Source organism: Pelodiscus sinensis, chromosome 21 (genome assembly GCF_052426305.1).
Source record: "Pelodiscus sinensis isolate ZL-2025 chromosome 21, ASM5242630v1, whole genome shotgun sequence".
Lineage (NCBI taxonomy): Eukaryota > Metazoa > Chordata > Testudines > Trionychidae > Pelodiscus > Pelodiscus sinensis.
The window spans coordinates 864,947-1,006,444 of record NC_143072.1 but is presented as its reverse complement, the minus strand read 5'-3'; the positions used below and the strand labels follow the sequence as shown (position 1 = coordinate 1,006,444).

At 50.6% G+C, this 141,498-nt stretch overlaps 2 protein-coding genes and 1 long non-coding RNA gene across 4 annotated transcripts; all 3 read left to right on the top strand.

Moving 5' to 3' along the window:
* Positions 1-5,545: 5,545 nt before the first annotated feature.
* On the top strand, positions 5,546-14,820 carry LOC142819203 (uncharacterized). The gene is made up of 3 exons (XR_012897007.2): positions 5,546-5,857; positions 9,812-9,947; positions 14,114-14,820. It is a non-coding gene; the product is annotated as an uncharacterized LOC142819203 (long non-coding RNA).
* Positions 14,821-32,694: 17,874 nt separating this feature from the next.
* On the top strand, positions 32,695-114,213 carry SH2B2 (SH2B adaptor protein 2). Its single transcript, XM_075904411.2, has 9 exons — positions 32,695-32,854; positions 72,966-73,850; positions 83,340-83,441; positions 92,246-92,337; positions 100,096-100,190; positions 102,390-102,575; positions 103,620-103,813; positions 109,581-109,752; positions 112,346-114,213. The coding sequence occupies exons 2-9, from the start codon at positions 72,993-72,995 to the stop codon at positions 112,657-112,659; spliced, it is 2,013 nt and encodes a 670-aa protein (XP_075760526.1). The 5' UTR covers positions 32,695-32,854; positions 72,966-72,992; the 3' UTR covers positions 112,660-114,213.
* Positions 114,214-123,136: 8,923 nt separating this feature from the next.
* PRKRIP1 (PRKR interacting protein 1) lies at positions 123,137-135,926 on the top strand. Of its 2 annotated transcripts, XM_075904412.2 has the most exons (6): positions 123,142-123,490; positions 126,353-126,431; positions 127,572-127,672; positions 128,842-128,927; positions 130,318-130,385; positions 135,211-135,926. In XM_075904412.2, the coding sequence occupies exons 1-6, from the start codon at positions 123,293-123,295 to the stop codon at positions 135,309-135,311; spliced, it is 633 nt and encodes a 210-aa protein (XP_075760527.2). In that variant the 5' UTR covers positions 123,142-123,292; the 3' UTR covers positions 135,312-135,926. The 2 variants fall into 2 exon arrangements, with proteins under 2 accessions (XP_075760528.2, XP_075760527.2); XM_075904413.2 differs by lacking the exons at positions 130,318-130,385; positions 135,211-135,926 and adding an exon at positions 130,046-130,134 and having other exon boundaries at positions 123,137-123,490.
* The last annotated feature ends 5,572 nt before the right edge of the window (positions 135,927-141,498 follow it).

The window sequence follows — 141,498 nt, the reverse complement described above, 5'->3', positions numbered from 1 at the left end:
TGTGATAAATACTAGCCCCATTTTGCAAATGAGGGGATGCTGGGAGATAAAGATTAGGGCCCAGTTCTCCCCACCCCACCCCACCTCAGGCAAGTGGACCATTCCCAAAGTCACACCGCCTGCCAGTAGCACACAGGGGGACAGAACCCAGGTTTCTCCATTCCTCTGCCTGAGCATAGAACCACTGCATGCCAAAACACAGCCTGAACCTCCTTGGGGAGACCTGCTAGAGTGTGGCTAGAAATAGGCTTAAATGTAAGGGGTGGGGGAACAGCTGGGGATTGATCCTGAACGACCACGACTCTGGGCTTGCTAGCAGCATTTCCACCAGTGAACTGGACACAAACTAGTTTGCTGAAGATCCGTTACTAAAACTCTGGGAGTTTTTTGGTTTATCAGCTTCAGAAGGGGAAGGGTTCATGAGACTGACAGACCCCAGAGACAATGGAAAGCAGTCAACACTCCAGCTCAGCCTGACTGACAGGTTGTAAGTGGGGATTGTTCTGGCTCTCTCTGAGCAAACAGGGAGCTGAACGAGCAGAACAAGCTGTGTGCAGAGGAGGTCCTGCAAAAGACAGAGCTGAAAAGAGCAGTGCAAGCTGTATGAAGAAGTCCTGCAAAAGGAACAGAGAGCTGAGACACTGCTAAGAGGAGTGCAAGCTGTGCTGAGGGGCAGTTTTTGCAGCAGCAGAGCCAGGCATACACAACTCAAGGAGAGCAGACCCTGTGTTAAGCAGCAGACTGGCTGGGCTCAGAGAGCCAAAAGGAACAGAGAAGCAACACAAGGAGCTGGAACTGGCCAAGCAGCACAGCCTGCAGCTGGATGTGGTGAGCACCTGGGACCAGCAAAGTGTGGGGAAAGGCTCTGGACTGGGAGAGGGGTCTGGCCACTTCAAGCTTGAGACTGTGTGGTCACTACCAGAGCTAGCGTGTCCAGCCTGTAGCCCCCCCCTCCCCCCCCCCCCCCGCAGCATATCCAGGGCCTCTAAGAAAGAGACTGTGGACTGTCCTTATACTCTGCAGGCTGCTGTTTTGATGTCCCTGTGCTACAGAGCAGGGCTGTGTGTTCTCATTTAACCATTCTCATTTTTTTCTTATTCTTTTCTCTTTAATCCATTGTTGTTTAATAAATTGCATTTGCTCTGAACCTTATGAAGTGGTCACTGGGCCAAGAAGGCCTGCAGTGTAAAGAGAGCACCTCGGAGTGGGGACACCCTAACTCCTGCCCCTAGTGACTACAAGGTCAGGGATTAAGCCCCAGGAAACCTGGGCCCAGCCTTGTTGGGGTTTCAAGGGCTCTGCTCCTCCGGAGAGTGGAGGGGGAGCCCTCAGGATCAGGGAGCCGTGGGGTAAAGGAAGTGGGAGCGGGGACTCAGATCCTTTCGCTGGTTCATTTCACCGGGGTGTATAGAAGCCAGGAAAGTTCCCCACAATAGCGGGACCATTCCCCCGCTTACACATAGTGAGGAGCCTGTGTCAAAATGCCACTTGCCCACAGATGTACCTGTCTCTCATTACTGCAGCATCTCCACAGGTTTTTAGCCTCAACGCACATTTGAGATAGAGAAATGCCATCCCATTTTACAGAGGGGGGAACTGACCCACCAGGTAATACAGAAGGGAAGTGACTTCTCCCAGGTCAGCAATCTGCAGTTGAGGCAGGACTTGAACTACGCTGTTGTTCTAAGTCCTACGCTGTTGTTCTAGCCATGTTTAATGAGGAGCCTGAATAAGATGCTGACACATTCCTGTCTTGCATCTCATAGTTCTGGCACTTTCCTCTGAGGGTCTCCATGCCTACAGCACGTTTTAAGCACTGGTTTAGGGTATGTCTACGCTACAGAGTTTTTTCAGAAAAATTGCATTTTTTTCTGAAAAAACTTCACTTATATCCACAGTGCAATCGTGTTCTTTCAAAAAAAATCGAAAGAACTGAGGGGTTTTTCTGACATTGGTTAACCTCTATGAAGAAGAAGCCTTTTTCTGAAAGAGGCCTTTTGGAAAAAGGCACATGTGGATGAGGAAGAGAGAGTTCTTTCACAAGAAAAGAAAAGAGGAAAAAGCGCAGGTGCCCTGGTGTCAAATTCCGCCCATAGTAATCACAGCTTACATACGAGATAGCATCCACAATGAATGGATGCTATCTGTCCAAAAAAAGATCACTTTTTCAATGTGCTTTTGCAGTGTGGAAAAATTTTTTTGGGAAGATCTCTTCTGGAAAAGCTTCTTCCAAAAGAAACGTGCAGTCTACATGTAGCTTTAGACTCGGGTTCAAGCCCAAACTCCCCTTCCAGCTACACACAAATCTGTTTGACTTCGATAACTAGTAGCTTAAGAGGAAAGGTGGACACCCAACTTGGGAATGTGCACAGAGCCTGAGGTGCAGAGAGCAAGGGATACAACTCTGGGTTGTGCCTATATAGAACAATGTTCCCTCCAATTTTTTTCCTATCCATGTGCAGAATAAATTTTATGTGCACAAAGGCATGTGAGGAAGTGCACCACCCATAGCTCACATGCTGCCAGCTGTGGGCACTCTGCTGGGTGGCCACCCAAGCAGACAGCTTACAGGGAACACTGGTGTATAGGATTTCATGTCCTTACAGTTAATAAGGGCACCTAGGGCGTGACTGCACAAGCTAGGATACAGCACAATGGAGTACAGCACTTCTTGAGCATGCTGCGGCTAACAAAGCAATGAGTTCCTCTGCTTCCGCCCAGCTGCGCCAGCTAGACACAGAGATTTGTGTGGCTAATCATGTCTATTATATTACAGCTATAGATGTATCACCTAAGAGTTGAGGCCTTTCAGGTGGCTGTTGCTATGGAAACCACTGGCTAATAGCGTCATCCCACAGGTTGTGCATATTTATCTTCGGCTGGCTTTCTAGGGAACAGCAGTAGGCAGCAGCCGAATGGCTGGGAAAAGGAGTCTTGCCGTTCTCCAAACACAAGGGAAAATCTGACCTCTGGATGTTGGCACTTCCTGCAGAGACTGTTTGAAAGTGGCATCTTGGGAAGTTGTATCAGCCTCGTCGGGTTGTGGCTATGCTAGAATCCAGCTAGAGATGCATCCCTCCCCCCACGTGGCAAAACTGAGAGATCAGTGGAAGAGCGTGGCTCTTCCTCACGCTCTCCCCTCGGACACATATGTGTTGGTGGGCCAGATCCACCCCAGTTGGTAAAGGGGGTAGCAAATGGTTCTGTATGGACATATACAGCTGGAGGTGATGCTCAGGCATATGTTGCGTTGCGCCTGTATTTTACAGGGTCTATGAAATTAGCTGTGTTCTGCAAACGGTGTCTATCCGTTCAAAACGCACACTGCCTTTGCCCAGGGAGGCTGTGCTGGAAGCAGTGGTGTACCACCTGTGGCCTCCACTTGTGGCCTGCAAACCCCATGCTGCTCCCTGCCCCTCCCCTTCTTCCCCTCGTACCTCACATGTACTGGGGCCCTGGAGCCTTGCACTTCCTTCCCCCTCCCCCCCAGCAGTTTCGGAGAAGCCATGAATTGCCTGATTCCTGCTCTGTCCCCACACCTCCCCCTCTCTCCCAGAGCTTAAAAAACAATGAGTAATCCTGTAGCACCTTAGAGACTAACAAAAATAGGCATCTATAGCAGTGGTTACCAACCAATAGCTCAGGCTCTACTGGTAGGTCTTGGAGCCCCTGACAGGCTTGGCCAAGAGGCTATCAAGTGCCAGCACTTTAACTGCCCCTCCCCACACTGCTGTGCACCTGCTCTTCTTAGAGCTGTGCAGAGCAGGGAAGGGAGAGGAGGGGGCACGGCTGTCAGGGTGCCCCTTCTCCCACCCTGTATGGGCACAACAGGGCTTGGGATGGAGGGAGTTTACTGACTGCTCTGGAGAGTGGTACAGAGCCAGGGCAGGGGTGATCCTGCCTTAGCCCCACTGCACCACCACCCAGGAGCCACCTGAGGTAAGCAGTGCCCAGCTGGAGCCAGCTCCAAACCCCTGCCCCAGTCCTGAACCCCCTCCTGTAGCCCAAGCCTGTGCCCTAGCCCTGAACGCCTGGGACCCAAACTCCCTCCCAAAACCTGTACCCTGAACCCTCTCCTGCACCCCAACTCCCTGCCCCAGGCTCAGCTCAGTGCCCCTTTCACACTCCGAAGCCTTTAGTCCAAGACCAGAGCCTGCACCCTAACCCTCTGCCCCTGCCTGGTGAAAGCGAGGGAGGATGGAGGGAGGGAGGACAGAGTGAGCAGGGACCGGGCCTCAAAGAAGGGGTGGGAAGGAGGTGGGGCAAGGATATTTGGGTTTGAGGTAGATCCTGGATTGCATTTACATTCAAAAAGTGATCTTGTGCTTATAAAGGTTGGAGACCCCTGCTATACAGTATCATAAGCTTTCACGGGCACCACACAGACTAACACTGCTCTCCCCGAGCTGGACTTCCACGGATCAGCTGTTCACGGCATTCCAGCTCTGGGAGGGAGGGGAGGAGCGGGGACGGAGTGCATCTGCGGTGCTCTGAGAGTGCTGGTAGGGAAGGGGGAGGAGCAGGTAAATGTGGGGCTGCAGTGCCCCAGTGCGTGTGAAGCGAATGGAGGAGGGGCCACGGGGCTGCAGGTGGAACCCCAGGGGTCCGCAGGCTGCTACAGCTCACAGAAATGGAAAGCCATTCATGTGGCCCATCACTGGCTTAAAGTGTGTGTGGCAGGGGAGAGGGATCCGAGCCTCATCTCGGAGGCAAGTTTGATAGGACAAAGTGTCTGCAATCCAGCTCGGTCTTCCCCTTTTTTTGGCTCTGTCTGTGACCCGTTGACTCTCCCCCCACACCCATGCTGTACCCACTGCTGGGAGAGCCGGGGAAATTCTCCAGTGGAGGAAGGGCAGCTGGCATTACTGCTGCAGACTTCCCCCCAGGGGCTCTCTGAAGGGAATCACACCTTTCAGGTTTCCTGGAGCTCTTAATTAGGTCCCTGCTGGCAAAGGCTGCTTAAGAAGCATAATGACTGAGTGCATCTCCTGGCTGGTCCAGCCCCTCTTGGCTCTGTATTAACTCCTTAGGGGTTGGGCTTCAGGGCCTCTCCAATACAGCAGAGGTCATGGCAGAGGACAGATCCTCAGCCAGCACGTAGGTCCCAACATTTGGGGCTGCATCAGACACCTCCATCGCCCCCGGCCCCCTGAGCGGAGGCTGCCGCAACGATGCAGCTTCTCACAGGAACAGTCAGTGCACTCTGCCAGTATCAAGATGCCCGCGGGCTTTTTATTTTCCCAGGTAACACTACAGAGCTCCCTGCTGCTTTCAGGAGTCACTGAGGTTTACCGCATTCAGAAATTTCACAGCTTCTGTTGTTAGTGGCACAGGTTCCTTTTAGAGGCATTTTGCATACAAGCCTTTCTGCTTCTAGCTGCATTTTACTGTCTCCCCAGGGCTCAGGGGATGTCGAAGAGGTGGAAGAAGCTTTCAGAATGAGAGGGGATCGGGAGGAGATTTGGGAGGAGATGACTTTTTCTAAAAGCTGCTCCTAGTCAAGAGAAATATGTTTGTGTTTAATATTTAATGGGCTTTCAAAAAAACAGGAACAGAAAACAAAACAAAACTCCAACCCTGACGCTACAAAAGAGCATTTCAAAATAAAACCTTGTCATTCAGAGAATGCTGGGGCTGGAATGTGAACTGACAGGCGCTCAGCTGGTTTCCAGCCAAGGCTGCCAGACACAAAAGCAATCTGGGGATCAGAGGCGGGAACAGGAGCCAACGTACCTGGCTGGATGTGCAGGACGGTGGGCCCCGTCAAGGTGCATGCAGCGTGGGGTGGCTGGGGAACAAACCTAGCATTGAAGAGGGTTTCCACCACTTGGGTAAAGCAGAGCTCCTTGCGGTGTGGGTAAGTAGCAAGCTGATCTGGTAGCTGGGCCCAGCCATTACTGCAGGACAATCAAGCATGCTAAGCTAGTGTACTGCAAGTGGCGTTCCCAAGTGGGCTGCCCTTCTGTGGACAGTTTCAGTGGCTGTGTATGGCAGGAGGGAGCTGAGTCAAGAGGCAAATGAGGAGAGAGACAAGTGGGGTATCACAGATGTGCACACGGAAACATTCTGCCAGTCTAGGGCAGGGTTCCAAAAGCACAGGACTGCAGGGCTCACCCGGGAGAGCTGCACATGGACCCTGGCACCAAAACCAGCCAATGCAACACGCATTACATCATCAGAACAAACACATGGGCCAGTTGTACTCTGAGGGCAGACTCTTCTGAGCCGCTGCCATTTCCCCCGTGGGCTGTGATCTGCTGGCTTCATACAAGCTCAGCAGCCTTAGGGTGAGTCACTGTTTTGGTGAGAAACCTCCAGAGATCATAGAATACTAGGACTGGAAGGGACCTCGAGAGGTCATTGAGGCCAGTCCCCTGCCCCCATGGCAGAACCAAATACTGTCTAGACCATCCCTGATAGACATTTATCTAACCTACTCTTAAATATCTCCAGAGATGGAGATTCCACAACCTCCCTGGGCAATTTATTCCAGTGTCTGACCACCCTGACAGTTAGGAACTTTTTCCTAATGTTCAACCTAAACCTCCCTTGCTGCAGTTTAAGCCCATTGCTTCTTGTTCTAAGTTTTCTCCCTCCTCCTTATGACACCCTTTTAGATACCTGAAAACCGCTATCATGTCCCCCCTCAATCTTCTCTTTTCCAAACTAAACAAACTCAGTTCTTTCAGCCTTCCCATATAGGTCATGTTCTCTCGAGACCTTTAATCATTCTTGTTGCTCTTCTCTGGACCCTCTCCAATTTCTCCACATCTTTCTTGAAATGTGGTGCCCAGAACTGGGCACAATACTCCACCTGAGGCCTAATCAGCACAGAGTAGAGCAGAAGAATGACTTCTCGTGTCTTGCTCACAACACACCTGTTAATGCATTCCAGAATCATATTTGCTTTTTTTGCAACAGCATCACACTGCTGACTCATATTCAGCTTGTGGTCCACTATGACCCCTAGATCCCTTTCTGCCGTACTCCTTCCTAGACATTTGCTTCCCATTCTATAATTTAAGTGTTGCAGACAGTGGCCCTGTGCGATCAAGGACCTGACAGCTGGGTTCATTAGAGAACTCTTAATGCCCCTACTCTTGCAGCTAGAGCCAGTGTGTGGTGTTTATGGGGAAAACTGTGTGAAAATGACAAGCTATGGCTTTAATTTGGAAATAGTTTCCTGGTTGGGATTGCAGGCTGTGGGGCTCTGCAGGGAAGTAGGTGTGATCCAAGTCCACCTGCAGAAAGCAGCCTGGAGCAAAGTGAGTTGACTGGTGTCTATTTGGTTTAAGGAGCAGCCTGCTTTGTCACTTTTGGGTTCTTGTGAATAAGGATTCTAATGTCTACATCAAATAGTGTTTAATTTAACTTGTGCCTGTGCTGTGAGCATAAAACAGTCCAGCTCCTACAGTCACATTCTGCCTCTCTAAATTCCCCAGTGCAATATCAATCGAGTACAGTAGTCTTCACTTCCTGTCCTGAACTGTTGCGTAGTATTGCTGGGTTCCAAGATACGGAGGGCTGCGTGGGTTGGGGGTCAAGCAATCCCACACTTGCCCACACGGGGTGACTGTGGAGCGTGGCATCTGTCAAGCTGTCAGGCAGACTCTGCAGAAGTGCAAGCATCAGATTCTACTCCATCGTCTGCCACAGGGAAGTGAGCCAACACTCTTACCTGAATGGAACAGTCATGGTCCATTAAGCTGCCGTGTAAGGAAAAGCTTATGCTGGCCTTCTCCTGTCATCCCAGCTACTTCTTGCCACGCCCTCAATCCCCATTCACTTGCTTAGATCTCCTAACCTTCAGAGGCTGCATGGCTCTGTCTCCAACTCTGTTCTTTCCTCCTCCTCGCAGCTTCTTTTCTTTCACCCTCTCTCTGGGTGACTTCTTCCCTGCCCACGCCTCTGCTTTGAAATGCCTCACACTTCCCTTGTGCCAGCCGTCACCTACGCCCAGCCTTGCTGCAGGGTTCTCTGCCCTCTCACATCTGCCCCCCTTTGCATTAGTTGTGTGGGCCAGGCCTTAGGGGCGTGTTTGTCCATGTCCCTTAATCAATCACCGGGGGGCAGGAGCTTTGTTTTAATGAAGTAGACGCTGCGCATTTGCCACTTGAGCATTTCTGACTGCCTGGTGTTAACAGCCTGAGCCTCTGCACCCTTGTGAGGTTGAGACGTATCATTATTCCCAGTTCACCGATGGGGGAAACAGACACCAAGAGATGAAGTCACCTGCCCAAGGTTACGCAGGGAGTCCGGGCAGAACTAGGACCTGCAAGTCAATCCATCCTCCCGCCTACTATTTACAGAGGACCACGTGAACAGCGCGTCTCCTGTTTTTTCAGATCTGATCTCTGCTAGACATAAGCAGAATATGCAACTGCATAGGAAACCATGAAATTTGGGGCACCACTGCCCCAAATTTTATGATGCCCTAGGCAGCTGCATGTTGTGTATGGCCGGCTGACTCCAGCAGCCAGCCCCAGTCCCCTGCTCCTCTACAGGCTACACTCAGCTGCCGCTCACCAGACAGTGGAAGGGGAAACTGCTGCTTGTCCCTGACCAGCTGCCCCTGCTCCACCTCTGGCCTGCATCTTGCACTGCTCCCTGCCTGCGCCTCCCCTTAGCCTCCCTCCCCTGCTCCTGCCTCCCACAGCCCTGGGCCTGCCCCCCGCAGCTCCTGCCCCAGGAGCCCTGCAGCCCCTGAGCACAGTCCCCCCCCATGGAACAGCCAGCCCCCTACAAGGAAGGTACCTCAGGTACTCAGGCTGCACAGGGCACCAGATTTCATAAGGTCGGCCTTGGCTGATGGGAAGATGATCTGAGAATGAAATACAGAGATGAGCCTTTCACCATGTTTTTGTTCTGAGTGATGCATGAAGTAGGATTACATGGAATTTCCCTAGTGGTGAGATTGTGGCAGGATGTACCAACCGGGCACTGGACCTGCATGGGTGAACCCTAGTTCCCTGGCCGAGAGAGCCCCACCCCCACAGCCCTGCTGGGCATGCTCCAGCTGGAGGACAGGTATAAAGGCCAGTAGAGCAGCTCAGGCAGGGCTGATGGCCACCGGGGAAGAAGGTGGCCAGAGCTCTGGAGGAAGAGTGAACCAAGGGGGCCAGTCAGTGGGGAGTAGCTGGAGAGGCCCCCACTCTGGAGGATGGTGGTGAAGAAGGCAGCTGCGGTGAGTCCAGTAGGAAGCAGCCCAGGGTGGGGAGTTAGGTCCCAAAGAGCTTGGTGTGTTTGGGGTGGATTCCCTATTCCCACACCACTGACAGGGCCCGGGTGGGCCCAGCTTTCCCCAACCCCATCCCCAGTAACCCCCAAGGGGGCTGGTACAACTATGATTGGTGACTTGGGTTGCTAGGCCATGCTGTTCTGGGGGCAGGGAGCATTGCTACTGACTCTAGCCACTGGCCAGCACTGTCCTGAGAGTAGCACCCCAGAATTGCAGCCACCTCTGTATTGAAAGGTTGCACTGTGTGTGTATATGCACAAGGTGGGGAAGGGGGAGATTTTGTTTATCACACCTGTGCAAAGCCTTCTCCTCCTGTACTGAAGAGGGAGAAGAGATGCTATTGACTGTATGTTCCATTTTTACAAGTTAGTAGTGCAGGGACTGAGGGCCTGAATTCCCAGTAAGAACTGCTGTCTCAGCCATGCTCTAGTCTCCTTCCCCTCCCCCCTGCAGCAGATTTTTTTTTTAAGGGCCTCCTATTCAATAGACACCATATCACTCCATCGATCAGCCTTGGAAGGACAAAGCTCTGTCCTGAGCCTGCCAGGATTCGAACCTTTGTTTCCAAAACAGCTGAGGTGTTGCCTGAGAGATGCTTGTGTTGCGGGACTCTGGTACAGAGGCTGGCCACAGCTGGAGATGGATAGCCGATGGTGTGACCTGATGCTTCGGGGTGATGCAGAGAACCCTCTTTCTAGCAGCCGGTCTGGTGAGTCTTGCTCTCATGCTCAGAGTGAAACTGTTCCCCAGAGTTTGGGGTCAGGAAGGAGCTGTCCCTGCCCCCCAGGGCAACTGAGCAGGGACTGGGTGGGGGACACATCAGAGAAAGCAGTTCACTTTCTCCTGCAGCATGGGACACAGATCTTCCACTGGAGTCATTGGACACATCTTGTCTAATGGGCGGGGGGGGGGGTAGAGGGCTCAGGCCTTGGTGGTCATAGTCTCTTCCTCTGCACATCAGAGTTTCCCAAGAATGGAAATGCTTGGATCTTGTAGCATAACCTAGATGGCACTTAGTGGTCTGTGCCAGACACAAGGGCTGTGTCCAGACTCAGGGTTTTTTTCGGGAAAAGTAGCCTTTTCCCGAAAAAACTTCCCCTGCGTCCAGACTCAAGCCGCGTTCTTTCGAAACTATTTCAAAAGAACGCGGCTTTTCTTTCGATGGCGGTAAACCTCGTTTCACAAGGAAGAACGCCTTCTTTCGAAAGTTCCTCTTTCGAAAGAAGGCGTTCTTCAATGTAAATAGGGCTTCCTCGAAAGAGAGCATCCAGACTCGCTGGGTGCTCTCTTTCGAAAAAGCGGATTGCTCTTTCGAAAGATCCGCCTGCAGTCTAGACGCGATCTTTCAAAAGAGGCTCTTTCGAAAGAAGCCTGCAGTCTAGACATAGCCAAGGAGAGAGGAGATGTTCTACTGGTGCAGTCTGGTCTTAAACTCTGTGAACCAAGCTGCCCCTGCCAGCAGGAATAAAAAGATCCAGTTTGGCCCATTCTCTCACTTGCCTTGGTTCTTTTTGAGCTTAGCTGCCCTCAGGGATTTCTTTATGTAAGGTACCCTCTCCATCTGCTTCATTTAGCATGGACCACTTTCCCCCTTCTCCTCTCCCCCCCTTCTCCCCCAACTCCTCTCTTTCTCTGCTATTTATTTGGAAACTGCCCCCCCTTAACTCCCTTCATCTGAAGAAGTGGGTTGTGTTCGCTTAGTTCGAATTAGGTAAACCTCATCGTACGAGGACTAAGCCTAGTTCGAACTTACTAGTTCGAATTAAGGGGTGTGTAGCCCCTTAATTCGAACTAGTGGGAGGCTAGCCCTCCCCAGCTTTCCCTGGTGGCCACTCTGGCCAACACCAGGGAAACTCTATTGCCCCCCTCCCGGCCCCAGACTCCTTAAAAGGGCACAGGCTGGCTACGGTGCCCGTGCCAGGTGCAAGCCTGCCAGCACCCAGCTAGCAGACCCTGCACCTGGCACGGCTCGAGCCAGCCACCTGATGCCCCCCAGCCCTCCTCCTCTTCCCGGGACCAGGCTGGTGGCTCCCAGGAGCTTGCCCGGGACCGCAAGAGGCGGGCACCCGCCTGGTCTAGTGCGGACATCGTGGACCTCGTCCATGACCTCCGCACTAGGCACAGGAAAGTGGCCATCTAGGGCAGGAGAGCTGCCAGCCTGGCCACCCAGGAGCAGGTGTGCATGAAAATCAAGGTGGTCCACTGAGACCCCCAACCCTGAGCCCTGAGCTTACAATGGCCATCCTGGGTCAGACCAAAGGTCCATCCAGACCAAAGGTCCCAGTAGCCTGTCTGCCGACAGCGGCCAACCCTAGGGACCCTGGAGGGGATGGACCGAAGACAGTGACCAAGCCATTTGTCTCGTGCCATCCCTCTCCAGCCTTCCACAAACTTTGGGCAGGGACATCACTCCTACCCCCTGGCTAATACCACTCCATGGACCCAACCTTGATGACTTTATCTCACTTCTCTTTAAACTCTGTTCTAGTTCTAGCCTTCACAGCCTCCTGCAGCAAGGAGTTCCACAGGTTGACTCTTTGCTTTGTGAAGAACAACTTTCTGTTACTAGTTTGAAGTCTGCTACCCATTCCTTTCCTTTGGTGTCCTCTAGTCCTTCTATTATGGGAACTAATGAAGAACTTTTCTTGATGCACCCTCTCCACCCCACTCATGCTTTTATCGACCTCCATCATATCCCCCCTCCGTCTCCTCTTTTCTAAGCTGAGAAGTCCCAGTCTCTTTAGCCTCTCTTCATATGGGACCTGTTCCAAACCTCTGATCATTTTAGTTGCCCTCTCCTCTCCCACCCTCTCTCTTCCCCTCTCCCACCTCCTTTTCCCAATCTCCCCAAGTTTTGTTCAATAAAGAGAGATTCTATTTTTGACCACATGTTTTCCTTATTTTGTACATCAGGAAGGGGGGCTAGGGAAGGGTAAGTGGAAGGAGGTGAGGGAGGAATGGGGTACGAGCCCCCGATGGGGAGGACTGGGCTGGCTCTGCGGGCTTCTGGGGGTGGAAGCTCTCCTGCAGCCCCCCAATTGCCCCCTCTCCCCAGATGGCAGCCTGTGGCAAGTGCAGCTGGTCTGATGGCCAAGTGCTGTGATGTGCCCAGTGTGGGCACTCAGGGCACTCCAAGCCAGGACTGCTTTGCAAGCCGGGCACCCCTGAGAACTGTCTGTCTGGGGTGGGGGTCAGGTCCCTTTAAGCACAGCCCTCGGCTAGCCTGAGGCAGCAGCTCCACGCTCTAAGTCCTCATCTGATGCCCTGCCGGCACTGCTTCTGGCCATCCTTAACCCCGGTTCAGGGTCCACTTAATTTGGACATGTTAGTTCGAATTAGCAAAACGCTAATTCGAACTAGTTTTTTAGTCTGGATCCGTTAGTTCAAATTAACTAATTCGAACTAAGTTAGTTCGAATTAGCGCTGTAGTGTAGACATACCCTAAGGTGCTGCAGAACTACTTGTTGTTTACGGGTTTGTTTTTTTTTCAGTTACAGATGAACACGTTTCCCCCTCTGAAAGTTTATGTAAGGTACTTATGGCCCCTCACTCCTCTGAGCATCCTGGCTGGCTGGGTAGGGGAGTGGGGGTGTTGTGACAAGGTTAGGCCAGAGGGCTGCTACAGAGTGGGGAAAAGGCAGCCCCAAAAGGGTAAAGAGCCTGCTAATTAGGGGTGGAGGGCTGCAGGGTGATTAGGTGCAACTGGCAGGGAGCTGGCCCAGGCTGACTCCATTTAAGGTCTGCTGGAGGCCTTTAAAAGCCTTCCTAGTGGGCAGGTGAATGAATGAAGTACTAACAGTTAGAGCTGGACAGCAGCGGAGGGAGTCCCAGAAGGAGTGGCTGGGCTACCTACCCCAGAAACCAGCTGCAAGCCCAACCCCCTATACCTTAGCAAAGGGGGGAGGCTGCCAGCCCAACCGCTAGCCAGGGAAAGAGGGACTCTACCCCTAGAAGTAGCGCTGTGCTAATACAGTATCCCCTTGCACAGATGGGGCACTGAGACATGCAGAGAGAGTAATCTACACAGCCAGTGACCGTGACCCTCCTCACCTGGGTCAACACTTGGGTGCCCATTGTCATGCTAAAAGTAGTGGTGCAGGCAGTGTTTGGGGGTTGGTTTGTTTTTAAGCTGTGCCTTGGGCTGGAGTGCCAGGTTGAGCTACATCACCTGCACCTTTATGGTTAGTTCAGGAGGCTCCTTGCTACAGCTGGGAAGACAGAGCCTCGGGAACTTGCCCCAGGTAGAGCAAGGAATTGATCCTAGGCATCAAGTCCCAGGTTAGCACCCCAACCACTGCACAGCCCCCCCAAAAGGAGTCTGAGGGAGAGCAATAATGTCCTGTCTAGTAAGCATGGTGGGAGAGATTCTCTTGAAAGCACCTACATCCCGCACCAGATTACAGTAAAGGCAGGATGGAAGCTCCCGAGTCACTTGCTGGGTCATAAAAGTCTATTGATTGACCCCAAGTGAGAACTCCTCCTCCTCCCCTCCCCCCCAGCCCCACACTGCATTGATCAGCCTTCACCCAGGCACCAATCCACCCAGAACAAGAGGGTCAGGAAGAGCTGGGAACAAAACCCTCTCGCTGATTGGTGGAGAGGCCAGATGCTCCTGCCCCTGCCCCACCCTACAATCAATTAGAAATGTCAGTGTCTGCTTTCTTCACAGCTGGAGCCAACACCATAAGGTCACTCAATACAATCCCTAACAGATGTTAAAACCTGATGACTGGGGAATGAAGGATCTGGGATACAGCAGGGGAATGGATTGTAGGCATGGGGGCAGGGGGAGGATGTGGATTTCAATTTTTTTATATTGCAAGCAGATCAGGGGATTTCACATACGCGCGCGCTCTCTCGCTCTCTCTCATGCAGCTTCAATGGATCTTTTGTACCTGTGCTGGTTCGATGGCAGTCAGTCCCCTCTGGCAAGAGATCCTCATGCACTCTGCTGCCCTCTCAGCGGGATGTAGTGCTGTCACCTGCTATGACCACTCGAATGCATGGCAGGCTGCAACTGGAGTCTGATTAAGAATTAACCCGTTTTTGATTCATCGTGATTACAGGGGCTGCTGCCGGCTCATCCAGTTCTCCAGACCTGCCCGCTTCAAGTCATCCTATTGGTTTCTTCAATGCTTTTCCCTGGGACAGGGGCTTCGCTCAACACATTCTTCTCCAGGGGCATTGAGCAGTTGGTGCTAAGGATTATGGGGTCTGATGACAATCCATAAATCACTCCCACTATTTGATCTGAGGAAGTGGGTCTGGCCCACGAAAGCTCATCACCTAATAAACCATCTTGTTAGTCTTTAAAGTGCTACACAGTCCTGTTTTTTTACTTTACGGCTTGATCCACAGACTTGACAGAGAGGCTTCAGTGGGCTCTTGCTGTATGGCCTTAACTGTTGGAGGCAAGGGAGAAGTAAATAGACAGTTAAAATGGTGGTTGTTCTTTCTCACCTGTTAATGTTATTTGGTTCCCTAAACTGTTGGCGTGTTGTCTGTTAACCCCCTACCCCTTCCCTGAGTGAGTGCAGAAGAATGTCTGAGGTAAACAGCAGGAGTAAACAACAATGCACACGGCCCCCCAGCAGGGTGTGCACACGGCCCCCCAGCAGGGTGTGCACACGGCCCCAGCAGGGTGTGCACACGGCCCCCCCAGCAGGGTGTGCACACGGCCCCCCCAGCAGGGTGTGCACACGGCCCCCCCAGCAGGGTGTGCACACGGCCCCCAGCAGGGTGTGCACACGGCCCCCCAGCAGGGTGTGCACACGGCCCCCCCAGCAGGGTGTGCACACGGCCCCCCAGCAGGGTGTGCACACGGCCCCCAGCAGGGAGTGCACACGGCCCCAAGAGGCCTAGACTCAGAGGCTGCATGTGGCTGATCCTGGAAGGAGAGAGGGACAGACACACAGTGGTGGTGGACCATCAAGTGAAGCCTCCCAGAACGCCCTCTGCTCGGATCGCCTGGCCAGCGGACCAGCTTAGGAGTCAACTTGGGAAGATGAAAGAATATGAACTGCCTCCTGCTCGCCTTATCATCCTGCCTGGGACTGTAAGTGTGATTGAGTGTGGGCGAGATTCCCCTCCCTTCCCAGTTTTAGTTGAATAAACAATCCTTTACACTCCCATGTGGTGATCCCCTCTCCTTAGTGTTTAAAGCAGTTGCAATCCACATCCCCTTGCAACATTAACCAGCTGGCATGCAGCTCTACTCTCAAGGGCCCTGCAAGCAGCCTTTCCTCTCCTCACCATCACTGGCAACAGCTTGGGTCCCATCACAACCAGGTTTTGGCTGGGATGCTTTTTCAGTCTTCCATCCTGCACAAGTCCCTTGCTTGTTTTGATTCCCCTGCCTGGTTGATCAAGGCTTGAGGTGGTGGGGGAGGGTTGTGTGGGGTTTTTTTGGTAAGTGGAGCTAGGCCACGCTTATTTGGCAAATAGTAAATATTCCAAAAAATGCATTTTTTTTAGGGCACCCAAACTCTTTGCACATTCAGGTTGACTTCAACAAATAACTTTGGTCAACTCTGCCCCCTCCCGCTCAAAAAAACCCTCTGAAATGTCCATTTTTATTAGACATTCAAAACATTTTGCTTGACCCAAATACAGGGTGGGGTTTCATTGGTGTTCTGTCTTGCCAGTACTCTTCCCCTCCCCCCGCCACACACACTTCAAGTTTGCTTTGAAATGCAGGGTGTGGAGGGGCTGAACTGAAAAAAAATCACTTAATCAGCTCTAGTGCTAAGTTCTATTAGTTCTGTTCTTCCCTCTCGTCCCCCCCACTGTCCTGGGGCATTAGCTTACCTGCCCTCTGCTTTGCATTGGTCTTCAACTTATTCTCCATAAGAGCTTAGAAGCCCCAATTGTCGCATTGGACTGGGTCTGTGCCCTTATTTAATGACTGACTCCAGACTAGCCCTTCCTTGGCCTCTTGGGCCATGATATGTCACCAACTGGCTGCTGCTTTTCCAACATAACTAAACCAAAAAACCGCCTAGCCCCTCTTGGGAGAAGGGAAGGATGCTTTCAAATGGGATGTGCTCCGCAGTAGGAACTGTGATAGGACACCCTGCATCAGGAGGTTTTTTCCTGGTTACTCTCTGATTGTGACAGAAAAGTCAGCCTGGTTACTTTTAAGGAAAAAGCCTCCTGGACTGTTCTCTTCTCCCAAATCATTACAGCCTCCCTCCTGGTTTCAACCTGAGGTTAGCCCATGGTCTTTTTACATTTCTTTGATATACAGAACCTTCAGTACTTGAAAGGGGGTTCTTTCCAGACCAAGATTGGCTATCATTTATCTATAATTTTTAATTGTGAAAACACTGATTCACGTGTTTGAAATACTCTGGAAATGTTAACTAAGTATTACATCCAGAGAGTAAATTACTGTCTCCTATTATCCCCCACCTGCCTAGAACAATTTTCCCCAGCATAGGGTTTGAGATGCAGTCACTAGGTTTCTTTGAGAGGAGAAAAGAATACTTAAGACTATTTCTGGGTAATTTGCTACTGTAGCCACTACTCCAAGAAGAAACCTGCATCTATTTGCCTTGCTTGCTGTAAGATCACATATGCAGTATGTCTTGCCAGGTCTAAACCATGAAATGATTCTGAAAACAAGATTACTGTTGGAATTCCTGAGCTGCTACTTTTGCTGATAAACAACCTTCTTTGTAATTGCATTGGTGGTAGAGCCCACTAGGGCCCAGTTAAACCCATTTCCAACAAGCATTTCTACTGGCTTAAAAAAAAAAGCAGGCGGAGTGTGTATTATTTAAAGGGAGTGTGTATAATGGAACCAGGAATCCAGGTTTCCATTTACTCAGCCACTCCGCCGCTGAGCAAATTACATCACCAATGGGACTCAGTTTTCCCCATCTGAAAGGGGTGGATAATATTCACCAGCCTTAGGCCCGGCAAAATACGTCGCTAAAGTCTGCTTACCTTAAGCCAAACCGTGGTGGCATCCACGCAGCAGAAGGTGGACAGAAGTACCTGCTCCTATCTGCTTCCCTTACTCTTTGTGGAAGGAAGAGTACTGCTCACTGGCGGGGACTGCCCTCAGCATTCGATTGAGGGGTCTGTGCTAGACCTGCTAAATCAAACACCAGAAGATCGACCTCTGCAGCATCCATCTTCCTGTAAGTATAGATGTGCCCTCACATGGGGGTTTGAGGCTGACTTAACATTTTAAAATGGTTTAAGCTCTCAAGACCGCAGGTTCTCTAGCCATATGGATTAAAGCATAATTACTGTGTCTGCAGCCAGAGCGGACCAGTCTTTCAAGGCATGGACATTTGCCTGGGTTCAGTACCACTAGAAATCAGGCCTGAATAAGCAGTCAGAGTTAGAGATCACTTTGTACTTGAGCCTTCCATGTGCCCCCCCTTATAGCTTAATCCGTGGTTCCAGTCAGGGTATGTGTCCCCGTACGTGTACAGAAGAGTTCCAGGGGCCACATCAACCCATCTAGATATTTCTGCCTTGTTTTACAACAGGCCACCTAAAGGGCACTAGCGAAGTCAGTGCCATCTAAAATGCCGTGCAGACAATGACTTGTCTATACTGCTCTGTACGCTGAAATGCAAGTGCAGCGTTTCTATTCCATTTGATGTATTGTGTAATTATATGGTAAAGATGAGAAAGTGGGCTGTTTCTCAATAACAATGTGCTGTGATGCTTATGCATTTCTAGGTCTGATTTTTTTTCTTTTTTTGTAGCAAATTGTTTTTTTAAGTGAGGTGAAACTTGGGGGTAGGCAGACAATCAGACTCCAGAAAGGGATACAGTAGTCTGGAAAGGTAGAGCGCCACTGGTTAACATACAACCCACCAAGGGGGGGGGGGAGCCAAGACACATAGATATAAACAATAAAAGATGGTCAAGGTGCCAAGCAGGATGGATCATTGGCTGCTCCTTTTTTCGGATGGTGGGGGAGTGTCCAGGGGTAAGAGTTAAGACGAAAACTGATTTACATTCTGCAAACCTAGCATGAATATTTCTCAGAAACAAGTCACTAGTGAACAGCAGTTCTTCCAGCTTGCCCATAGCTGCTGCAGTAGGCACAGCCAGGAGTGGGATGCATGTCCCCCAGTTGGGACTGGGACTGGGACGGACGGACGGACGGACACACACACACACACACACACTTCCATTTCTCCACCCTGTCCTCTGCTGGCCCAGTGAGCTGTCCTGTTCCCCATCTCACCCCTTGCTGCCCCCTGTGGTCATTCTACAGTATAACTCCCTCCTACAAGATCCTTCCCTTTCCATTGTATGAAGAAACAATCAAATTCCAGGCCCATCCCATTAACCTAACACAACCAAACCCTGACCTTGCTTTAAGTTCTGATGAGGAAGCTGCCTACATGTTTGGAGGTCCTAGTTCTTACCATTTACAAGGAGTTCTTGAACAAACAGACTTCCAGATGGATGGACAGACACACATTTCTAAAATGTATAGGGGGGGGTTAAGTACGTCACACTCCAAACAGGCATAATTATTAATAAAATGTTGAGTCTAGAGACCAAGCCAAAGTCTCACTTCATGACTCCTTTTCCCATTTACTTGGAGTTCCAGTCCTTTTCTCTTCAGACTACTTGGTAGCTCCATTGTGTCCCATCTTCCACACTCTTCCTGGCTATCCTCTTGCAATAATGCTTTCGCTGCTGGCAGTTCTTTTCCCATTCTTATCATATGTCCCTCAAACATGTGCTCTCTGGCCTTTCACAGAGTATCACATTCATCTTTTTCCCTAACTTCTGTGCATCTCCGTCTCCCCTCTGCTTGCTTGCCACACTCTGCAGTATGTTGCTTTTTGCTGTATCTGTAACACACCATTTCCAAACCATATAGCAGGCCAGGATAAACAGGCAAAAGGGGCGGGGCTGGGGGGCAACCAGCCCTTAACATTACCTGGACCCCTTCCCTCTGCCCAGCCAGCCCTCACTGCTCCAGCTATGATTTAAAGGGCCCACGGCTCCATTTGCTGCAGTAGCAGTGGTAGCCAGGAACCTCGGGCCCTTTTGAATCACCGGGCCCTGGAGGAGTTGCCCCCTTTGACACACCCCTGTCAACGGGCCTGAGTATAGACATGTCCTTATCATACTTCCCCAAGTACACAAATTCTTCCTTTATGCTTCAGCTTCTCTCCTGAAGCTTCAGTCTACAGCTCTCCTGAAGTTATGCAAGTAGGGAAAGTAAAAGTCCTCTCCAGTGCAGACTCAGCCTAAGTGTCTCTCTCATTAACTGAAAAGGAGAGGGAGGGTCAGCAAACCAATGAGACACAAATATCAGCCTAAGCCACAGACGGAAGAATAAAATAAAGCCACAACTTTGTGGCCACCAGAGCATCGCCAAAGACACAGCACACACTGGAAATTCTGCCAGTGTGGCTTATCTGAGCCCACAGATGCTTTTAGCCAAAGGATTTCATATGCACGCCAAGCGCAAAGTGAAAGTCCAGCCACAGTTTCTGCCAGAGGCTTGCTGCACTAAGTGTATTCCTAGCAGAGCGTTTGTTTGTTTGTTTGTTTGTTTAATAAATAAGACAGCTAATAGCTCTAAGGGAGTCCGGTTGTTGGCAGAAGGAAGCAGATATTTGGTTTATTCAATCATTAAATAATCATTTAACAGAGAGCTGTGTTTCAACATGTTACGCTCTGCCCTACTTACAAGTTGATTCCTTTAAAAGGCTTAGCTATTAATCCAGGGCAGTGATGCATAGCTACACTGGGGTCTGTTTCAGCAGGCTATTGGGATGTGCTCAGGACTAGCCCTGGTATGCAAGTATGAAGGAGGGCCTGATCCTGACTTCATAGTCAATGAGGAATAATGCTTCATTACAATCAGTGGAGTGATTAAAAACTGTGCAAAAGGAAGATCAGGCCTAGAACTGTTGGCACAAGAGATGTGCACCAAGAACCTGAACTAAAACTTCTTGCAGACACAGGAGGCTTTTCATTTACTCCAAGGGCCTTTGGATTGGGCTCCCAAAATAGCTTACTGCTATTCAAGTGTGGCCCTTAGCATGGTCCTTCTAAATAAATACGTAGAACGATGTGGTAAGGAACATATCCACTGTGAACATAGGAAAACGTTAAACTCATAGTTTTATGTTACTGTTTTGCATGCACTCAGGCCAAATGGGGAGGCTTAAAATTAGGCCCTTACATTTTAAAGTTCTTGATAATGTGATTCTTTGAGGGAAAAATGTGGTTGAGTTTTATAGCTGTGCTTGGAAAAGATTTTTGTAAGCTTGAATAGCTGCTAAGTTTTGGTGTTTATGTTTTTAAATAGAGTGCTGGAAAGCTGTGTGGCACTTTATCAAACTATTAAAAAAAGATGTTTTGTCTATCAGGTGTTACTCTTAAAAGTTATATCTAGTACAGCATGCAATACATAAAGGGGAAGGTCAAGAGATAAGTTTTGTTGTTGCATGCACATGCTGCCAATTGCTTTTAAAAAAAATCTTGTTCTAATCTGAAGAAGTGAAACCAGGGGTGAAAAGACCAACTGCCACCCAAAACCACAGGAGTAGAAGTTAGCCTAGGAAGGCCAGTCAAGCCTACCTAGTAGAGCTGAGTAGGCAACTGGTTCTCCCAAACACCATCCCGTTGTAAATGCCAAGCATAAGAAATAATTTTGTCAAACATTGATTGTATGTATGTATTGTCATTTCCCCGGGAAGTTTTCCACTTCAACAAAACAACCATTTTCTGTCAACAACTCTTCGATGGAAATTGTTTGACTAGTTTCATTAGAGTCTTTAGGATAGGATCTAAAAGAGTAAATGTTTCCTATCTAGTACAGTAGCCTGCAGAGAACCCAACCAAATTTGGAGTCCTATTACACTAGGCCCTGTACATACTTTTAATAAGACTGCCTCTGCCGTAAAGGGCTTAAAGTCAAAATAGGCAAGATAGCAGAAAGGTGCGAGTAAGAATTCTGACTCCCATTTTACAGAGGAGCAATTGGGACACAGGGACATTCTCAGGCTTACACAGGAAGTTAGTTCCAGTCCCATAGCTTAACCACAAGGTCATGCTTCCTCTCTACAGTTGCACGTGATTACAGAACATATTCCAGACATGAGTAGCAGCATTTAGAGCAAAACACATCACCCCTCTGTGGAATTCCCCTGACTCCTATGCAGCTGAGAAGGTGGGTGGACAGCTGCCCGACAAAGGGTGAAAGGCTTGATGGGATCATCCCATTGTGCTCAGCTGATGGATTATAGAGTGACCATGCAACGGTTCCTAATGCACTTTTCTGTAACAGATGCCACAAAATGACATTGAAAGCCCAGTGAAAAGCTGGTGGGGCTATGAGAAGCAAGATTTGTACATAAACCCCTCTAAATACCAAGGTAAACTTACCAAACAGCTGAGTGGCAGCTGTTCCAATCTGGAAGACTAAATAGGTGCTCAAATCTAAACCTGTATAAATTGCAGCTGGGGTGGGCAATAAGCTGGAGGCAGTTCACCCAGGTTAGCCCCTGGCAGGCTGCCGCGGCTTCATTTACCTGTGCCTCAGCAGGTATAGCTGCTCACAGCTTCCATTGGCTGCGGATGTCCATTCCAGCCAATCACGTGGACCAGGGACACTACTTTCCACAGCTCCCATTGGCCGGGAACAGCCATCCACTGCCAATGAGAGCTGCAAGTGCAACAGCGGCCCCTACTGCATCCGGCCTCCAGGCCAGATACTGCCCACTGTGAATAGCTCCTTCCTATTTATACTATAGTAGTGACTAGCCCCTAGATGCCCCAATCAGTAGTGGGTTGGACCAGACCCCAGAGTCCACATAGTTTGTACCTGCCCTGAAGAGTTTACAGCCTAAATGTTTCAGTGGGGCAACTTTTGAGGTAAACACACCCCCTTCTATACAACCACATCTCTCCCATTCTTGATGCCATTTTTATCTGCCAGCCCTTGAGCAAAGCCTTGTGGTCACCTGTGACAGGGGGCACACATCTAGAGCACGTGCAAAACTTCTGCCCATATCTGTCAACAAAAAATGAGCTGTGGCTATCTACATTCATATCTGCAGATATGTGTGAATAGCCAGGGATTTGCAGGGCTCTACACCCAACCTGCTGGTTGGCAATCCCAGTCCTCAAGAACTTCACAGCCAGGAAGAGAGAGGCCCTTGCAATTATCACCAGTCTTAGTTTTGTCATGCTTAGCTGTCCTTATCAAAAGTCACTTACCAAACCTCACACTTATACTCCCCCCCCCCCCACACCTCCTCTGAGAACTGCCTCTGGAGCCAGAAAGCAATCCACAGTTCCAGGGGGAGGAGGGAGAGAGAAGAGATCAGGCATGAGGAGGCTGAGACTGGTGCCAGTGGGGTCCCTGAGGGTACTTGGGAAGTGCACAGAGCATAATGCTGATCCTGACTCGCCGGAGGGGGCTCTACTCCTAGACACCAGCCTTCAAGCTCATTTCTAGGCCATGGGGTGAGCTGGCATTTTAGGGAAGTTGCCCCACTACCCCCCCCCCCAAGACCTTGAACCCCTTTGCCATCTCAATTTGCCACTTGCTTCCCTCTGGTTGTCTCATGATGTATGGCCCCATTTGGTTGGGTGACATACAACAAGCTCGTCACCCCCTCCTTTCAGTCCCACTGTGAAACCTGAACCCTAATCCTGTGTATCTCTTCCCCCAAAACTCTTCGCACCCCTCAGGCAAGTCTTCAGCAAGTCCCAGCTCTCTCTAGCTAACAACTCAGCCCGTGGATGGCACTGTCCTTTCCTGCCTGTGGTCTGTTTCCCGGGAGCACAGATTACAGGGACTGATGTTTCTACACCTGCAACTGGGGCTGTCCTGGCCCCATTTGAAAGAGACAAGTTTGGAAATCTGCCTGGCTTCCTGTAGGTCACCTGCCAGGCTGAGCGCCAAGATGCCCAGACTTCCAGTGCTTCAACCACCATGGGCAAAGTAGTCACTAGGCCCTGTGCAGAGCTGGGCAGCCACTGGCAGTCAGGGTTAGGAGAATTTTGTATATTGGGGAGCGGGGTTGGTGTGAACTGGAACAAAACCAGATCTCAAAAAACTTGAAAATCTCTGTAAACTGGAATTACCATTGTCTACCCATCTCTACCTACCCCTCCTGCCCAAACTTTCTGTGCCTTGAATTGTGCCTCTGAGAAGTGAGAACAGCTCACTGCAGCCCTCGCTGGGATGATGTGAGGCACGTGTCTCGGATGTTTGTGAAGTGAGGGCACTGAGGAAGCACGTTCATTATCCCACCACTCCTCAAGCACACAAGCTGCTTTTAACTCCTCTTTGGAGTGAAACAGAGTTTGTTATTATAGGGCAGCCACTGAGCTATCTGCCAGTTCACAACTGCTCTCCTTGTCTACAGAGATGAGGGGGGAGGTATCTTTTATTGGACCAACTTTTCTGATGATGAGAGAAACTTAAAGTTTGTGCGGCGCTTTTCTTCAGGTCTGGGAAACGTGCTCAGAGTGCCACCGCTAAATATAAAGGTGGTGTAGCAACAAAACCGGTCCAACAGAAGATCTTGCCTCTAATATCCTGCAACCAACATGGCTACAACACTGCATACTCTTTATTCAGGGTATTTACTTTAAGCTTTAAAAGAAGCCATGTTTGCTCTTGAGTGGTGTTTAATAAAAGCTGGGGATTTTTTAAAAGAGTTCTTATGGTAATAGGATCCCATGGGGAAAAACAGCATTTGAAGCAAATAGCACAGCCCAGAAGCTTTTACAGAGAGAGACTATGAAGAGAGTTCTGGTAAAGGGCTCATAGAACTGTTGAGGGCAATAGGATTTCCAGTGAGTTCCGCAACTTGAGGTCAGAGAGCACATAAAGATATTCACCATGACTGTGACGGGCCGGCCCCTGACCAGGGTCGGGGGGAGCGGAGCCCCTGCCGGCTGTCACTCTCCTGGGGGCGGGGCGAGCGGAGTCCTTGCCGGCGGGGTTCCGCCGGCCAGCCCCAGACCCCCCAGCAACCCCGCAACTCCAGCCGCCGGGGGCGGCAGGCGGGGGCACTCCCCCCGCGCCTGCGCCGGCAGCTGACGGGCGGCTCACCCCCCGCCGGCCCACGCAGGGAAGGCGGGGCCAGGGCGCACGGCCACTGGCGAGGGCCGACAGCGGGGACGTGCCCGGAAGGGGCGGGGCCCCGGGCGGCGGCCGGCGCAGCGGGCCAGTTTAAAAGTGCCCGCCGCCGGAGAAGCAGGGCGCAGGCTCCTCGCGGCGGAGGAGCAGCCCCCGCCGCAGGATGGAGCGAGAGCGCCACACAGCCCGGCTGCCGGCCCGGCGCTGGTCCCGGGGCCTCCGGAACAGCCACTGCCCCTGGCGAGCGCTCAGCCCCTCGCCAGACGGCGGGCGGACCCCGCTGCGCCGAGCCAGGAGGGACCGGGACGGCCAGGAGCATGCCAGGGCCGGAGAACTCACCCCCGAGACTCCGCTGGAACGTCGGACGCCGCAGACCGCCGAGTCGAGGTAGGGGCCAGGGCGACGGGGATCGGCCAGCAGACCCAACGGGAGGGAGGAAGGAGCCCGGGGCAGGGCGCTTCTGGCGGCCGTGGGTGGACGTGACGAAGGGGGGAGAATCCTCGCCCCCCCCCCCCCCCCGTCCACCGTGCCGGGGCGCTAGTGGCCCCGGCGCTTAGGGCCCTGGGCTGGGACCCGGAGAGAGGGCGGGACCGGGTCCCCCTCCCTCCACACGGGGAGCGTCCAGCACCCGACAGCCGCACTAACTGACAGGGACCAAATTAGAACCCCGGACTGGGGGGGAAGACTTAAAGCTAGGGGCTTTGGCCCCATCCCGCTCGGCAGGTACTCACGGCCCAGGGTTCGCTGACCCCCCCTTCTGGCTGGGAGGGGGTGATCGCACCCCAGGGGCCCGGACCCCACATCGGTGGCCCAGGGACAACACAGGACAAAAGGAGGACCAAAAGGGGTCCGCAGACCCCCCCCTCGGACTGGGAGGGGGTGATCGCACCCCGAAACCCTCACAATGACCCCAATTTCAGGTAACCTGGGGATATATCAAAGAGTACCACAAAGGTGATGATTGGACTTTCTGGGCTGGCCCAATTTTCACATGCACACAATGCGGAGAGTTTAGAACACAGGATGCACTCCTGTTCTCTGTACAAGCATCCAGTTGAAAAGGGGTTCTTTCCACAACAGTATGTGAGCAGGTAGGTTTTGATCCGGCACTATCCACCCCAACGGCCTCTCGAGTATAACTGGGATCTCCCACCTTGATCCCACTAAGCAACAGGAGAGGAGTGGAGTGGCCATTGTTTCACGTAGCAGGGCTGAGGACTCCACACTTCTAAAACTAATCTTGCTCTTTGCACTTACCCTGCGTATAGCATTCCAGCCATGTGCACACAGAGTAGCTCCCTGACACCTCCTCCGAACTCTTGAGTCCAAGTTCCATGAAGATTGGTACAGTCACAACCTTTGGACACAGGTTTTTGATGCCCCCGGCTGAGAATTCCTGTTGTATCTGTTTCAAAGAGGGATAGACAGTGTTCACCCTGCACATCCTCGAAGACACATCACTGCTCTGATATCAGGATGGGGGGTTAATTTAGTGCTGAAATCTGGAACATGAGGCCAGCCACAACGGTGATAATTTGTCAAACCTTTGTTTAGTAGCAGTTGATGTCCTGTGTTGAGAACCCACCGAGTCACAATCCACACCCTGCCTGCCACTTGCCAGTGATTCACACAGTGCAGCACGGTAATATATAATCCTCTAATGGCAGGGCAAAGACATTAAGGAGCACATACAGGTTGTAGTGTTTGTATTTCTAGCACTTGTGTATTTGGCCCCCCCCATGCACTTTTGATGCCTAAATGGAGCAGAGAAAATCAGAAGTTCTGGATACCCAACTGAATGTCCCTTGGGCCTGCTTCTCAGAGGTGCTGAGTACCCCAGCGTCTGTTCACTTTGAGTGGAGCTGTGGATCTTCAGCCCCACAGAAGCTCAGACTGAACATCCAAAAGGGAGGGGTGGATACTTTGCAAAGTTTTGTCTCTCCTCTTCCAAGAGGATTTCAGTTCCTGGAGGGCAGAAATTGAAGCCATTTTCTTATTGCTTTTCCCCTCCTGAAGCAAGATGTTAAAAAAAAAAAAAACCACCAACCACGCATACAATCTATGAAACACAAATACAGGCCTGATCTTGGAGTTCCTGCAAAGAGAAACTTACAAAGAGGGTAGCCAAATCCCTAGCCACATGGCAAGCATTGGAGACAACTTTATCTCCATAGCCCTGGTGCTAAATTCTACTCCCTGATTAAAAAGCAATCTCCAAGCAGAAACAGGATCTAGAAGTCTTTACAAGGGGTAGCAGATCTTTCCTCCATCAGCTTATGGATCAACTACATACCTGTCCTGAGTGTGCCTATGTAAAGTCAAATTTCTTTGGGTCTTCAGGTATTAATATTACCCAGTAGTAGACTCCACAAGGCAAGATGTCTTTTCACATTTTACAAGCAGTGAGCTGCAGAAGGGGCACGTAGTCCCCCCCACCCCCCAAAAAAATCCTGGGGAACTGGTTCTTCTCTGCAGCTCTCAAGTAGGATGACAGATCCCAGAACATCCCTCTCCAAGCGGAACACGAGCCGTTATTTCCAAGAAAACACAACAAACTCTTCTGTAGTCAGACTCAGAGAAGCTGAAAGTTTCCCTTACAGCTTCTTTCCCAGAACTCCTGAGTGCACACACCTGGGTTCGCAGCTGGCTGCCCTCAAGGGGATAACAATGCCTTGCTGAAACATCCTCAATGTGTGCTCTGCTAACTTACCTGCTGTGCAGAAATGCTTGGTGTGGGATCAGATCATACACTGACCTGGTAACAGGCCTTTTAGTGAGACTGTTTAGTATTAATGAACATAGACTGTAACATTTGCCATGACAGGTACAGAACCCCACCACATCCAACAGGGTTTCTTGCAGCAGCAGGGAGCTCTGTATGCACATGCAATTGCAGGATAAGGCATTATTTATTTTCACAAATATATTGGTCCTGGCTCTAATAATAATCAATAGCAAAATGGATGAAGGCTAAAGACACATGATGGAACATAAGGGCAGGTGACTAGCAAGATTCAAACACTGTACCCTCCCCCTTCCTCCCTATGCCTCCAGTCTGCAACAGAATTTTAAAGAGATCTTCAGTTGATATATATTGTAGATGACTCAGAGTTACCACTGCCTGTGGGACCTGAGTCAGGATATAGAGTCGGGGTAGGCAATAATTCCTGATGGGGGGAGCCAGTCCAAGATTTTGGTAAATGACAAAGGCCTCACTTTTCTATGGAGGGGGTGCAGGGTCTGGGATAGAGGTTGGGTGCAGAAGGGAGCTCAGGCTATGGGACTGACATGCAAAAGGGGTGAGGTCTGAGAGGGAGTTGGGTGAAGAAGGGGATTGTGACCTGGGGCAGGGAATTGGGGTGCAGAATTGGGGAGGGGGTATGGGTACAGGAGAGGATTCTGGCCTGCGGGAAAGGTGTAGGCAGAGGAAGGGCAAGGTTTGGGAGAGAGTTGTGACCTGGAGTGGGCAGGGTGCAGAAGGTTTGCATGGCAATCTGAGGCAAGGAGTTGGGGAGCAGGAGGGAGTGGAGTGTCATAGGCAGGCTCTGACCAGAAGGCACTTACTGCTGGCCAGGAGCTGCCTAAGGTGCAATGGGGACCCTGAAACAGGCTCCCTGCCTGCTGTAGCATTAGGCTGCTCAAAATGCCTAGAGGCGCCCTCCATGTGCTGCACACCCCAGCTGGTGAAGGGGGGAGACTTACCAAGCTGTCCTCCCACACCAGCCTGGGAGTGTAGGCAGAGCACTAAGTCTTCTCCCACCAGGGGCATGCGGTGCCTAGAGGGAGCCACAAGCCGTTTTGAGCAGTTTTGGGCTGCAGCAGATAGATGGTCTTGGCAGGGCAGGCCATATCAAAAGGGTTGGCAGGCTGGATTCAGCCCATAGGCCATATCTTGCCTGTCCCTGACATAGACTCTTTGGCTACGTCTACACTGCAGGCTTCTTGCGCAAGAACAGCCGTTCTTGCACAAAAACTTGTAGAGCGTCTACACTGCACGCGTGTTCTTGTGCAAGTAAATTTACAGTAAAGTGTCAGAACAGAAGCCTTCTTGTGCAAGAGTTATTCCTCTCCCCACAAGGAATAAGCCCACACAAAGGCAGTGTGGACGGGCAACAGGGGTTTCTTGTGCGAGAAACACCTATGGCTAAAATGGCCATCAGAGCTTTCTTGCGCAAGAGAGCGCCCACACTGCCAGGGACGCTCTTGCGCAAAAGCACATGACAGCGTGGCTGCGCTCTTGTGCAAGACCTTTTGCACAAGAACTCTTGTGCAAGAAGCCTGCAGTGTAGACGTAGCCTTCGTGTCTTCGATTGTTCTGTGCAAGCAGTGTAATTTGCAGAGGAAGTATAGATTAAAGAATTCCTAACTTCTAATTCCCGTACTACACAGTGAATCGCTTTGCTTCTTGGTGCTGGAGTGCATCTGTAGAATCAGAATAATATTTCTTCTTTGACCGAGAAGCCCATGAGCAGAGAGGAAGGATGATCCTGTGATCAAGGAACTGAACTGGGCCCCCTGATAGAGCAAGGAACCAAACCCCAACTTTCTTCTAGGACTCACCCAAGGCCATTTAGGCCCATCTTACCAAGGGGAGTTGGGTGCCTATGTACGTTTGAAGGTCTGGGCCTTCATCTCTCTGGGCTTCTGTTCCCAGTCTACAGTGCAGGGTGTAGAGAGAATATGTTGGATATAGAATGGCTAACCTCGTGAGGAGGGCTTTAAACTAGGTTCGACGGGGACAGGTGAGCAAAGCCCACAGGTAAGTGGAGAACGTGGGGACCTGGGAGATGGGAGGGAGCGTGGAAATGGGAGGAAGCGTGGGCTACAATGGCAGAGAGAAAGGAGGGTCAGGGCAAAATTGGGAGGCAAGGTCAAATCAGGATCTTAGATGCCTATATACAAATGCGAGAAGTATGGGAAATAAGCAGAAAGAACTGGAAGCGCTAATAAGTACAATTATGACATTGGTGGCATCACAGAAACTTGGTGGGATAATACACGATTGGAATGTTTCTATAGAAGGGTACAGCTTGCTCAGGAAGGATAGACAGAGAAAAAAGGGAGGAGGTGTTGTCTTATACATTAAGAATGAACAGACTTGGAGTGAGGTGGAGATGGACATAGGAGACGGAAGTGTTGAGAGTCTCTGGGTTAGGCTAAAAGGGATTAAAAACAAAGGTGATGTCATGCTAGGAGTCTACTAACAGGCCACCTATCCAGGTAGAAGAAGTGGATGAAGCTTTTTTTAAACAACTAACAAAATCATCCAAAGCCCAGGATTTGGTGGTGATGGGGGACTTCAACTATCCAGATATGTGTTGGGAAAATAACACAGCGGAGCACAGACTATCCAATAAGTTCTTGGACTGCATTGGAGACAACTTTTTATGTCAGAAGGTTGAAAAAGCTACCGGGGGGGGAAGCTGTTCTAGATTTGATCCTAACAAAATAGGGAGGAACTACAGGCAGTCCCCGGGTTACGTACAAGATAGGGACTGTAGGTTTGTTCTTAAGCTGAATCTGTATGTAAGTCGGAACTGGCGTCCAGATTCAGCCGCTGCTGAAACTGATCAGTTTCAACAGCGGCTGAATCTGGATGCCAGTTCTGACTTACATAAAGATTCAACTTAAGAACCCCATGCGTCCCCAAATCAGCCGCTGCTGAAACTGATCAGCGGCTGATTCCAGGAAGCCGGGGGCAGAGCAACTCTGCCTCGGGCTTCCTGTAGTCAGCCGCTGGTCAGTTTCAGCAGTGGCTGACTTGGGGACGCCTGGGACAGAGCAGCTGGGGTGCTGCTGGGTTGCTCCAGTAGCACCACTCCTGGGCGCTACTGGAGCAACCCAGCAGCACCCAAGCTGCTCTGCCCCAGGCGTCCTGATTCAGCCGCTGCTGAAACTGACCAGCAGCGGCTGAATCAGGACACCTGGGGCAGAGCAGCTGGGGTGCTGCCGGGTTGGTCCAGTAGCGCCCAGGAGCGGTGCTGCGGGACCAACCCAGCAGCGCCCAAGCTCCTCTACCCCAGGCGTCGTGGGCAGAAAAGCCTGGTCTGCTGAGGGGCAGGGGGCACTAGCTGCGCGCCCCCCCCAGCAGACCAGGGAGACATGGAGCAAAGCTGCAAAGGACACCCGCAGCGGGACAGTCCAGGCGCGCCGCGGCTGTCCTGCTGCGGGTGGCCTCCGAGGCTTTGCTCCCCGTCTCTCTGGTCTGCTGGTCAGGCAATCCTGCTGGAAAGGCATAACAAGTGGGGTTCCGCAGGGATCTGTTTAGGGACCTGCTCTGTTCAATATTTTCATCAATGACTTAGATATTGGTATAGAAAGTACGCTTAGAAAGTTTGCAGATGATACCAAGATTTGAGAATTCACAATTGGGAGGGGTTGCGACTAATCTGCAGGATGAGGTCATAATTCAAAATGATCTGGACAAACTGGAGAAATGGTCTGAGGTAAATAGGATGAAGTTTAATAAAGACAAATGCAAAGTGCTCCACTTAGGAAGGAACAATCAGTTTCATACATACAGAATGGGAAGCGACTGGGAAGGAGTATGGCAGAAAGAGATCTAGGGATTAAAGTGGACCACAAGTTGAATGAGTCAGCAGTGTGATGCCGTTTCAAAGAAAGCAAACAGGATTCTGGGATGCATTAACAGGTGTGTTGTGAGCAAGACACGAAAAGTCATTCTTCTGCTCTACTCTGTGCTGGTTAGACCTCAACTGGAGAATTGTGTTCAGTTCTGGGCACCGTATTTCAAGAAAGATGTGGAGAAATTGCAGAGGGTCCAGAGAAGAGCAATGAGAATGATTAAAGGTCTAGAGAACATGACCTATGAGGGAAGGCTGAAGGAACTGGGTTTGTTTAATTTAGAAAAGAGAAGATTAAGAGGGGACATGAAAGCAGTTGTCATATCTAAAAGGGTGTCATAAGGAGGAGGGAGAAAACTTGTTCATCTTGGCCTCTGAGGATAGCGCAAGAAGCAATGGGCTTAAACAGCAGCCAGGGAGGTTTAGGTTGGACATTAGGAAAAAGTTCCTAACTGTCAGGGTGGTTAAACACTGGAATAATTTGCCCAGGGAGGTTGTGGAATGTCCATCCCTGGAGATATTTAAGAGTAGGTTAGATAAATGTCTATCAGGGATGGTGTAGACAGTATTGGGTCCTGCCATGAGGGCAGAGGACTGGACTTGATGATCTCTCAAGGTCCCTTCCAGTCCTAGGTCCTAGTATTCTATGATTCTGTGTGGGAAGGGCTCAGAGAGTGTCCCCAGAAATGGGGAGAGAGAGCAGCCGAAGCCACCCATTGCCCTGGAGCTGTCACTGGTCATTGCATAAACAACCCCTCCCTCCCCCACTTCTTGTAGGCTGCAGCGCTCGCACCTCTTGGGAAGCAGGCGGGTGGATCTGGTTTCCTGGGTGCGTCATGGAATCATCAGAAATATCCATCAATAAGCCTGGGAACATTAGCCGGTGCTGAGAACAGCCTGCCCGGGCTGAGGTGTTCTCGGACTGCAGGCGGAGCCGCGTGTCTGCAGCCCACCAGCCCGGTCAGCGCGCCCCGCTCTGCCCAGGTCCACGACGCGCGGGGACCGGCTCTGTCTCCTCGCGGCTCCTGGCTCTGGGGGGGGAAGCGCCTTGACAGCAGCGCGAGGTGTTTCATCGCTGCCCCCGGGCTGAGCCCGCCAGCGGCACGCGGGTTTGCAGCCCGGGGGGGGGGGGGGGGGGCGCCTCTGGGGCCAATGCCCTGGGCGCGCTGCAGCTCCCCGGAAGGGGGCTGGCGCGTGGCTGTTCCCCCCCCCGGGCGCCCTGCAGCTCCCCAAAGAGGGGGGGTGGCGCGTGGCTGCTCCCCCCCGGGCGCCCTGCAGCTCCCCTAAGAGGGGGGTGGCGCGTGGTCTCCCCCCCGGGCGCCCTGCAGCTCCCCTAAGAGGGGGGTGGCGCGTGGCTGTTCCCCCCCCGGGCGCCCTGCAGCTCCCCAAAGAGGGGGGACGGCGCGTGGTCTCCCCCCCCCCCGGGCGCCCTGCAGCTCCCCAAAGAGGGGGGACGGCGCGTGGTCTCCCCCCCCCCGGGCGCCCTGCAGCTCCCCAAAGAGGGGGGACGGCGCGTGGTCTCCCCCCCCCCCCGGGCGCCCTGCAGCTCCCCAAAGAGGGGGGACGGCGCGTGGTCTCCCCCCCCCCCCGGGCGCCCTGCAGCTCCCCAAAGAGGGGGGACGGCGCGTGGTCTCCCCCGGGCGCCCTGCAGCTCCCCCTCCGCTCGGGGTCCTGCCGGGCGCAGCGGCCCCTCCACCGGGAGCTCCGTCCGGCCGCGGCCAGGACTAGCTCGGCCTCCCCCACGCGGCGGGGCCCTTTAAACCCAGCCGGGCAGTGGGCGGAGCAGGGGGCCGGGCCGGGCTGGTCGCGGCGCTCCGGTTGCGCTGCGCCGGGGCTCCCTGGCATCTGTCTCCGCCAGGACAGGCAGGAGCCGGGCCCGCCCGTGGGGTCCCCCCGCAGCCAGCGCCAGCCCCGCTGCCGTGCAATGCGCCTCCGAGCCCGGTAAGCGCATCATCTGCCGCTCCGCCGGCCGCCTTGCCCGGAGCCGCCGCCTCTCGCGGTTGCTAGGATGGGGGGGAGGGGTCGATGCATGTGGGGCTGGCTTGAGGGGTCTGCAGTCTGCGGGGGGGCGCTGCTTCCGGGGGGCAGGACGGAGCCCCCTTCCCCTTGCTGCGCTGCGTTGTTGTTGTTCTCTCCCCCATCACCAACGGGGGGTCCCCTCCCCTCCCCTCCCCTGCAAACTACCGCCCGCCTCGCCTTTCCCCGACCACGGAGCGCCCTGCTTATTCCAGGGCTCGGGGGATTCTAGCCCCTCGTGGCCCTTTGCTGAAGCAGTGGGGGGGGGGGCGGTTGTTTCCAGAAATGGATCCCTGGCGGTTCTTTAAGGAAAGGTTTCGGGGGGGGGGGCACTGGTATCGGTTTGGCTCGGTGCCTTAGCGCCGAGCAGGGCTGAGGAGGGAGCACCCCGGGCAGAGCACTGTCCCACTCCGCTCCCCCAGCCCTTTAACCTAGTGCATGATGGATGGAGGTTACAGTTTAGCTGGTGATTGATGTCCCGTCCCTTCCGAGCCAAATGACTTGGACTCCGGCCTCGCCTCCCGCTGTGGGTTATGGTCAGGTGTCTGCCTGGCCTTTTTTTAAGGGGAGGAAAGGGTTACGGAGGCAGGAGAGACACAGGCGGCAGCAGACACCTCGCTTGGTTCTGCTGCCTGTGTGGAAAGCTGTGGACGGACCTGCTGTCCTTGTTGAGTTTCCAGCAAGGTCTCTTGCTGCCCCTCTCTGTTCCCTTTTTATGAAAGGGACAGTAAATCTTGATGACAGACCTGAATGCCTCTACAACTAGGTCTGTACTGAGACAATTTTTTAAACATATTTGCTCATGTAAAATACATCAGCTCTGTAGTTTTCCAGAGCTGCCTGGGGATCTGGAGATCCATGCTGGGGGACCCGGAGGACAGGTGAGAATTTTGGGGCATGTGGGACATGGTGAATGGTGTCCCCTGTGTGATTGCTTGGCAGACTTTTCTGAGTGGTAAATCAAAGAAGTTGGCAGTATTTTCTGTTCCTCTGTTAGGGCCTGAGCTTGCACAGGGCAGGGCATCCCCATGTACCAGATAAGTGAATGTGTGTTTAGCACTTTGCAGATTCAGGGCGTGTGTGTTAGTATACAAAAACCCTACTTAGTCCTTTAAGTAAGGTTTTCTTTGGCCTCATGGCTTCCTTATTGCTTACAGAGCTCTTGTCTTTGGAGAGATTTAACTTTCCCGGTTAGCAAGTTGTTTTCCTTCCCATGGGCCTGATCTTGGGGAGCACCGGGCACCTGAAACTCCCCTTGCAGTTAGGGGGCCTGATTCTCCTCATGCTTAGCCTGATTTTTGCACAGGTGAAACTGTGGATTTCAGGGAAATTGCTCCTGCTCTGCCTTGTGGAAGTGAAAAGAATCGGACCCATGTCTTTGTGCAGTTCGGAGACTTTGTGGCTGTTCTGCTTATCTCCTGTGTCTCTGGATGCTGTTTTGTAACAAATCAGACTAGAATACAATAGGCCCATGCTTTGGAAATTTGAAATGTATCTTTATTGAGACGATGTTATGGGAAGGACGTGAGAACTGCAGGACTGACAGTGAAGATCATTCCAAGTTTGCATACTAAATCTGTAAGCTCCATTACTGCTCAGAACCCTTGCAACAGCAATCTTTATCATATCCCCCAAAAGTGAACCAGTCTGTTCCAGGACATATCACAACTCCTTATGTTCCTTAAGGTATTCAGAAGCAACTGAATGGCTTAGAAGCACTAGTCCCATTGAAAATCAGTGAGTCGTTCGCTCCTATGTAACTCTCCTGAAGATTTCCTCTCCTCTGGGACCCTCAGGGATGTCTAATCTCTTGTCTTTGCACAAATGGCACTCCCACTAACCCTGAAAGAGGCTGGTTTGGCGCTTCAGTACCCCCTGGATTTGATTAAGAGCTTTGCAAAGCCATCCACATCTTTATGTAGTGAATCTCCTTGTGTGATGCTCAGTAGCACTCATGGTTTTTTTTAATACAACACTGCCTCGCACCCAAATATGTCCGTTAAATAACTTATTTTTATTTAAGTCACTTAATCCTTTCCTGTCTCTCACGGTGGGATGTCTGGCATATCTCACTATTAATTAGAAACCATTGTATTTGCGTGGGTGCTCATTTGTACTGTATTTCAACGGCTGCCTTTCTCTGCATTTCCCCCTTACTTCACTGCCTGTCTCAGGCTATGTCTAGACTACAAGCCTCTTTCGAAAAAGCGTCTTTCGAAAGAGAGCATCTAGACTGCAACCACTTCTTTCGAAAAAGCAAGCCGCTTTTTCGAAAGAGAGCACCCAAGCAGTCTGGATGCTCTCTTTCGAAAAAGCCCTGTTTGCATTCAATGAGGTAAAATGAGGTTTACCATGGTCGAAAAAACTGCCGTCTTCTTTTAATTTAATTTTGAAAGAACACAGCGGCAGTCTAGACACAGGGGAAGCTTTTTCGAAAATAGGCCACTTTTTTAGAAAAATACAACAACCCTGTAGTCTAGACACACACTCACTTAGCTAATTAAAGCTAACTCTTTTTTAACTTATTTATTTGTAACAATGTGAGAGGCCTTCCAACTAGTCTTCTTTCTGCTCTCCTTCCTTTTTCCTTCTCCTCTCTTGGAGTCATGTGTGTACGTCTGTGTGTGCCCACACTAAGACCACCCCAATCTCCTGAGGTCCTTGGTCTCTGGAGTCCTTCCTGCATCAAAAAGTTGCTATCAGACAGTACTTGATGCTGACAAATGCTTCCATTTTGGGTCAGGTTATTTAGAAAGTTGGTGCCGACTTGAATCCTCTGTATTCCTTGACCCTTTTCCCTGGGGAATGGCACAGATTATGCTGGCTTTGTTGGTGATTGTCTGCCATTGTAGTGATGGGCAAAAGTCACATGCCCATGCTGCTTCTGTCAGCAGTCCTTGCCCATCTTTTTGGTTAATACATCTGCTCAGAACTTGGAGCTATTTATTCCTACCCCCATGCTTGCCTCATTCACATGCCGGGTAGATGCAGGTTCTGTGGTCTTGTGTAATAAAGGGGTGTGATGCACAGAGTTTCTTCTCTGATGGTCCAAATTGCAGTGTTAGTGTTTGCTTTAGTTAGTTGGGATACTGATCCATATCATCAGGAGCTAACTGTGGTCTTGCTGTCTGAGCTGAGCACTGAGGCTGCATCTACACTGCAGGCTTCTTGCACAAGAACTTCTTGCAAGAGCGCATCCACACTGCCATGTGCTTTTGCGCAAGAGAGCGTCCACAGTGCCATGGACACTCTTGCGTAAGAAAGCTCTGATTGATGGCCACTCTGTGAATGGCAGAGCACCTCTGCTTTTTCTGATAGGGGTTCCTTGTGCAAGAAACCCCTGTTGTCTGTCCACACACGCCTTTTTGCGCAAGAGCTCCTATGCAAAAAGGCTTATTCCTCGTAGAAAGAGGAATAACTCTTGCGCATAAAGCCCTGTCTACTGTACTTTTTCTTCTGCAAAAACGCACTTGTAGTGTGGATGCACTGCAAGTTTTTTTGTGCAAAAACTCTGCAGTGTAGATGTAGCCTGAGAGAGGAACTCAGGTCAGAGTTTTGTCTTCACTTATGGGGTTTCCCCTATTTTCTTCACATAATAGGATGTTGTAGGATCCTAATAGTGGACAGAACTTGAGTTAAAGAGGTGCATGCATACACACACCCGCACACACACCACTGCCCCCTCTGCTGCCATTGTTCTGTCTCTTGCCACCTGAAAACTGTCCATCAAATACAGGCTCCTGAAGAAGAGTGAGATCCAAGCTTCTGGGTGGGGGGTGTGCGGGAACAAACACCAAATTTGTGTGTGGTCTCTGCAGCCCGGATGTACCAGCTGCATTTCCAAGCTGTTTGCTGAGCTTTCTAGCTGCCCTCTGCTTCTTAATGTCTCACGCCACAGTTTGCATTTCAGTACTGGGGCTCCAATAAAACAGTGCTTGAAAACTGGGAACAGACGTGAAATGGTAGGAATGGTGTTATGATCTGTCTCTGGTTGGCTAGGTGTTTTACCTCTCACTTCAAGGATTGTGAAAAGTGTCAGGTCAGTAGAGTTAGAGGGGAAGGTTTAGTGGCATCAGCATCTAGTATGAAATTCTTAGCCGCCCTAGAACCTCAGGCTTCAAATCTCAACTGGATCGCTTAAACCTTTCATCTTTTTTTTTAAAACATTCCAGGAAATAGTCTTTATATCAGTCAGAGAAGAACTTAAAAACCAACGACTTCTAATTTATTCTGGGTGCATGATAAATATCTAAGATAGGTAGAGACCTCCCTTCTTTATATGTGACCTTGGCACAGATGGGGAGAGCGAGAGTCTACTCAGAATACTTGGCTACCCCTTTCCCTCTCTCCTAGCATGCATAGCATGCTGTGAGCTAGTAGGTTGCCTTGTCTTTCTCAGAGGTGGCTGCATTGCGTTAGTGCTGTCCCTATAAACTACAGATCTGGATCTAGCCTCTCTAAGACTCCTGCTCAATCTAGGAGTGTGATTGTTGAGCTCCAAAGAAATGTGCCAGCCAGCCTTTCTGTACTGGAGGAAGGTGGCAGCCAGGGAGGGCTCCGTGAAAGGGGGTATGAATGGCTTTCTTTCCTTTATGAGAGGAGGTGAGAACAGTGACTTCTTGCTGGGCCCATCTCTCCCTCCTGCACATTGATGGTCTCTCTGCACAGCTGTTGACAGTGCTGATGAGGCTAAACTGCACCTACTCTGCTCAAGCGGAGACTTGTGCTCAATTGTGCAGTCAATTGGAGCTTAGGGAAGACAACAGGGGTGCCCAAGAAGGGTATCGACCAGTATGGGCTTAAGTGCTCTGGGGTCAGCTGCTGAAGCTGTCTCTGGGGCCAAACTACTTGTGAGGCTTGCAGGTGGTAAGCCAGGTAGTGTTGGCTGTGCTGCTGAAGACTCTGCAAAAGATTGGGGCAGGAACTTTGGGGGAAAAAAGTGGAGTAGGGGCAGGGCCTCAGAGTCTGGTTGCCAGCTATTAGAAAGATGGTAACCCTAATAATAGCACAGGATTGCCAGCCTTCATGGTTTCAAATATCTGACCATAAAGATCATGTTTAATTTAAAATCGCTTTTTTTCTACATGTATGCATTCAAGGAGCCTATCCCATCTCCTAACAATTGGAGCATGTGAACGCTCCTTTTTCTTTTCCCTCTCCTTTTGTCCGTTTTTAAAGGCATGTTAGAAAAAAGAAGTGTCTTCTAAAAATCAGTTTATTCCAGTCTGAGATTAAAATGCCTTAATTATAATCATATGGTTATTGCATGGTGTTACTACACAGCTGAATAAGATTGTGTAGGTGCCCAAACTGTGCTTCCATATCTTAACGTGTTCCTAGGGTTGCCAGGCATTCCGTTTTAAAGCACAATGCCCAGTCAAAAAGGGACCCTGGTGGGTCTGGTCAGCACCACTGTGCGGCTGGTCCCAGACAGGCTGGGTGTGGGAGGGAGTTTAGAGTGTGGGTGCTGGGCAGCGTTCACCTCCAGCACCTCACAAGAAGTGGTAACATGTCCCTGTGGCAGACGGAGCCAGGAAGGCTACACCTGTTGCTTCTGAGTGTTGGCTCTGCCCCTACAGCTCCCATTGGCCGTGATTCCCAGCCAGTGGGAGGGTGGAGCTGGCACTCGGTGGCAGTGCTTGGAGCTTCCCTGGCTGCCCCTGCTCCTAGGAGCCTCAGGGCTTGTAATCGTTTCCCAGGAGGTGAGTGAGGAAAGCACTGCCTGGAGCCTACACCACTTCCTGCACCCAAACTCCTCCTTGGAACCCTAACTCCTTTACCCCTGTCCAGAGCCCCTCACCCTCCCATACCCCAACCCACCACCTTCATCTGGAGTCCCCTCCCTTATTTCTGGCCTCACTCAGAGGCCACACCCACAGCCTACCCCACCCCAGCCCGTCCACACACACCTTTTTGCGCAGTAACTCTTACGCAAAAAGGAGTTATTCTGTGTAAAAAGAGGAATACCCATACCGCAAAAAACCCTCTGTTCTGTCGATTCACTGTAAATTTTCTTGCGCAAAAACATGCTTGAGGTGTGGACGCTCCGCAAGTTTTTACGCAAAAACTCTGCAGTGTAGACGTAGCCCGGATGTATTTGATAACATAGTGACACCTACAGCTACCGAGAAGGAGGGGAGCTTTTGAGGTTAAAGCCATAATCAGGGATTATAGAAATAACTGTAACAAGGGATCTGTTTGGGGAGGTTGTTGAAGATGATTAGAATTTCTGTAAGGTGTTTTGCTTAATACGCCATTTAAGAAATTAGCAATAAATGTAGAAATCCCAGCTAACACGCCGTCTCAAATTGAATTTCCCCAGCTCAGATGTGGTTAGATGGCAGTCTGTCTCGGAGCTGCCTGCAGATAATGTTAATGACGCAAGCTGGGAATTGCAGTGACATCTGCAATTAAAAAATACCCAAACCCGTGTAATTGTACCCCAGTATCCTAAATCCCATGTTTATTATGTGTAACAATGGAATAGCAAAGTTTTAAAAAAGTTTTGGATTATTTTCCTCCTATCATAATGAAGTAAATGATCCAAGATTTGCTTTTGTTCAAACCAGAATGAATTCAGGGAAGTCCTAGGCTCTGTGTTATAGGTCAGACAAGATCTCTACAGTGGTTTCTTCTGGCTTTGTCATCTGAATCTGTGAAAGTTTTCTTTCACTTCTGATCCAAAACTACAAAGCACATAGTGAGTGCTAAACTGTGGGGCCTAGATTTTACAGATCTTGTCTAGTCCAGTGTTTCTCAACCTTTTTTTATAAAGTACCCCTTTTTCAAAAAAAATATTATAAGTATCCCCAATACCTACAGTTTTCAGACACACAATTTTTTCTACCATTGCAACACATTACTTTAAACAACTTAATCGTAGCCAGGCAAGCGATGACATTTTTGGGTGTAAAAAGTCCAAAAATAATAAAGCACTGTAAAACTTAAAACAAAAATTCAATTTTCTCCAAATTTCAGTTGTTTTGACGTCCCCCCAGATGTCTCTCAAGTGCCCCTAAGGGTACTCCGACCACTGATTGAGAAACACTCTAGTCCACTTTTCCAACAGTTGTTAGTACAGGGAGTAAAACATAAGACAGAAAATGTCACTGGGATGAACTTTTGGAAGGAAAAATCCCTGTGAGATGCAAATCTCCACTAAGTCTTAGCAGTGACAAGAACATATAAAACATCATGTTTGTGAAGAGACTGTCCCATGTCCTGACAGCAAGCGTGGGAATTAATGGAGCTGCTATTGCATACAAACAATGACCACTTCATCCATGGTGGGTTTATTATTCTTGTTTGTATTCCAATATTGCCTAGAGCTCTCCGCAGAGAGCAGGGCCCCGCTGTGTCAGGCACTGTACATCCACGGAGCAAGAGATAGACGTGGCCCCCAAGGGCTTCTGTCTAAATAGATCATCCAGCCAAAAAGTGGGGAAAGGAAATGGAGGCTCTGAGAAGGAAAGTGACTTCATGGGCACGTCTACACAGCGGAGCTAAAGCCGAAATAAGCGACCCAACTTGAGCTGCGTCAATTGCATAGCTTAAGTTGAAATAGCTGATCTTGGCTTTTGGCGCTGCCTACACAGCAGGAAGTCCAAGTTAGAGCATTCTTCCCATACTCCTCGTAAAACGAGGGCTGCAGGAGCTGGAGTAAGAAGTCCTCCAGCTCCACATTATTTCAACATTGTCAAAATAACTGCTTGCTGTGTACACATGGACAATTTTATTTCTGAATAACGCTGCTGTGTAGACATAGCCCAAAGTTAGAGACAAGGTGGGGGAGGAAATATCTTTTATTGGACCATGTTTGGTTGGTGCAAGAGAAATACTTTTGAGCAACACAGAACTCTTCTTCAAGTCAGCAACAGATCTTAGAATAACTCAGGTCTTTCCTCCTGCTGAACTGTGCAGCCTCTTTGCTGGACTGGACCCCAAACACTGAAATCAATGAGTGTTTTTCAGCTGATTGCAGTGAATGCGGAATCAGGCCTGTTCGGATAACTGCTTGCCTAGAGGAGTTGTTACTCCCAGGTGCATAAAAGTGTACTGTGTAAGGGGAAGGATGAAATCCTATTTTTGCAAAGAATTCATACTAACTAGCCGCCCTCTTTATTCTAAAAGCTCCCCTACAAAGGCAAACTTTCTTTGAACTGTTCGGTCTCTGGAGGCCTTTTGAGGCTTTGGCAGCCTTATTTGTTATTTTTTAAATTTGTAATGGTGATGTCTTGGTGATCTGAATGCCACATGCCCCTGGTAGGCAGTATTCCTGCTCCTTCATCCTGATTAGCCATGTGGGACCTCCTCTTTTACACCGCTGATCTGTCAGGCACGTGGTTCTCAGGCACCAGGGCACTGTTCCAGAGGTTGCAGTGGGAAAGGGATTTCCTTCGAAACCTAATGGTTCACAAATGCCTGCGCTGTATAATGAAGTCCTGTCCATCACATCCTGCAATGCTCGTCCTTTGACTCTATTTGCTAAGGGCCAGCCGTGCATTTAGAACCTTCGAAACAAATCCCTTTCCGTGGGCCCTGCCTGAGGATTCTACCGTCCTGTTCCAACAGCCATCCGACACAGGGCACGTGAGTGCTGCTGTGACTGGAGAGGGGTGTGTGGGAACCTTGCCAGGGCTGTCCTCTGGGGAAGGCGGGGTGTTAGGAGGAAGGGTTTACCTGAGAAGATGCTTCCCCTGGAGGAAGGGCTGGCATGAAAAAAGGTTACATAGGGGAGGCAGGTAAGCGATTTGGAGCAGGTGAAGCAAAGAGAGGACCACAAAGGCTGAGCTGCTCAAAGCTTCCACGGTGAGGATGAATGGCAGCAACTTAACAGTAATACCCGTGGCCTGCAACGCCTATGTCCCAGTCTCAATGAGGCCCATTCATTTTACATCACACTGTAGGTATTCTGGCATGCTCCTTAAAATGCCTCGAGGACATGCCCTTTGGCTGCACTGTACTGTAACGGCGCTGTAGCGGCTTGTTGCCTGAGTGGGTGGCAATTAGATGCCTTTAGAAAGTTAGATTTTATGATTTTGAGGCGGGCTAGCAAAATGATTCTTTGGGGCCCCTCTCACCCCCTTAAAATATTAAGGGGCCAACCACCAGGGCTTTGCAAGCTCCAAATTCCAGCCCTGGGCAACTGCTGGGACTCACAGCCAGCCTGTGGTTGTTTAGGGTCCAGGACATCATTAAAGGATTCCCAATATGGCAGTGAGCAGGCAGCTCCATTCAGAGGTTGGAGACGGTGAGCTTTGCTTTGGGAGGGCTTAGATGTTTGCCCTTCTATTCTGGAGTGACCCTCACTAGAGGGAGAAGCAGGGGCTGATGTGCTTTGCCAACTTGAGCCTCCAGTCCACCTGTGCCACAGGCCACCTCTTATCCAGGTAGGTGGGGATTGAACATCGGACCTCTGACTCTGGAAGCATCGGCTTCTGATCTGAGCTAAAAGACCTGCTTCTTTTAGCCAACGCTCATCAAACTCTATACAGGTTGCACCTCTAAAATCCAGGATTCTCTGGTCCGGCAATATCTGTGGTCCAGCATAACCACAGATGTTGCAAGATTAGAGAGTCCCAGCGTGCTTCGTGGGAGTGGGGCAGGAGTCAGCGCGCGGCACAGCTCAGCTTGACTGTGAGGAGGGAGCCAGGAGCCAGTGTGCGGGTCAGCTTGGCTGGGGAGGGGCCGGGAACTGGTGCACGGCTCAGCTGGGCTGTGGGGAGAGCCAGGAAGCTGGAGGGAAGGAAGGGGGCTAAACTTAGGGGCGGCAGGTGGGGGACTGACAGCAGGGGTCCAGAAAAATCCCTCATCTGGGACCAGTCGGGTCCCAAGGGTGCTGGACCAGAGAGGTCCAACATGTATGTATCTGTGGACAAAGCACATGGAGAAGATGTGCTTTGCATTGGCTCTTGGCAGCAGGGTGAGCATGCACATGTGTCGGGAGAGAGAAAGGAGGGGGCAGTACTTGATGTTTATCATTACCCCCCGAAATGCTAGTAGGCAAAGGTGGCAACTGCATTTCTGTCAGTTGTGTAGTTTTGAAATAGCTGTGTCGAGTGGCAGGTCACCAGGATGGAAGTGTCTGAAGTTTGCTCAGCAGCTTTTGGCTGATCTCTGGTCTTTGCACACATCTCTTCAAAGTTGTGATAATAAGGATGATTGTAATGGACATTATGCCTGTTATTTATGAGAACAGATGCAAGATGAGCTGTTCACATGATCTATAATTGAAAGATCCTCCCTCTCTGAGGTTCTTGGAACAGTAGACTTCTGCCGTGCTTCAAAGTTTTGTTTGTTTGGGTTTTTTATTGTGAGCTTAACAGATGTTCTTTCAGTGTTCTATGAACCCATCCTGGAAAATAGGTGAAATTCGAAAGAGTTCACCTAGACTGTATTAGAAAATACACGTGACTAGTTACACAGTTACTGGGATGTGGTTCTAATTTTGCTAGTCCTGTTACCTCTCTGTGCCTCGGTTTCCTCATTTATAAAAAGCACAGTGTGGTGCTGACCAGCATTCATAACGGGCTTTGAGACCCATAGGTGGTAAGACGTTATCGATGGAAATTCTTGTTTGTCCATCTTCCACCTCGCAGATGGAGAATCCTCTCGTCTCAAGGCTTTAAGAGACCCAGAACACCATTGTCCACTGGATGTAGCATTGCTTATTGTCTGTCTCAAACAATTCAGGGTCTAGACCTGGGGAGTTATCCACTAGACTGGTATGGCGGGGGAGGCAGTGAGCAGTGAAGTGCTCTTCACAGCTGTGAATGCGGCCTAGCGAAAAGCTCACTGGAGTGGGATTCGGGAGACCTGGGCTCTTTTCCTTGCTCAGTCACAGACTTCCTGTGCTGACCTTGGGCAACACACTTAGCCTCTCTGAGACGCCGTTCCCCCGCTGTAAAGTTACCTGGCACTGCCAGACCTTACAGGGGTGCTGTGAGGATAAATGCACTAAATCTTGTGAGGAACTATGATCCTGATGGGGGGCCACAGAGGAACTTAATGTAGAGTTAGCAGCAGTTTGGCTAATCACCACCCATGAGACCTTGCAAAATCTCCAAAGAAAGTCCCTCACTTTCCTTTCTCCTGCTCAAGTTTGCTGGCCTCATTTCACCAGTTCACTGGCTCTTTGATGCTATTCAGCAGGGAAGCCTTTGTCTCGCGTATCTTTCTCCAGGCCAGCGCTGCATTTCTTAGTCCCGTTTTAACCTGAGATTTTTCAAGGCTATAGTAAGTCACTTAGCAGGTCATTTAGTCTCTGTGTGTCAGCTGCCCATCCCTATGGGGATACTACGGCTACCTGATCTCACTGTGGTATGGGGAGATAAAATACACTGAAGATTTTCAAAAGCTTTGGGCAACTTTGATAATCCTCCTCTTAAAACCCCACCCCAAGACCATAACCTCACCCCTACTTAAGAACATAACAATGCCAAAGGTCCATCTAGCCCAGTCTCCTGTCTGCTGACAGTGGCCAATGCCCGGTGCCCCAGAGGGAATGAACACAACAGGGAACCATCAAGTGGTCCATCCCCTGTTGCCCATTCCCAGTTTCTGACAAAGAGAGGCTAGGGACACCATCCCTGCCTATCCTGGCTAATGCCCATTGATGGACATATTCGCCATTAATGTATCTAGTTCTTTTTTTCCCATCAGTCAGCATCACTTACGGCCTCCTCATCTCAAAGAGGAACACACGAAGGCCACATTCTGCGCTTAGAGATATTCACTGGAGTTGCTCTTGATTAAAACTGGTGTAACGGAGAGCAGGATCTGGCCCAATGATCTGCAGCAAGGACTCTTGCTGCATAACCTCGATAGAGCGGTACCTGAGTGCATCCTGTTCTGAATTAAGAAACGTACGCAGAAAGCCTTTCCAAAGCCGGATTTGTAATATTTTTTATTAATGATTCATTCACATGACTGCAGTTTTCCTCCCTTCCTCTATGGAGCGGCTACGCTGCCATTCACCTAATGGAAGAGCGAGCTGAAACCTTGCTGCGCTTGGCTCTGTGGTTTGCATTTTGCCGAAGGCCAGACAGCGAGTCTCTGCTTCTGCGAGGGCTGAAGTCCATTTGGAGACGTGGGTGCAGGGAGGGAGACCTTCATTAAAAGGCAAGCAGCACACTCTGGTTTTGATCTTCTTCCTCTGGCTTGGAGTGCAGAGGCTGGTTAGTGGTTTTGGGGGCATCTGTTTTAAAAGCTAAACTTGCTTACTCTACAGCTGGAAGAATTCCTAATAGGGCAGCGGATAAGGACTGAAAAGCCTTTTCTCTGTGGACAAATGTTTTCTAAGCTCCAATGACAGGAGAGCCCCCTAGTGAGTCTGGGCAATGAGTCAGAGCCTGCATTTAGCAGGTGATTGGTTTAGAGAAGGTGGCTTGACCATTAACTTGGAGGGCAAAATGTTCCTCAATGAATATTTTAGTGGGACAGGCTGCGAAGCAGGGGCATGAAGGCTGGCTTGGACCGGAGAGGAAACAGACATCCAGTCGGACTGTACTTATTTATATCCTATAGATCTTCAAAACACAGAAGTCTCTGCTATTCCCACCGCAGGAGGTGAAGAAAGTACAATAGGGGCAGTGGTACTTGTCACAGGAGAGTTTGGATGGTTATTATCCTCGAGCCTAGATGCCCTAGTCATGGCTAGAATACTGCACTGGGACTCAAGAGTAGGGTGCAGTCCTTGAGTGTCCTAGGGCAGGTTGCTTCATCGCTCTGTGCCTCAGTTTCCCTAAAGTGGAGGTAATCGTCCTATCTTTTTTTTTTCTTTTCCATCGGAATTGTCTTGACTAGTTCGTGTGAATTCCCGGAGGGTAGGGACTCCCTCTCATGGGTCATCCTGCACTTGGAGCTGGAGCTGAGATTTCCAACTCAAGGAGAGAGACCCATGATGGAGTGAGAGGTCTCAAAAGAGAAGACGCGCTGACACAAATGGTAGGAGACCCATGGCACATACTTGGGAAGGGGGCTAGCCTCTTCTACTGCTTGCACCACGATGCTGCCTTTCTATTTTGTAGCATGCAAGCTGAATCGGAGCCAGCCTCAGCACGACTCCTTGAGCTGAGGATTGCGCCTTTCAGCTCCAGCGTGGACATAGCCAACAGATGTTTGTGCCAGGGCCCAGCACAAGTAGTTGAGCACGATAGTGCCCTGGGAGTGCTACTGCAGTGCAAAGAATTCATTTATCCTTCAGTCCATGATCAGGTCCTGCCTCTCTCTTCTCCTTAATATTCTCCTCTGTCCCGATGCCTACAGAAAGCGCGAGAGTGCCTAGGGAGCTGGTGCCCTGAGATCGATGCCTGTCATGCTGACCAGTGTTCTCTTGTTCTTTCCTTGTGCTCCTTTGCATATACCCCCCTGCTGTCTCTTGTCCTTCGATCGTGAGCTCTTTCGTGGCAGGATTCCTCTTTCTGTTCTGTGTTTGTCTGGTATCTAGCGCAATGGATCCTGGGGCTTATCAGTGAGAGTGCAGTACAAAGAAAAAGCCCTGAAACACCAGATGAGGCTGTGCTTCTAGCACTTCGACCACTCGGGATGCTCCTCCAGCCAGCCTCCCAGCCAGGCTGTTGCAGAGAATCTGAATACAGGAGGCCAACTGAACCTCTCCTGCCTGAGCACCGCTCTTCCTTTGCCACTGAGATTTGTAAACCGGCTGTTCTGACGGAGCCCGCTTGATAGTTCTGCTGGGAGATGCCAGCAGCCCTGCAATTCTCCAGGACAGTCTCTCGGGTCAGGAAGCCGACAGGCTTGTACAATGCCAGAGATGGGAAAGCTCACAAAAAGGGCAGAGCTTGTCCAAAAGACCAACGTGGTTCTCAGTGAGAACTGGAGACAAAAGGGGCCCTGACTCAGCTCTCTGCTGCGAACACTAGTTGCTCTGTGTGCTGCGAAGGGACCGGATTGCCACTTAATAATAAAAAGGCAGGGAGTGTCTTTGTACAGCATCAGGAACCAGAGAGACCCGGCTGCCAGCTTGGTTCTCCCTCGCTGCTGCTGCACTGTAGCTTATACATGGGGGATGGGGGAGGGATGCTGGGGGAGGGATGCACTCTTGGGACTGGGCCATTTCTGTCCCTCTTCTCCTGCCTCTTTCTTTTGTGCCCCTTTTCACGGCTGAACTGGCTGCCAGAGTCCCCTGCCAGAGGGGTGGTGGGCAGACACAGTCCTGTGCACATCAAGGACCGTGTTCCCTCTCAAAGTTTTCCATCTGTGTGCAGCATAAATGTTGGTATGTGCACCGAGGCATGTGCAGATGTGCACCACCAGTAGAAACAAGGGCTGCCGGCTGTGGGCGCTCTGCTAATTAGCTGGGCATCATTTGAATCTCTCCTGGGCGGCAGCCTGCAGAGAACACTGGCAGGTTCTCCAAGCTGTGGCCACTATTGGCCAGTGAGGCTATAAACTGTGGCCTTTGGAGGAGTAGGGGGTGCCGTTTGAGACCCAGTGGTATGATGCCAAGGTAGGTGCATTGCTTCGAGCCCCTCTGGCAGTAGGGTTCATCCTGAGCAGCGCCCCTGCTGGCCACCTGCTGCATTGCTGCAGATGGAGGTGGGTCGCTCCAAATGTTCCATTGCCTGCTTCCTGGCTGGGCTGTGCGACCCTTGCAAAGCACTGTTCCCCTCCCCCACACGGCTGCCCCAGGAACAAAAGGAAGAGATGCTGAGAACCGATAACCAGTTGCCTCTCCCTGATTCTCTGCCCAAGCACTGCGGGTGGCTGTAACTTGAGCCAGCTGGCTGTGGCCCCCAAGAGACCAAATACCAGCTGAGGAGAGTCGGAGCGCAGCCCACGCCAGCCAGTGCCTCCACACAGCTGCTACACCCCAACGTTCCTCCTGCACCCTACGGAAAAACACCCATTTTTCTGACAAAACTTGAGGAACATCCACACTGCAGTTGCGTTCTTCCGCAAGAAAATTGAAAGAACAGAGGGGATTTTCTGGCGTTGGTAATCCTCATTCTACCAGGAAGAAGCCTTTTTGCGAAAGAGCTCTTTCGCAAAAGGCACGTATGGACGGGGAAGAGGGAGTTCTTTCGGAAGAAGAGGAAAGAGGAAAAAGCACAGATGCCCTGGTGGCCGCTCTGTCCATTACAATCACAGCTTACATGCTAGATAGAGTCCATTCAGTCTGGACGCTCTCTTTCAAAAAAGCAGATCACTTTTTTTGATTCACTTTTGCAGTGTGGATGTTCTCTTTCGGAAGAAGTTTGCTCGGAAGTTCTCTCTCAAAAAAAAAAGCTTCTTCCAAAAGAAGCCTGTAGTCTAGATGTAGCCCAAGTGGCCAGGCAGGAGGAAAGAGGCTAATGCACCCACCAAGCACTCCAGTACACGGCAGGCATCCCCAGGAGAGATCTGGTGTGTGGCGTCTGCTCGAGCGGAGTGAGCCTGAGAATCTATCCCAAAGTGCTGGTTGTGGCCCCTTGAGCTCTTTGGCATAATGTGAGGTCCGTGGGTGTGAAAGGTTACACACTGCCGGTGGGTGTGCACACTTGCCCTCTGCTGGGTAGAGTACATGGTGGTGCCTCTGGGAGTGAACTGTATTCTTCCACGTACGTGGCCAGTGGCTGTCTGTGTGCAGCCATAGAGGGTTACAACCCCATCCTCTCTATAGCTGCCAGCAAAGTACATCCACTCAGCGGGTGGGTTCTAGCAGGCAGCTGGCTGTGGAACCAGGCCATCATCTTTCTAGTAAGCACAGCTGGCTGTGAGTACAGGCAAGGAAGCTGCATAGCTGTTAGCCTTTTGGGATCTTTCCACCTCTCTCTGGGTAGATGTGAAATGTTTGTTAGAGTTCATGAACTTCTCTGTGTGTGTGTCCCTGGTGCACTATTGCATTGTGATTGTTGCACGGATTAGCTGGCACCTGCCTAGCAATCCGTAGCATTTTGGTGTGTGACTTATCTCAAGGATTGATCCCTTGAATTGTGATTTGTGTCAGTCTTCTCTTGCCCGTGGCTGTGGTCTCACAGCTTCATGGATCCTTGTTTGTCAGTCATGCCCTAGCTGGATGTTGGAGCTGCATTCTCTGAATAAAACACTGTGCTTTCTTCCAAACGGTGATGGCTGTGCATCCCTTGTCTTGCTGCAGCCATCACACTGGTGCCTGTGCAGCTTGTTAGCTCTCACGTGCCAAATGGAGCTGAACTATCTCCAAGGAATACAGTTCCTGCAGGAAGGGATACTGTTTGCTTTTCTCAGAATCAGGACCGAACTAACCACATAGCCCGGGGGTGAAGAAGTAATGTGGCTATATGCCTTAGTGAAAAGAAGGTCCCCTCCAGAACCAGACGTCTTGTCCACTTATGGTCATTAGCAGGGCTTGCCAAGCCGCGCTCACCAGCCACACTGTCCGGTGTTCTGTGCATGCGCAGATCGCCCAAACCCGGCTCTTCCGGGATGTAATCTACTCGCCACGGGTGAGTAGATTACATAGATTGTCGACCCCTGGTCATTAGAGAGTTTGTGGCACTTTTTGGGTATGTCTACACTGCAGCGCTATTTCGGGATACTGGAGATACCCTCCTCCATCTGCAGCAATGCAGCAGATGCCCAGCTGGGGTGCTGTTTAGCAGCGGCAGCAGGGGTGCGAAATATTTTGAAATATTTCGCTATTTTGAAATATAACGGGCTCACTATTCCGACGTCCCTATAAACCTAATTCCACGAGGAGTAAGGGATGTTTCAGAATAGCGATTTATTTCAGAATAAGTGCTGTGTAGATAGTGCCAAATTTCAAAATAAGCTATTTCGAAATTGATTTGAAATAAGTTCCGCAATTTGCGTAGCTCAAATTGCATAGCTTATTTTGAGCTACCAGTGCAATGTAGACACACCCTCAGCGAGAGAGGTAGCATCCTCTTGACCAAATTCTGATTTGTGTAATTCGGTTTTGTAAATTTCCTCCCCTTTGTAGTTTCAGTTGGAGGTAATGTTCACTTCACTTCTTCACTGGGGAAGTAAAGAACTGTTAAAGAGCTTGCATGTTCCAACCCAGAGCTGACTGCTTGTCTGTGGTGGGTATAATGAATCCATTGTCTACCAAGGACTTGCTAAATGATTTTAGGATCCATCTGAAGGAAAGGCACTATACTATATAAATGTTACTTACCACTCTTGAGCAAGGTCTTCCTAAATTGCATTGATCGCTAATTGCTTAAGGGAATAGATTTGTTCTGGTCCTGTTCTTTATTTTTTTTTCTTTCATACAAAATTTGTATACTAGGCACCATGATGACTACGCCCTGCGGGCTCTCAAGCCAAGGATCTGGGCCAGTAGTGGATCCCTGTATGTTAGCTACACTTTATTTCTATCCTCATTTAGTTCTCTGGTTCAGTGAATCTTGCTGAATTTGTAACTATTCCTTGCTCCTTCTTGACCCCTGATGTTACGCATTCTCTTGCTCTCCATATTTTCACTGACAGCATTAATTTCATTTCTTCTTGAGATTGGTAGCTTAAATAGACTTTCTGTTCTTGTCATTTGTCTCTGCTGACATGAATCCCTGGTGCACATGAGACCACAACAGAGCTTATCAGGAGAACTTTTTATTACATTACTATAGGCAGCTGACACTAGCTTTGCAATAGCTTTCAGTTTGTCCTGTCCCCAAAGTCCTTTTTCTTCTAAAACTAGAATTTTTCCCTTCTGAGGTTATGGCTTTATTTGATGAATGTTCTGTGCTTGGAGACTCCATCCTGCTGCTACATCTCTGCTGGTTGGTGAGGAGACTATTGTAGTAAATCCAGGGCCACCAGTACTTCACAGCTGTTGCTCTACAAGCCACAGTCGGACAGAATTAATATATTTTTAAGGCCAGAAGATGTGATCATCTGCCCTCCTAAATAAAAACTCTCTAGAGAACTTCCCCGTGATTCCTGTACTGAGCCCACACGCTTGTGGCTGAGCTAGAGTGAATGTTGATAAAGATGTCTCATCTCAATTTTAAAGATGCAAGGTAAGGAAAATTGACCCTCTCTTTCGAGAAGCTTTTCCAATAGTTAATTACCCTGAGTGTTCAAAAACAATTGCATTGTATTTTCATTTTGAACGGTGCTGATTTCAGTTCCTGAATCTTCGTTAGACCTTTGTCTGCTAGATTAAAGAGCCCTTTATTGTCATAGCTTTCCCCAATGCATATCATTATAGATAGGGTTGCCAGGTATCCGGTATTGACCCAGACAGTCTGGTATTTTTGCCACCTGTCGGGTAAAAAAAATTCAGAAAATACTGGACACCTAAAATATCTGGTATTTTCTGGTTTTTTGTTTTTTGTTTTCTCTGCCAGGAGGCGAAAATACTGGAAATCTGGCAACCCTACGACACACTCAGCAACTGGGCCCCACCCCCGGCCTTCCCCTGGGGCCCCCAACACCCCCTACCCCTGGACCCTCTACTTACTTGGTTCCACAGGGAAGCTGCTTTCTGGCTTGATCAAGAAAACAAAATGGCCGCCGGCAAAAAGCCTTGAGAGCAAGGGGAAGCAATGCCTTCCCTGGGTCTTAGTGCTTAACCTCTCCCCTGTTCCTATCCCTATTCTGACTCTGCAGGCACTCTGAAAGGAGCCATGCTGTTTTAATGCCGTTTGTTTTATTTATTTATTTATTTATTTTTCTTACTTAACTCTTGGAGTCCCTTTTTTTTGCTCAACAACTTTGGTATCCCCGTTTTTTTTCCCCCTGCAACAGAATTTTTTCCCCATTGTTTTTGTTGTTGTTGTTTTGTTTTGGAGGGGGTGTGTTTGGTATTTTTGGTTAAACCATCTGGAAACCCTAATTATAGAGCCTCTTAGATATTTCTGTGGCACCCATTAAAGATTGTGAGTGTTCATATATTACAGGAATGTGTTTCTCTCACAATACCCTTGCTATTATGTTTGTCTTTACAAAGAGGAATTGGGGCACAAAGAAGTGGCTTGCTCAGCTCACAGAGGAAGCCTATGGTAGGGCAGGGGACTGTACCTGGGTTTCCCATGTCTTAGGCTAGAGTAGGGTTGCCACCTAATTGCTGGTAACCGGACACACAGGGCCTTTACCTCTGCTATTCTCCCCACATTGTTTGCTGGATGGTCTCACGGAGTCCGTCTGCAGGTAGGAGGCAGCCCCCGCCTTGCAGGGGCTGGTGCAGGTTAATGGTGCTTCCCCCCCTCCCCCCGTAGTAAGTAGAGTTTGCCATTTAGGGTTGCCAGGTTTCAGCCAGAATTTCAGGTTGAGAGACAGGCACCTGACAACCCTAACTGGAACCCCACACCAGGGCCCAAACCCGGAGTGTCTGGGTAAAACCCAGATGGGTGGTTCCCCTACAGCCCCCCAACCACAGTACCAGCCACCTCTTGACAGCCTCCCTCATGCTCCAGCTCCAAAAATGCAGGGCGCGTCTGTGCCTCGAAGCGCCGGGACCCCTTGCGTCAAAGGGGGCTATGGAAATGCAACGTGCTATGAATAATTCCCTCAGACCCGCCTGCTGTCAGAGCGAGGCTCTGCTTGTCTGAAAGGGCCAGCCCCATGCCGATGAAAGGAATTTGACGTGTCTGTGATTCGGGGAGAGTTTTGAAATCTGTCTTGTCTTGGGGGGGTGTTTGAGCAGTGGGACCTAGCTGGATGTGTCTGTTCGTTCTCGGCACCGCCCGCTGGCTTTGGCCTGTAGGAAATGTCACTTCAGCTCCATCCCTCTGCTGGGTGAAAGGAAACATTGCCCCCTTCGGGTGAGCGAGAGGAGGGAAGCAGGGGGGAAAGTCTCTGGCCTAACTTTTTTGCAGAGGGCCGTGGCTTGGGGAAACAGTTACTCATTGCTCCCACGGGTGTTGGGCTTAGTCACGCCACCGAGCTGCTTGCCCTGAGGGTGGGGATTGTGTTTGTGGAGGGTGAACCTCAGGCCTTAGAAGGAACAACAAGCAGCCCTGTGGAGTTCTTACGGTGCCTCAGGACTCCTCGTTGTTTTTGCAGATACCGATTCAGGCCTGAGAGGCAGCTGCCTTGGATGCCTATGTTTAGTTGCTGCTCCTGTCCATCCCCACCACCCGGAATAACCTCGTGGGGCTCTGCCCCTCTTAGGGCGCCCTAAGCTTTCAGCAGCTGCCACCCCAGTAATGCTCTGGCCTGGTTGCTCCCCACCCACCATTGTGCTATCCAGGATGGCTCCTCAGGCTTCTGGGAGCAGCAGTGAAGACCAAGGGAAGGAAGCTGGCCACCCACTCCTTGCTAGCTGGGACATCTTTCAGGTGGCGGTGGGGGAGATCTGTCCCCTTCCTCATCTGCTGGTTATCAGTGGCCTCACAGAGGCTGGGGCCAGCCCTGGAACTCCGTTCAAGTGGAATGCCTCATTGTAGGGTGCTAAGCAGTGATGATAATGCAGAGTAAATGAGCCCTACCTTAGTCACCATGTCACGAGCTTTGCTTCATCCCCGTGGATTTACATGTACACGGCTCTGTCCGTGCAAAGATCCCCAGGGTAGATGAAGAGTAGACCTATTGTGCTGTAAAGCCGTATAATAGAAACGTCGCATCCGATCCTCGCCTCCCTTGTCTGTATGATGACCGCCCATCCAGTGCTTTAAGGGACATCCCAGACTGGTTGCCTATGGCCCCACACCATGTATGGATGGAGGAGCCAACAGAGTCCTGTTTTCAAGCAACACTGGTGCAAAGGGGAGGATGCTGACGTACCCCGATTTCTGCAGTGAGAGCAGTGCACGGAGAGTGCATTAGACACCAGGCCCCATATGTTTAATACATGGGTGGCCATTCTCTGGTAATATGCGCACAACTTCCCATTGGCTGGTAGGGTTGCCAGATGGTTTCAACAAAAATACAGGACACACTTGACATTACATCACAATCGACATTACATCTTACTTAGAAAACACTGGACATTTATATTTTCTCATTTATATTTTCTCCATTTGTTTCCCGAACAGAAAACTAAAATACTGGACTGTCCAGTTCAAAACCAGACACCTGGCAACCCTATTGGCTGGAGGGCAAGCGGGGTAGACGCAGGCAACGTCTGCTCCCCCCCCGCCCCCCCGCACAAGGGAAGTGACTCGGATCTGGCCTGCTGGGGAGGAGATGTGCCAGGAACATTAGAGCAATAAGATGTGGCAACACTCAGCCAGACAAACGCAGTTTTGGTTTCCCATGTCCCCATCTCCCCACATCCCACTGTCCCTGCCTCGCTGTTCTTCTAAGCCGCTGCCCTCTAGGGCTGTGGGCTGCTCCAGTCCTGTTACTGCCCATGGACACTTTGCAGGGCCACACGACCTTAGCTAACAAAAGAGAATTTCCCGTTGGGAGGTGCCCTCACTCCTCCCCCCCCCTCCCCCGGGGTTGTGCTGCGGGATGGGAGGCATTGGCATAATGCCTGGGGGAGGGGTTCGTCAGGATTTCTGTATCTGTGAAAAAAGCAAGCCCAGCCATCCCCAAATGTGTCTGTTTGCTGCTGGTAATGACTTGGCGGGGAGGAAGGGCTGTGTGAAAAGCAGAGCGCACCGACTGCAACCTGGCTTTCGGCAGGGAAGGGCTGCCAGTTTGGGTTGGATGTGTTCCTGGAGGTGCCCTCGCATGACATAATCTTTAATTAAAGATGCATTTTTAAATCCCTGGAGGTGCCAGGATAATCCTGGAGGGTTGGCAACCGTTCGGCATGCTCAGGGGGTTCCCTTTGGCAGGAGAAGCCGCTGAAGGGGCGGGGGGGGGGGGGTTAAGATGAGGGTTTTGATGGTGTCAATGCCGAGGGCCGTTCTTCCGAGATTCAAGCACCTGCTGCTCTTGTTGACTTGAACGGCAGCTGTGGGTGCTCATCACCTCTGCAAATTGAGCCTTGTGTTTGGTTCTCCCTTCCAGTCTCCCCTCTGCACCTTTTGCCCTTTCCTCCCATCCAGTGAGGTACTAGTAACTCTGGCCTGACAAATGCAAGTGTTGCTGGTGGGCCCCAATATTTGCAGTCTCCCTCCCCTGCCCCTTCCCTCTTCTTCCTGCCTGGCTGGTTGAAGGCTCCCTGGCTCTGGAACTCTGCTCGTGTCCTGTGGCAAAGCATGTGATGGAGCGACGGCTCTTGCTGTTTGTCTGGGCTCAGGGTGGGGCTGTCGGATGTTGTCCTCCCCTCACTCACAAAGCCTAACTTCTTTCCTGGGCTCTGCTGTCCCCCTTGTCTGTGCTGTGAGTGGCTCTGAAGGGAAAATCATTTTCCTGGTGAATCTTAAAGCTGCTCTTCCGCTCCAGGCATTAAACTCTCCGCTCAGCGATGGATGGAATATATTTAGCTAGCCCATTGACAGAACAGTTTTGCTCTCTGCTGCTGTTACAGTGTCCCTGGGGGGATGTGCAGATGCTGTTTTTAAAACAACACCCCCGCAATATGTGGGTGAATGTGGCTCTCTGGAATCAAAAATGGGGATGTGATGGTAGTGACCAGAGAGGGTCAGGGAGCTCAGGTAACCGGGAAGTCCTTTCTCCTGTACATACTGACTCTGGGAGGGACAGAGGGAGGAGGAATCCTGGCACCATTGAAAACAGTGGGAGCTTCGAAAAAAAGAAAGAAAGAAAGAAAGGGTATGTCTACACTACCACCCTACTTCGAACTAGGGTGGTTAATGTAGGCAACTGGAGTTACAAATGAAGCCCGGGATTTGAATTTCCCGGGCTTCATTTGCATGTTGCTGGGCACCGCCATTTTTAAATCCCCGCTAGTTCGGACTCCGTGTCCGCGGCTACACGCAGCACGAACTAGGTAGTTCGGATTAGGCTTCCTATTCCGAACTACCTAGTCCGTGCTGCGTGTAGCCGCGGGCACGGAGTCCGAACTAGCGGACATTTAAAAATGGCGGCGCCCAGCAACATGCAAATGAAGCCCGGGAAATTCAAATCCCGGGCTTCATTTGCAACTTCGGTTGCCTACATTAACCACCCTAGTTCGAAGTAGGGTGGTAGTGTAGACATACCCTAAGTTGTGAATTGCCGCACTCACCAGCATTTCTAGTCTGGGTGTCTCTGGGATGGAGTGGGACAGAGTTGTGTCAAAATGCCCTTCCTAGTGGCCATTTGTGCATCTAGCTGAAGACCACATATTGGAACCATCAGATTTGCATCATGTGTGACCTAAGGCCCGGGGAGGTTAGGCATCCTGCTATCGTATGAACTAAAGAAGGGCTGAGCCTTGTGCGGGAGACGGGGATGGTTATGTTGGATTTTGCAATGTGGTACTTGCTAGAGTATAGATGGGCCTGAAGAGCAAAGAACTGAAGCCTGTCTAGGCAGGCAGAGAAGGGTGCGCAGACCTAGCCTGGGATGGGGTGACAGTTTGCTGGACAGTGTGATAGCCAGAAAACTAGGAATATTGTTTTTGTAAGGGAGCAAACCTGAAAAGCAGCTGCAATGCACAGGCAAAAGAGCCCTCTGTTTGACATCTGTTACCTTTCTAATCACCTCTCCGGCTCTAAAGGATCAGCCAACACCCTAGCTACCAAACGTTTAGTGTTTGCTCCAACCCCTGCCCGATGAGTGGGATTTTTACCAGGGACTGCAATGGGAGCACATTTGGCGGGGAGTCTGCATCTAGCTATAACCACCCACTTCCATGGGAAGACTTGGCTTTTTCTTTGGCAGGAATTCCTGAGTGTGTAGCATCGCCCCAATCAAATTATTTAATTTTGGTTTGTGTGCTGCAAACCCAGATTCTAGGCTGGCTTGTGAGCCTCTGTCCTCTTGTCTGCCTGTTCTGAAGCGCTCGGCACTTAGTGGTTACCCACAAAACCCTCACTTGTTTCAGAAGCTCTGACTTCAGCCAAGCAGAGCAAACTGCCGGCTGAGCATGGAATCCAAAACCCTGCTTTCTTTTTTGATCAGGCTTCTAAGTCCAGACCTCTTTCCCTGGGAGCTTTCTTCTCGGGGCGGCTGCGGAGATGTGCGTTCAATGCCTGGCCTGGCCTTTATGCTTCTGGAGGACTTTGGGCATGGGAGACGTACAGAGGCAAAGCGCGTAACTCCTCACAGCCATCTCCGGGGCTGACTGCAACTCTGCTGATGTGGGAGGCTAGTCTACCCAAAATTGCCTTAGGTAGCTTTGGACACCTGCCGATCACAAAGGAAGCCTTAATGATTGCACAGCGACTGCCAGCACAGAATGACTGCTGTGCACCACCCCAGAAGTGGCTGCACTTCCTGTGGGCTATATGATAAATGCTGAGTATAGTATTATTTATTGCACTCCGTGCTCAGCTTTCAAACCTGGCTGCCGGACAAGCTGTCTGTCTGCCACAGAGGGGACACACAGCTGGCCTGGAGGCTGGTTGTGCTGAGCCTCTGGAAGAAACGCCTCGTGTCATTTTTCAAGTTGCCCCTGCCTGAAGGGCAGGGATGGAAGCTTGTTTTGGGGAGAAGAGGCCGAAAAAATACAGCGGGAACCCAGAGACCCCTGTAGAAGAATTAACAAACCGATCTTCCTCCAAAGAGCGCTAACCCAGGACCTAAAGCCTCCTCTTGTTCCATGCTGATTTAGCTACAGTCTGTGCGTGACCAGGTCAGGAACACCGCAGCCCGGTGGCTTGGCTGCAGATACCTTTGGCTAGTCCTCTGCTGAGTCCATTAGGTGGCTCGTTATCTTTTCACTCCCCAGCACCCTGGCCACCTTGCCAGCTTTGCCTTGCTGTGGGAGCGACCTAGTCTCCTCCTTTATATTTTTTTGCATTTCTCCCCCTCTGTGCTGCTTCACACCCTGCTTTACAGTATTCTGTGCAGCTGCTCATTAGACTCCAGGCTCTTTCCCCGTCCCTGCAAGACAGCTCTTTAAATAACCTCTCACATCAGAAATTTCTGCATTTTGCATCCTGACCCTGGGCTCATTACTCTGGACTTACCGGCATCAAACAGCATTTGTTATCCCAAGGTCAAGTTTCTTGATTGATCACAGTCTTCTTGGGATGTTTCTCGCCATCTGCCCAGTGAATGTAAGGGTGTCTTTAGTGTTCTATTCCTTTTCCCACCTCACTGTTCAGATACGTGGTTCTTAGAAGTTATTTCTATGCTGTTGCTTTATTCTTTGCTCTCCAATTCAGTCTGACCATCCTGAATTGACATTATACCATCCCCCACAGTACTGGGATGCTCAAAGAACCAGGTAGTTTTGCTTAGCACCAAAGTCCTGTCTAGGCAGCACTTTCCATAGATTCTCTTCCAACCATCCTCACTGTGCAACAGGCTGCTCTCCGCCCTTTCATCTGTATAAAGCTGAGTGGCTGTGTTGCAACCCACTGCTAAATGCGTATTACAAATCTCTGTGTCTGATCCACCGAGGATAGATCTGTTTCAGTGCCACTGTGGAAGCCCTGCAGCAGCTACCAACACCATTACCAAGCACTGTGCAAAGAAATGGAATTCTTTAAGGTGGCGATATCTAGAAGTAATGAGACTATCCTATAGGTTGAATATTAGGAAACATACTTCCTAGAGGTGAGCTCTGCTAGACTTTCCTTGGGAAAATGGTTGATGTGTCTTAGAACTGGGCTATGCCTTGTAAGAAATAATCCAAGGGATGAGCTGAGAAATCTACTAAGTCTCTTCCTTCGGTGCCGTTTTTAAGATCCGTCAGTAGAAGGTGCAATAAAATGGAAGTCTGATCCGTGCTGCTGTTCAGAAAGCCTCAAGTCAGGGAGAGCACAGGTGGTCTGAACCGGTTCCCATGGATAGCATGCTGTCCTGTGTTCCTCCACTTGCTTAAGCACTGATGGATTGCTTTCCTCTGTGATAGCCTGGCTGCTTTGTGATTTGTTCCATGGATCCAGAGTCAGTCAACCAAGTGATTATCATCCATCAAGTCGACCTGCCTTCAGCTGTCAGCCAGAGAGTGGCCGAGTAAGGAATGGATCAGAAATTGGACAGAGCTTCTTCCACCCTTTCCATTGGGGAAAGAGCTCTTGCTGACTGTGACTGGGTCGCACAGCCTGGACCTCCTTGATGGAGAATCAACCTGACAAGGAATAGTTCAGCTGTCAGCTCTGCTCAGCACCGGAGATGGAAGAAGGCCGATGAGAACATGGGTTACAACAGTGGTTCCAAATAGGAAGTCTGAGAGTCTAGGTTCAGGGCTGTCTGTGAAGTAGGGAGATATGGGGTACTCGTTAGAGAATGCACATTAAAATCCCGTAGCGCACAAGATGTGACACTTAATGTGTTGGTGCTGTTGAAACGAATGCAGACTAGGGAGGGAAGCGACTAGTTACTTCCCTCCCCCTTTCTGCCTCTGTCAGAGTGAGGCAGCAAGTGGGGGAGCAGGAGCTGGTGCTGGGGGGAGCCGGCTTTAAAGCTGGTTCCCCCCAGCACCATCTCCACAAGTGGCAGGGGAGGTGGCACAGCAGAAATGGCGCGAGCAGGGACTGAAGCAGTCTCCGCTCATGCCGCTTCTGCTGCAATTCTGCTTTTGAAATGTACAAAAGCCCCACTGGGGCGCTTGTACATTTCAAAGGCTCAGGTCCTGCAGGGAGGGTGGGGCCAGCGAGAGGCCCCTCCCCGTCCGGCCCTGAGCTCCCTTGTGGAGCTTCCGCTCTTGAACTCTTGCTAAAGTTCAAAGACGGAGGCGCCCTTATCGACTAATCAGATAGTCAATGGAAATCCTGTTGACTGTTGGATTAGTTAATTAATCTAAATTTAATATCCCTCATGCAGACAGACTCTGTTCCAGTGGGCCACACATCTTCTGTTCTCACTTCTTTGTATTTTCAAAAAGTCATGGACATAGGCGATGCGCGGGAGCACTTGGGACGTGCGTTGCCTCCCTAACCCCACCTAAATCGTAACTGCTAAATAGGGTGCCTCTTCATGCCCCCTCCTTGTTCCTCCCCACACCCCCTTCCTCCGTAGGCACCTGTCGCCTGTGGTCATGGACGCGAAATGGATGAAAAGACATGACAGAAATCCTGCCCAAGAAATTTCATACCAATACCAGGACACTACAGTCCTGGTATTGGTATGAAAGATCCATAGAACATTTTGGGGACAGGGAATAAATAATATCTTACAAAATAGTGCTACTTCAGGTCAGTTTTTCCTAGGAAACCTCGCTCCATGGCATTCCAGTTGGAGTGTAAGTAAACACTGGAAAGAACACAGCCACATAAGCAAGTCAGAACAGTGGAGGGGATACGGGATCGGTAAATCCTGAAGGTGAATCATGTTGGGAACTTTCAGATGGGGCTCCTTAGTGGCTTTATGGGAAATCAATAATACTTTTTGCATGGTCGTAATCATAAAACAAATAGTTTATGGCCTCTGACAAGACCATATTTCCCAGGGTATAAGGCAGACGTGGAATAACCCGAAGCAATAAATTTAAACTAGGTTCTTAGGAGGAAATATTTCCTTCCCTTCCCCCCGCCCCTCCACATGCCTTTCCGGCCTTGAGTCTGGGATGGGAATTTTCAAAGGTGCCTGCAGGAATTAGATGTCACTCTGAATTAGGTGCCTAATTCCCCTTTAGAATTCTGATTAAAGGCCACACATTTTCTAGTGTTCTGAAGGACCGAAGTTATTTGACATACAAACAAGTAACCCTTTCATTGTTATTCGTCCACTTCCTAGGGTGTGTGTTTTCTCCCTAGCTGGTGTAACAAATCAACCTAGTAACAGACAAATGAATGGAAACTCATCTCTGAATAATTAGAAAAAAGTTTGTATTCTCCTCCTGTTTTCTCCACCTTTCACTCCCCTTCCAAGGAGAGGAGAGGGGGAGAAAAAAAGATCTTAGAGGGGGAGCTATCTTAGCCTGTAACTAAAAAAATAAAAAAACAGCAATGCACCTTAGAGACTAACAAAAATATATAAATAGTATCATGAGCTTTCATAGGCACAACCCACTTCTTCGTATGACAAAACTGAAAAATCTGAAGAAGTGGGGAGAAAGAGTGGGGGAGTGCAGCTAACTGTCAGAGGAGCAGCCAATGAGCTGCTGTTGGAACGCTGCTGGAAGAGTGTAAACTGAGGCATTTCCCATGATTTCTCTCACTAGTCCTCTCCTCCCTGCCTCCCCTCTGCAGTGGTTGCCTGGAGCAGTAATTGCATAGAAAGCTAAGGCCAGGGCTAAGGAAGGCTGGCTTCTCTTGGCCTTTCTATACAACACCTCAGTGGAGAAGTGCTCTGTCAGATGTGCAGTGCGCAGAGGACTCCACAGCACAAATCGTTATCATAATCTGCACTAGCTGATGCCATGTTAGCAAATGTGGCAGAGGACTGATGTAGGGATGTTAGGGTACGTCTACGCTACAGCACTAATTCGAACTAACTTAATTCGAATTAGTTAATTCGAACTAAGCTAATTCGAACTAGCGCATCTAGACCTAAAAACTAGTTCGAATTAGCATTTTGCTAATTCGAACTAGCATGTCCACATTGAGTGGACCCTGAACCGAGGTTAAGGATGGCCGGAAGCAGTGCCGGCAGGGCATCAGGTTAGGACTTAGAGCGTGGAGCTGCTGTCTCAGGCTAGCCGAGGGCTGTGCTTAAAGGGACCCGACCCCCACCCCGGACAGACAGTTCTCAGGGTTCCCCGCTTGCTTGTCTACCTCGATGAGGGACAGCAAAGCAGTCCTGGCTTGGAGTGCCCTGAATGCCCACACTCGGCACATCACAGCACTTGGCCATCAGCCCGGCTGCACTTGCCACAGGCTGCCATCCGGGGGGGTGAATCGGGGGGCTGCAGGAGAATTTCCACCCCGAGGAGCCTGCAGAGCCACCCCAGTCCTCCCCATCGGGGGCTCGTACCCCATTCCTCCCTCACCTCCTTCCACTTACCCCTCCCTAGCCCCCCTTCCTGATGTACAAAATAAAGGACACGTGTTCAAAAATAGAAACTCTTTTTATTTAACAAAACTGTGGGGGGGAGGGGATTAACCTCTGGGGAGACTGGGAAAAGTAGGTGGGAAAGGGGAAGAGAAAGGGTGGGAGAGGGGAAGGGGAAACCTGGGAGGAGGGAGCTGGAAGGGGGAAGCCAGGGGAAGAAGGAGGAGGGGAAGTATCAAACTATGGTACGCCATATCTTCAGTACTGTGTACGGATGTGATCTCCTCACCCCAGAAAAGATATTTTGGCCTTGGAAAGGGTTCCGAAAAGGGCAACTAAAATGATCAGGGGATTAGAACAGGTCCCATATGAAGAGAGGCTAAAGAGACTGGGACTTTTCAGCTTAAAAAGAGGAGAATGAGGGGGGATATGATAGAGGTCTATAAAAGCATGAGTAGTGTGGAGAGCATACATAAAGAAAAGTTCTTTATTAGTTCCCATAACAGAAGGACTAGAGGGCACCAAATGAAATGAATGGGTAGCAGGCTTCAAACTAATAAGCGAAAGTTCTTCTTCACAAAGCAAATAGTCAACCTGTGGAACTCCTTGCTGCAGGAGGCTGTGAAGGCTAGAACTATAACATAGTTTAAGGGAAGTTAGATAAAGAGGTTGGGTCCATGGAGTACTATTAGCCAGGGGATTGAAATGGTGTCTCTTGCCTCTGTTTGTGGAAGGCTGGAGATGGATGGCACGAGACAAATGGCTTGGTCATTGTCTTCGGTCCATCCCCTCCAGGGTACCTAGTGTTGGCCACTGTCGGCAGACAGGCTACTGGGCTAGATGGACCTTTGGTCTGACCCAGTACGGCCATTCTTATGTTCTTATGTTCTAAGCTCAGGGCTCAGGGTCAGGGGTCTAACTGGACCACCTTGATTTTCATGCAAACCTGCTCCTGCAAGCCTTTGGTGGCCAGGCTGGCAGCTCTCCTGCCCTAGACGGCCACTTTCCTGTGCCTAGTGCGGAGGTCGTGGACATTGGAGGCCTCCCCCCAAACCTGGATGAGGTCCATGATCTCCGCACTACACCAGGTGGGCACCTGCCTCTTGCGGCCCCAGGCAGGCTCCTGGGAGTCGCCAGCCTGGTCCAGGAAGAGGGTGGCAGCGGGTGGCTGGCTCATGCTGTGCCAGGTGCAGGGTCTGCTGGCTGGGTGCTGGCAGGCTTGCACCTGGCACGGGCACTGTAGCCAGACCGTGCCCCTTTAAGGGCTCCAGGGCCGGGAGGAGGGCAGACGAGTTTCCCTGGTGGTGCCCAGAGTGGCCACCAGGGAAAGCTGGGGAGGGCTAGCCTCCAACTAGTTCGAATTAAGTGGCTACAGAGCCCTTAATTCGAACTACTGAATTCGAACTAGGCGTTAGTCCTCGCAGAATGAGGTTTACCTAGTTCGAATTAAGCGCTCCGCTAGTTCGAATTAAGTTCAAACTAGCAGTTTGCCTGTGTAGCACCTATGAAAGTTAATTCGAACTAACGGCTGTTAGTTGGAATTAACTTTGTAGTGTAGACATACCCTTAAGGACTAGTCGACTATCCATCTAGCTCAGTGTCGTGTCTTCTGACAGTGGCCAATACCAGGTGTCCCGAAGGGAATGAGCAGAACAGAGAATTAGGTGATCTGCCCCCAGCCCTGAGAAACAGATACTAGGGTCCTTCAGGAAAAAATGTACCCCAAACCAGAACCATTTTTCCTAACTTCATCACAAGGCTCAAGGGAGGGCGAGTGGCAGCCAATAAAATAGGATCCAGTTCTTAAATCATGCCTGTGTTTGGGCGGGTGGGTTGAGTTGCTAAGTTTGGACCCAGCTTGCTCCAGAGTTGAAGGGGTTTTGAGACAGAGTTCTGGTTCAAGGCTTCCTCTAGTTCTGCAAAATCCATTTTCTTCTCTCCCCCACGCTGGCAAGCCTTGTCTTACTCCTGAGGTGGGTGAGTCCAATGTGATCCTTTCAGAGATTTTTTTTTTTTTGGATGCCTGAATTGAGGGAGGTCTTTGCTTGCTAGTTCCACCTCAGTGGCTCCCTCAGGAGGGGCCGAGACTCCCTCCAAGGCATTTCCTTGGCACTGTGTAGATAGAACCCTTTATATCTTTCCCTCTTCTCTCTCAAGTCTCAGGCTAAATCATCTGTCTGGCCCTGGGATCTCCCTGGGGCAGAGAGAGTGGGAGTGTATAACTGAGGCGATAAAAGGCTGTTGTATTTATTGCTTCCTGAAAACAAAGGGTATAACTGCTGACATCCTTCGGCTTATGCCCACCGTCTGTGGGAAGCTGTTACTCTGCTGAATGGAACGTCTTCCCACTTGTCAGCAACTTTTCTCAATAGAGTTCCCTGCAGTCAATGCTGAGTTTCTAGCCTGCCCCGCGCTCACCCTGCCTCTGTGCACTGAGTTTTCTCGGCAAAGCTTCGGGCGGTGTTGTCCCCGGAGAAATATGCACAGCCCCCTGTGCACGCTTGTGGGAGCGCTCTGCACTGGCGGCACATGAGGTGTTAGCAGAGCAGCTGCAGGGCTTTACACGCCGCTGCGGTGCTCCTCCCGTGGCCAGAGGGCCTGGTGCGTGTCGGGAGCGTGGGGGTGGAAGAGTGGCAAGGCTCCTGCCGTGTCTGAGATATTGCAGCGATCAAATTTCTCGTTCCTCTTGGATTAATAAAAAACAGATTCACTTTGTATGAATAGTCGTGCTGAGTGAAACATGCCTGTCGGATGGGCCTATAGACCAAAATCCTGGCTGTAGGAAGCAGGCCGAGGCACCGGGGTAGAGCCTTCTGTTGGGAGATCTCAAAGCACGTCGCAAACGTTAATGAACTGAGCATCCTCGTTCCACCTGGACACGTGTAAAACCGGGGAGCTGGGTTGGGTCTGTGGGACACGTTCCCAGACTTGTGCTTTGTCACGGGTGCAGCGTGGGCTGCCCAGCCCATGTTGTTCCCCAGGGCCACCCCCCCATGGCCGCTCGTCCCTGGCTTGGAAGAATTGCCTGCTTGGAACTGAGATGCTTTGGCCCTTGACTTGGCTGCTGAAATGCCCAATGAGAGGGCAACGATTGGTGTCTGTATGTGAGGTGACAGCCTTTCCCCTAAGAGGAGCTTGGCCTCACACACTCTCCCTTGCCAATGGCTTTTGTCCCAGTACATCAGCCCCTTTTGGCCTGTGTTGCGCCGGAGGTCAGACTAGACCGCAGCAGTCCTTCAGGTCTTGGAATCGATGATTTTATTATTTAAATTATGGCCCCTCCCAGAGGCTCCATTCGCATAGTACAGTCACTGCTCAGTCTAAATAGTTGAGAAGGGCAGGATTATTCTCTCCATTATACAGAGGCCGGTGAAGTGAGTTGCCCAAGGTCACACAGAGAGGCAGTGGCGGAGCCAGGAGTGGAGCCCAGTGCCAGAAACTGTGCCAGTGGGATGAACAGCTTCACCTGGTGCTGTTGCTCAGCAACAAGCTGCGCACCATTTGCAGATCCCAGGGTGACAATCAGCGCCCCGGCACCCACAAAACAGGGGCAACATCCTGAGGCCTCTCCGCCTGTAAGATTAATCCAGTCTCTGCCCCCTCTAAGACCAACAATGCTGAAAACTGGGCCGAGTCCATGAATAATTCACTCCTCGCCTGGTTCACTGGACTTGTTAGAGAATCTTGAATACGTAGAATAATTTCTAATAATCTGCCTGGGCTAACAGCTGAGCTGTCATTGACTCCTTCCCTTGCTCTTGTTTCTGAATGGTCGGAGGCTGCTCCTCTCTTGGGGGCGGGGTCAGTATTAAATATTTATTCACGGTTAGCTCTGCTTCGGTCTCACTTTCATCTCCTTTCTAAATGAATTTGGCCTCGTGGAGGGATTCTCCAGTCCTTTCCTACTGGAGGCCTCATTATGTGGGAGAGAAACCCACCTCCCAGCCTCAAACTCAGCACATGGTTTCAACTGGACACCTGCAGGGGTCAGAAAGGAGTTTCCCTTCCCGTCAGCAGAAGCATCAGGGATGGCCTCTTGCCCGGAGCAGAAACATTGGGGCAACAGGGCTGAGCGTTCTCTCTGGTGCTTGGCTGGCTGATTCTTGCCCATGTCCCCAGGTCCAGGCGATTGCTGTGTGGGCAGGAGCAGGAATTTTCCCCTAGGTCAGACTGGCCATGGAGGTTTTTGCCTCCTGCAGCATGGGTGTGGGTCATCGGCCTGGATTATCTGGTGCATCTCACTTCTTCATTTCTTTGGCATTGCAGGGTGCAGTTTGGTGCCTCCTGTTCTGTGCCGCTGGGCTGCATGACTTGGGGTTAGTGTACAGGTGCCGGGGTGGGGGTGGCCACAGCCAGGAGGTGAGCTCGGAGGTTCGGGTGGTCCCTTCTGCCCTTTGACTCGGACACGGCTTCGGTCTCAGATGTAAACCGTCCAATTCTGTAGACCACTGGGGAGGGACTGCACTTTGAGACTGGCTGGTTTGCCTTCCGGGTGCACACTCTGCAATGTACTTTCTGAGCAACCTGCGTCCCCACCCTGTGCCTCCGTTTCTTCATCTCTGCAGCGGGGAGTGTGAAATCATCTATCGCACACAATGAGATGGTTAATTTATGTAAAACAGGTGTGAGACCCTGCTGCTAGTGCAAGGTAGGGGTGTGTGTGTTAAACGTGGATAGTCCATTCACTCCCTCTTGAGCTGAGACTGCCCATACGTGCTCTAATTCCGACATCCTATACCCATATGTCGCATGCCCAGTTTTAGGGGGAGGGGCAGGCTTATGCCAAAGTTTGGGGGGTCTCACTTTATCCCCCATGCTAACAATCTGTCTTTAGGCCGCTAGCAGTCAAGTGAAGGCCTCCTCAGCTGCAAGCCAGATGTGCACAGCTGTGGAACGGTGAATGCACCTGCAGAACGGGCTCGCTGCCAGGTGCTTTACTAGGAACACGTGTAAAATCTGCTTTCCCTCCCCCTTCCATTCGCCCAGGAGCTGCAACGGCTTCTTGGGATGCTGCCCTGCTTAGATCCTGACAGTGACGAAGACAAACAAGAGGCAAGGCCACGGCATAATGAAAAGGAATTCTCTGAACGTCCACCAGAGCAGCGCTTATTGGCCTTGATTCCCCTGCCCAGTAGGAGACTGATTATCAGCTCAGGTGTGGCGTTAATTAATTGCTCAGCTAGCTGAAAAAATGAGTGTCACTCTCTTTGCTCTGTTGGAAGGAGGGGGAAAGGTTGTGGCTTGCCCCAATTGCCTCCAGAGGAGTGCAGCCAATTATTTCTGGCTTCCCTGACAATGACTCCAGGCAGAAGACACCTCAAAATCTCTCTCATCCTGACACTTGGCTGTCAGAGGTTGGTTAGACCGTGTATCCCCGACTTGGTCTGTGTGACATTCTCTGCCATCAACAACCATCAGCGTCGGACACCTCTGCCCTTCCCCCTTAGTGCCGACTGGCTTGGTTTCCCATCACGGCATTATTGATGTCCCCTCTGCACCTTGCTCTCTCTTGATGCTAAGTGGGAGCGAGCTGGGTTTATAATCTTGATAATGCCTCTGATTGCAAGGCTGTGCATGGATCTCTCCCTGGCCTCATGGGGATTGCCAAGCCCAGTGCATGGGCAGAATTGACTCCTTTATCCGTAATCATAGGAACAGGTGTGATCCCTTCATCTTACAAAGGCTACCGAGCTAAGTCTCACCAGGCTATGCCTTCAAGGGAGGGAGGTTTCACCCTTGTGGTACAGATAAGGAAACTGAGGCACAGAAAGGGCTAGTGACATGCCCAGTGTGTCATATCAATGAGGACTACTCCAACTCTGACATCATCAATGTAGAAACCTGGAAGACCAGCCCAAAACATATAAGAACAGCCATACTGGGTAAGACAAAAGGTCCATCTAGCCCAGTGTCCTGTCTGCCAACAGTGGCCAATACCAGATGCCCCAGAGGGAGGGAACACAACAGGTAATCCTCACATGATCCCTCTCCTGTCACCCAATTCCAGACAAACAGAGGCTAGAGACCTTTCCTACCAATCCTGGCTAATAGCCGTTGATAGACTCATCTCCATGAATCTATCTAGTTCTTTTTTGAACCATGTTAAAGTCCTTGTCTTTACCACATCTTCTGGCAAGGAGTTCCACAGGTTGACTGTGTGCTAAGTGAAGAAAAACTTCCTTTTGCTTGTTTTAAACCTGCTGTTTTTTTCATTTGGTGACCCCTAGTTCTTATAATGTGGGAATAAATAAATAACTTTTCCTCATTCACTTTTTGCACACCAGTCATGATTTTATAGACCTCTATCCTATCCCCCTTAGTCTCCCCTTTTCCAAGCTGAAAAGTCCAAACCTCTAATCATTTTGTTGCCGTTTTCTGAACCTTCCAATGCCAAGGTATCTTTTTTGAGATGAGGCAAGCACATCTGTACACAGTATTCAATATGTGGGTGTACGATGGTTTTATAGAGGCAACACATTGCTTTTCTCTGCTCATCTCATGTAGACCATGTAGCTGGCGCCTTTTGCCTCTTCTCTTCCTGTGTCAGCTTGGAAGGCTATCCTCTGGTCCAAGTAGAAGCATGTTCAGAGGCTGACGCTCATTAGCCTCTGTCTCTGCTCCAAACGTGACTCCACAGGGGATTTTGAAAGCACCCTGTGCTTCCCCTAAGGAACTTGGTTTTACTTCCATGCTTACTGTTTTCCACCAAGCCTCTTGGGGGACAGATGCTGGGGAGGGTCCAAGGGTAAGTGAATACACGTTCTACTCTGGGGAGATATGTCCAGAGTGTTTAAAAGCTTAAGAATCATCCATAAATGTTCCAATAAATGGATAATCAACTGTTAATAGACCCCAATAGGGTCTTTATAACGATGGCTTACGGCCCTCTTCTGCTGTGCTCATGACCACCTCCAGAATGAAATACTCATGCCTGTAAGATTATAAAACACCCATTAATAATGTATTCCTCCTTTCTGTGCTGTCGATGTGCCTTTAGCAGACAGTGTGAGCGACCGGGTGGAGCTGAGGACAAAGCGGATATAGTTCTGGGGTTTTTTCTCCTCCCCGGGGCTATTCTGATTATTAGCCTGTGAAACGCTTTCCCGGGCAGAGCTCGGCACAGGACTGCATGGAGCACGTGCTGCACGGCCCGCTCCCCTCCTGCCCTGCCTGCAGTCAGACTGAGCTGACCCCCGGAGGTTCTTAACCCCCTCTGGCCTGTGGAGCAGAGTCCCACAGAACAGTTGTGAATGGGATAGGAGGCGGGATGGCAGGAGCCGGGGTGGGGGAGGGAGGCAAGCCGGCAGGAATGCCCTGCCTTTTCAGCTGTGACCCACCAAAAGTTAGAGCGCGCCTCCGTTAACGAAGCCAGCGACAAAGTCTCAGAGGGGAGCTGTGTTAGCCCGTAACTGCAAAAATCACAAGTGGTCCTGCGGCACCTTAGAAACCAACCAAAATATATAAGAACAGCCCTACTGGGTCAGACCATAGGTCCATCTAGCCCAGTGTCTTGTCTGCCAACAGTGGCCAATAGGATGCCCCAGAGATAGGGAAACAACAGAGAATCATCTCCTGTCATCCATTTCCAGACAAACAGACGCTAGGGACGCCATTGATGGACATAACCTCAGTGAATCTAGCTAGCTCTTTTTTGAACCGTGTTAAATCCCTAGTCCTCACCTCATCTTTTGGCAAGGAGTTCCACGGGTTGACTGTGTGCTAAGTGGAGAAAAACTTCCTTTTGTTTGTTTTAAACCTGCTGCCTTTTCATTTCATTTGGTGACCCCTAGTTCTTATAATGTGGGAATAAGTAAATCACTTTTCCTTATTCACATTTTCCACTCCGGTCATGATTTTATAGAATCTTGAGCTTGTGTGGCCACCAGATGAACTGGAGACAGTGAAGTGTGAGCTGCCCGCTTCTGTTCCCTTCCCATTCTCTATATGTCTTCTCTAGTTTTGTGAACTCTTTGGGGATTGGGTATGTACAGCACCCGGCGCTCTGGGCCTGGTGAGCTCCGCTAGTCTTTAAGCCATGATTTGAGGTCTGCAGTAACTCAGCCAGAGGCTGGGGTCTATTTCAGGAGTGGGTGCGGTTCTGTGGCCTGCAATGTGCAGGAGCTTGGACAGGATGATCACGACGGTCCCTTCTGGTCTCACAGTCTCTGAGGCGACTGTACTACAGACGAGAACAATGGGGCTGTGCACTGGGGTGGTGTTGATTGGTCACATAGGTCAGGTCCCGGATGTGACCATGATGGATGGCTGCAATGGCCCATTAGCGAGATTAATTTGCTGGCCTTAGGAGCCATTCCTCATGTTAATTGCTCTGACCTCGTGCACCATCCTGCCACCTTGACATCCAATCCGAGATGAGAGGGTGGGTGTGTGAGGGAGCTGACCCCACCACCGCAGCTCCTCTCCATGCACTGTGTTTCTCCCGGAGCAGAGGAACATGACCATTTCCAGCTAGGCTGCAATACTCAGTGTGGCATCTCCGGTCCAGCTGTGCGCCTGCTACGACGAGTGACTTCCCCCCCACCGCGAGCATTGGTGTCTCTCCAGCATCAGCCATAGCAGAGGTTGGCTATGGCAGCCAATTCCTTCCATTTATTCTAGCACCGAAGCAAAAGCTGGCGCTTTATCCTTTTGCAGCTGTGCCTGTATTACCCGACGGCGGGTTTCCCTTGTCTCTTGGATGAGACCCTCCCTGCTCCTGTCAACATCCTTTGACTCCACCCAGAAAAGATGCCAGCTCCCTAAATAATCCCTGTTCCCGTGACATGAAAGTAACAGCATTGCCGGATGACTGTCCCAAAACAAGGCACCTCTCTCCATGCACATCTCCCTGGCCAGGGGGGGCGGGGGGGGGGGGGAAAGGGAAGGAGAGAACAAACGAATGACAGATGTGTGGTTGTGTTACTTAAAGCACTACTGGAAGGGATCCAGTGAAGAGCACAATCTAAAAACCCAGAAGAGACCTCTGAATGGATGAGATTTTCAGTCTCCTTGTTTGCTGGGTAGCTTCTGAGGCTGCTTGTGGGTAGCTGGCTCTCTGTGTATGCCCTGTCTTCGAGTTATCCCTTTCAGCTCTCAGCAGCTATTTTGTGATTTCCTCTATGTTGGGGGCGGGGTGGGTCTCCATAGCCATGGGCATCCGGCAAGGATACTGTCTGCTCCCTTAAGATAAACAGGGCAGGGTCTTGGAGAGCATGACGGTAAGAGGCTTCTAAGAAAAAACTTTGCAAAATAAGAAGCGTTGGTGATTCTGTACATGACGCACTTCCTTCTGAGTCTCTGTCTCCAGCACGGGTTTGAAAGAGCCACCCGTCATTGTAAACTGGTAGCACGCTTCTTGTAAAAGATTTAAGACGGTTGATCATTGTTGTATTTGGTGTTTACATTTTGCTTACCAGAAAAGTCCCTCTTGTAGTGTCAGTTGGATGTGGTAGTCTTCATGTTCTGCTCTGGGCAAAAAAGTGTAATTTGCTGGTAAATGCATGGATATTAGGGATGTTAAATATCGGTTAATTGAGTCGTCGGTTAACCCCATGAATTCTGATTAGTTACTTGACTATTCTGTAGCCCTCAGGAGTGGGGCCGACAGCCAGTGCACTCCGGCTCCACTCCTGAGGAGCCCCCAGCCACTCCACGCTGCCGTCTCTGCCAGGTGGGAGCTGATCTGCGAGGGGAGCCAGTTTAAAAACCAGCTCCCCTTGTGGACAGGCTGCTTGACAGCCTGCGCTGCTGCCTCTAATACAGAGGCAGCAGCCGCTGTGCGGGGGTGGGGCTGAACTCCCAGACTTGGCACGAGCCAGAACTGAGCCGGGCTGCCTGCCCACCTGGTTCTTAATACACTTTAAATGCAGAGCCGCACTGGGGGTAGGTTCTGAACCCAGTGCAAGCCGGGACTGAGCCAGGTTGCTGGCCAGTCTGCTAAAAAATTTACTGCCGGGGTGGGGGTTGGGGGGGGGGAATGAGTGTAGTCTATAACATTAACCTATAAGCTTTTGCTTATCAATTATTCGGTTTTATCAATGACACTCTTACATCCCTAATGGGTATGTTCTGCTTCAGAGGTGGATGCATTTCAGTAGAAAGTAAGGTCATCACAGTTCAAAAGATATATACAAAGCCTGGTTTTCAACTGTAGGCCTCTAATTTAAGGCCTCCAGTTCCTCATTTGGGGTGTTCTGATTGATACTCTGGCTGTGAATGTGCTAGCGTGAGCCCCCAGATGTGAAACGGGATGAGCCAACTAAGGTACCAGTGTTCTAGAATCTGGTTCCCATTGTCTCACCACCATTCAGAGCCCCCAAGGTCTCCTGGGGGATTCCAGCCATTACTCAGTGGGCTTCAGAGACGAAATGTCTTCGGGCTAGAATTGGAAGTAATGTGATCACAGAGGCAGAAACAGGGTTGCACTAGCCATAGTTTTGCATGTTTTTTATATGTGGCAGAATGTAGTGACTGCAGGGTCAGTTCGCTGTTTAGGTTGTTACATACCGCCCTTAGTTTTCTAGCGAATTCCTTTGGCTGTGGGTAGTTTGCACTGCATGTGTGTGTACGCATGTGCTTGGCCGTGGGTAGTTTGAAATGTGTGTGTATGTGCGCCTGTGCTTGACCGTGGGTACTTTGGGGTGTGTGTGTGTGTGTGTGTGTGTGTGTGTGTGTGCGTGTGCCCGTGCGTGCGTGTGTGCTTGCCCATGGGTAGTTTGCAGTGTGTATGTGTGCATGTGCACCTGTGCTTGACCGTGGGTACTTTGTTCTTTGTGTGTGTGTGTGTGTGTGTGTGCGCGCGCGCTTGCCCATGGGTAGTTTGCAGTGTGTGTGTGTGTGCGTGCGTGTGTGCGCATGTGCTTGGCTGTGGGTAGTTTGCACTGCATGTGTGTGTACGCATGTGCTTGGCCGTGGGTAGTTTGAAATGTGTGTGTATGTGCGCCTGTGCTTGACCGTGGGTACTTTGGGGGTGTGTGTGTGTGTGTGTGTGTGTGTGTGTGTGTGTGCCCGTGCGTGCGTGTGTGCTTGCCCATGGGTAGTTTGCAGTGTGTATGTGTGCATGTGCACCTGTGCTTGACCGTGGGTACTTTGTTCTTTGTGTGTGTGTGTGTGTGCGCGCACGCTTGCCCATGGGTAGTTTGCAGTGTGTGTGTGTGCGTGCGTGTGTGCGCATGTGCTTGGCCGTGGGTAGTTTTCAGTTTGTGTGTGTGTAAAATTCATTGTCTGAACCGACATTAACCTTCCCTCTGATTTGCTTTTGCAGTTTGCTGGTCGGTGGAATGGGACAGTCATGAATGGGGATCCTCTTTGCCAAGAGTCTGCCTCCCAGCTTCCTGACTGGAGGGAATTCTGCGAGCTTCACGCCCAGGCCGCCGCGGTGGACTTTGCTCAAAAGTTCTGCCAGTTCCTGAAGGAGAACCCCCATTACGATACACCTGGGGCTGAAACCTCCTTCTCCCACCACTTTGCTGCCAATTTCTTGGACATCTTCAGCTTGGAGGTCAGCAGGGTGTTCGTATCTGACTCCCCAACCAAGTACAACATAGTGCCCTTTGTGGGGCTTCAGAACTGCCACATGCCTTACGGCCGAGACATCCTCCAGAGGAAAGAGGAGACCTCCACAGAATCCCTGGACAGTATGGACAACCCCATGAACTCTAGCAGATACCTGAGCCAGTCCCAGCAGACTCAGGCTCACAAAGTTTCTTCCTACGGCCACTCGCGGAGTTCAGAGGATGTCTCTGTCCACGCTGCTTCCAAGCCGAAATTCAAGAAAGGCTTCTCCTTGCGGAACATGAGCCTGTGTGTGGTGGATGGCATGAAGGAGATGTGGCACAGGAAGTCCTCCCCGGAGCCAGGCGTGGAGGCCACGCAAGGCGGCAGGAGGTCAGAGAGAGAGCACTGCCCCTCAGCGGCCAAGGAGCACGACACGAGGGAGAGATGGACTCACAAGCTGCGGCTGTCGAAAGTCCAGTCCTCCAAGGTGGAGCTGGTGGATATCCAAAGGGAGGGCACCCTCCGCTACATGGTGGCGGACGACACGAACTGCGTGGGCAGCTCTCAGTGGCAGAAGTGCCGGCTGATGCTTAGGAAGGCCGTGAAGATGGAGGGGGAGCGGTTCCTGCTGGAGTTTTATGTTCCTCCCAAGGTAGGTCTGGTAGGTTTCTGAGCTGCCTGTCTGTGTTGGCTTGTGTGTGTGTGGACCTGTGACGCTTCTCGCCTCCAAGAGGCCCTACACCCCTGCGACACGTCTGCATCGGTGCCGCAAATGGCCACAGCGGTTGTACAGCTCTCTGCTGGGCGGGTGTGCTGCTGGCAGGGGATGGCTGTTGCTCCTCTGTTGTTTCAGAGGGTCTCTCTTAAGCTTCCACCTCCTGGTCTTACTCCACTCGACGGCAGTGAAGCATAATTCAGGGGTTTTGTTATTTGTCTGTGCCTCGCTCTCCGCTAGGTTGCTGGCTGCTCAGGTTTCCTGATACCCGGCGCTCCTAGTTCCTGATCTATCTTCTAGGGCTTTGAGTGGATTTCAATAAAGATTTTTTTCTTTCCTCCAGCACCAATATGCCTCCTTCTAGAAGTGGTAGATCTACCTCCTATGAGTGGAAAGGAAATTTAGTATCCACAATCCAGCCACCCCTGGCCTCTCCTCTCAGACAGAAAGCAAAAGGGCCAGCTGAGTAGGGAAACAAAGGTTTTTTTTTTTTTGAGCAAAAAAAAACACAACAAAAATTGGGACCAAAGTTGTTGAGCAAAAACAACTGCACCAAAAAAAAAAGAAGTAATGGCGCCTTTAAATGCATAACCCCATCCCCACCAGACGCAGCAGGGGAAGACTCTCCCAAGCAGCCTTCCGTCCGAGAAAAACAGAAAATGCCAGACGTTTTACGTGTCCGGTATTTCTTTTTTTTTTTTTTTTTTTACCAGACAGAAGCCGCAAATACCGGACTGTCCGAGCCACTACCGGACACCTGAGTCAGAGACAGTAACTGAGACCCTCAACAAGCCTTTTATGACAGTGATGCTTCACATTGAATGGCAGGCCCCGGGGCAGTTGCCTCCTTCCCCCCTCCCGTGTTGCAGGTCTGCACCCTGGATCAGACACCGAGGGGGCCCTGTAACTTGCGCTCTTCTGTGTTACGTATTATGCTCTCGATCCTCTTGGATCAGCCCAGTGGGCAGTCTGATAGGCAGGCAGGAGTTTGGGTAGACTCAGATCCCCATGTTTGCTGGCAGGAGAGTGAAGCCATTTGCAAAGCACCGGCGAAGTGCTGTCTAGTGCCTGTTAACCTGCAACCCGCAGGAACCTCCACAGGCACCGAGTAACTTTTCAGTTCTTTTGGGGAAACGAGACGTGGGGAAGTCCACGAAAGAGCCGGGAATTGACCTGAGGCGGGGTCTCCACATCTCTCTGCCCATTAGCTGAATGGCGAGGACCAGGACAGGCAAGACTTGGGGATAAGCCCCGGCCCTGCTTCCCAACCTGCGCGCCGGGGCAGAGTGAGGCAAACGCTGGGCCCTGGCCACAGCAGTGGGCGGACTGCGAGTGGGCCTGGATACAAAGTGGGCGGGCCACAACCCACTCAGGACCATCCGTGGCTGCACCCCAGCTGTGGAGCAGTGGGTAAGTCTGTAAAGTGCCGTCGCATCCTGTGGGTGAAAGGTCCTAAAGAAACGTAAGGTGATTAGCATCTGTAAGCCTGAATCTCTCTCTGGCATTGAGGCTTGCCGCTTGTCTTAAATCGCAGCTGGCAACTAATCCACATTAGAAATCAATAATTTTGTGGTGTGTGTGGGCTTAGGGTTTTTTTTCTTGGTAATTATGGATTTTTTTTCAGTTGAGTTTTACACAGCATATAGGTGCATATGCGCGCACACACACACACACTCGCCCCCTTCTCTTTTTCTCTCTCCAATAACATTTCAATGAGAAAGTAGAAAGACTTCCATGTCCTCTGTCAGGAGCTTTCTATCCCGTACTGTTCCTGTGTCCTCTTTCAGAACACACTTTCCCCAATGTTCTTCTCGGCTACTTTCCTTCCTGAACATTTATTTATTTCTTCCCTGTACCCTTTTCCTCCCATTAGGTCCTAAAGAAAGCTTCAGAAAAAGGTGCCAACAACTGTAGATTCATGTAGGCAATTTAATACCTACCTACCTGCACATTCCCCTTTACCAGCAAGTACCTGAGCACCCCTCAATCATGTGGCGGAGAGGTATTATCCCAGTCTTGTAGTTGGGGAAACTGAGACCCAGAGAGATGGAATGATCTCCATTATGGAATGGACTCAAATGATCTTTGTCATTACAATATCTGAACCCTTGTCTTGAAAGTGTGCAATCTCACAGCACCTCTGTATGGCAGGGATATGCTATTCTTTGCATTGCACAGATGGGAAACTGAGCCATGGGAGAGGCTAAGTGACTTGACCAAGGTCACACAAGGCATATGGAAGTCCAGGGAAGAGCAGGGAATTGACCTTAGATCTCTCAAGTCTCCGGCTAGTTCCCTGGCTGCTGGACCACCCCTCATACACTGCATTTAAAATGAAGTTCTGACGTGTATAGAGACATTAATTTTACTTGGCATGTATGTTGCGCTTGGACCTTTTCAAATCCCCGTAGAAGCACTAAATAATGCTTCCAGGTAGATAAATTGCAGATGAGGTAGATATTACCAATTAAATCTTAAGTTATTAAATATAGACAACTAGAAGACTTACCTGGCATTGCCTGGGTCTGGGGCCGGCCCGCCAGCCGGCTTCTCCCCAGGGTGGGAGGGAAGGGGGCACGCAGGCTGCCCACTGGCTTTTTCCTGGGGCCAGCCTGGAGGAGGGAGGCACGCACCCTGTGGTCATTCGTGGATATAACTGTCCCTGCTCTCACACTTCTCCCTTTCTGTCTGGTGTGAAACAATCACAGAATCCTAGGGTTGGCAGAAACCTCAGGGGGTCATTGAGTCCAACCCCCTGTTGAAACCAAGATTAATCCCAACTCAATCATCCCATCCAGGGCTGTGTCAAGCTGGGACTTAAAAACCTCTAAGGATGGAGATTCCACCCCCTCCCTAGGAAACCCATCCCAGTGCTTCCCCACTCTCCTAGGGAAATAGTTTTTCCTAATATCCAACCTTAACCTCCCCCACTGCAACTTGAGACCTTTGCTCCTCGTTCTGCCATCTGTCACCACTGAGAACAGCCTCTCTGGAACCCTCCTTCAGGTAGTTGAAGGCTGCTGTCAAATCCCCCCTTACCCTTCTCTTCTATAGACTAAATAAGTCCAAATCCCTCAGCCTCTCCTCGTAAGTCATGTGTTTCAACCCCCTAATCATGTTTGTTGCCCTCTGCTGGTCTTTCTCCAATGTGTCCACATCATTTCTGTAAGGGAGGGAGGGGAGCAGAATTGAACACAGTACTCCAGATATGGCCTCTCCAGTGCCAAATAAAGAGGAATAATCACTTCCCTAGACCTGCTGGCAATACTCCTATTAATGCACCCCAATATGCCATTAGCCTTCTTGCACTGTTGACTGACATCCAGCTTCCCATCCACTGTAATCCCCAGGTCCTTTTCTGTAGAACTGCTGCTTAGCCAGTCGGTCCCCAGCCTGTAGCAGTGTTTGCATGCACAACCCATTGTCTTAGCACAAACCCTGACCTTGCTTTTAATCCTAATAAGAGGAAGCTGCCTGCTAAATGTGATAGTCATTGCTCTTACCGTTTAGGAGCAGTTCTTGCGCGCACACGCGCACACACACACACACACACACACACACACACACACACACACACACACAGTAGATTTGTACCAATTGTGCTGTGTTTTTGTATTTCATTCATCTTCCATGGTGAAACTGGGCTAATCACGTTCAGAAGAGGTTTTCACAGCCTGGTCCTGCTACTCTTAAGTCCCTAATCCAAAACCTATCAAAGTCAGTAGCAATCTTCTATGGATCTGAAATGGACCCTTCAGATCAGGCCCTTACTCTTGTTATGCTTGTGCATACAACTCAGCAGAGGAATGTTTACATTCAATAAAAATAGGGCTGTGGGTGTGTGTGTGTGATAGAGAAATAAACACACTGTAGGAAGATAGTGGAGTCAAATATAAACTGTTCCTCACAGTGTATTAACCTGAAATTGAGCTGGAGGAAAAACACTCATGTACATACCAGATCAGAACAGATGGAAAATCCATTAGGGTGAAACCATTTATAGTGTCTGAATTCTGGGTGTCATCAAACAAGTGAAATATCTGGTTTCCATTCACTGTCTTCTACCCTTTCTAATATCCCCTAGAGAACTGGAGACGAGAGGCTTAGTTTGTTTATTTATTTAATTAATTTTAGCTACATTCTCCCCCCCCCCCCTTCCTTTTTTTAAAAACTTCTGGAGTCTCTTTCTACTCCAGCTGTGAGGGCATTAAAAATGCACAGCTGGTGCTGGCTCATCTGGGAGCAGAGCTTGTGTGTGTGCCCAGCACTTGATATGGCTACAGGTTTATCTGGAGCAGTAACTTCTGCTAAGCAATATTATAGATGGTAATAGGTATTTTTTCAGGTTTGTTTTTATCTCCCTTTTTAAAAAGTCAGTGTTTTAAAAAAAAAACCCTCTTTTTAAGTGCTTTTATGCAAATAATCTTGTCTTTTATTATTGTTACAACCTCCTGAAGTCTTTCACTTACGTTTCATTCCTAAATTATATCTATCTTCTTTATTGGGCAAAATTTACTGTATTATCATTTCTAACTCCCCCTTCAAGAGGCACTGGTGTGCCAACTTCGCTTTTGTGTATATCCATGGAAACTTTTGCTTCTGCACGTGCACAAGAACACACTGCTTTTGTTTTTGTGTAGGTCCTACAGAAATAGAGGCTAACTGGATTTTCATTTAAAAAAAGAAAAGAAAAGAAAAACCTCTCCAGTAGATATTGAACTTTTTAACAAAGTTCTGCGTGCGTATATTTCCCCAGAGAAACAGTGATAGAAAACATTAAGAGAAATTAAACGTGGTGCTTGAAGTACATGGTAGCAGCCCATCTCACCCTTTGGTGTTATACTAGCCGTTCTGAGTGTGATTCAAAGTTGCCTGCCCCCATTTATTCCTGTGATGAGTCTCTGAGCAAACTCTAAAACCACCGATCAAGTATGAGGCCCGATCCTGAAAGTGCTTATGCAGGGAGAAACTTTACTTTTCTGGGGAGTCCCATGGACCTGGGACTGCCCACACCTGGCAATGTTTTGAAGGGCTGAGATCTCTGTGGAGGCTTCCTCTGTTGGCTCTTTTGGCTGTGCTTCCTGAGAAGAGTCCCGAGAAAGTCTCTTCTTCCTCCCACCCCTCAGGGCTGGTGTCATATTTTCTTGCCTTTAAACAGCTGCTTCCTCTTTTCTGATTGGCCTCTGATTAAAAATAACACACAGCCCAGCGGCTTCTGCAAATTCAGGGTTTCAAACCAAGCATTGAGGACTGCTTGTGGGACCCACTGAATTGATGCAGTGGCCCTTAGCTCTGTGGGTAGGGTTGCCAGATGGTTGAAACAAAAATACTGAAACCCCCCCCCCCCCCCCAAAAAAAACCACACCGGGAAAAATTCTGTTGAAGGGAAAAGAAAGGGGGGGAGGGGAGACCAAAGTTGTTGAGCAAAAGAAAAAAGGACTCCAAGGACCTATTAAACCAAAATATTTAAATTAAAACAGCATGTCCCCTTTAAGTGCAAGGATAGGAACAGGGGAGCGGTTGAGCACTAAGACCAAGCATTGCTTCCCCTAGTTCTTTTGGCTGACAGCCATTTTGTGCTGGCAGCCTTGGGGGACCTGGTAAGCATGGGGGCTGGGGTCGGGGAGCTGGGGGCCGGAGGGTAATCAGGGGAGGCCAGGCGCTGAGTGTTTCTAGGGTTTCCAGGTGGCCGGCTGGCTGGGGAAAAATTCAGAAAATGCTGGACATTTTAGGTGTCCGGTATTCTCTGAATTTTTTTACCGGACAGGAGGCGAAAATACTGGACTGTCTGGGTGAATACCAGACACCTGGCAACCCTACCTGTGGGTGCTCAGCACCTTTAAAGAGCAGGTCCCTCGCTCGTTTGGAGATTTGCAGTGAAAGTCGATTTGCAGGTGTCCGGTATTAAACTGGACAGTTTGGTAGTTTCACTTCCTGTCTGGTAAAAAAATTCAGAAAATACCTGACACCTAAAATGTCTGGTACTTTCTGACTTTTTTCCCGGCCAGGAGGTGAAAATCTCAAAGTGTCGGGCTCAATACAGAGGCAACCTGGCAACCCTAGTGCTTACCGGGTTCCGCAGCGGAGCTGTCCAGCCCCGCGCAGGGAGGTAAGGTGGCAGGCAGTCGCTGGCAGCCTGTTAGGTTCAAAAAGCCTCACCACACGTTTCTTAAAGGGGTCACACTGGTTTTTTGGGGGGTTTTTGGTTTGTTTGTTTTGCTTAACTCCTGGGGTCCTTTTTTTCTTTCTCCCCCCCCCCCCCCCAGTATTTTTTCTGAAACCATCTGACAACCCTAAGTGAAAGTAACTTGGTCAGAAACTCTCACACTGAAAGTGAACACGCAACTCCCAGCCCCCGCCAAGTGAAATCTTTGGGGAAGGAAAAGGCACCTTTTGATTCCTGTTTCTTGACAACACTGATTTACACAATCAGAGCAGAGTCCTTTATTAATAACTTGTGGCATTATGTGCATCACAAGTCGGTTAATATCACTGGGGGGGTCTGGAAGCACTTGGGATAACTCCAAGGTTTTCTGATGATTAAGTTGCTTTCCTAGTCCTTATCTAGAGGCTTCCTTTGAATTCCAGTGCATAGCTTCAGCAAGGACTAGCCAGGCTGTCTGTCGAGTTGAGAGAAACTCTTTGATAATATAGGGACCAATTTTACTAGAAATCGGGAGACTGTTGCTCAAATGTGCTGCTAGGCAAGCTTTTAGGAATAATCGGGTGACATTTGTATGGCACCTTTCATTCTGAAGAGTTGTGGACATTTAAGGCCTAATCCTATACACATTTGCTACCAGTTATAATGTTCAATAGTGCAAGTAGGGCCACTAGTTAATGGGAATAAGTACAGGTTGAACCTCTCTAGTCTGGCACCCTGGGGACTGGACCGGTGTTGAACCAGAGAATTTGCTGAACCACGGGAGGTCAATATTGTCTAGCAGCGCTGCCAAAACTGACAGTGCTTGCTGAGCTCTGAGAAGACATTTAGGAGTAAATTGGAGCTAACTAACAGCACAGAACAGCAGGGCTGGTGGCTGTAAACTAACTTCATGGGGCTGCGGGAAACTTGGTGACTGCCACGATAAGTGGACATCTGGCTGGCTAACATCATACCGGACCATGGGTGTTGCCAGACCAGGGAGGTTCAACCTGTACTAGTGTTCGCAAGTGTTCACAAAGCCAGACTTGAGGCCCACTCCTGTACCACTGGGGGACTGGAAGCTTTGAGATAGATTTCAGTGGAAGCAAGATTGAATTGTCTTGCATACAGAACGAGGGAAATGCAACCTCCTCTAAGGTGAATGGCAACAACTCACTAGAACTCACCTCTGAGGGGAAAGTAGCTATTTAGGAGATGCAGGTAATTGAGGCACAGAATAGTTAAGTCATTTGTTCAAGGCCAGACCGCGTATCACCAGGAATAGAACCCAGGAGTCCTGATTGTAGTGTCTTCTCTTTACCATCTTACCTGCTCCTTCTCCCTATGAAAAAGGAGACACCATAAATCTGGAGCTGAGCTACACAGCAGCTTATTTATGTTGCCCGTGAGTGTGCAAAGTGCTTGGTGGTATGTCTGTTACTATGGCTGCTGTGATGCATAGAGCCCATCCCATCACCCAGAGAGACACCCCAAAGAGCAGCATTTATGGCTCTGAAATTGCTTGTTCTTGCTGATCGGGCCTCCGGGGGCGGGGAAGGGAGGAGAAGGTTCATTTTGAAAGCATCTTCCAATGCTTAGTAAAGAGCCTCCTTCATGGAGGGACATAGGAAACTCTTCTCTGTCTACTGACACACAGCCACTTCTGGGGTGGGACACGTGAGCTGCCCAACAGCGCACAGGGACATTGCATTGCATGACGAGTTTCACCTCCCCGGGGAGCAGAATTTGCAAGATCAGCAAACGTGCAGCGTTGGCCCTTTAAGTTCTAGCCACACCAGAAGTATTTTACCTGCGTAGCATTCCAGCACAGCAACATGCAAAGCGCTCCTGCTGTAGAGCGGGCATACGGGGGGAAACGAGGGGCTAACCCCCACTGTACAGGTAAGGACACAGAGGCATGGAGAGATTTGATCATGAAGTCTTTGGGGATGGGACCGTGCTGCCTGTTGTTTGGACATAGCTAAACATCTCTGGAATAGCCTCTCGTGTGCAGTCGATTGCCACGCAGTCACTCTCGCCCAGGCTTGGGCAGTCAGGCTTTGTTGAGCTGGGGTCTGCTGAGACGCGGGTGAGGAATGATGTGGCTCTGTCTACAATAAGGATTTTTAGGAGCAGATCCCTCCTGGGGCTGCGGCCACTTGCGCTATTCCAGAGGCACCCTACGGCTGGAGCTGCTTCTTGGGGTAACTCCATTGACTGGAGTGGAGTCAGCTTACAGCAGTGGAAGGTCTCGTCCCTAATGCCGACAAGGCTTTGGCATGCTGGGTTGAATTGCCACAGCTGCATCCACACACACTCTGAGCCAGCGGCAACCCCAGTGGGAAATTTGATCATCAAAACTCCCTACAGTAGACAAAGTGGGATGAGTCTTTGTGATGTCGTGTTGGTACCTTGCTGGTGGCTAGGTTGGGCTGTGGGTGACCCCCACTGGCTGCTGTCTGTACCAGGGCTCAGCAGAGTAGCTGATGGGACAGGGAGGTGACCTGTTTGACCGGTTACCTCCCAGGGAGAGGAATAAAGGAAGGCAGGCGGAGTGCAGCCCCTGGCTGGGGGGCAGGGCTGGAAGTTGGGCAGTTTCTGTCTGGTATCATGGAGGGAGCAGCCTAAGCAAGGGGCAGGGATTTAGGGGCCCAGTCTCCCCCATCGCAAGGGGGCTGAGGCATCCTAGGCCTGCCCTGTAACCAGATTACATCTGTGCTGTGCTGTATCCTGGAGAAGCAATAAACTCCCCTGTTCTACTGGCTGGCGGAGTCTGTTCATGCCACTACAGGGGTGCAGGAGACGGGGAAACCCCAACGCACTGTCACAGTCTTCCCTTACCTATTGAAATGCCTCTCTCTCTTCTAGCTGAACTGTCACATCCCCGGCCAGCTGCCCTTTCCTGGCTCTCCCTCCCCTTGCCTTTCGTGCATGCTAAATATGTCCTCGATCAGATAGCATGATTTCTTCCCCCCGCGTCTTAATAAAGAGAGAGCGAGACTGAAAAAGAGAAGAGACGTTAATGTAGTTGGCGGAGCCGGCGTGTCAGCAGGCATTGTGAAATAAGCGAGTGGGCTGGCAGTGAAATACGCTAGCTCTCCTATCTTCCACCGGGGCGTCGCTTGGTTTAATTAAAAGATCTTGGAGTTATCAGGCACATGAGGGAAATCAATTTTTTTTTAACAGCTGCACAGATTGGAGCTGGGCTGTAATCGTCCATTGAGAGAACTTTTCTTCTGCAGGCTCTGTTCATGCTTTTTTTTGTTTTGTTTTTGTTTCAGACTTCCAAACCGAAGGTCAGCATCCCGCTCTCAGCCATCATTGAGGTCCGGACGACCATGCCCTTGGAGATGCCGGACAAAGACAACACCTTTGTGCTGAAGGTAAGGCTGCTTGGTGAATAAGGCACTCTGGATGCTGTGAGACTCTCCTGAACCCACCAATGCTCTCTGCCCCACTCCCCAGGACTGCCCAGGTCAGCTGCCTGTGCCCTTCCCTCCCGTCACATGGTGAGGTGACTGAGGGAGGAAGGAGACTGCGTCCATGGCGTGTATGCAGACGGCTGGCATAATTAGCTGTGCACCACGTCACTGCCAGCTGTTGGCCTGCAAGTCCTGAAGATCCTTAGTACTTTGATCCACCCCTGAACATACTGCACGCGGATGGTAGTAACAGTCTGCTGCCCTGTTGCATTTGTCTTCCCGTACCTCCTCCATCGCCCGCAGCATGGAAGGGGATGATGAATTGATAACAGTGCTGCACTATGGAGACTCTTAAGGGGTGTCTGCATGGCACACCAGCCCCTGGCCTGTGGGACTTGTGACCGCACCTGAGTGTTCATGCTTCATTGTAAAGCTAGCTTTGCTTTAGGGATGTGAAAGTTTAACCATGTAGATGGTTAACCAATGAGTCTGGGCTCATCGGTTAACCTTCATGGTTACATGCAGGCTCCCTGTATGCATGGGGAGCTGCCTTAAAAAGCCAGCTCTCCATACACACCAACTCCCAGGATGCTGCCTGCCCTCCCCCCCCACACACACTGCTGCCTCTGTATCCGAGGCAGCAGCGCAGGAAGGGAGTGGGGAGGCAGGAGCAGATACGTGCACAGCTATTTATTTAAATACATTCCAACAGCCCTAGTTTGCATTTGCTGGACTTGAGTCAGGCTTTCTGACTCAGGTCTGTGGCTTGAGCTGCATCCACAGTGCAAAATGGCCAGCCTTGGACCAGAGTCACAGCAGGACTTGGGCTCTGACTCTTTCCCTGTGCTGCCCACTGGCAGGATCAGAGGACCTGGTCGCTGAGTGCTTGCTGACCCGAGTCAGACTGACTTGTGTGTGTGGACAGAGGCAGGCCTTGGGCTCAAACCTGAGTCAGACTCCAGGCTTAGTGTACAGTGAAGCCCCAAGCCTTAGTGTACAGTGAGGTCTGTCCCGGAGGCAAGCCCTGCCCCTGCTGTGCTGACCCATGGTTTGGCAGCCTTCTCCAGCACTACATGGGAGGTAACTGGAGGCACTACTTAATCCAGGTCTACACTAGACCTGGAAGGTCGGATTAAGGTGCACAGCTCCAGCTACGTAAAACATGAGGCTGAAGTCGGCTTGCCTTAAGCTGAGCTTGGCGCCGTCTTCACAGAGGGAGGCTGACAGCAGCAAACACTCCTATTGACTTTCCTTTACTCCTCACGACTATACCGGCACTAACCAGAGCCACCTTCCACGTTCCATTTAGCAGGTCTTAAGTAGACCCTCTAAATCGAATGCCAGAAGATCAATCTCTGGCATGGCAAGTGAACACGTTACCTTATTGAGCACTGTGAGGGCATGAGGAGTGGTTCGCGGGTGTCTTTTCAATAGAAGGTACTTTAGAGAGATGAGGCTTGGTGGTGATATTAAACCAGGATTCCCATCAGGGTGAAATTCAACTCCTTAGCCAAAGGGCGTCTGGTGTAGTACCAGACTTGTTTGAGCTGTCCTACTCTGAAAAAAGTATGATTCTCTCTCTCTATCTGTCTCTCTCTCTCTCCGGCTTCTAGAGCAAATCTCCTCAGTTTAAAAGGAAAATGCTGCATTTTCCCTGTGCACATCTCCTCTGTAAACTCAACCTGTGATCCATCAGTTAAGCTGGGCTTCCTGCCTTACCTGCAAGTTCCCAGCTGGCTCTGTGGTCACTGGAACTATAGCTATTACTAGCAGCTGGCATCTGGGTAACAATTCCTGTGATGATGTGTGAGTCAGAGTCGAATCCTACTTACGCCCTCTGAGTTGTGATGATTTGACAGAGCTAAGAGAATTGAATGCTTTACAGTGAAGCCTGCAGATTGGAGAGTACATATATAACGCATCTGTCCTGGCGCCATTCGCACACGGTTGCTCTTCTGTGTTGAACTGTACTTTACAATTCCCTAACAATTAACTAAGTGCTCCCCTTCTATCTGCTCCTATATTTATCTTCCCAGGCTAGCTGGCAGGTGCATGTGGATGATCGTGTAAGGTTTTCCATTCTTTCAGTCCCATATAGCTGAACAGTAATTGCTTGCTCCTTGTCCTAATCAGCTGTAAAACTCTGCAGATGAAGTCACTAGAACCCTCCTTGCTCTGGCACTGTGAACCTCAGTTAATCCCCCTCTCTGATTGGTTTCCCCTCCTGCCTTTTGTCTGCTTCGTCTGTAAGGGGGACTGTCTCTCACGATGTGTTTGGATCATACCTGAAACAATGGGGCCTCTAGACAAATAGTACATTAAAAGATCATCTGCTCTGTCCTCTCCCACTTACGTCTTTGGTTGCCTTCTGGGCACCTCTCCATACGGTTACAGAAGAGGGTCTCCTCTTTTTTAAAAAGGATTTGTTAGGTAGAGGGCCCTGGCTGGCTGGCAAGGAGGGATTCATCCAAATTCGGAGACAGTCCCCAAGGGGGCAGCTAGTCATGCTTCCTCTCTTAGGGAGCTGCTCACTGGCAAGTAAATGCTGCTGTTACAGCCCACTAGAGTGTCGTGATGGTTTTATCAATAGGGGGCTGGCAGATGCTGTTTGATCTGTGGGAGCCTCACTTGCCTTGGAAGCTGTATATGGCCTCCAGAGATGAGGAATCACACGCAGCAGATGGGCGTCTGGGAGAGCAGATATTAAAAGTCTCTCTAGCTACAGAGACTCCAGAGAAGAGGTTTCCGTAAAATACAATTAATTAGCTCACTACACTGTCCTGCGCGCCAAGCTCGTGGCAGCTGCTGCTAACAAACTCTCCCTACACATGGGGATTTCATCCACTGGATCTAAGCAGGAGGGGGTGGAAAATGTCAGTGCTGCCTGGTGAGCTGGGAGGCAGCTCCCCAGCTGGAGCTGAGCTCTGCTTTTTTGCTGCTGAGTTTCATTCCCATCCATCCCGATTCCCCGTGCCTTTCCTGCCCCCGAGACACGCAGAGCCCCTGGAATGCGGCTTGGTGCATGAACTTGCTGGGCCTGGGCTGCAGTGCGAAAGCATGCAATGAATGCTGAGTTTAGGCGACTGCTTCCCTCTGACTAATGCAGCTGCCACTTCACGTCAGCTGCTCTCTACAGGATGTCTGTATCCATGGACTATCACTCCCCATTCAGCCTCATCCGAAGCACTTAAGGCTGTAGCCAGGAGGTTCGCATGCATCAGTGAGGGGAAATTGCCTTATGTTTTCAGTGCGCCAGCACCTGTTCCGGGGCTGGGCAAGCATCACATGTCCGGGTGAGAGGCCGGGTGATCCACTGCCTGTCTGAACTCTCCAAACTACACAGATCCCCAGAACTGGAAGAGGACTGTCACAAGATCAGGCTCTCTCTGGGAGTCTTGCTCCCTTTGTTTTCGGTCCCTGTTCAAACTCACAAGCTGGTGCAGCTTTGGTCTAGTGGATTGAGGCTGGAGACCCGTGTTCTGTTCCCTTCGCTGCCCTGAATGCCTGGGACAACTCAAGACAAGTTGCTTGCCTTCCTTGTACACTATGGCTGTGTCTAAACTACATGGCTCCATCGATGGAGCCATGTAGATGAGGGTTGTAGGCAAAGGGAAATGAAGCCGCGATTTAAATAATCGTGGCTTCATTTAAATTTACATGGCTGCCGCGCTGAGCTGACAAACAGCTGATCAACTGTTTGTCAGCTCAGCGCGCTAGTCTGGACGCTCCCGCACCGACCTGAAAGCCCTTTATCGACATCCCTGTTATGCCTCGTAGGATGAGGTTTACTGGGGAGGTCGATAAAAGGCTTTCATTTCGACAGGGAAGCGCCCAGACTAGCGCGCTGAGCCGACAAACAGCTGATCAGCTGTTTGTTGGCTCAGCGCAGCAGCCATGTACATTTAAATGAAGCCGCGATTATTTAAATCGCGGCTTGATTTCCCTTTGCCAAAAAAACAAATCTACATGGCTCCGTCGACGGAGCCATGTAGTTGAGACGTACCCCTAGTGTTTAAAAGGAGGGCAGTCATGCTCCCTCTCCTGGAAAGCAATTGGGGATGAGATGAATGAGAAGCTGGAGAACAAGGCAATGTCCTATTACTCTTGACACGAACTGAGCCAGAACCCAACCTAATGTCCCAATGGGATGCCAAGAGGCTCTGTGCTGCAGCAGGCACTGAGGCTGACTCAGGGGGTGCTCTTCTCTGAGTCAGCATCCACCCAAGGCGTATTTCATGGCTGTTGCCTTACATGTATCTCCACCTGAGCTATAGAACTGAGAGACGGGGCTATTGGGAGGGAATCCAAACACATGAAGAAAGCGGGTCCCAGTCCTAGCTCCCTGTCTGACATCGGGACCTGCTTGGTGACCCGACAGCTGTTGCATTTCATGTCTTAGGGAAGTGAAATGAATAACACCAAGAGCCACGATCGTCCACTCCTTTATACCCTGCTATTTTCCCACATACCTCTCTTGTCTGAAGAATTAATGAGTGTGGAGGCAGCAGCTGACGAGTTCAGATGGACCCAGAGGATGCCCAGGTACAAAGATGTCTTTTAGGAAGAGGTTGTGTCCGTTCCAGATCTAGAGGTGCTGGCTTGAGGTGGTTTCCATTATTTATTCTTAATGTAGAATACCGATGAAAATATTGTCTGCGTGCAGAATTTTACCCCAAGATTCTGCCTTGCAACAAATCACTGGGCAAGAGAGAGAGTTGAACAGCCTCGGAGGAGAAGGCACATTATGGTCCAGAGTGGGATCCCTCTGACTCTCACTAGCTTTGTGCTTGCGTCTGAATTTATTAGACACCTGCCGTGCTCATCACTTCCACTACGAAAGCCAAGGACACCGGCACCTCGTCCCATTGCGGCTTAAATCACTCCTCCTCTTCGCTGTACGCCGCAAGCTTATTTCCCAGGCAGACTTCAGAGGCCTGTTGGCAGGTGTGGAGGAGACTCAAAGCTCTTGCAGTCCTAAATGTCAAGGGGAAAACTGCCTGGAGAGTAGGGTAGTGCTTTGTCTTGACCATAGTTTGCGTAGAGTCCTGGCATGTCCCTTCCCACTGCTTAACAGGCCTTTAAGACAAGGTTTTGAATGGACTAGATGCCCAGCGGCACACAGAGGTTGCCATGGAAATGGTTCCTTGACAAGTCTAGCATATGCACACTTCACCTGCACTCCTTTTCAATGAGGACAAAGGGGTTTGTGAGGCACAGAACTTGGTATCTGGTGTTCTGCTGCGAGGATGGGATGGGGGGAGGGATGTTCCTTGTTTGCCCTGGAAAGAAAGAGAGAAAGAGTACAAGTCAGGTGATGGGAGAGCTGGACTCATGACCTGGGACAGCAACTGGATTAATGCACCTTCTTTACTCTCCTAAATGTTCCCCAAATTCCCTAACAATAGCAGCTCTTCCCTTTGTGTCTCCCAGGGGATTTATCTGGTTTCTTAGTTTCTAAGTCCACAGCTGTTTGTGGAGACCCTGCTTTCTGTCTCCTCTGAGAAGGAAAGTGTTGAAAAGATGCACCGCTTGTCAGGAATTGGCATGGCACTGACTGTTTGATACCCCCTGGAGTCCAAGAGCTAAAACCTTCCCCCTTTACACACAGCTGTCTTTCCACAAGCGTCTTCTGCCTAAAGAGTTAGCGAGGGTGGGAATGTGTGTGGTGAATTCAGCAGGACCCAGGCAATTCATCTGCGCAAAGACGTCTTTTGGGGAGAGGTGCTTAGATGCTGGAACTAGCGATGCAAGAGGTGCTGCTGCTCCTGCTGGCTTTAAGTGGTTTCCATGATACACAGCGTTTACACTTTGGTTCAATGGCTCTCGGCACCTCTCACATTGGCCTAGCACTCCTGAAGAGATGTGCGAGTGACTGATGTGGTGCTGGACCCACAGGAAAGATAAGGGACCTTATTATCTCCACTGGCTGCAGCTTCTGTTCTCCCTCTCCCTTGTGCTTTTGACATATGGAATAGGGATGGGAAAGGTTAACTGGCTGACTGGTAAGCATCACCCTTAGCAGTTAACCAGTGGGGGCTGGAGCAGCTCCCCGCCCGCCATGAGCAAGGGACTGCTCCAGACCCGTGAGGCCTGCTGTGGACAGAGACTGCTCTAGCCAGGCAGAAGCAGCCCCAGCCTGTGATGAGGATGGGCACACTCCAGCCCAGCTGAGCCCAGCCGCGGTGGGCCGAGGGGCAACTCCAGCCTAGCCGGGTTGAACTCGCCCCCCCCCTTTAATCGGCTAACCGTTTTTCCACTGGTTAACTAATTAAATGGGATTTTCCATCCCTAGTATGGAGTGACTGTGTGGTTATATGTAGCAGTGGTTTTGGACAGTGGAAAGAGAAAGTGCAGATACTTGTGACCGGAAAACATTCCCTTCTAGTTTGGAACACCTCTATGGTAAATTGGACCTGCAGCCTCGCTCTCCTTTCAGCCAGAATGTGTGTACACACCCTTTACCTGCGCTCTCCCCTTTGTATGCCTATGCTGCCTTTCGCAGGAGAGCTGAACCACTGCGTTGTATGTCTATTTAAGAACCCTGAAATCTTCCAGGTGTACTGTGCAGCATTTCTTATTAAGTGTAGGCAGGGACAGCCCTAGACTAGCTCCCAGCAACTGGCACCCTAGGTGAACCATGCAATCGGCACCCCCACCTCTAAACCCCTCAATGATATTGCGCCGCCATTTGGTACCCCATTTAACTTGGCGCCCAAGGCGACTGCCTAGTTCACCTATATGGACGGGCTGCCCCTGAGTGTAGGTGTCAGTTTCACTTCCTGGGAGGGTTAAGCACCGGAATGGAATGATCAGCTGCTCGCCCTATGCATATCTGCTGGGGGTGAGCATTGCTAATTCATAGCACTTGCTGCTCGGATTCTTGGCAGGAGGACAGATTCATGCTCCCTGCTGCTGACTGGCTCTGACGGGGGCTCCTGAGCAGAGCTTGTTTATTTTGGGTGCAGTGATTCAGCTCTGTGTGATTAGGCTCATTTGACAGAAGGCCGGCCCCGACAGCTGGGCAGTACCCTGACGGAGGCAGACCTGCCTTCGTCCGGTTAGGTAACAGGTTATATAACGTGTTCGGCGAGGCGGAATAGGGCAAAGTCTGCCGGAGATGCAGGAATCCCTGCATGGTGACTTATGATGCCCCTTCCAGCCTTTGCTTCTGCAGCTGTGCCACCTCTTGGAGTTGCTGGTATTTTTTATTAAAGGCCCCGCTCCTGGAGCCATGTGATTATATGAGAACCCCAGCTAGCCATTTTTTTTCAAGTATGGTTTCCCCGACTTGGTTGCAGACAAAAGCTTTGGGACCAGAAGGCTGATAACCAGCTATTAAAAGAGACTACATTTTTTCTAAAAATCTCCTCATTTTTCAGATAATCTTTCTGATTTTTTTTTCTTGAGGTGGATGGAGGCAGCCAACTGGTGACTTGTCAAACACTTAAGGTTGGCCGTATTGCCTCTGGCGATGGCCTCCCATCTGGAAAGCTAGACCAAGTTGGGATAATACAGGGAATGGGCTCTTTCCTCTGTGTCAGTGTGGAGCTAGTGTTCCTGCCTTTACACTGAAGTCCTGGCTCTTGGGACCATTGCCAATCCCACAGCACATTTCACAGAAGTAGGAATGTTTGCCCCCACGTTCTGGTGCAGTCCCAGCATAGGTCGTTATGGTCAAACGCCTCAGAATTCCTCGTTAGGACAGGGTGTGCTCTTTCATGTCCCATTTTGAACTGATGTGCCATGAGGTATTTAACAGCTGCTGCATGCGCCAGAGAGGTGGCTGCATTACAGTGGTGGGTGAAAGTGTGATACCAGCACTTAGGGCATATCTACAGTAGGAATTATTTCGAAATAATAACTCCCAAAATAACTTTCAAAATAGCGCGTCCACACTGTGGGGAAACCTTGAAATGAGTCCGAGGCCGGTTCCCTTAATGTAGACGTGCTACCTCAACTTAGAGCCCCAGGAAGCCCTGGGGACTAATTACTTTGAATGACTCTGGGGAGGAGTTAGGGTACAGCTACATTAGCCCCCTAGATTGATCTAGGGAGGCTAATGCGGGCGACCGGAATTGCAAATCAAGCCCGGGATTTAAATATCCCGTGCTTGATTTGCATGTTCCCGGCCGGTCACCATTTTAGAAATTGACTAGCCCGAAGTAACTGCCTGCTTACACGTGGCAGTGAAATGGGATTCCGGAATAAAGCCTCTAAATTGAATTAGCTGGTAAATCTCATTCCATGAGGAATACCACCTAATTCAATTTAGGGCTTTATTCCGGAATCCTGTAGTCAGTTTCTAAAATGGTGACCGGCCGGGAACATGCAAATAAATCACGGGATATTTAAATCCCGGGCTTGATTTGCAATTCCGGTCGCCCTCATTAGCGTCCCTAGATTGATCTAGGGGGCTAGTGTAGACGTACCCTTATTTCAAAATAGCAGCAGTGGAGCACCCATGCTACCACTATTTCAGAATAAGCGTTATTCCTCCTGGAAAGCAGGAATTGTTATTTTGAAATAACGGGTTTGATAGTGTGGCTGCTCCTCTTGTTATATCGAAATAACTCTGTAGTGTAGACCAGGGCTTACGTAACTCCGCAGTCCAATCTGATTGTTAAACAAGGGCTATGTCGTTGATTTTCTCCCTGCTTTCGCATCTCTGTGGCGGGGGACAAAGAGAGGAAGAGTGTATTTCAAACAGATGAAGGAATTATTAATTGACAGCGTCTTTTTTCCCCCACCCTTTGCTGCCCATCTAGGTGGAGAATGGTGCTGAGTATATCCTGGAAACCATCGACTCCCTCCAGAAACACTCCTGGGTGGCGGATATCCAGGACTGCATAGACCCTGGGTAAGGCTCCCTGGAGGAAGCTGCCTCCCTGTTACAGACCGCACCTCTCTCTCTCCGAAGAGGAAGGCTTATCCAGTGGTTTGAGCACTGCCTGAGCTGGCGAGAGCCAGAGTTAGTCGCTGCTCTGCCACACACACTGTGAGACCTGGAGAAAGTCCTTTAGTCCCCGGGTACCTCAGCTCCCCCTTCGTGATGACATGGGGATGACAGCACGGCTTTACCTCCCAGTCATGCCAGGAGGATCCATCCGTTGCAAAGACAGCTCAGCTGCCTAGGTCCATTTCCGGAGCAGGCGGCTAAGAGCGGTGTAGCTCCTGCTCTGCTGGGGCTCCGGGGAATGACGCTGAGCAAATTGGATTGCAGCCCATCCATCCCTGCTCCCCAGAACGGACTAATGGGATAGTCCAGTCCTACTGGCATCTCGTGCCCCTGCTTTGCAGGATCCATACGGAAGGGTTGGGAATAGCCGCCTCAGGCGCCTGTCCTGTCTCCTGCTCTAGGTGCTGCCATTCCAGGACAGCTCCGCAGAGAGTGGGGCCAGGTTACGTTTACTCCCTGTGGCTGTGATATCCCAGTGCAGGGGTGGCCAACCAGTTAGGGCAGTGGTCCCCAACCATCTGAGGCTGCCGGGTGCCAGGGGGCGTGGCCGTTCGCCTGCTGGGCGCCAGAGGGCGGGGACACTTGGGCGCCTGGGGGCGGGGCTCCCCCCATAGCCATGCGCCCGGGGCCGGCACCCCTCCACCCCCAAGCGCCGCACGCCCGGAGCCGCCCCCTCTCCCCGCCCAAGCACTGCGCGCCTGGGGCCGCCCCCCCCCCCCCACGTGCCGCACGCCCAGAGCGCGGGCAGCTAATTCACGACGTTCCCGGGGCAAGCGCTCACCGTGCACCATGCGCCCGGGCTGGCTCCAGCACCATGCATGTGCCACGTGCCTGGGGCCAGGCCAGCCCCGAGCACTTGGCGGGCGCACACAAATGGCCCTGCGGGCACCATGGCGCCCACAGTCACCGTGTTGGGGACCACTGAGTTAGGGTGTGTCTAAACTGACAGAGGGTTGTAGATTAGGCACATTGCTATTGCAAATGAAGCAGGGATTTAAATACCCGGGCTTCATTTGAATAGAAATGGCCGCCGCTTTTTGCAGATGACAATGAAGCACTTTGCCGGCAAAAAGCGGCAGTCTAGATGGGGATCGGTCGACAAAGAAAGCCTTTTCTGACTGATCCCTTATGCCTCGTGCAACGAGGTGTACAGGATCAGTCGGAAAAGGCTTTCCTTGTCGACCAATCCCTGTCTAGACTGCCGCTTTTTGCCGGCAAAGTGCCACGTCAGCAAAAAGCGGTGGCCATTTTTATTCAAATGAAGCACGGGATATTTAAATCCCCGCTTCATCTGCAATAGTGATGTGCCTAATCTACATCCCTCTGTCCTCAGAGTTTAGACACACCCTTAGGGTACGTCTAGACTACATGCCTCTGGCAACAGAGGCATGTAGATTAGGCTACCAGACATAGTAAAATGAAGCGGCGATTTAAATAATTGCCGCTTCATTTAAATTTACATGGCTGCCGCGCTGAGCCGACAAACAGCTGGTCAATCTGGACGCTCCCCTGCCGACATCAAAGGTATTTGCCGGCCACCCAGGTATGCCTCCTGGGATGAGGTTTACCTGGGCGGTTGACAAATACCTTTGATGTCGGCAGGGGAGCGTCCAGACTGACCAGCTGTTTGTCGGCTCAGCGCGGCAGCCATGTAAATTTAAATGAAGCGGCGATTATTTAAATCGCCGCTTCATTTTACTATGTCCGGTAGCCTAATCTACATGCCTCTAGACGTACCCTTAGAGACTAAGAGCCAAAATAGCTGTGGTTACAGTGGAAAGAGCCACATATTTTATATTTTTTCATATATCTATGGTCACTTATCCATAGATCTTCAGAGAACTTGACAAGGAACAAACATCAAATTAAAAAAAAAACCTTTGAAAATACCGTAATATTCTCTCACGTGAAAAACAAGCATCCCCACCATGTATTTTAAATTGAACACTGCGGCCCTATTATGTCTTGGGAGTTTTTTAAAATTCAACTGTTCTTTAAAGAAACACAGTGCACACCAGGTACAGGCTGATTCTTTTTTTGCCCTGGAATTTAAATATGACATCTGTGTTGGCTGCCTTATTCTGCATCCATGAAGATGTTGAGCTTAAGGTGCTTCAGCTCCCCCAGTGCATCCATCCCTCCCCCAGAGCCAGGCACCTCCAGCCTTCCTGATCTAACCCACCCCTCCTTCAGAGCCAGGCACCCCCAGCCCACCCCCTGCTCTAACCCAATGCCTGGGTCTCATCGAAGCTGCCCCCGCAGCCATGCGCTTCTCCCTCCAGGTGCTGGGGCACGTGCGCAGAGCGACGTGAGCAGTCTGGGCGCGTGGCTCTGAACGAGCCATAACCCTATGAGTAGCATTCCTTTGAGCAAAAGGCCACATGTGGCCTGTGAGCTGTGGGTTGGCCACCCCTGTCCCAGTACATTACTCTGCTTTGTGAAGGTCCCTCACATGACAGTCTGGGGGTGACTCGATTTCACACCTAACCATGCTCTTCTTTGTGATCTGGCGTATCCTGCTCTGCGTTATAGGCCCCTCCTGGACTCCCCAAAAGTGCAAGGGCTACGTGGACATGGGATCGAACAAGAGAGCCCCCAGATACAAACTCATTCCCCAGAGTTAGTTTTGGGGTGCACAGCCTCCCCCTCATGCAGTCATCAGATGGCCCCCTAACCGCTCGGGTTGGGTTCTGCATGGATTTTCAGTGGGATTTTTCTGCATTGATCACCGGATTCATCGTAAGGCCCGTACAGAACTCGCCTAAGGGGAATCTTTTAGACAGTCATTCCCATGGCTCCCTGCGGGTTTTGACTCTGCCTAGAAGGCGGTGCTTCAGGGAGCTGTCCTGGGGCCTCTGTTGCTCAGCATTAGTGGGACAGGGGAGATCCCAACTGACTAGTTAGGAATGGGCATGACTAAGGCTAAGGTCCTAGTCTGCAAGGTGAACGTTTAGACCAGACCTCTCACATCGGCTCAGCTTCCAACAATTCAGTTCTCCTGCCTGTGGCATTTGGACGTTGGCAGCCTCGCAGCAGGAGCTCTGTCTGGACAGAGACCATGGAGGGTGGAGGCTTCTGTGTAGGGACCCCTGCTGAAAATCAATCCCCCAAGTTGAGCATGTGGCAATTTATATGATGTTCAGGGCTCCACACCAGAGTCTTACTCCGACTCCCGTAAGCCTCACTGTACAAGGAGTAAGGGAAGTCGGCGGAAGAGCGCTCTATTTCAAAATAAGTGCTGGGTAGACGCTCCCTATTTTGAACTAAGCTATTTTGAAGTAAGCTGCAAACCATAGAATGAAAGTTGCAGCTCCCTGTATCTCATCTGTCTTCTCCCAGATGAACCAGAGAGGCCTGTCTCCACTTCTCCAGAGATCACACTGCAGAGATCCATCTCCCAGGGTTCGATTCGGTGTGTCTAGTTAGGACCTGCTAAATCAACTGCTGATGGTGCCCTTGTGTTGCGAGGAGTAAGGGAAGCCAATGAAAGAGTTTCTCCTGTTGACCTCCCACAGCGGGGACGCCACAGAAGTTCGACCTAAGGTACATCAACTCCAGCTATGTTATTCTCGTAGCTAGAGTTGTGTATCTGAGGTCAACTTTCTCCCTGGGTATAGACCTGGCCTGAGAGGGGTTGTGAAGCTGGCTTGTTTATCCTGCCCTCGCTCCTGGAGATCCCTATGCTTGCTGCCATCCCAGTACAGCTTTGCGGAGAGCTGGGAGTAGGTTACATTTACTCCAAGATCAGTTCTTTGCTCCTGTGGTTGAGCAAAAAGAAAAGGGGAAAAACGGCACAAAAAAGAGTCACTGCACTTTTAAATCCCCACGCTTCCCTCCACTAGATGCGGCAGGGGAAGGATGTCTGAAGTGGCCTTCCGTCCAAGAAAAACAGAAAATACTGGACAGTTTATATTCTACATGTCCGGTATTTTCTGGTTTTTTTCACCGAACAGAGGCTGCAAATACCGAACTGTGCGGGGCAATACCAGACACCTGGCCACCCTACCCTCAGCTTTGGTGGGCTTTGGTGCCCTGTTAGCTCCGCTCCCAGCTGCCGACAAGCTCTGCCACTGGGACTCTCTTAAACCAGCAACAGCCGTGATCCGGCCGTATCAGAGAGTCCTGGACCACAGAGGTTCAACCTGTAGCAAAACAAGGCCCCTCCCACTCCGCCTGCTCTCCCAGTGCTTGTGTGGCCCATTGCTTAGCGGGTGGGGGGCGTCCCCCTCTGTCCTGAGAGCCGCAGAGGATGAGTCCCTTCCCGCCTGCAATGTGAGTGCTTCCAGGAGCCGAGTCCCTGAGTCCCTCCCTGTCACCAGCTCCAGAGGTCTGGCTCTCCAGCCTGAGCAGCTCCTGTTTGTAGCTCGGTAGGCCCCAGGGGAGATCCTGTGTGTCAGCCGATATGGTGGCCATCACGTAAGCGGGAGGTATCGGTGTCTGGAATCCTGGATGTTTTGCACACGCTCACCACCATGTTACAGTCAGTTCTTCCTGCCATTACAACTGGATACAGCCTCTGTCTTCACATCCTCTCGTGCTGTGGTGGTGTGCCACTGTTTAGACAGCTGCTGCCTTCTACCTCAGAGATGGTTGGGTTTCCCTGGCAGGCGGTGATTCCTGCGTGAGCAGCCTACACCCAGCGTGGCATGGTGTCCGTCAGGTTGGAAACGCTGTAGAAATGGAAGCTATTGTCTTAATATCACTGAGGGCACATCTACAGCGCAACATTATTTCGGCATAACTAGCGTTATTTCGAAATAACTTAGTCGGCATCTACACAGCAGGCAGTTATTTCTAAATGTGTAAATACTGTCAAGCTGGAGGACTTCTTACTCCGACTCCCGTAAGCCTCACTGTACAAGGAGTAAGGGAAGTCGGCGGAAGAGCGCTCTATTTCTAAATAAGTGTGAGTAGTCGCTCCGTATTTTGAACTAAGCTATTTTGAAGTAAGCTGCACAATTGACGTAGCTCAGTTTGCGTCGCTTATTTCGAGTTAAGCCCTGCAGCGTAAATGCACCCGAGGATTTAAAGGGGGGGAAAAAGGATAGACTCAAGCGATCATGGAAAAGGTGCCAACACCTTAACAAACATCTCACAGTGGCCACTAGACTTATTTGCTTTGGCGTTAGCTGCCTTTCCGCAGCATAAGGCTCCATTCTCATTCCAAGCACGTCTGGAATTCGAAGCTGTTCGCTGGGGGGGATCCCCTGGTGGCTCGGTTGTGAAGGGAAGAACTGTGGAAGGAGGAGTCTTTTGTTTCTTATTGAGTCATTGCCTTGGGAGCCCATTGTACATGTTCTGCTTCCCTAGCGAGGATGTTCAGGAGCCTCCGGCTGAGAGAGCCCAGCCCACAGGACAGGAGAGTTCATGCCAAGGGGGTGGGTGTTCAAGGGCTGGTCTGGAGTCTAGAGGGACACGTTAGTACACTGCCCTGCAGCTTGCAAAGTGTGGTGTTCAGGGCATAAGCCAAGGGATAGGAGCCAGGACCCCTGGCTCGGCCACTGCCATGCTCTGTGGCTACAGGTAAACAATTGGACAGCCACTCCTGCCTCCCCATTTGCCTATGGGGGGTAAATACTTTGCCTCCCTTGCAGGAGAAAGGGCCCTGATCCAGTATCCTGCATGCATGTGCTTAACTTCCCATCCTGCTGCCCTCCAAGGGACCCTGCATGACCCCGAAGCTAATCATGGGCCTAAGTATTTGTAGCATCAGGAGCCAGGTTTATAGAGCTCTCTGGGATATTTAACACACCTGGCTGGCCCTGAGAGTGAATTGTCATTCATCTTGTGTGGGTGGTGCTTGATCCTTTTGCCAAGAGTCAGAACCGGAAACCTTCTCGTCAATGCCCTGTCAACTCACGTTCTGCAGAGTTGTTGGGTTTTTTTTAAGGGTTGCAGTTGAGTGACTCTGACTGCTGATTCTTTCGCTGGTCACTAAATAATTCAGCAGCTCCCTGCCAAACCATTACCGGGAACACAAACCACTTCCTGTGCTGCCTGCTAGCACGTGTCCTGGTTAAGCTGCAGGCTGTTGCTCCAGCACTAACGGAGACTGGGGTGCACCCCACCGCTATGGGGCAATCGGGAGCATCTGAGCTAGAAATAGGATTTCAAGAGAACGTGGCTTTTGGCATTACAGTGGCGACAGAATAAAGAGATGGGCCTGGCTGGGACTGACGGGGGGAGTCCGAGATGTGCACACTGCTCCCACACGGTGCGGGGTTAATTGGTCTGCTGTGCCTCTATTGGATTGGCTGCTGCTGCCACCCCTAGAGTCCGTGTCTCCCTGTCCGCCAGCCCTGTCTTGCTCCCACTCCACACCCTGATGCTGAACATTGGCTCCCCCATCTCCAGAGGAGTGTCTTCCATCTCTGGGGTTGGCCTGGCGTCATCTCTCCCACCTGCCCTCCTTCCCCTGCCTGCCCCCACCCGTTCGGTCCCCGATGCTCTCTCTGAATTCAGCTTCCAACCCAAATGGCCTCCGAGTCACCACCATCGCTGGGCGAGCACCGCTGTGCCTGGCAAGCAAGCTGCAGCAGCCGTCCGGCAAAGCTGGGATCAGTAGTTTCATTTGGCCCCCATGCTGGTGGCAGGGCAGCCCCAGTATTTGCGTGGGGATGAGCACTGGAGAGCTGAGGTTTGTACCAGGAAGGCCAAAGCTGTGCAGGGAGCCGTGCGACAAACAGCTGGGGAGTTCAGAGCGCCTAGCAAAAGGACAGGCAGAACAAGGGGAAGAGGAGCTGCAGCCAAGGGCCACCTTGCATCTGGGAGTGGAGAGGGAGGGCTCTAGCCTAGACCTGTGAAGCAAGGCAGATGGCAGGGGACGGAAGTGGGGCATACAGGGAGAAGGTGGGAGTGGACTGTGCTGGCCAGGAGTGAGCAGTAGGTAGGAAGATGGGCGAGAAGGAGCAATGGGCCCCGTGAGAAACTGATACCCAGAACTTCCAGGGTTTTCTCTGCATCAGCTCCTCTGTCCTGGAGCCTCGGTCTGAGCCTCCTTCAGAGACGTGCTTTGTGCACAGTTGGTCCAAATTCTTTTTTCTCCACTGGGAAAAAACCAAACAAAAAAACCCCCTTGTTTTCGTTGGCATTTTCGAAGCCTTTCACTGCAAACTGAAAGATTTGGGCAAAAAATGGAAAGATTGTGTCCAAAGTATTTTGACTGGGAAAAATGAAAGCTTCTGCAGGAACTTTTTTTGCCCAAAAAAAAAAAAATGTTTTAGTCCAACCTCCCCACCCCCAGTTTTTCATCAAAAAACATTGGCTAGCAGACTTTTAGCAAGCCCCATCTCCGTGCCCTTCTTCTGTGCTTTGCATTAGGGCCAACATATCCTGGATGCTTGGGTGATTTGGCAGAGTGGGCCTGCAATTCTGTCTGTGTTTTTTAATACCTGAGGTCCATCCCAATGCCCCACGCTTCCCCGGGAGGCCTATTGATACTGCAGAGAGCTCGTGTGAATTCTGCTGGTCCTCCAGGAACTAGAAATGTGATCCACTCCTTTCTGAGCGCAGCCAACTGAGTGCCTGGAGCTAGAACTTGCCCAGCCAAATGGGTTCCATTTCCCACCTCAGAGTGGAAATTCTTTCCCCACTCCCTCCCGGCGAGGCAGGTGCCCTCAGAGAGTGATGGCCTGGTTTGCTCTGTTTCTTTCCTCGCAGGGACAGCGGAGATGACATTGAACTTTCCTCCTGTGTGCAGGGAGCCTGCCTGCCAGGCAGGGTGCCCTCCTGCAGCTGCGAATTTCTGGCTGATGGTAAGGGACAAACAGAGGCGATCCCCAGCAATGCTGGGTTCGGAGGTGGGGCCTCCTGGGGAGTTAGGCTGGGTTTCAGGGTGACAACGCAGCAGACCATAGAAAGATCGCAAAATGTGGGCACGACTCCCCACCCCTTCGGGAGCTGTTCTCATCCAGGATGCAGCCGCGCTGATCTGACAGGCCAGGGATGCAGGCCAAACATCCAGCCCTTCTGATTCCACTAAAATCCCCTTCTTTCTTGGGCTCGGTTGCCAGCAGCCGATCCTAGCCTGGCCCCAGTAGACTCCTCGTCCTGCCTCTCCCTATAGAAATGGAGGGCAAGGGGATTGAGAACTGCACGGGAGGGGGGTACCTCTGGCTCTCTGCGCTCTGCTGAGCATCGGACGAGTCCTTCCCACTCCCACGGGAACCTCACAGCACCGTTGTCACTAGTCACCGCAGAACGGCCCGTTGGAGCCTGAACGGTCTCTCTCACTTCTAGGGAGCCTTCCGGGGCAGGGTAGGAACAGGTTGGCAGGGAGGTGTAGGGAAGGGGTAAAGTGGTTCTCGTTGTCTGGACCCATTCTCTGATCAATGGAAAACTGCAGTCTCTCCGGGGACCAGTCTGGCACTAACTAACCTGACATGCTAAATCAGCAGATGATCTTCCTTCCTCTCTAATAGGAGCAGAGCACATAGAGGATAATGCACCTAGTCATTTAGTACTGAACATGGTGCTGAGCACTTGTAATATTTGTAAGCCTCTGTTTGCCTCAGTTTCCCCTATAAAGAATCATAGAATTGGAAGGGACCTTAAGAGGTCATCAAGGCCAGTCCCCTGCCCCCACGGCAGGACCAAGCATTATCTGGACCATCCCTGAAAAACGTCTGTCTAACCTGCTCTTAAAAATCTCCAGTGATGGAGATCCCACAACCTCCCTAAACAATGTATTCCAGCGCTTAACCACCTAAAGCTCCCTTGCTGCAGTGTAATTCCATTGCTTCTTGTCCTAGCCTCAGAGCTTAAGGAGAATAATTTATCTCCCTGCTCCTTGTAACACCCTGTTCGGTCCCTGGAAGTTTTGTATGGCTACTGAGTGGGGGCAGGAGGGAGGACTAAGTTGGCTCTGAGGCTAAGAGGGGTGTGGGTGGGGACTGGCTGAAGCCAGCACCCTGGCACTGGTCAACCCTGTCTCAGTGGAAAACGCACCTAGGGAAGCAGTGACCCAGAGGGAGATGGAGCGCCCCCACCTCTTAGCCAGGAAGCTGAGCACAGACCCCGACCTGAGGTCAAAGGGCTGGAAGGTGTCAAGTGGGGGGTACACTGTTGGCTCCTGAGGAACCTGGGGGCTCTCACACGGGAATGGGCTAAGGAGGGCAGGCTGAGGCTATGTCTACGCTGCAGGTTTTTGTCAGCAGAGAGTATGCTAATGAAGTGCTCATTAGCATTTGTTGCACTATCATTTACATATTCTTTGCCAATGCTTTTTGCACAAGAGGTGTTTGCGCAAAAACAAGCAGTGTAGACGGGTCCGTTTTCTGCAAAAAACCCCTTTTGTGCAAGATTCCTTTTGCCTCAGGAGGCATATAGGGTCTTGTGCAAAAGGGTATTATGTGCGCAAAACGGACCCATTTACACTGCTTGTTTTGGCGCAAAACCTCTTGCGCAAAAAGCATCAGCAGAGAATATGCAAATGACAGCGTGACAAATGCTAATGAGCACTTCATTAGCATACTCTCTGCTGACAAATACCTGCAGTGTAGACAGAGCCTGAATGAGGCAGAGCGGGAAAATGGAGTTTGAGGACAGCTGGGCTGGGGCTCTGGGCTAGCCAGGCCGTGCTGTGCGTTCATCAGTCCTCGGTGAGGAACTTTCTCCGCTGCGGTCCAGGTGGCTAAGAAATCCGCCTGTTTTGACAACACTGCCTGAGAGTCCCTGTAAATACTGGTGAGGTAGATACACGCCAAGGGGTGGGCACGTCTCAACCAGGTGTGGCTCTCGGATGGACTTGCTGAGCTACACTCGCGGTGTGTGAAGCAGGAGTGCGGGAGCCCCCGAGGGTCACTCTTGGGAGGCTGTGTGGCTTACCCTGAAGTGGGGGGGCTTGGCCCCTCAAAGGGAAGAGACCAAAGCTGCGGGGGTCGCACTGATCCTGTGGGTCCAGGGCCGGCCCTGTGGTTTGAGCTTTCGTCCATTGATGTCTGCATTCCTTTCAGGCGTGCACAGGACTCCTGACCGATGTGCCGTGCTCGCCAGCCACCCGGCCGCCCCAGCTGCTGCCACTGTCATCTCAGCCCCTCATGGCCGGGCCAGGGACTCCTCTGGGGAACATCTGGCCCATGTGCCACTGGAAAACTTCCTGCAGACTCTAGAGTCGCCAACCCTCAGCAGTCATTTAGCAGGTACCTGCAGGGCTCCAAGAGGGTTGGGGGGCAGGAGCCAGGTTAGCCACCTTCCAGCTGACTTGCTTCATGTGACACACTTGCTAAAAGAAAAGGGGGAAATCCCATTGAAATGAAATGTGGGTTTTTCTTGAGCAAGCACCAAGCAGAACTTCCGCGTTCTGACTAAGGAGGAAGATGTGAGGAGGCAGGGCCAAAGGGGGGGATTAAAGAAAGGGATGTTAACAGGGACAGGTGTTCGGGGAGGGGCCGATTTGTGGGGTGGATGTCCTTGGGATGATGGACTCAGGAATAAAGCTGGGGAGGAAGAGGTGGTGATGGTGGGCTGGATATGCAGGCAGGAAGGGATGAGTGCACCCACTTCTACCTTGCATGTGGCACTGGCCAAGTTGTCCTGGTCCCAGCCAGGCTGCCTCAGCCCTAGCTCAGCGGCCCTGGCCCCAGCCGGCTTCCCCTGCTGGACTGCTGCGGCTCTGCCCCACTGTCAGGCTGGCATGCAGCCCCGGTCAGGCTGCCCCGGTCCCAGCTGGGTTGCCCCAACCCTGGCTTCCCTGCTGCCACTGGGTTGCCACGGTTCCAGCCCCTCTACCACCAGCCTTGCCATGCATGGGGCTCCCAGGAACTGGCTCTCCTGCCCCGGGGCTCTGCTGGCCCATGGATGTTGCCGGGCCAGAGATCCCCAGTTCATAGAGGTGCGACCTGTCTACAAACTCTCCTTCCTAACCTGCCTTTGCTACCCATCAAACATTTTTCTGCCTTGCCCGGCCACTCCTCCATTGAGTAGAGTAGCTCAGCCACCCAGAAGCGAGTCTGCATAGCTACACAGGGGCGCATTTCAGACATACACGCTCCTCTGTGTTCGATTCAGACCTCATCTTCCCAGCATGTGTAGCATAACACCTTGGTCCCGCTGCCGGCTGGAATCGCCAGAACTTCTACCAGAGCCCTGCAGCCTACTCCCTGCTGCCGCCATCCCTTGCTAAAGACGAACATGCATTTTACTCTCTAAACGGCCTTTCTTTTACCCCTTCCCAACTGTGCCAGGGGAGGAGAGCGAGGCAGACGTGGAGATCAACCTCTCAGATTTCCCCTGGTTCCACGGGACGCTGTCACGGATCAAAGCTGCCCAGCTGGTGCTCTTTGGTGGGACCAGGAGTCACGGTCTATTTGTCATTCGGCAGAGTGAAACTCGACCAGGCGAATACGTGCTGACGTTTAACTTCCAGGGGAAAGCAAAGGCAAGTGTCATTGTGATGCGGATGATTCCGCTGGTTTTAAAACTCACTGTTAGAAGAGAACAGGCTGGCCTAGAGGTGGATGGAATAACAGGGCACCTTTCTCACTGGTCTTTGAGTATGTCTTGGGTCTGGCTTGCCTGGGATGCGAGTGAGCAACAAATGAACCCCAAGTTCCACCTTGTTAGCTTAGTTAGTACATAAATACATCTGTCAATTGCCTGACCCTTTAAGACCTACTTTAGTAATGTGAATGCCCCATAATGCTTAATTACAACTACGAGTATGTCTACACTACAGAGTTTTGTCGGAAAAACAGCCGTTTTTCCGACAAAACCTGAGTTACGTCCACACTGCAGTCGCGTTCTTCTGAAAGTAAACCGAAAGAACAGAGGAGTTTTTCCGGCATTGGTAATTCTCTTTCTACGAGAACGAAGCCTTTTTCTGAAAGAGCTCTGACAGGGAAGAGGGAGTTCTTTCGGAAGAAGAGGAAAAAGCACAGGTGCCCTGATAGCCACTCCGTCCATAGTAATCACAGCTTAAATGCGAGATAGCGTCCGTTCAGTGTGGACGCTATCTTTCGATCACTTTTTCAATGCGCTTTTGTTGTGTGGATGCTCTCTTTCGGAAGTTTTTTCGGAAGATGACTTCCGAAAAAAGGTTTTTCCGAAAAAAGCCCGCAGTCTAGACATAGTCTCAGTGATGAATATAATTTCACCCATCCGTTTACTGTTTACAGCTTTTAGCTGATGTAGGCAGGTCTCACACCACAAAACTCTGTGAATCAGCAACTTGCAAAGGATACAGGCGATGTGACCCTGAATGTATATGTCAGGGCAGATAAAGGCACAAGGAAGAGAGCATTGTTAACACAGAGGCATTACAAAGTTACATCTTGGGTACAGCTGCATGCTCCTCTATCCTGAGCAAGGAGGAGGAATCAAAACTAGCCTGTAAATCTATAGAAGCAGGGTCTGCCTGTGCTGTGCCCCATTACCATGGTCGCATTTTCCAAGACATTTAACCCTTACACACACTAATACTCGCTAGTTCTCCCGTTTGTCTTCCACGTCTCAGTGACATGTAGCAGGCAGGGAATGGGACAGGGAGCTTTGTCAGGGAGCTTGTCTGATTACTGCGGGGCTCTGAAGTAAGATATTCTGCTGACTTCTGAAAAGATGCTTGGAAGGGACTGTGACGTAGTGGGGGGTACCTTGCTGGTTGCTATGCTGGGCAGTGGGTTGTGAGTGACTGTCCAGCAGCCAGTGGAGGTCACTCACAACCCACTGCCCAGCATAGCAACCAGCAAGGTACCCCCCCTACGTCACAGGGTCATTATTGATGGGGCTTTGGTGAGATTGCCGAGGTCCCCAAATGCAAATGACCCTTGCCCTCTGCCCTTGAAACCATCTTTCATGCGAGGATGATGGCCAAGGATCCATTCCATCTGTTGCTGAAATGTCGCCACCTCTGCAGAGGAACATAGCAGCTGTTTAAAACACATGGCCACCGCCACATAACAAACTAGGGCAGGAAGGGAAGAGAAATCCCATCCATCTCCCAGTGATTCTCCATCATTTTAGTGTTGTGCTCCCTGAGGGGGAGTGAAAAAAGCTAACATGTGCATGGCCTTTCATCCAGAGATCTGCATGGTTACCAGAACAGGAAGCACTCCACAAACTAGTACGAGTATCTCACTCTCTTCATTGTTAGATCTCAAAGCACTTTACAGAGGAGGTCAGTATCATTGCCCCCTTCTTACAGATGGGGAAACTGAGGCACAAGATGGGCGATGACTTGCTTCAAGTCCCCCAGCAGGCCAATGGCAGGGTCAGGAATAGACTCCCCCATGTATCGAGCTGTAACACTGCACATCAGCCTTGCCCACAGACTCTCTAGACAAAGCTCTCCTGACTTTCAGTGGTAGCAGCACCCTTGTATCTGAAGAGAAGATGGAGAACTATGAGATGAACAGGGATCAGCACAGCATCACTGGAATGCAGCTAGTTCTGGGGTGGAACACTGACACCTTTTAACAGATGCAGAAATACTGATCTGCGAGCCAGTACCAAGGGTACATTGAGTAGATAAACGTGTACTAGCTTAGTTTGATCAGGCTGCCAAGCCTTGGAGTGCAGGCAGCAGGAGGGGCTAGCCATTCTGACACCATCGCATCCAAGACCTAGGCCCATATGCAGGCCATTGGCCCATCCTGTCACCCACAGCACTGTGGTTGTCTTCAGTGGCCAGCTCTAACTAAGCTAGTACACGGATACCTCCTCGGTGTGCCCTTGTAAGCTGTACCTCAGTATTTCTGGGCATGTTACACATGTAGCTGCAGGGCAGACGTATCCAGAGAGCAATATGAACATTTGGCAGCCGATTGAAAGCGAGGAAGGGGTTGTCAGATGGCTGCCAGAACTGGAATTCCCAGGATGCTGTGGCTGCCACCCCCTCCCCTTACAAAGGGGGCTCTGAAGGAAGCTGGATGTTCGCCTGCTAGAGCCGTCCAAGGAGCCCGTGGGAAGCCGTGCTGCTAGGGGAGAGTGAATGAGCCACTTGACAGAGGGGGTGGGGGGTACGTGGAGAACAGCCCTGCAGGATTACAGTGCAGGAGGAAGTGTTGGCTCAGGATGCTGCCAGAGGGGGCACTGGCAGATCCGCTCTACTGAAGAAGGTGTAAAATGCCCTAGGCCAGTGTTTCCCAACCAGCGGTACAAGTACCTCGGGGCACTCGAGAGACGTCTGCGGGACACATCAACACAGCTGACATTTGGAGAAAACTGAATGTTTGTTTTAAGCTTTCCAGCGCTTTATTATTTTTGTACCTTTTACACCCAACATTTTCATCGCCCGCCCGGCTACGGTTAAGTTGTTTAAACAAATGTGTTGCAATGGTAGAAAACAAATGTGTGTCTGAAAACTGTAGGTATGGGGGGCACTTATAATTGTGTTTTGTTGAAAAAGGGGTACTTGATAAAAAAAGGCAGAGAAACACTGCCCTGGGCGACCCCAAACTACCCACTCTGCCAGTAGCCTTCATGGCTTAGTCTCCGGGCTCAGTCCCCAGAAGGAGTTAGCCCCCTACTGCAAGAAATGCTGCTGCCATCTAGGTCTCTCAGTCTGGCCACTCCGAATGCCAAGCTGGGCAGTGGAAATCTCGCAAGTTTGACCGTGCTTGTACTCTGCAAAGGCAGGAAGGCTTGAAAAGAAACAATGTTGGCAGATCCCTGTCCCCATACCAGCCTGCCAGGAATGTCACAATAGAAAGATCAGAGCAAGGCCTGCTTTTATTTTTTTTCCTTCTTCTTCTTTTTAGATAAGGCCTGTTTGTTCTTGCCTGGCGGGTTGGCTTTTTGTGTGTCTAATGCAGACCCCTTTTTAGGCAGAGTATGAATCATGTGCCCCAGATTAAGCATGTACTAGGTCTGCAGAGTGCAACCCGTGGGTTTGTTTTTTGGGTTTTTTTTTGCTCCTAGAGCCACGAATGAAGAAAGGTTGAGCACTTCTGTATTAGGTGATTCTGTCTCACAAGATTTGATTTCTCGCACTCATTGTAGTAGGGATCGCGTCTGCTCTTCCGATGTCTTTTGCAGAAGAGCAGACTTGCTCTTTTGGAAGCCCTGTCTTCCTCGTGCCATGAGGAAGAAGGGCTCTTCTGAAAGAGTTTTTTTCTGATATTTGGCCCAGTGGAGACGGGCCAAAATTTGGAAAGGCCTTTTCCGACAAAACTATCAGAAAAAGGGACCAATTTACGTACCTTTTTCCGATTAAAAAGCAGCAATGTAGACATAGCCGCAGCCATGGATCAGCAGCCAGATAGCCTGCATCCCAGTGAAAGGCTGACATGGCTGAATTGTCCTGTGGGAGAAAGGATCCCAGCAGAAGAACATGGATCTAGTGCATAGATCAGGGGACACCTCTGGAGATCTGCAATCTATTTCTCCACTGCCACTGACTCACTGAGCAACCACAGGCAGGTTACTCAACCCCTTTCTGTGCAGCTCCTCTGCAAAACTGGGCTGATACTTAGCTCTCTTACTAAAGTGCTTTGAGATCACTGGATTAAAATCACTCCCTTTTGTTCTGTTTTTGCTTGGCATTGATCACTCTAAACACTTAGGGCATGTCTACAAAGCCGGACTAAAGCTGAAATAATTGCATAGCTCAAGTCGAAATAGCTTATTTTGGCTTTTGGCACCGTCTACACAGCAGGAAGTCGAGCACTCTTCCTCTGACGTTCCATACTCCTCGTACAATGAAGGCTACAGGGGTGTGTCTAGACTACATGGCTCCGTCGACAGAGCTATGTAGATGAGTTCACTCGGCAAAGAGAAATGAAGCGGCGATTCCTTTACATCAGAATGACCACCGCGCTGTGCCAATCAGCCGAGGCATAAAGGATCTGACGACAAAGGGTTCTGGGGTCGGTAGATGCCCATCTAGACTCCCGCGCTGTGCCAACAAGCAGCTGATCAGCACAGCGCGGAGGCCATTTTAATGTAAATGAAGCAGCAATTATTTAAATCTCCGCTTCATTTCCCTTTGCTGAGTAAACTCATCTACATGGCTCCATCGATGGAGCCATGTAGTCTAGACACACTCCAGGAGTGGGAGCAAGAAGTCCTCAAACTTGATATTATTTTGACATTATGTCGAAATAACGGCTTGCTGTGAAGACGCGGACTAGAGGTGTTTAAGTCTCGGCTTGACAAAGCCCTGGCCGGGTTGATTTAGTTGGGATTGGTCCTGCCTAGAGCAGGGGGCTGGACTTGATGACCTCCTGAGGTCTCTTCCAGCTCTATGGTTCTATGATTCTGTGATTTCAGATTAACGTCATTTACAGGGCTCGACAAACTATGTAATCTACTCGCCCGTGGCAAGTAGATTACAACCCGGAAGAGCCAAGTTTGGGCGATCTGCGCATGCACAGAACGATCTGCACATGCGCAGGTCGCCGGACAGCACGGCTCACCGCGGTTCAGCAAGCCCTGGTCATTTATTCCGAAATAACGCTGCTGTGTAGACATAGTCTCAGACAGCCTGAGAGGCTCCATAGGAATAATTTGCAGGCATCCACATTCTAGTGAAGAGGTGTCCATTCTCCCCAGGTGATGCTGCTAGTTAATCTCTCGTGGAGAGCAAGCTTATCCCTTTGGTGCTGGCTGCACAGTTCTGTGGCCTGGCAGCTGAAAGTGAAATGCACTCGCCTTACTCGTGCTGTGTGTGAATCCTGAAGGGGTTCGTTTTAACAGGCCATTCCCTGCAAAAAATGGTAACTGAGGGCACATGGCCCTTGATTTCCCCACAAATGGCTTTTGCTGCAGTTCAGTTGCTTGTTAGCTTGCCTGTGGGAGTGAACGGTAACTGGGTAGAAACTCCCTGCTGGATGTGCAGATTTTTTGTAAAGGTGCTTTGCTTTTTATTTTCCCATCTTCTCAAAGAGTCTATTTCATGTGGCTAGTAACCTGCTTCCCTGACCAGATGGTTTCTGAATGGGTCATAGCAACTGTTGCTTGGCAGCCAATCAGTGTCATGTGCAATGCCCTGAAACGTGAGATCTTCCTGTTTTGAGCCAAATTGCTAGCGAAGCGGAAAAAACACGGTTTTGCTGATAGATAACCAGTAGCCTTTGGATTGGGGGAGCTGTAAACGTTCCACTGGGTGCATGATGGAAACAAGAGACGAGCGTTGGCTGGGGAAGAACTAATGCTGTCGCAGCCTGACCCTTTGGCATGCCTGTCTGCTTCACTGCGCTCCTCTCTTGCAGCACCTGCGGCTGTCCCTGAACGAGACTGGACAGTGCCATGTGCAGCACCTCTGGTTCCAGACCATCTTCGATATGCTGCGGCACTTCCACACCCACCCCATCCCGCTGGAGTCCGGCGGCTCCGCCGACATCACTCTCCGCAGCTACGTCGTGGCGCAGGGCCCGTTGTCTGGTAGGTCATACGGCTAACACGGCCCCCTTCGTATGGGGCACGGGAGGCTGCCAAGGTGTCTGGAGGAGAGCTGGAGATGTGCCAGAGCTCGGAGCCGGATATGATCCTAGGACGCGGGGTCAGGGCCGTCTCTGAGAGTAACATGTTTGCACCAAGTTTCCTGAACACATCCAAAAGGAAAAAAAGACTCTCTTGTGTTTTCCCCTGCAGTACGTGGTGCTGCTTAGTCTAACGTGTTGCCAGGCCGCGGGGAGCGGGGCTGGGAGCACTGCGCTTGGCCCTGGAGTGCGTCTGACCCCCAGCCAGCTCAGGAATGGTAGTGTCTGGCTCCAGAAAGAACTACATCCAGGATACTCCGGCTAGAAAAGCCAAGTTGGCCTCACAGGCTGGTGCCCTTTGACATGGGCTAGGGTGGTTTTCCAGAGGGAATGTTCACTGCATCTGGTACCTCTCATGCAGGGATCACGAAGCAGTTGATGAAAAAGGGTCTGTGACTATTGTCCCATTTTATAGACAGACAAACTGAGAGTCGGCAGGATTACTACGTGCTCAGAGCCACGCAGTAAGGGATTAGAATAGAAACCCACCATGCAGCCCCCTCTAGTGGTCGCCAGGCTGCACAGAGCGCTTGATAATCCTGCAACAGCCTGGCTCATGGAGCAATGGGGCAGGCTTTGGAATCCAGAGGCCCCAAGTTCTGTCCTTGCTTATAACTACTCACCTGCATAGTGGGCCTTAGAAATACCCAGTGTCCTGCTCTAACCACTAGGGGTGCTGCCTCCGATGTAGCGATCTGTGTGTATCCGTCCCCACGAGCTGTGGGCTCTTTTCTCAGGGGATGAGGCACGTGCCATTGCACATACTTGATGAGGCAGGGAGCGTGATGTCACTTGGGATGCAGTTGGGCAGCACCGCATGGGAAGGGTTTTATTACCTGGGAGCCCAGCGGGCTGAGGTACAGCTCATGGTGGGCAGCGTGTCCGGGGCCTGATCAGGAGCCTGAGGGGCCAAACAGCGGGACAGCCCTGAGGAACTCCTGCCCCGAGGGGGTGTGATCACATGGGGCCACGCTGCCTCCAAATGGGAGTAGGGTTGATGCACTTCAAACCCAGTCCCCAAATGAGCAATCCCAGGCAGCAAGGGGGGCCCAGTGGGATACAGTGCTCCCCTCCGTAGCTTAAGCCTGAAGCCGAGGGTTGTCTCCCAGTTCCTCCCCAGGCGGACGGGTTTCCTGCTGTCTGCAGAGGCAGAGTTCCAAGGCCCTTGATTTTTTTCCCCCAAGACCTGCCTGGTTTTCTGTGGAGCCACCAGGTCTGTGCAGAGTCCCCACGCCTCTGGGCTGTCACCCCTCCTGCCTCTCAGCCCCTCAGATGGGGACATGCTGCCCGGAGCCCTGCACCAACTACTGTCCAGCTTTGAGGGGTTCCACCGCAGTGGGAGATGGGGTCTCCTCAATGCGCTGGCCCTGATCCTCTGGCAGGTCCCATCCCGGGTCGATGGGAGGGCTGGGGCGACAGGCCCCACCTCCCATCCAGGCCTGCAGAGCGCGTGTGCAGTCGGGGATAGACGGGACAAGTCTCAGCGCTGCCACTTTCTACCCTCCCATAGATCTTTGTGCCCCCGTTCCCATTGGGAGCATATCAGCTATTCCAGCGTCTGGATCCCTGGCGTGCCAGCAAGCAAGGGGCTTCCAAGGGAGGCTGACGCAGCCCGGGGCTACCCCAGCTGTGCCCTTGTGCTGGGGGAGAAGGAGCCACCGTGGGGGTCTGCAAGGCAGGGTGCAGAGCTGCAGTCACCCCTCAGGCAATGAGGGTCGTGTGGCCTCACGCAGCAGACTGGCCAAGACCCCCTTGAGAGCCGAGTTCTTCCATGTCCTGCCATGGGGCAGCGTGAGAGCCTGGGAGGGGCAGGACGTAGCTCATGGCATGTGAGCACTGGCATCTGAAACACTCCCCCCAGGGCATCTGCAGCAAAGATTCACCGTTCCAATGCCGGAGAGGGGCTCAGCCGGCCGGGAGCCTGTTCTCAGCTCTCCTGCTGACTTTCTGTGGGATCCTGCCTGCTGCCTGGCCTGGCCGGGCGCGGTGAGGCCGAGCCGGAGTTGGCAAAGTGCTCCGAGATGGGCAGAGATGGCGAGCTAGCTCCTTCGTCAATAGATCAGCCCATCCCATAGTGTTCTGCCCTTCCTCTGATGCCCAGTGCAGCATGGCCACTCTCAGGACTTGGCTCCAGATTTCAGCTGGTTGAGTGGAGGAGAGACCGCACCACCTAGTGTCGAGGAGTTGGAAGATCTGCAGCAGATCTGGAGTCCTGACTTTTGGTGGCTTGCTGGGTGACCTTGGGCAAGATCCCCTCCACTACCCCATGGGTGCCTCAGTTTCCCTACCTGTCACTTGGGGACAATTACACCTGTGTAAAGCACATGCATCCCTCTGAAGACAAGCACCACGTGAGAGCAAAGCTTATTGGCAGAGCTGTGTAGGGTTCCTGTGCTGTTTGTGCCCCAGGGACAGGGAACTCTGCCGGTCCAGCACCGAACCGCTTGTAAAACGCTCACTTTGATGTGTGTAACTCTCCTGTGTTTCACGTGCAGATGCCAGCCCCGCCCCGCCTGTTGCCTCCCAACAGCCCACCTGCAGGAGCGATCTTCTGTCTCAACACTACTTCGCCAGCTTCGTGCCAGGCCCTTTCCAGCCCGTGTCGCCCTTGGAGGGGGCTGTCGCCTCTTCCTCCTCCGCCAGCCACCCCCTGTACCACCGAATGGAGGGGACCCTCAGTGCCCGGAGCCGCAGTAACAGCACTGAGCGCCTGCTGGAGTCGCCCAGCGTGAGCGCGGAGGACTACCACGACAGCGACAGCTCGCGCAGCAGGACCAGGGCGGTTGAGAACCAGTATTCGTTCTACTGAGGGGTCACAGAGCGGAGGCCAGCCCTCCGTGGGGGCGTCCTTGCCTGCCAAGGGAGCCTGACCCCTGGCTCTCCCCCGGGGATGTTTACATATCGCCAAGGCCCAAAGCAGCGGCCTGTCCCCATTCTCTTGTCAGTTCTCTGGTAGGCCCCTTGCTTCAGTGTCCGATTCACTGGTGCCAGCCGAGAGTCGCCAGCTCCTTCCATCACCAGCAATGGACCGAGGCCCTCCTTTCACCCCCTCGCAGCTCGGAGAACCGTCTGAACGATGAGCCACTCGACAGCCCGGCAACTGTCTCCATGCCCTAGATCTGGCTCGCGCTCCGAGCTCAGAAGGCCAAAGAGGCCAGTGCCATTTAGGGACCTGTTCTAGGGCCAGCAGCGCGCGCTCTCTGCCCTTCTCAGCTTGTGTCTGTTCCCTTTTCTCCTACAGAAACTCGCCTGCTGGCCCCTCATTGTCTGCTGTCTAACTGGGACTTTCCACTGGCTGCTTGGGTCTAGGAGCAATGCAGGGGTTCCCCTGCAGTAGGAATCCATGGCTTTGATTTATATCGTTCTTCCCTCAGCTGTGCAACAATGTCAGCATCTCCTAGCGTTTCCTTGCTGGAGAGGATTAGATGTTGCCAGAGTTGGAACCTAGTCAAGGTCACCTCAAACGGTTACTTCCCTTTAGGGATAATTACCTTGAGTTCCGCAGACAAGCCACCACAGGCTAGTAATATTTTTGAGATGACCTTGCACATGACACAGCTCGCTGAGGTCGTTTTGTTGTGAGCACAGAGCATGCGTCCGCGCACACATCAGTCAGGGATGGAAGAGGCCTATCAGGCTATCTAGTCCCTCTCCGTTGCTATTGCAGGATTGTTTGCTGCAGGAAACTTTGGGGGAAGTATCCACTTGAGTCCCAAACTCTGGGGCTTCTGCCGTTCCCCCAGGGAGATGATTCCAGAGTCTAATGCATCGCACGCTCAGAAAGATTTTCCTCATAGCCAGCCCGTGTTTTCCACGTTTTTCATTTTTATCCTTTTGCTCCTCACTGCAGCCATGGGCTCCACTCTCAGGCTACGTCTTCACTGCAAGTTTTTTGCTGCAGAAAAAATGCTAATGAGGGACTCATTAGCATAAATTGCGACATCATTCGCATATTTTCTGCTGTTTCTTTTTGTGCAAGGGGTTTTTGGTCAAAAAGAAGCAGTGCAGCCACTTCCGTTTTGCGCAAAACCCCCGATCCTTATGCCTCTCCAGGGTTTTTGCACAAAACGGAAGCAGCTACACTGCTTCTTTTTGCGCAAAAACCCCTTGCGCAAAAAGAAATGGCAGAAAATATGCTAATGATGTTGCAACTTATGCTAATGAGTCCCTCATTCGCATACTTTGTGCAGCAAAAACTTGCAGGGAAGACGTAGCCTCAATAATTCCTTTTCCTTCTTGGTTTTTTAAATTTTATGACTGTTTGGAGGGTGGAGTCAAATCTGCCCTGCCCCTGTCAACTTTTTGCCAGCCTGTATTTGTGGATTTGTTAGTATTTCCTTCTAAATCCGTCCCCTGATCATTTGTGTTTATGTTCTCTCAACTTCCCCCAATTTGTCAGTGGGCACATGAGTGTTTTATGCAGATTCTCTCTCTCTCTCTCTGACATGCACATACACTAACATGAAAGTTCATCTCAGTCAGGGCTAATCCTTTTATAGTCTATTGTCATTGGTAAGAGGAACACAATTGCAAATGCCCCTTTTGGCAAATTCAATCAGATACAATGACATTGGCCCAAATTCTCAAGTAGTAATTTCGGGGGGCGAGGGTTCCCGGGGGGAGGGGTGTGTGTCCCCAGCTGGAGATGCTCACGGAGCCTCATTTTCAGTAGGGCCAGGCCCCTTCTACTCTCTTAGTAGCCATTGCAAATTTCAGGTGCTTGGCTGAGCTCTCCAAAATTAAGACACTGATACTCATCAGGGGCTGCTTTTGAAACTATTGCCATTAAACCTGACTGCCTGAAAAAAACAAGCTGGAGAAAAGAGCGGGTTGTTTCCTGCTGTGTTCATAGATAAAATAACTGAAGTTTTTGGTGTTTATGCTTTTGATTTTAATTTGAAACAAAAAAATTGTACTCATGGCTGGATGGAACTCCCCTTGGCCAGAAGGACAGCATGTAAAGCCAGGTCTACACATCAGTTTCATGCTGCTAGAACTACATCCGTTGGTGAGCTGAGGAGTGTGTATTTTTTATGATCTGAACAGTTACCCCAGTAGCTCTGCAGGGTGACCTTGGACAAGCCATGCCCCTTGTCTGTGCCTCAGTCCTCCCATCTGTAAAATGGCCATACAGAGACTTTGTAAAGTGCTTTGAGAGTTACTGACAAAAAGCTCTAGATAAGAGCTAGTTAAAGGGGCCGTGTAACACTGGATTCTATTTCCCTTCCCACGTGGAACAGGTTATATGGTGCAAGCACCCGTCTAACAGAGTGGAGGTTTGCACTGGTTTCATTCTATCAGTTGTTAAAGCAGCACAACTCGTGTGTGTAGACCAGGCCTTGAGTCCCAGGTTCCTTTTTTTTATGGTGCCTTCTTTCCCGATGTGTCCTCCATGTCCCCACACTCTCCGTAGCCACCTTCCCAGCTCCTTTCACCCCTGCTTGCAAAGGCAAAGGATGAGCCTGCTTGCTGCCTCTCACAACACTGACTTAAGTGTTCCTGCAGCAGCATGGCAGGATGGGGGGAGTGGAGCCTTCTTGGGACTCTCTCTCCCCCACTGGATGCCAATCTCCCTGTGCCTCCAGCCACTTCTGCTTTCAAAGGCTCTGGAAGGGACAATGGGAGGGGCTGGATTTGGTTTGGGATTTTTATTTGCATGCTGCAGCTGCCCGGCCCAGGGAGTCAGATATAGAGAAGCCCATGTGCTATACGAACAGGTGGCACCCTGTGCTATGGAGAAAGGCAGGGCTTCCTTAGGTAGCCATTTGAAATAGACCTGCTGTGTTTGCACACCCAGGGAACTGGCTGGGAGGGCCCAGCCCCAGATATCAAATTAGTGCTGCCATTCTCCTTCTCCAAAAAGACTCAGCGAACTGATCAGACAGGGGCAAACCAATGCCTTGGAGACCTTCCCCAGACGGCTGTTTTTCCCTGTTCTGCCTGGGCGGGGCGGGGGGGAGGGCACGTGGGAAAGGGGGTAGCCAATGATCTACAGGCAAATATGTTAATTTGTAAATAGGGGGAAGTAGGGAAAAGTGTAATGTTCTGTAGAATAATTAAATTTATTTAAACAACTTGTAAAACAAATGGGAAAACTGAGCTCCAGTTTTGAAATAAAACCACTTGAACCAAGACACTGCATTGGCATTGCTCTTCCCTGGGTGGGTTACACAAGTGATGGTGGCCATACATGGGTACTGGGGGTGTGGCAGCACCCCGTAGCTTGCAGCCATTTCTGTCCTCCCATGTTTGCAGTTTGGTTCAATGGCTCTCAGCAACCCCACTGTACAAATTGCTCCAGCACCTCTGAGCACACTGATGGCCCAGTCCTGGCCCAAGCCTCTGTGCTTGTGAATAGATTGTGCTAGGGCAGCGATGGGCAACCTAGGCTGGTGTGTGGGCCGCATGAGTGGCCTTCCTTCATCTCAGATTGTCCTTACCAAGGCAGTCTCCTGGAAAAGGGTAGTTTTGCTCACTGCGCTGGTATCCCTGCACTATGCGGAGGGTGCTGACTGAACCGCAGCGGTGCTTTGATTGGAGGCAGAGGGAGCACACGGCTCTCACAGCCAATGTTGTGTGCAATCAGCATGCACCTCTCTTCCTGTACCTTGCTTTACATATGTGTCACTTTGGTAATACTGGTAGGCAAAACAACTACATGGATGGAAACCAGCAGAAATCTGGCAACCCTGTGCATGGGCAACAGTAAACGAAGTGCCACACGCCCCACACATGGAACCCCAGTGGACTGCCCATCACTGTGCTAGGGGCTGTCTAGACAGAGCAAGAATGGTCCTTGTCCCATTCTGCTGCCAGCCTGCTCAGGGTAGGAAGGAAGAAGCTTTCACCTGTTTTACAGCAGGGGAAGCTGATGCACAGAGCCACTGTTACATGCCCAAGGTCACAAAAGTTGTAAATAGAACCAGGAATTGAATTCAGGTCTCACAGAGCCTCATGCTAGGGCCTTAACCACAAGACTCTTCTTCCTCATTCGCAAGTAGCACTGACAAGTGGCCTCAAATGGCAGTGGCTGGGGCACAGCTGGGCACCAAAACACTTCCAAGTGGTCCACAGAGCTATCCCAAGGGGAAGCCTCTGTGCCAGGGACCTGAGCTGCTTCCCGCTCATGGTAGCCTGTTTTTGGAGGCTTTGTGGGAAGCCACTAACCTCAACCAGCCACTTGCTCCATTGCTCTCTCGGGTCATGGGTAAAGTCAGCCCTGCAGAGGACTCCATCGTCATTCATACTTCGTTAGCCTCCCTGGCTAGAGGCCTGCATTGACATGTGGGCTCCTTGCAACCATGGCTTTTGTTGTGGAATGGGTTCCCCTTGTTAGGTCCTCCAGCTCTGTCTGCATAGGATCTCTGAATGCATTGCCCCCGGTGCTGCAGCCATCTGCGTCCTTTGGCACTGACATTCTCACTGCTGCTGAGGTACTGCCTGGATTTTCCCGGAAGGCGCTGGCACAAGTCCGGCTGACACCTGGGTACGTTTCAGAAGGAGGCTGCTCAACTTTGTTTCTTGCAACCCGCTAGGGTGATGGAGTAATTTCACACTCACACTCACACTCACACTCAGACACACAGCTCACTCACATTCACTCACACACAGAGCACACACACTCACACTCAGACACACAGACACACTCACGCGCACACAGCTCACTCACATTCACTCACACACACAGGACACAGACACAGTAAGGATGTTAAGGACTAGTCGACTATTCTATAAGCAAATGTTTATGGGACAGTCAGTCAACTAGTTGATTCCCCCTCCTTGATGCCACTATCAGATAAAGGCAGCAAAGGGAAGGGGGAAGAAAGGATACTTCAAAGTGGCACAGCGCTGTGCAGCGCTGCCCCTTTGAAACGCCGAAGCAGTGTGCAGCCTGGAGTCTGTGGCCCCGGGCTCCATGCGGAATTCCTGCTGGGGCTCTTGTACATATCAAAGGAGGAAAGCAGAAGTGCCTATTGACTAGTCAATGGAAATGTCACCGACTACTCGAGTAGTCAATTAACCACAATTTAACATCCTTAAGACACACAGCTGAGTGGGCAGCCCGTCAGTCAGTGACCAGAGAGCTGGTAAAGCAGTCATACTTTCAGGAAAAGCAGGTAGGAACCCTTCACTCTAGGAAGCTCATGCTGCTTGATCCCTCGGGCAAGCTGGGGGGCCTATTACATTGCCTGCCCTCGGGAACTAGTAAGTTATTCGTGCTATGGTGTTCGGGTGAGCTGCAACTTCCTGCAGCAGGCACGAATGAATTGGGGGATGTGCTGGAAAATAACGTCTTGTCCTCCTCTCCCAAGATTCCTGGGAAGCTGAGAGAAGGAGGCGTCTGTCCATTAGCAGTGAACACAGAGAGCTGGAAGTAGAAACAATGCAAGACAAGGCAGCTATGGTGTAGCACAGCGGCTTGTTTCTCGGGGGCCCACTGCCCTCGGCTGGAGGGAGTCGGAACTGCTGTGATGGGTGCAGTGACTGACTCACAACAAACCTAAGACTCCAAGGTTTTCACATTTCACGTAGATACTGTAAAACTCAATTGGCAAAATGGACATTTCTGCCCCACCTCCCCATCCAAGTGCAGGAGCATTTCAGAGGGATAACAACTTCAGTTGTTTTCAGGAATGCACCCATTTTTAAGAAGGCACCTCAAAAGGCTGGGTTTTGAAATTGCAATGTTTGTTTAGACAAGATTAGGGCGAGAGCTTTTTTTTCCCCTGCTAACGCATGCAACTGTTTTCCTGTTCGGATGTAAAACCTGCCAGTCTGCCGTCAGCATGGTTTTGGAATTAATCAAGACCCCACCACAAAACTATGAGTCATTAAATGGAGGGTTTTTTTAAATTGGACAATGGAATATTTGCTGGTTTTGCACAACACTGACAATTGTCTTGCCTCTCATGAGTGTCTTACAAGCCTGTGCTCAGGGCAATTTCCTAGGGGATTTGGTTTGGTCCTAGGGGACTGCTCTTTACACATACTGCACGTCTGAGTGCCATTAGATCACCAGCCAACCCACGGCGATTTTCTGTGACCGTACGTTTGTAGAAACCACATTTTGGACTCTCTGTAGAAATAAGCTGATCAGATTGTGTGTAGCTATTTCTGCATTCCCAGCTGGCATTCCACCTTCCTCCTTGGGGGGCAGTGCCCCCAGAGCCATGAGCTGAGAGCCAGCAGGGGCTTCCCCATACTGAAGTGTTTATAGTAGAACTACAGCTTTGTAGAAGGTGGCAGCTGCCGTGATGACAACACAGGGCGATGCCTCAGAGAGCAATCGGATTGGCCAGAGAGGGTCTAGGTATCAAGCGGTGCAGAAGGATTGGAGGGGTTTCAATGGATTAGTAATGGTACCATTTATAGCACTGCAGATTGTGACTGAAAATGGACCAAGGGCTGTGCCACAGCCTATGGGAAATGAGCTGGTGTCTGTTCGGCTCCCACTGGACAGGTGTCACCCTCCCAGAAACTACCATCCCAACTGGTACTAACTGAGGGTATGTCTACACTTGCACCCTAGTTCGAACTAGGGATGCAAATGCAGGCATTCGAAATAGTCAATGAAGCGGAGATTTAAATATCCCGCACTTCATTAGCATGATCTCACCGATGTGCTAGTTTGAATCACAGCTGATTCGAACCAGGAAGTGCACTCAAAAAATGAGGAGTAACGTTAGTTCGAACCAAGGGGTTTGGTTTGAACTAACATGTCCCGGAACGTACTTCCTAGTTCGAATCAGCTGTGATTCAAATTAGCGCGCCGGCGAGATCATGCTAATGAAGCGCAGGATATTTAAATCTCCGCTTCATTGACTATTTCGAATGCCTGCATTTGCATCCCTAGTTTGAACTAGGGTGCAAGTGTAGACATAACCTGACACCTTTTCTGGCAATCTTAGCAGGAGACCCATGGGCTGAATGAGCCATGTGGAGACAGGACGGCTGGAGCAGCATGCAGGCAGGCTGTCAAGAAGTCAGCCATTTGGGAACTCTTTCACACCCGTAAATGCACAACACTCAACACACAACACGCTTAAACTCAGTTGTGTAAGGCCAACACAACACATAAACCAATGTGTTCTCTAGGTCAGCCTCAGAGGAGCTAAAAAGGAGCCTTGTGTAAACATAGAGGGTGTGTCTACACAGCAAAGTTATTTCAGAATAACAATGTGAGCATCTTCACAACAATTCTGTTATTTCAAAATAATTGATGGCTTATTCTGTAAACCTCATTCTATGAAGAATAACGCCTATTCCGAAATAGCTATTTTGAAATCAGGCATGTGTAGATGCTCCACTTCTGCTATTTCTAAATAGCCCCTCACCAGGTCCATTCTAAGTTATTCCACCTGGGGCTCTAAATCAAGATAGCACGTCTACATTAGGGAAGCCTGCCTCGGACTAATTTTGAGGCTTCCCTGGAGTGTAGATGTGCTATTTTGAAATAAGCTATTTCGGAATAACTATTCAAGAATAGCTTGTTCCAAAATAACTGTGCAGTGTAGATGTAGCCAGAGGGGGCTGAACTAGAAACCCAGTTCCACATCCTCTGCCTTTTGGGGGCGATTCAATGCTAAATCCAGATTTTGGACGCACTACTTTAATATTCAGAACTGATCCAAAGCCCTCCTCTCTCTGCACATCCCTGGAACCTTAAGCCATCTGGGAGCTAGATCCAGATTCTGCAAGCTTCAGCCAACCTTGGTGTAAAATACAAAAAGGCGCGTACCCCTTTTCCACTGCACCTGACCTTTAGTAGCTAATTTTGGTGTGCACACAGCCAGAGTGAATGTCATGCCATTTCTGTAGCATGCAGCTGGCTGACAAGAAATTTGGCTTGCATATGAAGCTTGTGTCCCAGCTGGGCTTGGCATTGACTCCCAGTTCCAGATTTCCCACTATTGCAATGGCAAAATGTCGCTTGGGTTTACAATCTCCCCGTAGATAGAAGCCTTGTGCCTGCAAAGGCTGTGAAAATGGAAGTGCATGGTGCAGGTTCACCTGCAGTGAGCTATCTCAGTGCCTTCTTTCCCATACACATTGCCTGTGTTGTTGGAAGCAAAACCCCTCAAGCCGTGGCCATCCATCACTGTCTGTGCACAAAAGCCTGTGAGGTGTTGTGGGGAGTGCTGGTTAATTACTGGAGTGACACGAACAGATGGCACAAGCAGCAACACAGGGAAGTGCTAGGAAGTACGGTCTCACTTACATTGTCACCAAGGTAAAAATTTGGCACGGGACAAGCATGCTGGTGTGAAATGCACTGAATTCTGTCCCAGAGCCTCTGTGGATTGGTTGTGCACGATGCCAGCAGCAACAAAACACTCCCAGAAAATGATTGACTGTGCAAACTGAGGCCTCCTCGCTCTGACGTGTCTCATGGGGCTGTGGGGACAAAATTCAACTTGGCCTTCCTGCTTGAGCACGGGAGATTGCTCTGTTTGGGCCACAGTAAAAGGGGCCCAGCTTTGAAAGCAAGAGACTGGAAAGTTTGACCTAGTGGCTAGAGCACAGGCCTGGGTCCTGGGAATCATTGGCTACGTCTACATTGGCATGATTTTGCGCAAATACTTTTAATGCAAGAGTTTTTGTGTTAAAAGTATTTGCGCAAGAGAGCGTCTACACTGGCATATGCCTTTGTGCAAGAGATGTGCTTTTGTGCAAAAGCATCCATGCCAGTGTAGACGCTCTCTTGCGCAAGAAAGCTCCGATGGCCATTTTAGCCATCGGGCTTTCTTGCGCAAGAAATTCATGTTGCCTGTCTACACTGGCCTCTTGCGCAAGAACTGTCGTGCAAGAGGGCTTATTCCTGAGCGGGAGCATCATAGTTCTTGCGCAAGAAGCCCTGATTTCACACATTAGAACATCAGTGTTCTATGGCAAGAACTCCCCGCCAGAGTAGACAGGCAGCATGTTTTTGCGCAAAATCATGCCAATGTAGACACAGCCCCTAGTTGTGCAGGCATGTCAGGTGCAGTGGAAAAGGGGTACACGCCTTTTTGTATTTTACACCAAGGTTGGCTGAAGCTTGCAGAATCTGGATCTAGCTCCCAGATGGCTTAAGGTTCCAGGGATGCGCAGAGGGAGGAGGGCTTTGGATCAGTTCTGAATATTAAAGGAGTGCGTCCAAAATCTGGATTTAGCATTGACTCTCCCCCAAAAGACAGAGGATGTGGAACTGGGTTTCTAGTTCAGCCCCCTCTGGCTACATCTACACTGCACAGTTATTGTTGTAATCTCAGCTCTTTCCTTATATCATGTTGCAGGTTTGGGCAAGTCACGTAGGCACGTCTACACAGCAGTATGCTTTCGAAATAACAAGGTGAGTGTCTCCACAGCAAGCCCATTATTTCAAAATAATTTTGAATTAACGGGCTTCTTATTCCGGAATACTAAACCCTCATTTCACGAGGAATAACACCTATTTTGAAACAGTTATTTCAGGAGTGATTATTTCAAAATCACTTATTTAGAAATAGTTTCCTGGTGTAGACATACCTGTAGATGTTCTGTGCCTTAGAGATGCTCAATGGGGGAATCCCTCTTTCTCTGGAGCAGGTTAAGGAGATAACCTCTGCATGGTGCCTTGGACATGAAGGGTGCTGAATGACTGATGATCATCATTAAAACTCCAGTGCTTTCTAATACCTCAGCACAAAGGAAAAACACCCTAGAGCACTAATAATAATAATGCTAAGCGTTTTGCAGCCATAGATCGTCATATACTTTGCATGTGGTGAGCATTTCGTTACTTTCTTTGGCCGTGGCTACTGCCATTTTCCACCTTTGCCAAGTTGCATGCAAAGGTGAGAACTATACCTCCCCAGCATTGCATTGTTTTTTACCACCTTGGCTAGCCTGGTCTGAGCAAGCTGAACAGTTGGGGGTCCAGGTATGACCTAAGGGGCTGTGAGTGGCATGAACTTTCCTGGGTGCAGTGCTCTATCTAACACTGCTGGCTCTGAGAATGGAGCTGGGATTAGCTGGGTTCCTGCCTAGGTATTTGCCTACACTGTCAGCACTACAGCTGCATGGCTCCGGAGCACTAGCGTGTAAACATTAAAGCCATGGAAGGGGTTCTCTGTGACTGCAGTCATCCACCTTGCCGCTAGCTAGGCTGCGGGGAGGGAGAATTCCTCGGGCACCCTGTTTCCGGGAAGGGGGGGAGGTAAAGGGGTTAGAATTTGAAGCACAGAACACTAGAACCGGAAGGGACCTCGAGAGATCAAGTCCAGTCCCGGGCCAGTCTGAATAGTGGCAGGGCAGAATGAACCCTCCTGTGGGCCCGTAGCCCGAGGGGGGGAGCCCGAGGCACTAGCAGGCCCAGGGCTGCAGGCCGGCTCCCGGGCGACCCTACAATAACAGGGCCTGGCGCGCTCATGAATATTCATAGGGCCCGTCCGTAGCCCGCCCAGCCTGGTGAATATTCATACATGCAAATCAGCGGCCCCGTCGCCAGGGCGTCATCAGCGGGGCCGGGCGGGCCCAGGCGCTGCCGGCAGAGGCCGCAGATGGCGGCGCCCTCGGCCCCGCGGCCGCCCCGGCCCCGCAAGGAGCCGCAGCCGCTGGTCATCCCCCGGAGCGCGGCCGAGGAGCAGCGGCTGCGGCTGGAGCGGCTCATGAAGAACCCGGTGAGCCCCCCCCCCCCCCCCCTACGGGCCCCCCCCCCCCCCCCCCCCGCCGGCCCCCCCCCCCCCCGCTAGCCCCCCCCCCCGGGCCCCCCCCCCCCCCCCCGCCTGGCCCGGGCCCCCCCCCCCCCCGCCTGGCCCGGGCCCCCCCCCCCCCCGCCGGCCCGGGCCCCCCCCCCCCCGCCCCCCCCCCCGGATACTGATAGCCCCCCCCCCCCCGCCCCCCCCCCCCCGGGCCCCCCCCCCCCCCCCCGGCCCGGGCCCCCCCCCCCCCCCCCCCGGCCCCCCCCCCCCCCGGATACTGAGCCCCCGGCCCGCCCCCCCCCCCCCTGAGCCCCCCCCGGGCCCCCCGGATACTGAGCCCCCCCCCCCCCCCCCGGGCCCCCGGCCCCCCCCCCCCCGGACTGAGCCCCCCCCCCCCCGCCCCCCCCCCGGCCCGGGCCCCCCCCCCCCCCCCCGGCCCGGGCCCCCCCCCCCCCGGATACTGAGCCCCCCCCCCCCCCCCCCCCCCGGCCCGCCCCCGGCCCGGGCCCCCCCCCCCCCCGGATACTGAGCCCCCCCCCCCCCCCCCGGCCCGCCCCCCCCCCCCCCCCTGAGCCCCGCCCCCCCCCCCCCCCCGGGGCCCGGCCCCCCCCCCCCCCCGGATACTGAGCCCCCCCCCCCCCCCCCGGCCCGGCCCCCCCCCCCCCCCCGGATACTGAGCCCCCCCCCCCCCCCCCGGCCCGGGCCCCCCCCGGCCTGGGCCCCCCCCCCCCCCGGGCCCCCCGGCCCGGCCTGGCCCCCCCCCCTGGCCCGGCCCGGCCCGCCCCCCCCCGGATACTGAGCCCCCCCCCCGGCCCGCCCCCCCCCCGGGGCCCCCCCCCCCCCCCCCCCCGGGCCCGGCCCCCCCCCGGCCCGGGCCCCCCGGATACTGAGCCCCCCCCGGCCCGGCCCCCCCCGCCGGGCCCCCCCCGGCCCGGGCCCCCCGGATACTGAGCCCCCCCCCCGGCCCCCGCCCCTGGGCCCCCCGGATACTGAGCCCCCCCGGCCCCCCCCGATACCGAGCCCCCCCGGCCCCCCCGCTGGCCCCCCGGCCCCCCCCGATACTGAGCCCCCCCGGCCTGGCCCGGGCCCCCCGGATACTGAGCCCCCCCCCCCCCGGCCTGGCCCGGGCCCCCCGATACTGAGCCCCCCCCCGGCCCCCCGGCCCCCCCCGCTACAGCCCCCCCGGCCCCCCGCCCCCCCCCCCCCCCGCTACGGGCCCCCCGGATACTGAGCCCGCCCGGCCCCTCCCGCTACGGGCCCCCTGGCCTGGTCCCTCAATGCTGAGCCCCCCACCTGCTACAGGGCCCCAGGCTTGGTCCCCCCTTTCCTGGACCCCTGATACGAGCCCCTGCCCTGCGCCAGCCAGCCCCTGAATTGGACCCTTCCTCCTCTGCCTGGGACCGAGCCCTAGATCTGTGCCCCTTCCTCCCCCCGACTGGTCTCCTGGCGTGACAATCCTTGGGACTGACCCGTGGCACCTCTCTAGTGCTGGGCTCCTGGACCGACCTGGTGCTGTTCCCTCAGCTCCATCCTGGACTCCTGTGATTCCCCTCTGGGAGTGGGTCCCGTTCTTGCCCTTGGGGCAACCCAAAGCGTCCTCTCCCAATTGATACCACCCCCAGCTGCCCACCCTTTTCGTGCAATGACTGCCCTCCCGTGCCCCACCGATTGCTCCTTAGCACTGTCCGTCTCCTGCCCAGCCCAGCCCAGCCCAGCCCGTGTTCTGACACATCCTGGTTCCCTCTCTGCACCTGATTCCTCTTCCTTCTCTGGAGGAACCCCAGCCTCAGGACTGATCCTCCCTTCCTGTCACAACCCTTCCCCTCCCCCCCCCTCACAATCAAGCTCCCTTTCCTGACTGAGGACTGGTTCCACCTGGTACTGTCGCTTCCAGCTCTGTCCTAGGGCACCTGGATTCCTATGTGGGGAACTCATTCTCCTTCCTTGTCCAGGATACCCTAACCTCCTCTGCATTGATCTCCTCCCTTGGTGCCCTTTTCTCCAAACTGATCTTGCTCTCTATGATGGTGACCGAAACAAACCTCTTCAAGACTGGGTCGTCCTCAGGCCTGACCTCCCTCCTTGTGCTGGAGTCCTGGACCAAGCACCCTTTCTCCGGACTAATCCCCCTTTACCCTTTTTGCTGGGGTCCCCTTTGTGCATGGGGCACCCTGATTCTTCCCCTCTAGAGGACTGATTCTCTCATATCCTTTTCTAAGTGGCCCACTGTGGCTCCATACATCTTTTCCATCCATGTGTGGAATCATTTTTTATATGTGCAAAAGGATGCCACCAAGAGAAACAAAAACCTGCTTGTGGGCGCTCTCCCAATCACCTGAGCATTTGAATCTCTCCTGAGAAACCACACAAATGTACATCTCACAGAGAGCCCTGACCATAACCCTCCACTCTGTATGCTGGGAGGAATCCCAGATTCAGTGGGTGGGATGCAGTGGAGAAAGGAGGGCTGACACCGACCTCCAGTTCTCATTCTGGGAATAGGGATTTAAGAGTTTAAATGGTTAACCAATAACACGATGCTTATCGGCTACTGTTAATGATTGAACTCTGAAGGGGCAGCAGTTAAACTGTGTAACTGATAGAATTTTTATCAGGTGCCCAGTTAATATTTTTATTCAGTTTTTACATCCCTCTCTGGGGGTATCCCCTGACTCCTCTTCCTCCACTGAGGGAGAATTGCTGGCACAGTTATACTTCTTCTAAGGTCTGTGGTGACATGGAGAGATTCCACCATTGTGTGGATATCAACTTTTGATAATGTATTAACACTTCCGCTCTTCCCAGAGGAGATATTGATGGTTGGCTTATGTCTTATTGTAGGATAAGACTGTTCCAATCCCTGAAAAACTAAATGAATGGGCCCCACGCCCTCCCCCGGAATTTGTGAGAGATGTTATGGGTAAGGATGCTGTTCTTCTGATAACTCTAGAGCGAATGGCCTAACCTGAGATGAGTGTGTAATAAAGAGTAGTGCAAGTGCTCTTCTGCTGTCCACCTCTGGTAAGAAAAGAGCCTGGAATGTGAGTTGGGTGGCATTTTTCCAAATGGTCTTTTTATTAGTCTATATTAGTGGTGGGCAGCCTGCAGGCTGTGTGTGGCCCACTGGGGCTCCACCTGCAGCCCACAGACCCAAGTCTGCCCTGCTCCTCCAATATGCCTCTTGGAGCCCTGCACTTCCTACGCCTCCCGCCCCCTCCCTATTCCGAGCTGGAATGCCACAAATCATCTGTTTAGATCTGTTCCAGCTCTGGGAGGGAGGGGGAGAAGCAGGGATGGAGCGCAAATCAGGTGATTGGTGGTGCCCCGAATGTGCTGGGAGGGAGGTGGAGATGTAGGAAGTGGGGGGTGCTAGTGCCCCAGTATGCGAGTGGTGCCTCGGGGAGGAGGCAGATGGAGACCGCTGGGCTGCAGGCAGAACCCCGGTGGACTGCAGTCCACGGAGGTGAAGGAGGGCCACTTGTGCCTACTCTGTGGTTGCCCATCGCTGGTCTACGTTGTGGCTGATTATTTTCAGAGTATAATGTGAACAGCACCTAAGCCTCCCCAGAAAGCTTGTCTGCACTGTGTGGGTAGAGGCAAGTGCAGCAGTACTGATAGTGAGAAGGATCTGCCCTTCTCTGGGATTTCAAAGTGCTTTGGAAATGCAAATTCAGACTTCATAGCTCCTTCTGTGAGTGTATTATCCCTATGTCTCAGAAGGTGGGAAACTGAGATGCATAATAAACATCTGTGCTAGGATGTAAAATCCCCTTTAATTGGTTAACCGGTGGTAACAGCATATTTGCTGGGCAAACTTGTGATGGTCTTTACTTCCTACAATGTCTGTCAGCTATAGCCCATTGGCCTCCATGTGGGAGCATCTTAGATGTTAGCCTCTTAGTCATTTTAAAACAGGAATTTTGTCCAACTCGGTCTCCAAAGACAAGCCCCAGAGCTGCTGAGTCCTTGCAGAGCACACCAGACTCTGCTGCTGCACCATGGATCATTCCCTTTGCTCTCTGAGTAGCAGACTGTCTACTGACACCTGTGCCATTGGCAGGTTCTAGCGCTGGAGCCGGCAGTGGGGAATTCCATGTGTACCGACATCTGCGTCGGCGAGAGTACCAGAGGCAGGACTTTATGGATGCCATGGCTGAGAAAGTAAGTGGGCCCCTTATTGCAGTCCGTTGTCCGACTGCTCAGTGTTCATTGCATTTTTTTTTGAGTGAGAGAGAAATCGGATTCACTTCGAACTGGCTGGTTTTCCTAATATGGGATGTGTGGGGTCCAGGAAAACCTGCATTAACACAGCAGGCTTATTGCATAAGACCCGTGTCATTCTCTCTGTAGGGCAATGGTCACCAACTAGTAGCTCAGGATCTGACAGGTGATCTTGATTGGCTTGGCTGGGAGGCTATCAAGTGCTGGCATTTCAGTGTCCCCTCCTTGCACTGCCCTGCTGCTCCTGCCCAGAGCCTCAGCTGTCCCCCGGAAGCCTCCTGCTTGTTGTGCAGAGTGAGGGAGACAGGGGCACTGATGTCACTCTCCCCCTCCGCTGTACCCCATCTTCCCAGAGTGAGGAGGGCAGGGCCTCAGGAAAGGGGTGGGGTAGGGGGTATTTGTGTTTGTGGTAGATCCTGGACCGACTTAAATTCAAAAAGTGATCTTGTGCTTAAAAAAGTTAAAGACTACTGCTGTAGGGGATGACCTGGCTGGAGGTGGACTAAGCCAGAGCTCTTGTGCCCCTATTCCCAAATATGACTTTAAAATGCTTTAAAAATCAATAGAAACATGAGTAGATTCTTCCCAGTCAACAAAAGGAGCCACATTGGTTACTTGGTTTACAAAGACAGCATCAAAACAAACACTTGTTGAAGTCAGGAATCAAAAATTGCACACTCCTGAACTTGCACTTAAGTCCTGGACCTGCAATACTTTAGCACTGCTCTCCCACGGACCTTTGTCCCCATTTGATTCCCCCTCTCAGCAAATCTTTCAAATATTTGTATGGTGCTGCTGATATCTTCCATATAATTCCCTCATGTCTCTTATAGAACTTTATAGGGCCAAATCCTCAGGTTCTTGCTGTCTTCATGTTGATTAAGTCTCCACCCTTTTCCTCCTCCCCTCAGCTAAAGGTCTTGGAATGCGGCTTATGCTATTAAATTTTACGTACAACGTTATTCTTATCAGTACACACTTAATTTAAAAAAGCACCCACAGCAAACCCGCTGGCAAATCTCCCCACTGTGTCTGAGATCTCTCCCTACATTCATTTATATAATCACATTGTTTAAATTGTAACCAAAATATCACACAATCAATTACAGCAAAAACTAGATGACGAATACCAGAAGAAACTGGAGAAGAATAAGATGATTGCAGAGGAGCAAACAGCAAAACGCAGAAGGAAGCGGTAAGGGCAAATGCTCCTGGGAGACTGAGCACAGGAACGCTACATGCTTTATGATCTGCCCGTAGCTATGAACTGTGGCTCAATGCTGTCTTCCGCTGTCCAGATCTTTCAGCTCTGATTTCTGGCTACAAAGACCAGTTTCAAAAGTGTCTCCATTACACTTTTAAATGAGTATCTGTAGTGCTCGGAGCCAAGAACTTTTAAGTTGAGAAAATGACTGTGCATCTTGGGTATTTGCAGGGATATGAGTCTACAGGAAAAAGGCTGATGACTTTGTAGCTCAGTCTTCTGTGTAAGTCAACATGATTTATTCAGCTTATTGTTTTATGTGGATGTTCAGAAAGCCGTACCCATTTACATAGCAAAACGGATCTGTAGTCTATTTAAGTCACCAGTACTGAGTATGTGCTCTATATACCAGTAGTGAGTGAAAATATATTAAGTATATGGAACCACTGACTAATTAAAATGTTTAAAACCACATTATAACTGACTGCTATCCATCAGTATGTATAAGATTGACACTGCTAAATTCCTCCAGGAATTGAACAGGAATGATGGAGGCATGTGAATTTTGTACTGTTTAGTTCTATGCCTTTTAAAAACACCAGGGCAACTGAGAGGACTCAATTTTCAAAGATGTTGAGCCCTGACAGCTTCTGCTCACCACCACTGGAAGCCAGTTTTCAGGTTTCTAGTGACTGAAAGGTGCCACCTGTTGTTGAAAGGTCTGCAAAATTAGTTGTTTGTCTCAGTTAATGTATCTGAGCATAAGTATCCACATTGCCAACAGCCATGCCACTCTTGACTCTAACTGGTACCTTGTGAGCATCCTTCACATAAGGGCCAAGAAGAGAATAAGCCATGGAGAAGGAAATTCCATCCTGCTCCTACAGGTGTTCCCCACACCGATGGGGAGATGAGTCAGTAATAAATCAGTGTCCTTAGAGATAATTTTAAGTTAAAACCTTGTTCTTGATAACACCTTCCCTTTTTTTTTAAATGTTCAGCTTTAATCAGCTGACTTCACCTTTCTGTTTGCTTTTTGGGCTTTTTTTTACCTTGGATAATGAAAATAAATGAGTTGCGTTCATTTTTGTTTCATGTTCCATTTTTAGCTATTTTCCTGGGAGACTGGCAACCTCAGTTTGTACAGGAGCAGCCGAAAATGGAAGTTCCAAGATGGAATAAAAACAACTTGAATGTTTCTGTTGGTCTTGTTTTGTGAAACTTCACTCTCACTAAATGGAAAATTGAGCGGATTTGACCTGAATTTGTCAAGATTCAAGTGTCAAACCTGATAGCGACACCTCATCTAACACATTAAAATGTACAAAAAGATTTAAATGCTTCCATTTGCACCAACACAAGCATTTTTCTTGTTTTGCAGCCAGAAGTTAAAAGAGAAGAAACTGCTGGCTAAGAAAAGTAAACTTGATCAAAAGAAACCACAAGAGGGTCAGTGGAATTGAGTTTTCCCCTTTCTCAGGTCTCAGTTCTGCTCTGTAATACAAGGACAACAGCTGATTTTATATGTCCACTGCTGAGCCTGCAGTTTGTGTCTGTGTGGCAGAGGACAAGCTAGTCAAACTGAAAATTTCAGTGTAATTTTCAAAAGCCACGTGGAAATTCACTGAGAATGGGAGCTAGGCTAGTAAATCATGTGGGGTATGTTTGTGCAGCAGCCAGGGCAGACAGACATGCGTGTTCTGCTACAGCTGGTGCACTAACAGTATGGACATAACAGCTCAGACTTACCACCAGAATACAGACCAAGAGGGTTTGGATGGGGTGTGGACTCAGCCAATGCCACGGCCCATACTGCGGTATCCACGTTGCTCAAGATAGCAGGTTAAAACCAGCAGAATTAGTGCAGCTGTCTGGGCTGGGAAGCAACCTCCTTCCTACAACGTAGACATACCCGTAGGGTGCGGGGTGGGTGTGGGGTGGGGAACCTTTGGTGGTCTGCAACTTAATTTGATCCAGCCTGCAGCATGTCTCGGCACAGCAGGCCAAAATGCTAGCTTGCTCCACTGTGTAGGGCAGCTGCAGATCTCAGCACCCTCCCCATGGGGCTAGAGCGCTAGGAATGTAAGTGACTAGAGTCACTACTTGCTCCATCTCCCCTATCCCCCCGCTGCCTCTGCATCAGAGGCAGCAAGGGGGGGAGCAGGAACCGGTGCTGGGGGGAGCCATCTTAAAAACCAGTTCCTTCCACCATGGTGCAGGTGGGGGGCTAGGGAGGCAGATGTTCAGCAGTCCAGGACCTGGAAGGAGCCGGGACTGCTCAGTCCCAGCTCGAGCCAGGTCCCAGACCTACCCTTGCTGAGGCTCTGTTTAATGTAGTAGGAGCTGGGCTGCCTGCATGCCCGGCTCCTGCTACATTTAAACTGCAGAGCCACAGTGGGGCCCCTTACCGACTAATTATATAGTCAATGTTAATTGTATCGACTACACAATTAGTCAATTAACTGCCTCTTAACATCCTTTTAGAGCATGATGTATGCCAGGTTAACTCTGAGTGAGGGGTGGTGGCGTGTTTTTGTTTGGTTTTGCTTCCCATCTTGAGAGCAAGTGAGTAATGACAGTTTGGGAGGTTTTCTGCTTGTGTGTGGGCCCCCAACTGTGGGCCAGTGGTAGGGGTAGCCGGTTAACAGGTTACCTGGTAAGTATTGCCTTATTGGCATGCTTATTGGTGTAACTGGTTAGCTGGTGCTGGGCCCAGCTGGACCAGTGCCCCTGCCCACTACTCTAGTTCAGCTTGGCCCATGATGCTGTGGGAGCCACTTCGGCGATGCGATACCACCACCACCCGCAGTGTGATGCAGTAGATCTAGATTAACCTGTTAACATTTTAACTGGGATTTTTACATCCCTAGTCAGTGGCCCTGACCAAAAAAGGTTCCCCTGCCTGCCTTAGGTGCTTCTGAAAATGTTGCGCTTCGTTCAGAATATTGCTGACATACCCACTGATTCTGTTTGCTCCTTACATGCAGCAAAGTAAGTGTCTTCCTAAGGGGACAATGTGGCAACTACTTTGGCTCAGTGAAACTGAGGCCTTGTAGAATTAGAGTATTTTTTTTAAAAAAAAGGAATCCTAGAATACTGGAAGGGACCTCGAGGTCATCGAGTCCAGGCGCTTGCCTTCATGGCTGGACCCAGTACCATCTAGACCGTCCCTGATAGATGTCTATCTAACCTGCTCTTAAATATCTCCAGAGATGGAGATTCCACAAGCTCCCTAGGCAACTGGCAGGCTATGACTACACTGGCATGATTTTCCGGAAATGCTTTTAACGGAAAAGTTTTCCGTTAAAAGCATTTTCAGAAAATCACGTCTAGATTGGCAGGACGCTTTTCCGCAAAAGCACTTTTTGTGGAAAAGCGTCCGTGCCAATCTAGATGCGCTTTTCTGCAAAAAAAGCCCCGATCGCCATTTTAGCCATTGGGGCTTTTTTGAGGAAAACAGTACTGTGCAATGATTTGCGCAAAAGGGCTTTTGCCCGAACGGGAGCAGCACAGTATTTCCACAAGAACACTGAAGATCTTACATGAGATCGTCAGTGTTCTTGCAGCAATTCAGGTGGCCAGTGTAGACAGCTGACAAGTTTTTCCGCAAAAGCAGATGATTTTGCAGAAAAACTTGCCAGTCTAGACACAGCCGCAGTGTTTAACCATCCTGACAGTTAGGAAGTTTTTGCTATTATCCAACCTAAACCTCCCTTGCTGCTTGTTATATCCTCAGAGACCAAGGAGACCAATTTTTCTCCCTCCTCGTTGTGTGACACCTTTTAGATACCTGAAAACCACTATCATGTCCCCTCTCAATCTTCTCTTTTCCAAACTAAACAAGCCCAATTCTTTCAGTCTTCATTCATAGGTCATGTTCTCTAGACTTTTAATCATTCTTGTTGCTCTTCTCTGAGCCTTCTCCAATTTCTCCACATCTTTCTTGAAATTTGGTGTCCAGAACTGGACACAATACTCCAATTGAGGCTTAATCATCGCAGAGTAGAGCAGAAGAATGACTTCTCATGTCTTGCTCACCACACTCCTGTTAGTGCATCTGTGACCGAGCCGAGACAGACCTCTCGGTTGTCTTCTCCCCGGCCCGGCAAACTGTCCCGAACGTCCCACCACCTCACCCGTAGTTTTGTCCTTGACTGGCTTCCCTGGCCAGTCTGTCTATATTCCTCACGGCTCAATGCCCCTGCTCGGAGCATACTAGGGGGTCTGAAAAAAAGGGGGGGTTTCATCACTTCTCTTCCCCAGTCATGGGGTACTTGCTCCTCGGGGGAGGGGGGGGAGAGCAGGGCCCAGGCCTGCCCTCACTCACGGGCCCCAGCCCAGGGCCCTAAGGACGCGGACCCCTCTGGGTCCGGTCTGGCTGACGGGGGCGTCCCGCCGGAGCTTGTCAGCCCACAAACCTAGCACAGTCCTGCCCTGGGCTACTTCCCCCCCCCCCTTTTTTTTTTTAAGAAATAATTCAAGCCACAAAGTGCTGCTGTGTTATTACACAGGAAGTTGTTGAGGGCTATAGCAATGCTGACAGTGTTGCTGGATATGAGAGTTGGTTGGCATTTCTACCTACCTTTGACTTCATTTGTATTTCTGCTTTTAAAACACATGCTTATTTGACCCTGACATTTGCCAGCCTGTGATTTACTGAAAGAGGGAGTCAAACTAATCTTGGCCATGAGTCCTCTGAAACGACACTACAGATGGATTTAGTCCTGTGTTATCAGTTCACAAGTTTGTTGCTTGATCATGAGAGCAAAGTAAATTTCAGTGTCGCTTTTTTTCCCTAGTGTCCTGTTTAACTGGTTACATACTGGAGGAGGTGAAACAAAAAACAGGACTATGTAGCACTTAAAAGACTAACAAGATGGTTTATTAGGTGATGAGCTTTCGTGGGCCAGACCCACTTCCTCAGATTCGATCTGAGTAAGTGGGACTGACCCACGAAAGCTCATCACCTAATAAACCATCTTGTTAGTCTTTTAAGTGCTACGTCGTCCTGTTTTTTGTTTCAGCTCCACCAGACTAACTTGGCTACATTTCTATCACTGGAGGAGGTGGAATTGCTGTATCAATCTCTGGTGATGTGGAGACTTTCACCTCTAGGTTGTTAGTTTGAGCATCACAGCTGGCAGTAACTGGCAACCATCTTGGAAGTTTTGTCAAGCTATCAAGGTCCCTTCTGTCCTCTAGCGAGCGCCCTTCCAAAACAAGGGCCAGGGTGAAGCTATTGGTTACATTCTGTAGGGAAACTTCTTCTCTGAATTAATAGGACTTCAGTCTCGAGTACTGGGAGTCGCCTTCACTTTTTTTCACTTGAGGGTGTCTAATATCAAGCAACATCATGTAGTTTCACCACTTGGTGGCACCAAGCTACTGAAAAATAAATGCTGTGTATGAGGGTTGGCATTTGGGCTGAGCACAGTGTGTCCCAAACGAAATTACGGTGCAAGAGCTGGAGAGGGGGCGATAGGGAGGAGTTTTGAATCAAGGTCCCATTGCGCCCAAAGTTCCTCATGGGGGTTCTCGGAAATGGTCCTTCTCCACAGATTGAGACTTGGGTTGCTTTTCACATTCTCCCAAAGAACTCCATGTACTACTGAGCAAGGCCAAACCTGGCAATCGATTACTAGTCCCTGCATAGCAATAAAATAACTGTAAACTTGAGTGGGCGTTTACCTAGAGCAGGGGTGGGGAACTGACAGCCCAGGGGCCAGATGCAACCCCTGACTTACCTGGATCTGGCCCCCTGAGGCTCGCACTTCCACCCCAGCATTGGGGAGCCTGCGCTACCCACCCGCCATCCCAAAATCTACTAGCCTGGTCCCCCAAGCTCTGGTATGCGAGGGGAATGTGGGGAGCAACTGATTTTTTTTTTCTATGGGTCAGCAGCCCCTGACTCAAAAAAAAGTTTTTCACCGCTGACCTAGAGGTCTGAGAGGTGCTAGTAATAACTGGGAGCAATGGGATAAGATTAAGAAAATGAAGCTGTGAATATTGGATGAGGGCATATCCGAATAGAGAAATTGTTCACTTGTGCCTATGGTTTCACTTGGAACCCTATTGCATGGAGCCTTTAAAACTTATCAGGAGACGTTGGTAAATACATGGTAGGGAGCAATCCTGCAATCACACTTTAGGAATGGACAAGGTAGGTAACCTAATAAAATCTTCCTTTTCTAACTTCTGAAGTTTCCTTTCTGTTTAATATATTGGTGTGCACACTGTGTTACATGTAATCAGCACATTCTGCTTTCCTCCTTAGAGTCTGACCAATCTCAAGAGCCACAGACCAGTGAGGAAGAAGGGGAGGAGGAAGAGAAGGACGATGATGCAGAAGAGTCCAGCTTCGTGATGGGAAGATGATGCTAAAGCAGTGGCAGCTGGAAACAATGTTCATTGCTTTATGTTCAGGAACATGGAAGCTTTCATCGCAGCTGGGCAGAACCCATTAGCATATGTTGTACCTGCTTGACAGTGGAGGTGTGACCTTCACATCTGAGTCCCAAAGGCTTTTGGTAGAAGGCTGCCAAATAATTTTCATAACTGCTTGTATAACTGCTGTGCAGTCTGCTATACGGTTGCTCTGAGACAGCCACAAGCCTGTGTTACCCTAGAGTTCTTTCTAGCATGGCCCAAAGTGTTTTCTGGCTGAGATCTAAAACATATCCATCAACATTTAGGGCAGATTCTACCCCAAAGGCTGGGTACACAACTTCCTTTGAAATCAGTAGGAATGGGATATATGTTCCCGAGGGCAGAATTTAGCCCGAAGCAAGATTGGTCTGGGCTCAAACTTCCCTACACTGTGAGTGTTTTTCAATTTGGGGTTTTGTATTGGGCCCATCTATAACCGAAATCAATCGGTTTCTGTTGCTAGACAGGTGTGAGCGACTTAAACAGAGGATTCGTTTTTTATTGCTCAAATGTGCCCTATCCGTTTCTTTTAAATTTTTCTATTAATAAAAAGGGAATGTCTGATGTCCTGTCTGCTCTTACTTGAATGTGATTTAATAAGAATCTCTTGCTTGCTGTGGGTGTGGTTTTTTTTTTAAGCTAGACTGAAGAGTTTTTAAAGGGCATGAAGAATAATTTGTTTCATCAGAGGGGAAAGCTTGTGAAATTCCAGGAAATTCTTAAAGGAGAAATACTTGCCTCCTGGCAGTGCTGTGCTATCTCAGCCATGTTTGGATTAAGGGACATAGAGATCAGTAGTGGTTTTGTCACTTAAGTTGGAGATAACAGATGTGAGACTGTACAGAGCTGCTGCGTATACTGTGCGTTTAATTTTTTGGTAGGAGGAACTATTGTTCCTCATTTTTTCAGATGAAAGTAGGTGTCACTAATGTCAGACATCAGAGCTACTAACTTAAGGGGGAGCAGCATCACTATCAGGCAGTGAATCTTGTGTTGCTCTATGAAACGTTTTGCAGTGCTGGGACACGCATAGTCTTAAAGACAGTCTTGGGGGCGGTCTGTGCAAAAATGCCCAACACAGTGCAGCGTCAGGGTTACTTAGCCTCCGTCTCAGTTAAACTAAAACGGAAGCCTATTGTGTCCATTGCCCATAGCCTGGATTGAAGAAAATAACGACTACTTTTTAACTTAGAAGTGCTGATCGTTTTTTAATGCTTTCAGTCCAGAAGAGATTTCCCCCCTTTCAGGCTGTGATAAAATGTTAAATAACCTAAGAAAATAGTAAAAGAAGGTGAGACCATTAGATCAGCTTGATACTGCTGCCTAAAACTAGTTGTGGTGTTTGAACAAGTTAATGCTTCTCTATAAAGTTATTTGCGTTGTGGGAAAACTGACTTTTGTCACGTGCTAGAGGCGTTTAGTTTTTTTCTATTTCTCTAGGGTTAGATCCCTTTCCTTAATGGCCTCCGGCAGGGTAACATCTCCTTCAGTGGTGGAAAGCTGCATTGTATTCTTTGGAGTTCATCATTGCTATAAATGCTCTTTTGTTCTTTGTACACTCTTGCCTACTCCCAATGTGGGGAGTAGGATTGAAGAGACTGACTGACTCCCTGACCAATGAGATAAGGGTGTGTGAGGAAATATATTTTATTGGACTAACTTCTGTTGCTGAGAGGGAAAAACTTTTGCACTGACAGTGCTCTTCAGGGCTGGGAAGTATGTTCCCGGTAAGCTGTGTGCTTGTGCAACTGCTCAGGAGAGATTCGGTGCTGCCTGGCTGATTAGCAGAGCTCTCACAGCTTGGTTTTATGTTTCTATTGATGGTGCCCTTTCACATGTGCATTGGTGCATATTAAAATTTTTCTGCACACGGACAGAAAAAAATCCACACAAGGATGGAGAAGATTAGAGGGGACATTAACTCGGAGTGTCACAGCTAAATAGGAGGCAGAAAAGATTGTTTAGCCTTTGTAGGCAGCAATGTATATTTCAAGGGACCATTCAAGGTGACAGGACATGTCAACACCAGAGGTAGGTGGGTGGGAGGAAGGAAGTGAGGGAAGGTGAAAAAGCAGCTCGGATGGGGCAGAGTGGCTGTTGTGGTGAGCTATAATTCCTGTGCACCTATCCAGTCCATGATTTGTAGTGTCTAGCAAAGTTATTTAAATTCCCTGGCTCGTTCTTTGAAGATGATCTGCCAGCTTTCCTTTATGAATAAGGACCCATGGATGACAGGGTGTGTTTATCTTTTTTCATTGTCTTGTGAGCCCATGCAAGAGTGGAGTGATTGGCTTCACCTACATAGTTGTTGAAGTATGTGGTGTGCTGACAGACGCTACATATTAAACACTGATCAGTGGCATTTGTTCATGGATCTTGCTACAGACATGACTTAGGAGGGCTGTACCCTCTGCTTGTCCTACGCATGCGGAAGGGTGGGTGAACTTTCCACACTATGATGATTTGTAGGAGACAGTTAAAACATAGACTATTTCCCAGCCTGAATGTGTGTAAAGGACGGAAGGGAAGGGAGGAATATGAGTCTCATGAATAAACTGTACCCTGAGGCATTGCTTCTCCTCTCAGCTGTCAGGCTGCTGGGCTGAATGAAATGAATAGGGCTTTTCATTAACTAAAGGCAAATGTGTCACCTAAGGCTTCTTGTCTGAATGGTGAAGATGGACTTGTCTGTCCCAAAACATTAGAGTTCAAATGCGTTAAAGCTGTTTAGCCTGGTTGTTGCCTAATGACTCTGTAATTACCTATAGTGAACAGTGTATACACACAAATCTACTGCCAAGCAAAGCTCATCCAAAAACTGAATATGGGCCACTGAAGATTAAATGTGCCCTGCCCTCTCCTTTGCTGGCAATTTCTGGTAGGGCTGAACGTGTGCACCAGTTCAGGCTGTGTTAGGTGTATGTCACAAGGAATCCTGTCAAGAAGTGTACAAGCTGCCTTAGGGCTACATTTCAATAGGACCCCTCAAGAACACAGCATTGTAGAGTAAGTAGTCATGCTGGATGTCGGTACCCTGAACACTTAAGGGCACAATATGCTCTTCTAAAGGAAAATTAATATATCCTCATCAAATAGAAAGGAAAACTGAAGGACAGCAGGGGAAGTGACTTGTTCTGGGTCCTACAAAAGGTCAACAGCAAAAACCCACCTTTCTGGATTTCTAGTCCAATGCAGTCCCAAATGAGGATTGGTAAAATAAAGGCTTCATAGAATACTAGAACTGGAAGGGACCTCAAGAGGTCATCAAGTCCAGTCCCCTGCCCTCAGAGCAGGACCAAGCACCATATAGATCAGGGCTACTCAACTTTGGAAGCCCCGGGGCCACAATGATAGTCACAGCACATGCCGAGGGCTGCAACTTATGTGTGATTGCATACACATACAAATAGTTTATTTCACATTGACAGGCATGAATACAAAGATTAAGGCAAGACTACACAACATGTAGGCCCTGTCAGTTCTGATATTAATACAATGCAATATTTACCCAATTTCCACCCATCTGACAGCACTTTTAATGAGCAATGTCAGCCCAGGAATTTAACTACTAAAATGCATATCAACAGAAGACCATTATATTGATTACTTTTTTGTTTTGGCTCCTACCCGTGGGTCCCATGTTGAGTAGCCCCGGTCTAAAACATCCTTGATAGACATATGTCTAACCTCTAAAATATCTCCAGTGATGGAGATTCCACAACCTCCCTAGGCAATTTATTCCAGTGTTTAAACATCCTGACAAAGTTTTTCCTATTGTCCAACCTAAACCTCCTTTGCTGCAGTTTAAGCCCATTGCTTCTTGTCCTATCATCAGAGGCCAAGGAGAACAATTCACACCCCCCACCACCACCACCACCTCCCTGTGACACCCTTTTAGATGCCTGAAAATGCTATCATGTCCCCCCTCAGTCTTCTCTTCCAAACTAAACAAGCCCAATTCTTGCAGCCTTGCCTCATAGATCATGCTTTCAAGACTTTTAATAATTTTTGTTGCTCTTCTCTGGACCTTCTCTAATTTCTCCACATCTTTCTTGAAATGTGGTGCCCAGAACTGGACACAATACTCCAACTGAGGCCTAATCAGCGCAGAGTAGAGTGGAGAATGACTTCTCGTGTCTTGCTTACAACACTCCTGTTGATGCATACCAGAATCATGTTTGCTTTTTTTGCAATAGCATCACACTGTTGACTCATATTTAGCTTGTGGTTCACTATGACCCCTAGATCCCTTTCTGCAGTATTCCTTCCTAGACAGTGACTTCCCATTCTGTATGTGTGATACGGATTGTTCCTTCCTAAGTGGAACACTTTGCATTTGTCCTTATTAATCTTCATTCTATTTTCCTCAGACCATTTCTCTAGTTTGTCAAATCATTTTGAATTGTTATCCTATCCTCCAAAGCAGTTGCCACCCTTCCCAACTTGATATTATCTGCAAACTTAATAAGTGTCCTCTCTATGCCAATATCTAAATCATTGATGAAGATATTGAACAGAACTGGTCCCAGAACACCTCTGTGAAACCCCACTTGTTATGCCCTTCTAAAACTGAGCAACTTTTAGCATCTTGTCTTGAATGAATGCAAAAACTGAACCACCTAAATGGTTAGTCAATTAAAATAGTTGTATTATTGCAGGCATAAAAGTTTTTTGGGATGGGTTCTGTCCCTTTCATTGGTTTTACCCTGTGTTTTCTTTCTCTTTTTGCTCCCAAAGTGATTTCTAAAAGAGGGGAAGACTCTGAAGGTCAAGCTTCCCTATTGTGCTACTTTTTCTTGGTAACTTCTGATATGAAATGTGCATTTTCCTGTATCTCCTTTCTAAGTAAAGAACCACTGTTGCCTCTTCCCCACACTGTAGTTCTCCATCTCTTATTCCTCCTGTGATAAGCTCCTCCAGGGTTTCCTGCTGAGTCAATAGAGAGGGCACAGCCCAGGGTGCTGTGTTCTGGCTTTGTTTTTAATGTACTAAGAGATGCTCTTGTTTTCTGCAGCCAGAGGTGGCTGCAACCCAGAGGAAGAGATCACAGCCTTTCTGAGTTCATCTCAGTGAGACAAAATAGGGATGGTTGCTGGGGTGTATAATTATTCTGCAATATCACAGACAAGATCTGTTGTTTCCATTCTATTGAGCGTGCCCCCCCTGTGCAAAGAACAGTGGTTATGTCAGAATGGGCTTGTGATTAAATTTTGATGCAATGGATTTGCCTTTTGATCTTCAGAAAAGGCTCCTTCAAAGGACTGTAGGCCTGGTAAAGATGATTATATGCTTGGTTGCTCCTGGGTCATTTTCTCTGTGTGCTTTGAATGTAGCACCTGGCTCTGAAGCAGCCAGGAGCACTCTCCAGTGCAGTCCTTATAAACCACCCAGGCTACGTCTACACTGGCCCCTTTTCCGGAAGGGGCATGGTAATTTTTGAAATCGCAATAGGGAAATCCGTGGGGGATTTAAATATCCCCCGCGGCATTTAAATAAAAATGTCTGCCGCTTTTTTCCGGCTTTTAGAAAAGCCGGAAAAGAGTGTCTACACTGGCCCCGATCCTCCGGAAAAAAAGCCCTTTTTTCAAAGTAGGAATAAGATCCTCCGGAAAAGGGCTTTTTTTTCCGGAGGATCGGGGCCAGTATAGATGCTCTTTTCCGGCTTTTCTAAAAGCCGGAAAAAAGTGGTGGACATTTTTATTTAAATGCTGTGGGGGATATTTAAATCCCCTGTGCATTTCCCTATTGTGATTTCAAAAATTACCATGCCCCTTCTGGAAAAGGGGCCAGTGTAGATGAGCCCCCAGGGTATAGGCCTGGCAGACTGGGCCACTCTGATCAGGTACTCTGCTGCCTGTTGCCAGAGGGGGGAGATGGCCCACTTGTTGGGCATTCCCTGGAGAGGAGTAGCACAAGCTCTGAAGCCCCAGTCCTGGGAGCCATAGGTCAGGTATTCATAGAATGCTAGGACTGGAAGGGACCGTGATGGGTCATTGAGTCCAGTCCCCTGCCCTCACAGCAGGGCCCAGTACCATCTCTGACAAATTTTTGCCCCAGATCCCTAAATGGCCTCTGCAAGGATTGAACTCACAGCCCTGGGCTTAGCAGGCCCCTGCTCCAACCACTGAGCCGTCCT

What these genes read in the sequence shown, in the direction of transcription:
- SH2B2 (XM_075904411.2), top strand. Translation starts at nt 72,993, where the DNA reads ATGAATGGGGATCCTCTTTGCCAAGAGTCTGCCTCCCAGCTTCCTGAC. An exon ending in AGTTTTATGTTCCTCCCAAG is followed by an intron (nt 73,851 to 83,339) that starts GTAGGTCTGGTA and finishes TTTTTGTTTCAG; the next exon opens with ACTTCCAAACCGAAGGTCAG. An exon ending in CTGCGAATTTCTGGCTGATG is followed by an intron (nt 100,191 to 102,389) that starts GTAAGGGACAAA and finishes CATTCCTTTCAG; the next exon opens with GCGTGCACAGGACTCCTGAC.
- PRKRIP1 (XM_075904412.2), top strand. Translation starts at nt 123,293, where the DNA reads ATGCAAATCAGCGGCCCCGTCGCCAGGGCGTCATCAGCGGGGCCGGGC. An exon ending in ATTTGTGAGAGATGTTATGG is followed by an intron (nt 126,432 to 127,571) that starts GTAAGGATGCTG and finishes TGCCATTGGCAG; the next exon opens with GTTCTAGCGCTGGAGCCGGC. An exon ending in GCAAAACGCAGAAGGAAGCG is followed by an intron (nt 128,928 to 130,317) that starts GTAAGGGCAAAT and finishes CTTGTTTTGCAG; the next exon opens with CCAGAAGTTAAAAGAGAAGA.